The sequence below is a fragment of the Halictus rubicundus genome, unplaced genomic scaffold (assembly GCF_050948215.1).
Source record: "Halictus rubicundus isolate RS-2024b unplaced genomic scaffold, iyHalRubi1_principal scaffold0029, whole genome shotgun sequence".
Lineage (NCBI taxonomy): Eukaryota > Metazoa > Arthropoda > Insecta > Hymenoptera > Halictidae > Halictus > Halictus rubicundus.
Window position 1 is genome coordinate 1,152,947 of NW_027488570.1, and position 143,007 is coordinate 1,295,953.

A 143,007-nucleotide genomic window follows, 5' to 3' on the forward strand; every position below is an offset into this window, starting at 1 on the left:
TTTTATTTCTTTGACCACACTGTATGGGGGGAGAGTTAACGTAGACACGGGTCTTAAACCTCTTATTTAAACTTTTAATTTAATAAAAGTACAAGAGTCTCCGCGCTCGGCCCCCTGTTACTTTCATAAATATTATTATTTAATTAAAAATTTTTTATATTGAAAGCAACTTTCTCATTTATTTTCGTCGAGTCACGGGTAATCGGCACGGGTGTCAGCTATCACTGAACTTGCAACTTGTTTTAACTTATCGCGAAAAAATAAATTATCAAGTCTTACCCTGCCTAACGGTTACACGTTTCCCTCCGTTTCTCTTTCCCTTTTTCGGCTTCCTTTCGCCTTTCACACCTACGGCTTCCTCTCTCCTCGGAGTCGAGATTATTAGCCCTTTCGGCGAGGCTGACGGGCTGAACCGTCGACCGCGGAAAGCGGGGACAGTTGTGCCCGGATGCAGTTCTTTTAACAGACACCTCTCTCTTCACAATTTACACTTCTAATTTCTACTGCTTCTATGTTTCACGTTTTTAAGATAATGATATTAATTACTTAAGACTTTCTATCACTTCACTCTTTAGTTTTCTACCAGAACTCGCTTCTATTTTATATTCACTTAGATCGATTGCATTTCCATCTAAGTTTTAGCTACTAAACATTTACTATTAATGACTATGTACCGCACTCTTTCGCGTTCCACATCTATCTAATTTGAATATTCTCCACACCCGGTTCGTTGGAGTCGCGGTTTTCCCCTTCCCTTGCTTCAATTTTGATTTTAGTCGTTTACCGTTTACATTTTCTCTTATTCGGTTATATACTTCGTAACCTTCCTAGCGCTAAATATTTTGCCCCCCCCCCCGTCTGCCTTCACCTTCCGTAGCCGTTAGTCACGGAGTGTATCGCACGTCCTCTCTATTTTCTTTTTTCCTTTTTCGACTTGTTTGTTCCATGGGTTATTTCCCTTCCAGTTAACCTTATGCGTTCTTGCCGAAAATATCGCCAGGAGCCATAAAAACGGTTGTTTCAAACAGAGTACGTTACCATTTGCTGAAAATCAGTTCTACTCTCTTCCCTCCGTTTCTTACAACATTCCTTCTGCTTACCCTTAATTTTTATTTTAACTTCAATTTTAATCCCTATACTTTCAAGCTTTATGTTCTTACTTTATAATTTCATGATCAACTCGTTTCTAGTTTCCTGGCTCCACCTCGTTTACATTTTAATTTCGCATTTCCAACTTACTTTTATTTTATTTTTATGGGGTCGTTCGCCCCCCCTTTACCTCGTCTGTTCTCGCCATTTGATTTTCCCTTCTCGCATTATTATTTAAACATTTACTCGCTTACTCATTTAACCAGTTAGTTTCCTATTTCTTTTCTCATTTCCCGCCGGTTTATCTCGTTTATCGTCCCTACTTTTGGATCTTGCACCGCTTTTTTGAATACCTAAATATATATATATACCAATATACCTTTTATATGTTTCTATTTTTATTTTTCTTTTTTCCTTTTTCATATCTCTTGTCTTCCGACAATTGAACCTTCATCTTTCCTTACTACCTCTTGCCTGCATTTTTATTACAGAACTCCTCCCAGCGATCGTGGGGTTTCCTCTGCCCTCCCCCCCACCCCGGGAGAAACCTTTGTGTTCTTTTTCTTTTTCTTACTGATTTTCTTATTGATTTCTGCCTTTTTCTATCATCTGGAATCGGCAAATTTCTTTAAGACTCCTATAGCTTCCTTTATCCACTATTATTGTAATTTTATTTTTTATGCAATTTCTTGATTTTAATTTTCGAAAAATCTCTTTCCCCAGATCCCCTACTCGATTTTATGTTCTATACCGGTCGTGAAGGTCCGTCGGTCCTCGCACGTCCCTGGGAGCAAGTTTTTCGTGCTCCTTTTGTTATAACTTTTTTCGTTCACCTTTCCTTCTTATGAACTTCTAACCCCTTATTCCTTGGTCCTTTTCCATCTTTTCCCCTCTAGCTTTTCTTTACTTTTCCAATTTTCCCCTTACTTTATTAATATAAAAATTTTTTCTCTTTTCAGGATTTTGAAAGTTCAATTCTTGGAATATCTGGATCCCTAGGTCCTTAATTCAACTATGCAATTTCGTTGTTCGCGGAGGTCCTCCGGCCCTTCTACGCCCTTGGGAGCTGTTTTTTGGTGCTCCTTTTGTTATAAATTTTTCCCTGAAAACATTTTACCTTACAAAATTCGGGCCCTTAGTTCCTTTGACTCTCTCCTATGTATTCCCCCTAGAGTTTTTTCTTTTTTCTTCTTATTTATTGCTTTCCATTTTTTAGTAACTTATCGGGGCTCCTATTTTGACACTATTTTGAGTTTTCTATTCTATTTCCTGTACTTCTTACGCTTTTAATTCCTTACGCCTTATATTTAATCACTTATTACTAAATTATTACTAACTTATTTCATTTTATTTCATCCGGGGACATTTCTCACCGAGAAAGGCGGTCGGTAGTATATACTGCGTATGGCTCTCTATTCCGTATACGAGGCTCACTCAGTCTCGTTTTCTCCCCTTTCTCAGTTGCCTGACCGAATTTTCCCCCCATTTTTGGGGATCGACGGGTATACCTGCTCCCTCGGGAAAAGGGAAGAGGCTTATAATTACGCACATCGGGTCAGCAGACGGGTTTGTACCAGGGGCCCTCCTTTGCTTCGAGGCGAAAAAAAACGGGCGATTACCACGAGGAGATGAATGGGGACACATTTTTTACATGGTTCCAAAAAATTGTGCCCATGCTGCCACATGGAGCAGTCATCGTGATGGATAACGCCCCTTATCACAGCGTCAAGAAGGAGAAATATCCTACATTGAGCTGGAAAAGGAGCGATATCATCGCGTGGCTGGAGGGTAAGGGGGAAACGGTGGATCCACGGTACATCAAGCTTCGCTTAATGGACCTTGTGCAAAAGCACAAAGAACCGAGCAACAATTATATTGTTGATGCATTTGCAAATGAGAATGGACGTACCGTCCTACGTCTTCCCCCTTACCACTGCGAATTAAATCCAATAGAGTTGGCATGGGCACAAATGAAAGATTTCATAAGGGCGCGAAATACATCTTACAAATTGGCAGATGTCCGCCAATTTGTAGATGCAGCCGTAGAAAATGTGTCCCCCCAAAATTGGCGAAATTTCATCTCCCACACGCTGAAGGAGGAAAGGAGGCTCTACGAACTTGATCATGTTACTGATTCAGTGTTAGAGGGAAGCCCCGAGTGGTCGAATTCGTCTGATGACTCGGACATCGGTGTGAGTCAAATATAAGTTGTAACGGTTGCGTTTTCCTTCGCGAGCGTTAGTCGTGGAAGGAAGGAGTTCTGTCCTCTCCTGGATTTGCTCAGCGGCCAGGGTCGGCGGAGAGGACAGCGGGTGAAATAATCGGAGACCCTTTTAGAATAAGTATATGTTTATTGCCGGCGGCGACTCGCCCCGGGTAGTGCTGACGGTTCCCGGCTGGCGGGCCCCGGTGCGACGGCTGGCTGTAATTAGCACGAAGAAACGGCACGTTATTCTAAACTTAACTTATCTTAAACCTAATACGCGCGGAAAATACGGCGGAACGCGGAGCGAGCAGGATTCGCTTATACGGCGGTAACGCGGAGCGAGCAGGATTCGCTAATACGGCGGTAACGCGGAGCGAGCAGGATTCGCTATTACGGCGGAAACGCGAAGCGAGCAGGATTCGCTAATACGGCGGTAACGCGGAGCGAGCAGGATTCGCTATTACGGCGGAAACGCGAAGCGAGCAGGATTCGCTAATACGGCGGTAACGCGGAGCGAGCAGGATTCGCTATTACGGCGGAAACGCGAGCGAGCAGGATTCGCTATTACGGCGGGAACGCGAAGCGAGCAGGATTCGCTATTTTTGCGCGGCGGTAACGCGAGCGAGCGGGATTCGCTATTACGGCGGGAACGCGAAGCGAGCGGGATTCGCTATTTTGTGCGGCGGTAACGCGAGCGAGCAGGATTCGCTATTACGGCGGGAACGCGAAGCGAACGGGATTCGCTATTACGACGGGAACGCGAATCGAGCAGGGTTCGCTAATTTTGTACGGCGCGATGCGAAGGATTCCTCGGATTCCGTATCTACGGGTGGTCGGTAGGAACCACCGCGGCTCGGCGAGATTCTAGTGGACTGGTGTTTCCTCGCTGGCGGCCGAGCGCACGGTGGCCGCGAATCCACTCCGACTCCGGACCGACGGGACGCCCCACTCGTCGTCCCCAAATCAGATCGCGGTGGGGGGTCGCTCGCACCCGGACCCCAGATAGCACAGAGACGTCTTAAAGACGTCTTAAAGACGTCTGTCGATGGACATTCAGACGTCTTAAAGACGTCTTGAATGTCCTACGAACGTCTTCCGAACGTCTTGTGAACGTCTCTGGAACGTCTTTGTTATAAAACTGTACGTCTTAAAGACGTCTTTAAAACGTCTGTTAGACGTCTTTAAAACGTCTGTCAGACGCCTTTAAAACGTCTGTTAGACGTCTTTAAGACGTCTTTAAAACGTCTGTCAGACGTCTTTAAGACGTCTCGAAACAAAGGTCTTTAAGACGTTCATAAATTTTAGTAAAATGCAATTAAAGAGGGATTAAATAGGGATTAATTAGGGATTGGGAGAGAAAAATTTTTAAAGAAAAACGAGTTCAAAGTATATTCATTTTATTATCAAGCTCAAACAAATAATACTACATAAAGTTAAACTTAAAATTAAACACACTTAAACAAATAATACTATTTAAAGATAAACTTAAAATTAACATTAAACAAATTAAACGAATAATACAACATAAACTTAATATCAATCAATTAGTTTATTTGATCCCCTCGAAATCGAAATCGAAATCGAAATCGAAATCGAAATCGAAATCGAAATCGAAATCGAAATCGAAATCGAAATCGAAATCGAAATCGAAATCGAAATCGAAATCGAAATCGAAATCGAAATCGAAATCAAAATCAAAATCAAAATCAAAACAAAACTTAAAATTTCTTTTGTATGGCATTCTTTCGGTCGGCCGCCCTCTTCAACCATAGTTGAATGGCTACTTCGGTGTCTCGCCGATTGCCGTTTATTTTCGCCCTTTCTGCAGCACCTTGAATAAGAGTTTCTTTTTTTAGTGATTTGCATATGTGTTTGGGATTGGCTGCGCGTGGCGTCAGATCTCGAACGCGAGATCCACCGCGCCGCCCCGCTATTGGCAGGTGCTATTGTCGCCGCGAGATCGACGGTCGATCGACGACGAGTCGTGCCATAGGCTGCCACCGCCGGATCGATTATCGACGCCGCTATTAGAATTCTAATTGGCCCGGGTTCAAATTCCGCCAAATCATCATTCCGGCGGTGATAGAAACCGCTCGCGACTCGTCGACGATCAGATCGTTTGTTCATCTCTCAACGTCAACATCGCGAAATAGTTCTCAAATCGTTAAATAGTAGCTCAGACGTCGCGCGTCGTGGGACCGGTCTAGCTATATCATTTCGGTTTCGGGATTCTCCTCAGCTCAGCGGAGAATAATCATAAACTCTCTCGGTTTCACACATTTATTGTAACCTGAAGTCCAACCGGTGGGCTTCACATTGTACATATTCCTTGTAAATTTACTCAGTGTAAGTGACGGCCGTTCGACGGTAGAATAAAGTGCTAGTCCCGTACAGCATAATTTATTTTCCGTCCCAATCCGTAACATTGGTCCTTCGAGCCGGATTCAGTGCTGCAGTCCACTGAAAAGTGAACAGTTAATACTTCGTGACCTTAGTGTAAGTTTGAATTCGTGAACCAAACAATGGCTGACCTTGTGGGAAATCAACGGATCATCGGCCAACGGATCTCCCGAATCGTTGTAAACCTGAAGAAGCGAGGAAAAGCCAACATCTCCATGGGAATGCTGCAAGCTGGCCTTAGCACGCTGCAAGAGCTGTGGGCTGATTTTCGGAAGGGAGATTCTCTCGTTAGAGCCGCAGCTGAGACGGACACGAAGGTTCGGGAAAGCTCATACCTCAAGGCCGATGAGTACGAGGACATCCAGCTGGATTTCATCGAACAGTCTGGATTGTTGCGAGACATGATATCAGAGCTGAAGGCCGCGGCGACCGTTAAGGAAGCAACAAATTCAAACGCAACGGCAGGCGAGACGACCTCCGCAAGGTCACGCGCAGTGTTGCCCAAGATGTCTCTTCCAACGTTCGACGGACAGTACAAGGACTGGCCTCCGTTTCGCGATCTATTTACGTCGCTTATCATTGCGGACGCTTCTCTCTCTCCGGTCGAGCGTCTCCATTATTTAAAGGGATGCATGAAGGGCAGCGCAGCGTCCCTACTGAAGAACGTCAAGACGACCGCTGAGAATTTCCAAGTCGCCTGGGAGAAGCTGGAGGATCGCTTCGAGAATCGACGGTTGCTAGTACAGGCTCAAATCCGACTGCTGACGAAGCTCCATCCGGTCCATAAGGAGTCCTCCGCCGAGATGCAGCGGCTTTTCGACGAGACCTTCGACGCCGTCGATGCTCTGGCCAATCTGGATCGTCCGGTCACCAACGCCACAGATTGGATCGTCGAACTAACCGTCGAGCGGCTTGACCGGCAGTCGCGGCGTGAGTGGGAGGAGTCGGTGAAGTTCTGTAAAGAATTACCCACGCTGGAGCAACTGAAGACCTTCATGATCGGTCGCATACAAACCTGCGAAGCATTAGAGGCCCCCCAGTCGGAAGGTACAGCACCCCGGAAAACCTCGCAGGCCCGGGGCTTCAAGGTGCACCAGGTGTCCAAGGTTGGCGCTGCCGGGAGGTCCTGCTGTCTTTGCCAGGACCAGCATTACATCCAGAACTGCCGACAATTCCGCGATCAGACTCCCGCCGAGCGCAAGGACACGGTCCGAAGACTGAGCCTGTGCTTCAACTGCCTCGGCAACCATCAAGCGCACGATTGCAAGTCTGCTAAACGCTGCCAGCGGTGCGAGGGGAAACACCACACGATGATTCACGATGCAGCTCCACCCGCTCAGGAGAATAGCTCAGCTGGAATTCACGTGCAGCAGGTGTCCACGCCCGTAAGTAGTTCCGCGGTTATTCTCGGTACCGCTCGGGTGTCAGTTCTAGGTCCGCTTGGTCACCGCAGTCTTGTCCGAGTACTCATAGACCCCGGAAGCGAAGTCTCACTGGTCTCCGAAGCACTGGCGCAGCGGCTTGGCCTCCGGAGAAATCAGGCCCGTATTCCTCTTCGCGGAGTCGGCCGCTCAAGGGCTCAGTTTACCCGGGGGAAGACGGAGCTGACCATCTGGACTCATCACGGGCAGGAGACACCGTTAAGGATTCAGGCCTACGTGATCTCCGAACTCTCGACGTATCAGCCTAGGCATCTACCATCGCCCGGCGGCTGGCCTCACATTCAGGGGCTGAAATTGGCTGACCCGGGCTTCCATCACTCCGATCCGGTCGACATTCTCCTAGGAGCCGAGTCCTACGGCCTCATACTCCTCGAAGGTGTCAAGAAGGGGCCCCCACACACGCCAGTTGCTCAGGAAACCCTCTTCGGCTGGATCTTGACAGGAGGATCCCAGTCGGCGAGCTGCAGGGGTTCAGCGGATCGGGTCGAGGCCCCCGTTCACCACTGCCGAGTAGATCGAGAGCTGATGGCCTCCTTGTCTAGGTTCTGGGAGCAAGAAGAGATCGAGGTGTCGATTCCTGTCACGGAGGAGGACCGCAGAGCCGAGGACCACTTCGCCGCGTCCTACAATCGGCAGCCAGATGGACGGTTCATGGTGCGTTTGCCGTTCAAGACCCGACCGGAGTTGGGAGAATCCAGGCGCACCGCCGTGCGGACACTTGACGGCCTGAGCTCCAAGTTTCGTCGTTCCACGGAGTTCAGGGTAGCTTACCAAGACTTCCTGGCCACCTACGAGGCGCTTGGGCACATGTCCTCGACATCTCCCGCTCATGTGAACACCTACTACCTTCCTCATCACGGGGTGCTGCGGGAGAGCAGCACTACGACCAAACTGAGGGTAGTTTTTAACGGCTCCATGCCCTTGTGACGTAAACTGGGTGAAAATACTTGAAAGAAGGAGTGTGGGAGTTACCCAGCTCTTTATCCCGTTCTTTGCTGACAAAAAGTATAAGTTTATTTAACACAAAGTTACAAAACGGAGGTTCAGCCAAGATTGACTGCCCTGGGAATGTTCCCATACTTATAGCTTGACCTTATTGATTAGTAATGCATTTTTTTTGGGGGCTTTCGAAATCAGGCGGATGTGATTTGACTAATGCTGTTGCGTACGCGTGTATCGAGAAATGCTGTGGTGTCGAGGTGAATGCTCGGGGAATGCTGACTTGTGCAAATGACTCGGGAAATGCTGTGGTGTCGAATGGAATATGATCTGGTATAGCTCGGGGATTTTTAGGACGTTACATACCCCCCTTCTTAGATTGATTTTGGTCCTCCAAAATTTTACTTCCTCTTGAGGATGGACTTGTGGAATCTTGCTCTTCCGGATTCAAAGGTAACACGCCCGTCTCCTGTATCGGAAGAGAACTCTATTGTTGGTACCTCTGTACAAATGTTTCGCGATGCTGAAGGTACAGGTGCCGGTGTTACATTGTTAATGGTTTGCGCATTGTTCTTAGTTTTATAACATAATAAATGGATGCAAAGTTTCTTAGGTAAACAATTAAAGATTCCTATCTTATTTAATACATATACGCCTAATAGTCCAAGGGAAACATAGCCTGCTATTTGTAATGTTGTGAGTCCCCAATGTTTAATGCTTTCGATTCTATGTGAATAAGTCAACTGGTTTGTCCTGTCAGTTATCTGGTCTCGTTAATTATTAATGGTACTGAGATTTTGAAGTATATTTTGTTATTTAGTGTAAATACTTTGAGTGCAGCTATGTCTAGAATAAATTGAAAATTTTCTTTCTTAGATTCTATAGCGGAATTGAGTGCCTTATGTGCCAAAGCTTTGCCAAAATTGTTTATGAAAATTTCGTGGTTATATGAAAATTATCTGTGGACTAATTATCCCTTGTTTAGCCATTAATATCACGTTAAGCGTCTCGTCAAGTTGAAATTGTAAGTCATATATAGCGCTTTCTGTTCTGATAAACAGTTCCGTGATCAATTCCTCTCGATTGGTTGCTTGTTCTAAATCCTTAAATGCTAAACTCAAATTCTCTATGCGTTTGATTCCGTCCGAGCTTATGATTTTTCTAATTAAAGCGGTCTGATTGCTTACAATGGTTTTCAGTTCGTTTCCTTCGTTGAACAGTTTGTCGATATTCGCGTTTATTAATTCTAAATCGTTATTGTCTAATGTACCGAATAAGCTCTTGGATACTGATCCTATAATATTTAATAGCCTTCTCTTGTATCTACTATGTGTGATTAATTTTAGGTGTAGCGCTAAGCTATCCAATTTTTCTATTCGTTCGTTTAGTGAATCAATCTCGTTCTTTAGTCTGCAAGCTTCTTTACATTGTATCTGAATACCTTTAGTATACATCTTAACTTGATTAAACCTTATAAATACATCGTCTATGTTCAATCCTATGTAAATATCTACTTCTGAGTTATACAAGTATGCTTTATTGATTTCCTCGTGGAATATCGAGCTGTCCTCTAAGGGTACTATATCTAATCCGTATACGAGGTTCCCGGTAAAGGTGATGGTGACCGTCCTGCAAAGTAAGGTTTTAATCGGTTACCGTGTATCTTTTTAACTTGGTTGTCGACAAAAATTTCATAGTACGGTGTGTTGACTCTTTGTATCCTATATGGTCCTAACCATTCAACATCTAACTTGTCTTTTTTATGATCGTTGTGTACTAACACAAAATCTCCTTCTTTAAATATTGCCTGAGTCCTGACAATCTTTCTTCTTTGGTCCCTTTGATACCTCTTTTTACTCTTCAACAGAGTTTCTCTAGCCAGTGTCAAATATCTATTCAATTGTTTTTGCCAAAGTGAAAACATTTCATCGTAGGTGAAACCTGTGGTTCTCGCGATGGATGAGGGTAGGTTAGCTTTTCTACCGAAGGTGAGTTCGAAAGGTGTAAAGCCAGTTGCTTCATGAATAGAAGTATTGTATCCTAGACAAATAAAGTTCAGAACATCGTCCCATTCCTTGTCACTGTCATGTAAACTAGTTCGTATTAAATCTTTTACTGTAGCATGAGTTCTTTCTAAGGATCCGTTGGATTGGGGATGGAAGGATGTGGTCTTTACGTGTTTGATTTTAAATGCTTCCTCGAATTTTGTCATTAGTTCGCTAACAAAGTTTTGTCCCTGGTCGGTGAGTATTGTTTTAGGTGCTGAAAATATGTATATGTAGTGGTCCAGTAATGCATTAAGTATCGACTCTGTCTGTTGTGTTTTTAGGGGTACTAGTATGAGGTATTTCGTTAGGTCATCGTGTATAGAGAGTATAAATTGATTTCCTTTTTTGGTCTTTGTCATTGGGCCTATGATGTCCATAGCTATTTTATCGTTCGGTTGCATTGGCGTGTCTGATATTATTGGCATTTCTTTAGGTCTAATTCTTGTTAATTTTTCCTTTTGGCAGGCGTCGCACCTCTTCACATAATCTTCTATCTTCTCCATCAGGTGTGGTATTTTGAATTTGTCCTTTATTCTCTGATAGGTCTTCTGTATTCCGAAGTGTCCGGTGGCGTCATTGTGGTTTTCTTTCAGTATCGTCTCTATTTCTTCTTCCGTCAGTTCTCGTATCGGTTCCCATGCGAAGTAGATCGTTTTATACCGGTCGTTGAAGTACATTAGTATGATCTTGATCCTATTTTTCTCCATTTCGGTTAGTGCCTTGTCTCCGATTCCAATCTTCGTACTTTTCTGCAGTATTTGGTATATTTTCTTCAGCCAGTTTATTCTGTCGTAATTGCCTAGTTCTGTTTTGGTTAACTGATAGAACGTATGGTCATTTGGTACGATCTTTAAACGCGCTGGTATTGTTTCATCCTTTTCCCATTCGTCGAAAATCTTTAAGTGGTTTTGAATTTCAGGATCTTCTTCGTCTTGTTGCCTGGTGATTGCATGTACTCTTGACAACGCGTCCGCGGCTGTGTTATCCTTTCCTTTTGTATATTCGATCTCGTATTCGTACTCTTCCAATTTCAGTCTCCATCTCATTAATCTTGAAGAAGGATCTTTACAGTTGTTTAACCATTTGAGTGCTTGGTGGTCGGTGCGTATGACGAACTTCCGCCCTAACAGGTATTGTCTCAGTCTCTTTACTGCCCATACGATGGCCAATAGTTCTTTTTCTGTTGTCGTGTAGTTTCGTTCAGGTGCGTTAAGTGTTCGCGATATATAACAACATGGGTGTCCGTCTTGTGATAGTACTGCTCCTATACCTTCGTTACTGGCGTCTGTCGTTAGTGTAAATTGTCTGTTAAAGTCTGGGTATGTCAATACGGGTGCTTCACATAGCTTTTGCTTTAAGGTTTCGAAACTGTTTTGTTGTTTGTCTGTCCAGTGGAATGGTACGTCTTTTTGGGTCAAGTCTGTCAATGGTTTAGCGATCTTTGAAAAGTTCCGTATGAATTTTCGATAGTATCCGGATAATCCTAAAAATGATTTGATTTCTGTCGGTGTTGTAGGTACTTTAAAACGTTCTACAGCTAGTATCTTTTTAGGGTTTGGTTTGACTCCTTCCGCGGTTACTAGGTGTCCAAGGTATTCTAGTTCAGGTTTTAAAAATTCGCATTTGTCTGGCTGTATCTTTAGTCCAAGTTCCCTGAGTCTCTGAAGTACCATAGCTAAGTTTTCGTTGTGTTTCCCTATTGTGTCTCCGAAAATTATTATGTCATCTAAGTAAACGAAGCAGTGTTTATTAACTAGTCCTCTAAGTGCTGTGTCCATCATTCGTTGAAAGGTAGCTGGTGCATTCTTAAGTCCAAAAGGCATTCTGTTATAGTGAAAGTGTCCCTGAGGTGTACTAAAGGCTGTGTATTTTTTTGAGTCAGGATCCATAGGAATTTGGTGGAAACCAGAGGATAGGTCTAAGGCCGAAAAGAATTTAGCGTTTCCTAATTGGCTAAGTATGTCGTCGATGTCTGGTAAAGGGTAAGCGTCTTGGTCTGTCAATTCGTTTAATTTCCTAAAATCGATAACTATTCTCCATTTCTGTTTTCCTGAAGCATCTGCCTTTTTAGGTACCACCCATACAGGAGAATTGTATGGCGAATCCGATTCTTCGATAATCTTCTTATTGAGCATGTCATTCATTTGCTTCTCGATTTCGAGCTTGTGACATTCCGGAGGTCTATACGATTTAGTGTTAATGATTTTATTTTCTTTCAAAGTTATAGTGTGTTTAGCAAGGTTAGTACAGGGTAGGGTATCGGTTTCTAAGTTGAACACGTCTAAGTAATGGATTAAAATTTTCTCAATAGGTTCGCGAAGGTTTTTCTCTATATGACTTGTTCTCACTATGGCTTTGAATTTCCCAATTTGGTCTATGTCGTTTATGTTATAAATTTGGTTAGAGATATCTTTGTTTGTCTCACCAAAGTTGAAGAAGCATACTCGCGTTGGTCTGCCTTCGAGATAGATTGTCTGAACTTTGACTTCTCCTGGTTGTACTGTAGCTGGTCGCTTCCATTCGTTTTGCTCTTCTCGTAGATAGCGTTCGATTTCCGCTGCTTTCTTCTCGGTTTCGGCTAAAGATTGAGGTTCGTTTGCCAAAAGCGTTCGTCCTATTTCTCTTCTGAGTCCTTTCAGATAGATTCTATTCACTTTCTTCATTGTTGCTTCCATCATTATGCGCCTGGTTATTGGTTGCGGATATTCGTTGGTAATGGCATATGTTAGCTTGTTCAACACGCGTCTGAATCGGATGTTAAAGTTCTGTACACTTTCTTCTTTTCCTTGCTTGATTTCCCGCAGTTGCTCGCTGTATTCGTCTGTGGTTATCTGAGTTGCCACGTTTGATCGTAACGCTTCGTATAGTTCACCAAAAGATTCTATTTGTAAATTTCGTATCCCTTGGGCCGCTTTCCCAATGATTTTCTCTACTTTAATGGCTTTTAATAGCAATTCTTTTTCGGTGCACATGTTGCGCATGGAACGTACTTCTTTAATAAAATCTTCTACCCCAATATCGTCATCTCCGTTTAGCGTTGGAATATACCGTATAGCATCCTTGGCTCGTAGCGTTGGAGTACAGTCTGTTGTTCGTTCAGAAGCTTCATCGTTCACATCATTATTGATTGTGACTATCGGTGGTGCTGTTCGAGTTGTGGTGGTTTGTTCAGCTCGTTCTTGTTGTATGGCTGTACTTGCACCATCGTCGCCCGTTATTAGGGATCCGAACTCGTCAGTTGTCACTGTTCTAATACTTACGCCCATTCGTAGATCAGCGAGGTTCTTGCCGAGGATCTCTATTTCCCTAATACGTTTTTTATTTTCTTCGTCAGCTTGTTTCGTTAGTAGCGCGAATTGCCTTTGAACTTCCGACATTTCTTTTTCATGTCGTTCGTTTTGCTTTTGCATAGCATCTAGGATTGCTCTTAGATTGGGGTCTACACCTGTAGAGGTTGAAGCTTGTTCTCCGTTCTTTGTCATTATTGTAACCTTTTCGTCGTCTTGAATCTTGACTGCTGATGCTACTACCTCTTACGCGGTAATAAATAAATGAAGCCAGAGTTTTACCTTAGTGATTGCCGTAGCACGGGGCGGTTCCGTAGAAAGCTCCAAATCGACTGGTTCACTGGATTCGTTATAGTGCAGTTGTCTTCAGAGTTGACCGTAGTCCCAAGGAGTGGCTCTTCCGTAGTAGAGTTGTCGTTGGTTTACTTGAAGATCGATTTGCACTATCCTGGCAGGATCGCCAAAATGTGACGTAAACTGGGTGAAAATACTTGAAAGAAGGAGTGTGGGAGTTACCCAGCTCTTTATCCCGTTCTTTGCTGACAAAAAGTATAAGTTTATTTAACACAAAGTTACAAAACGGAGGTTCAGCCAAGATTGACTGCCCTGGGAATGTTCCCATACTTATAGCTTGACCTTATTGATTAGTAATGCATTTTTTTTGGGGGCTTTCGAAATCAGGCGGATGTGATTTGACTAATGCTGTTGCGTACGCGTGTATCGAGAAATGCTGTGGTGTCGAGGTGAATGCTCGGGGAATGCTGACTTGTGCAAATGACTCGGGAAATGCTGTGGTGTCGAATGGAATATGATCTGGTATAGCTCGGGGATTTTTAGGACGTTACACCCTCGTCGAACGGGAAGTCTATCAACGACTTCCTCCTCCGGGGCCCGAACCTGCTACCGAATCTGGCGGACGTGCTGCTGAAGTGGCGTCGGCACCGATTCGTCTTCTCTGCTGACATAGAGAAGATGTACCGGCAGATTCTCGTTCATCCCGAGGACCGACGGTGGCAGAGGATCGTGTGGAGACCTGCACAACGGGAAGGCATCGTAGATTACGAGCTGAGTACCGTAACCTACGGGCTCGCCTGTGCTCCTTACCTGGCTATTCGCTGCCTGCACCAACTCGCCCAACTGGAAGAGCATCGGTACCCTCGAGGCTCGCAGGCCGTCCAGAGGGACATCTACATGGACGACGTCCTCACCGGAGCTGACTCCCTTCCCGAGGCTCGGAGCAAGCAGCAGGAAATTCGAGAGCTCCTCATGGCGGGCGGATTTCCTCTTCGGAAGTGGGCAGCCAACTCAAGGGAACTCCTGGAAGGACTCTCCCCCGAGGAACGGAAGGGGATAGTCGAATGGGACTCTCCTACGTCTCACAGCGTCCTAGGTATCCGCTGGCTCCCGTCATTGGATTGCTTTCAGGTCTCCGCTGCCGCCTCGACCCGGAACTCAGGATATACAAAGCGATCTGTGCTCAGCGGTACTGCTCAGCTATTCGACCCGCTCGGCTGGCTAGCCCCGGTCACGATCGTCGCCAAGGTCCTGATGCAGTCCTTATGGCTCCTGAAGGTTGACTGGGACGCACCACTGCCCGACAAGGAGGAACTTCTCTGGCAGAAGTTCCAACAGCAGCTGCCGACACTCCAAACCGTCAGCGTCCCTCGATGGCTCGGAATCCGCGGGCCCCACCAGGCGCTCGAGATCCACGGGTTCGCCGACGCATCGGAGCGCGCCTACGCTGCCGTCGTATACTCCCGCACTGTCAACGAGGAGGGAGCAGCTACCGTCTCGTTGATCATCGCCAAATCGAGGGTCGCGCCGCTCAAACGAGTCTCGCTGCCCCGACTAGAGCTCTGCGCCGCCTTCCTTCTAGCTCGACTCGTCCAGCACGTTAGCAAGGTGCTCGACCTGCAGGATGCCGACCTACACCTCTGGAGCGACTCTTCGGTGGCCCTCAGCTGGATTCAGGGTCATCCTTCCCGCTGGCCTACATACGTTGCGAGTCGCAGAAATTCAGCGGATGACGCCCTTCGCCAAGTGGCATCACGTCCGCAGCGCGGAGAACCCGGCTGACTGCGCTTCCCGAGGCCTGTATCCTTCGGAGCTTCCGAGCTTCGATCTGTGGTGGCGAGGACCCGGATGGCTCACATCACCCGGCCACCCTCGGGCCTCATCGGATCCGGAGGCTAGCGACGAGGGAGCTGAACTCGCAGTGCACCACGTTGTTCGCAGGTTGGAGAGCCCATCCGGTTCCATGATCGAGCGGTTCTCTAACCTGACTCGCCTGCTCCGAGTCCTGGCCTAGTGTCGTCGTTGGATTCCTGGAAGGAGAAACGGAGAGTCAACCCTCTCAGCCTCGGAAGTACACGCGTGCCAACTCACCCTTTTGCGGCAGGAGCAGGCTTCACATTTCGAGGAGGAGATTCGGGCGCTCAGGAAGGGCCAACCAGTCCCAGCCAAGAGCCGGTTAGCTAAACTCAGCCCGTTTATGGATGCAGACGGAGTGCTGCGTGTTGGAGGCCGCCTTCAGGTCGCCAACCTCGCCTATGACAGGACGCATCCCGCCATACTCCCCGATGACTCACCCTTGGCCAGGTTGTGGGTTGACGCGGCTCACAGGCGATGCCTCCATGGGGGGACTCAACTGACGCTCGCCACTCTGCGGCAGGAGTGATGGATACTCAAGGGTCGGCCAATGGTCAAGTCCTGTATCAGGCGATGTATCACCTGCATACGCTGGAGAGGACAAACGGCGTTAACAAAAATGTGAAACTTGCCGGTAACTCGAGTGACTCCATGTCGTCCCTTTTTCAGGTCTGGGATTGATTACGCGGGACCAATCCAGCTCCGAGCCGGTCGTGGCCGTGGTCAGCGTACCTCGAAGGGATACATCGCTGTCTTCATCTGCCTTTCCACGAAGGCTGTGCATCTGGACGCTGCGTCCGACGGGTCCACCGATGCATTCCTGGGCGCTCTACGGCGGTTCACGGCACGGCGAGGGCGCTGCGCCGAATTGTACAGCGACTGCGGACGGAATTTCGTCGGTGCCAACCACGAGCTCCGGGCACTTCTTCGAGAAGCAGGGAACCAGGGGGAAGGCCATTTCGCCGCAGCCTCTCGTGAAGGCATCCGCTGGAAATTCAATCCCCCATCGGCTCCACACTTCGGCGGAATCTGGGAGGCTGCCGTGAAGTCCGTGAAGCACCACCTCCGCAGGATCATCGGCGAGCAGCGACTGACCTTCGAGGAGCTGACCACGCTCCTGACCGGTATCGAGGCTTGTCTCAATTCCAGGCCCTTAATGCCCTTGTCCGACGACCCGGAGGACCCAGTGGCTCTTACACCTGGGCACTTCCTGATCGGAGAACCGCTTACGGCGATCCCGGAGCCCAGCCTCGCGGACCTTCCCGCGTCTCGCTTAAACCGGTGGCAACTCGTGCAGCAGATGCAGCAGCATTTCTGGAAGCGCTGGTCTCGGGAATATCTAAACTCGCTGCAACCTCGAGTCAAATGGCTCCAGGATAAGGCCCGGATCAAGGCCGGAGCTCTTGTTTTAATTAAAAGCGAAATTCTTCCGCCTACGCAGTGGCCGCTTGCTCGCGTCGTAACCGTGCACCCGGGACCAGACGCTTCAACTCGAGTCGCGACAGTTCGCACCGGCACGTCGCAATTCCTCCGGCCGGTGCACAAACTAATTCCCTTGCTGCCACCGGACGATGGGGAAGGGGGTACGAGCGAGGCCTCCGAGACTGACCGGATGAGCGGTTCTCCCGATCCTCGCCTACAACGAAATTCACAGTAGGCACATTTTAGGTTAAGTTCACTCTAGGCTAATGGTTCAACTCATCCGCCCATTGTAATTAGAATTCACTCACCTCATTAATGCACTTCATCCTCACTGTACATTCACCTCATCTTCACTTGATTCACTGTAAATTTCCATTTTTTCACGCACGACACATTGTTCACTCTACTCCGCCACTCGTTGCCGATCCATTCATGCTGCGCAGTTTCGTCAATGAATGACGAGGCGGGCGGAATGTTTGGGATTGGCTGCGCGTGGCGTCAGATCTCGAACGCGAGATCCACCGCGCCGCCCCGCTATTGGCAGGTGCTATTGTCGCCGCGAGATCGACGGTCGATCGACGACGAGTCGTGCCATAGGCTGCCACCGCCGGATCGATTATCGACGCCGCTATTAGAATTCTAATTGGCCCGGGTTCAAATTCCGCCAAATCATCATTCCGGCGGTGATAGAAACCGCTCGCGACTCGTCGACGATCAGATCGTTTGTTCATCTCTCAACGTCAACATCGCGAAATAGTTCTCAAATCGTTAAATAGTAGCTCAGACGTCGCGCGTCGTGGGACCGGTCTAGCTATATCATTTCGGTTTCGGGATTCTCCTCAGCTCAGCGGAGAATAATCATAAACTCTCTCGGTTTCACACATTTATTGTAACCTGAAGTCCAACCGGTGGGCTTCACATTGTACATATTCCTTGTAAATTTACTCAGTGTAAGTGACGGCCGTTCGACGGTAGAATAAAGTGCTAGTCCCGTACAGCATAATTTATTTTCCGTCCCAATCCGTAACAATATGAATCATCGTTATTATAGCAATACCAAATTAAGGGTGATAATTACATATTACGAGCTCCGCAATTTTCATGCAGTGGAAGGGCTTTTTCCCCTTCCTCCCCATCCAGCTGTATTCCAGAGCAACGTCGTTCGTAAATAGCGTGGTAAGGATCCTTTTTACAAAGGAATACATGGTATTACCACCTATTTTATACATTTCCGTAACCTAAAATAAAAATTTATTAATAGTACATTCTTTTAATTCAATGAAAACGAAATATCAATTACTTTTAGTTTATTTATAACATCTGTAAATTTGGCTTACTGCATTTTCAAATTCGTCCCGATTGTTCAGAATTTCTTCCAGCAATGGGACATCCGACGAAGAATTCAAAGGAAATTTTAGGGTATCGAATTTTCGGAGGAAGGAGATGCTGCTTGGTGTCCCACTTCCTTTGTTCGACAGGGCCTCCTTGATTGAGCGTACCTCCGCTAACAGCTCGGTCAGCAGAACCCTTGTTAATTGGTTCTGTTCTATTACCGTCTTAATTTCAACGTCTCGCTTTTTACAGCCCTGACAGCATGCATTCCCCGTTTGCTCTAATATTGATTATTTGTTAGATATTATATTTTTTTAAATGAACTTATTTATTTCTAAAATATTTTTCTTAACTTACCAGTACTGCACTGCTCATCATAATTTACTGGAACCGCTTCCCCCTGCGATTCCTCAGTAATAAACTGCGAACAAGCGGCTGAAAAGAAAATGTTTTGATTAAAAAGATATACTAATTACAGAAACAGAATGATGTATAACTATGAATGTAATACAGGGTGTCCAAGCTAACTTGACCACCTTGAACATCTCGCTTAGTGTTAATAATAGAAGAAGTTGTTATAGGACAATATTAACCTAACCGAAGGGGCAATACAATGATTTGGAAATAACTTGTTTCAAGGTCATTTTTTCTAGATATCAAGATCATCACTTTTTTTAATGCAACTATATATTTTTTTTTTATCGCGATGTAATAGTAGGGGTGACGACCTCTTCAATGACATATTATACAATATTGTATATGACCTTCGTGTGATCTTGGGTATGAAAAATCCAAAAAGCATTATAGGTATCATCAGTGATTAATTTACTACACTAATTGGTTATATTGGACTACTCTATTTCAATAAATGTTCGAAAGGATGACCTGTACATAATGTTTTATAGAGCTATGCTTCCTTTTGTATTCATACCAATGTTCCTCTGTTTTTTTAATTCTGGAGGTGGACAAAATGCAACTGCTTCCTCATCAGAGGAGGTACTATCATCTCTAAATATGTTAGATGGCCTCTTTCTCTTCATTCGCAGTGATTCTGCCTCCGATTGCAGATCACTTGTTTCCTCCGCGTCCCTTGCTTTCCTTCTGGCCTTCAAGTAGTTATCTAGAAGCATTAAAGGGAAGCGTTACAATCGTTATTATTTAAATTGTACATTTATGGTGTATAATAGTTGTAACTTACCGAAAGTGCTATTTTTAAAAATTTTTACTTTATATTTGGACCATAAATTGCTACTGGCCTCCATTTTTTTAAGGGCTGTGATTAAACGTGCCCTTTGGTACGGTGGCCAATAACAATTCTCGCCCTCTAACCACCTGGACGGAACAGCCTCTACGCTGCCATCCTCTATAAATTGTACCACTGTCCACGTTTTCATCTCCATTCTGTAGTTGCCTAGAATTGGAAAATACAGTCAAAATTTGTGTAGCATGACTGAATACAGTGAAATCTCGTTGTATAACAGTGCCAACTTTACGTTTCCAACGAAGAAGCTCGAGAGCCGTTGCGGCCACAACATTGTCCGATTTCGTATTCGTGTAGGTAAAAATAACGGCGGTACATACAACGAGATTTCACTGTATTGTAGTTCACAGGATTATATAAAAAAAAATATATAGCGAAAAAGCGTAAGAGAAAACACTAATGGTAACAAATAATAGCAATAAAAATACTTACTTGTCTATGTGGATCTCGGGTGAAATAAATGAGACTAAATGAGGCTCGTTGATATGTATGGTTCGTTATTTGTACGGATCGTCGACCGTCCTGTTCCAGCGTACGCGAGCGAATGTTCGTCGTTTGCATTCGTTTGTCCGAACTTTTGTCTCGCCATTCGATTATTTTACAAACGACGATCGACCTCGGAACCGATCTTCGCGTGTTTCGTTTCCCGAGGATGGTCGCCGCCGCGCATACTATGTATCTGGTGGTTCGTCGGTGTGCTCGTTGCACAGGCCGCCACATCGAATTACTCAGCAAAGGTATAACAAGAGGTATAACACTCTTGCAATAAAATCTTATATTCTCAACAGCAGTGTTGGAGGAATTTGTTATTTCCATTTCAGGTAAGTTTTTACTTTATATTTATTATTACTCATTTAAACATGACTGGCAAACGGAAAATGGAAAAATATTATATGCGTGCTAAAAGATCTTCGCGTCTATCGAACGATGCTACTCATCAAGAAGCTTCTGCTCCATCGGGCATAATTATGCCCGATGATACATTATACGCGACATCCCTAAGTATACATGAAAACAATGTACTTATTTATTCGGATTCGTCGACAGAGAATGAAACTCCAAATTTCACCGACTCAATGCGCAGTTTAGCAACAGACAGTAGTAATACAAATGTTCATGTTCTTTTAGCAGACTGGGCTATAAAACATAATATTCCACACGTCGCGATTAACGGTTTACTGGCAATACTAAAGAAGCCCATTCCAAGTAACTTGCCAACGGATGGCAGAACTCTTTTACAAACATGTAAAAATAATATTATTACTAAACAAATTGAGCCAGGGCATTATTACCATTTTGGTATAAAGAATGCCATATTAAATCTTTGTAAATATATAGACATTTCTTGTTTTAAAAATAATAAAATCCCTATTAACGTTTGTGTTGACGGTCTTCCTTTGTCAAAAAGTTCTAGTAGTCAAGTTTATCCCATTCTCTGTTGCCTCGCAGAGTATAAAAATGTAGAAATGGTTGGAATTTATCATGGCTATCAAAAGCCAGCAGACGTCAACAGTTTTTTATTCGATTTCGTTGAGGAGGCAATAATACTTGTAAATAGTGGATTTATAATTAACGAACATTTGTATCATTTGCACGTAAAATCTTTTATTTGTGATGCTCCTGCAAAATCTTTTATTAAATGCGTAAAAGGTCATGCGGGATATCATTCTTGTACCAAATGTCACATAGAAGGAGATTTTATCGAGAGCAGGGTATGTTTTACAGATTTGAATAGTATTAGATGTAGAACTAATCTTGAATTTAGATCAAAAGTTGATGATGACCATCATACCGGAACAAGTATTTTGCAAAGAATTCCAAATATTGATATGATCGATTCTTTTCCCTTAGATTATATGCACCTAATTTGTTTAGGTGTAATGAAAAAATTACTTTTAAATTTATGGTGCTGTGGCAAACCATCCACGAAAATTTCAAATTCACAATTTTCTAGTATATCAAATTCATTAGTTTCTTTAACAAAATGTATTCCGTTGGAATTCAATAGAAAACCACGAAGTTTAAATGAACTGAAACGATGGAAAGCAACTGAATTTAGACAATTTCTTCTTTATACCGGACCAGCAGTTTTGTTAAACAATTTAAGGAAAGACAAATATTTAAATTTTCTTTCGTTGCATCTAGCAATAACAATTTTATCTAATTCAAAACATTTTGGCATTATTGAGTATGCTTCGAAATTATTACATTATTTCGTAAAAACATTTAAAATGTTGTATGGGGCCCAGAATATGTCTCATAATGTGCACAATCTCCTGCACATTACGGAGGATGTAAAAAATCATGGGCCTCTTGAAAATTTCAGTGCATTTCATTTTGAAAATTTTTTACAATCAATTTTAAAATCCATCCGTAAAAACGATAAAATATTGGAGCAAATAGTTAAGAGGCATAAAGAGAAGTGCAATGTTTTTAATGAAGACAAGGATCATTGTACAAAATTTCCAATTTTTAAAAATGAACATCTCATAGGGCCATTAATATCGAATATAATTGCTACAAAACAATTCAAGCGCGTTGATTTCCAGCATTTCAGTTTAAAAACTAGTAGTCCAGATAATTGTTGTTTTCTTAGGAATGGTCATATCATTATTGTAGAAAATGTAATATTTTCGGAAGACCTCTGCAAAATAGTTGGTAGACAATTTTCAAATTTAAAAGATTTTTATGAGAGTCCCTGCAAATCATCTAATTTTGGAATTTTCTTAGTAGAATCTCCTTGTTTTGGACCTTTGGAAATTTTCAATATTACGGATGTTTTCCAAAAATATGTGAAATTAGAATTTCAAACCAAGATTATCCTTTTCCCATTGCTACATTAATTGTTCCTCATAAATAAGTACGTATGTTCGGATATTTTTCTTTTATATTGTAGTATCTAGTTTCAGCACTTTTAGCACGTATGCATATACATACGTAATAATTATGGCAAGCATTGCATGAAAGGATGCACCTTACCGATTTTGATAAAATTTATATAAGTATGTTGTAAAACTCAATATTTTGAACAATTTTTGTGTTCTATATGTACACATATGTTACCGCTGCTCGGCATTATTTTTCAAGGTATTTGTGAAAAACTTTTGCTGCTACTGCAATTCATTAATGAATCCGTTTCATGAATTGCCTGCTGGCCGCCGCACGGAGCAAGGGACAAGCGGTAATCGTTTTACGACTTTCTGGGTTTTTCCAGCGATGTCGTCGCTGCCTAGGATTTCTTACAGTAGTAGCAAATAAAGTTTTTCGCAAATATCTCTAGAACTGACTATATCACATTTAAAAATCATGGAAATCGGTGAAGTGTAACTTTCTGTACATACGCTTACTATAATTACATCTGTCCTAGCCAACTGTAACATTATTGCTGTTGTGTTATATAAAAAGCCAGTCAAATTGTGGGATTATAGGGCTACTGGCGAACTACCCATGTTAAAAAAAAAAAACAGTAACGTGCCAGCGGGTAACACCTCATTTGGGTGGTATGGAAGTTTACCCATTTTATTATAAATTATTATAAATAACTGTTTGAAACTGTTATTTATCGATTTTGTTTAAAACAGTTATGAAGAATCGAAATAATACATATTATTAAAATTTGTTAAGTTCCGTTTCACAACATTTTTTGTTTGGGCTTGTAACGCAAATTTGAAAAATGTAATTTGTAGAATCATGTCGGTTTCGGATTCGGTGTTGCTTTCGGCACCGGCGTTGAAATTACTAAACGAGTTAGGTATGCAAATAAAAAATTGTATGTTAACATACAAAGTATTATTGTGCTAATTGTTTAATTATTTTCTATCAATAATTAACCATGATTATTGTTTTCAGGTACATGCAGCGACAGGACTAGTATCGACGTCAAACAAAACGAGACAGATGCATACCTCATGATCCGAGGTACCGATCTATTCGGCGGCGTCAGAAGGAAAGGCGGAAAAAGGAGCGGATTTGTGATATATAATGTATATTTTTATTATTAAACAATATTTATTGCTAAATTCTATTGCGAATATATATGTAATGTATTCTATAATAGTACTCAATTAACAATTTAGTTATTTAATTTTCCTAAATAAATAAACGTCTATTCGGTGGGTGGAAAACTGCGTTATATTGCGTTGCGTATGTACAGTTTGTAAAGCTTTTCTCTAGTAGTTTACAATGATTGCATCGTTTGAGTGAGGTCTGTCGTTAATAATAATATAACATATATAAACATGATTCCAAACGAAGGAACCTTAGATAAGAGCGTTGCGATGACTGTGATCTGTCAATTCAGTTTAAATACTTGTGAAAGCATGATGGACACGAACAGAACTGAATGAAGTGTAGAAATGCGTTCGCAAATAATTACAGTAGAGATATTCTATAAGGAATATTGCAGAGAAGGTAGGAGATTCAAAATCTTGTGAGCTACAGTGTTAAAAAATAGTTATAAGAATTAAGGAAGTGTCCACATAATTTTGACAGGCAGTGCGTATATATATATATACATAATCACAAATTGTTATAAATAAATACATATATGTCAGAGTTGTATCGAAACCCGTATCGTCCAGCGGTTCTGGGGTAAGTGCTGAGCGGTCTCCCACAGTCCTCTTACCGGAAGGCATGCTTGCCTTCCCCACTCCGTGGCCAGATCCGCCCCGAAATCATCTCGATTGTTTCTTCATCCGACACGTCACCGATGACGTCGCGTCAACGGTAGCGTCGGCAATCGGCAATTAGGGATCGGTGTCTCTGTCACCTATTTCAAAGCGTCGGCCGACTCTCAGAGGTCGCCGCTCAAGGCATCAGCCGACTCTCAGAGGTCGCCGGTCAAAGCATCGGCCGACTCTCAGAGGTCGCCGGTCAAAGCATCGGCCGACTCTCAGAGGTCGCCGCTCAAGGCATCGGCCGACTCTCAAAGGTCGCCGGTCAAAGCATCGGCCGACTCTCAGAGGTCGCCGCTCAAAGCATCGGCAGCCGTCCCTGATTGGGCCCGAAACATATTGGCGCTAACACGGCCAGACTGACCTGCTTCACGCTCTCGAGAAGCGTCGAAATACAGGCGTTTCGAAGCCACACAGAATACTTTCATACGTTTCCCGCAATCATTACGCCGAATTAATGGCCACATTTTCAACACCAGAATCATTATCAGTAAACATGCATCGCTCAGATTCCTTCCCATCACAGTCTTTCCACAAGGCAACAGGGACGAATCCCCTACACAGACCCAGTCTCATCACGAATAACAAAGGCGCATCCTGCACAAGGACCCAGTCTCAGCGGACGCATCCCGTGCCCGGACCCAGTCTCAACACACAATAACAGAGACGCATCCTGTACACGAATCCAGTCTCAGCGGACGCATCCTGTACCCGGACCCAGTCTCAACACACGATAACAGAGACGCACCCTGTACACGGACCCAGTCTCAGCGGACGCATCCTGTACCCGGACCCAGTCTCAACACAAGATAACAAAGACGCATCCTGTACACGGACCCAGTCTCAGCGGACGCATCCTGTACCCGGACCCAGTCTCAACACAAGATAACAAAGACGCATCCTGTACACGGACCCAGTCTCAGCGGACGCATCCTGTACCCGGACCCAGTCTCAACCATACAATAACAAAGACGTTTCCCATTCAGGTTTAGAGGTTGAAAAGAAATAAACGTACGACATAATTTCGATAGGAAGGTAAAATATTTAATGACAAATTTGTGAACAAAAATAGTAAGTAAAAAAAAATGTGAATGGTGAACAGAATTTAAAGGAGAAGCTAATAATAAATACTGAAAGTAATGGTAATAATAGGAATAGTAGGAGTACCGACAATACTAGTAAGAATAATAATAATAACATTGTTAAGCTACACTAGTCTAGTATCATTTCGTTGCTGTACGATTTTATATCTATTTTAGTTAACATACGCTAACACGGTTCACGCTCACTCTCCGATTCGCAATCACCAGACCATTCGCCTTTCCAGGGTCGTAGGCGATCTTTCGGGGCTATTTGTGATTTTCCACTCTTTCCTATTATCTCGAATCTATCATTTTCCAATGTTTTCAAAATTGTAAACGGACCGACAAATTTATTTTCTAGTTTCGCTCGTCGAGTGTCTGCTGGGCGCACAAAAACCGTATCTCCAACCTTATAAATACCATTGTTTCTACGTTTTTTGTTAAAATTAACATTTTGCAATTCCGCATTTTTTTTTAATCTACTCGCCGCAAGAGTTCTATCCTGATTCAAATCTATTCGTTCTTCCATATCCGGCAATTGCCTCTCAGCTACTACCGCATTACCTGCGCTGCGCTCCACTCCGAACAATAACCGGGTAGGTGAAAACCCAGTTGACTTCTGTATAGTCGTATTTAGAGACAACTGAATCTTCGAAAGCTTGCTCGGCCATTCTGTACCCCTAGACAGTTCTGCAGTCAGTAAATTAACAATGGTAGATACGTAACGTTCGGCTTGTCCGTTTGCTCTAGGCGCGCCTGTGGCTATAAGATGTAAATGTACGCCATGGCTCTCGAAAAACTGTTTCAACGATTTATAAGTGAAATTAGTGGCCCGGTCTAAAACTACTTGCCGTGGCGTACCAAACAAAGTGAGACGTTCTCGGAATACCTGAAGGGTTTCAGGCCCACTCAAGGACTTTAATGGCACGAGTTGTAAATATTTTGTGAAAGCATCTACAATAATCATAATGTGTTTATAGCCATCTTTCGACTCGTTAAAAGGGCCTACACAGTCGCAGTGTATGGTGTCGAATGGAATTGGTAGTTTTTCGATAGAATGCAGAAACCCCTGTCTGGGACCAGAATGTCGTTTTGCTACAGTACATGTGATACAATGGTCAATATATTTTCGCACGAAGTGTCTCATTCGTGGGAACCAATACTTTTGCGTGATTCGGTCAAGTGTTTTCTCGCAGCCTACGTGGCAATTCTCGTCATGGTATAGCCTAAGTAGTCCAATCCTACTGCCCTTCGGTACATAGTTTCGGTAGATAACACGCCCGGTATCTCTTTGGATTTTTCGGCACAATAAATTCTGTCTTATATCATAGTCACTACATACGGATTCTTCGGCTCGAACACGTTTCATTAAAGTTTGTGTCTCCTCGTCATTATTCTGTGCAATTTCTAACCAAGAGCCTTCGCAAATGACCAGGGCTCGATAATCTTTCGGCGGATTCCGACTCAAGAAATCTACGTGCTCGATCTGTTTCCCTTTCCTATACTCGAGATCAAACGTGAAATCCTGAAGATATATCCACCACCGAGCAATACGTGGTAGTAAATCTTTTTTTGTGCTGGAGGCTTTCACTGCATTACAATCCGTAACCAACTTAAATTTAATACCTAGTAGATACACCCTAAAATACTTTAATGCGTTTACAATGGCTAGAGTTTCTAACTCATATGAATGGTACCGCGATTCTTCGGGCGTTGTACGACGGCTAAAATATGCAACTACTCTAAGATTACCTTGGACGCTCTGAAATAATATCGCGCCGTAACCCAGAGAGCTAGCATCCGTGTGTAGTTCGGTTTCTCGTGTAGGGTCAAAAATGGTTAACAGAGGTTGCGAACTAAGTTTTTCGATGACGTAACAACGCGCTCGGTCTTGTTCCGGCCCCCAGTTCCACGGTTCTCCTTGTTTAACCAATCTTGTTATGCAAGATGTTCGCGATGCAAATTCTGGAACAAATTTGCGGAAATAACTTGCCAAACCCATAAATTGTCGGATTTGTTTAACGTTACTAGGAACTGGCGAATCAATTAATGCCTTCAATTTACTTTTCCCAGGACGTATACCGTCAGCAGAAATTTCGCGTCCTAGATACTCTATGGATTTTTTAAAAAAACTGCATTTCTCAATATTCAAAGTAAAACCGGCGGTTGATAGTGCGTCCAAGACCTTTTCCAGATTTACAAACCCCTCTTCAATCGTCTGTGACGGTATGAGGATGTCATCTAAATACACAAGTGCAACAGTATTTCGGAGGTTACCTAAAGCTTTATTTATGGCCCGCTGAAATACGGCCGGGGCGTTACACAGTCCGAACGGCATGCGCAAATACTCATAGTGACCGTCCGGGGTCACGAAAGCAGTCTTTTCTATTGAATCGTCGGCAATCGGGATCTGATGAAACCCGGATGCCATGTCTAACGTGGTAAAGTACTTCCCCCTACCTAACCGATCTAATTGGTCGTCAATTAAGGGCAGCGGATAACGGTCTTTAATTGTGCTTCTATTCAGTGCGCGGTAGTCCACGCACATTCTATCTTTCCCGTTTTTCTTTTTTACTAAAATAATCGGACTAGCAAAGGGAGAAACACTTTCTCGTATTACCTTACTCCGCAATAAATCGTCGACAATGGTACGTACCTTCTCCCTTTCGGTATAGGACAACCGGTACGGATGGTAACTTACTACCTGCTCCCCTTTTGTGCGAATCGTCAGCTCGCCTGTCGTTACACACCGGGAGGTATCTTCTGACGAAACCAGATGCTGATAATTCTGCAGCAGTCTCTCTAGTGGCTCACGAACCTCCTCGTCGCAGGCTTCAACGATATTACAGCATTGGACAGTCCTCTCCTGATCCAGAGGAGGGCTGTTGATCCGTTGCAGTCTGCTACCGTTGGCGTCTGTCACCATCTGCAGGTCCTGGTATCGTAGGACATTCCGTCCAACGATCACGTCGTAAACCATGTCCACGTTTTTTATAACGAAGAAGTCTAGTTCTACAGCAACATCTTCCGTTTGTATCACAGCGGTGGTGCGCCCTACCGTGGTCACTTTTGCACCTCCTAACCCCCGCACGGAAGTACCATACGGAACAACATTAACGCACACCCGTTGAGCTGTGTCCTCTTTAATAAGAGAACAATCCGCACCACTGTCAAATAAACAATGCACTAATACGTCCTTAATTAGCACAGGCGTTGTGTGACTGTTCTTCTCACTGCAAACGTTTGCCTCGGCTCTCTGACTCTCCCGATTTCTAGCCGGTAGACGTTGCTTGGCCCAACAATTGGCTTCTTCGTGTCCCCGTTTCGAGCAAAATTTACACACGGGAACTCTGCTGGATATATCATTATGAGTCAATGATTTCTTCTTTGTGGGGCATTCGTGTCTAAGATGACCCGGCTCATCACACGTGAAGCATCGTTTTCTCGGTGGTCGCTGGTCTTGGAAACGATTCACAAATTCTTCTGTAGGTCTTCTATTTTTGGAGGACTTTGTGAATTGCGCCTGGCCTACAATCAGGTCTGACGTGGATTTGTATTGTCCATTGATCACCGATTGACGTACCCCCTCGTTCGTAATTGCCCCCACAATCAGTTCTACCAACTCATCAACCTTGAAATTAATGCGAGTTTGCTCCAGATGAGATAGTTTAGTACGCGCGTATTCTGCATACGTAACGGCCGAGTCGCTGGTATAAGTAACCGCACGCAATAGTTTCTCATGAAGTTTTTTCTCGGACACAAACACATTACACAAATCTTCTTTAAATTTGTCCCAGGTGCGAGGTTGTCCTTTCCATTCCTGGTACCACTTCATCGCAGATCCTCTCATTGCATGGGTTGCAAGACAAAGCCGTCGTTGGCCAGAATGGTGCTTCGTAATTTCTTCAACTAATTCGCACCACGCGTTTGCATCTTCTCCCCAGCCGCTGCCATTAAATTCGGGTACCACTTCTACCAGGTTAGGCGTCTGTGTCTGTGTACCAGAGCCACCGGCCGTACTACACGCAGCAACACTCGCGCCTATCTTTTCTAACACCTGACGAACAAGTACGTCAATGGGTGACTCACTATTCGCGGATTCCATTGTAGGTATTTGATATGCCGTAACACTACGAACTACCGATACTATATGGTCAGGACTACCGATACGTAAAGACTTTACCACGTGGGTTTAAGGATTCACTATCCCACTTCTGATGTCAGAGTTGTATCGAAACCCGTATCGTCCAGCGGTTCTGGGGTAAGTGCTGAGCGGTCTCCCACAGTCCTCTTACCGGAAGGCATGCTTGCCTTCCCCACTCCGTGGCCAGATCCGCCCCGAAATCATCTCGATTGTTTCTTCATCCGACACGTCACCGATGACGTCGCGTCAACGGTAGCGTCGGCAATCGGAAATTAGGGATCGGTGTCTCTGTCACCTATTTCAAAGCGTCGGCCGACTCTCAGAGGTCGCCGCTCAAGGCATCAGCCGACTCTCAGAGGTCGCCGGTCAAAGCATCGGCCGACTCTCAGAGGTCGCCGGTCAAAGCATCGTCCGACTCTCACAGGTCGCCGCTCAAGGCATCGGCCGACTCTCAAAGGTCGCCGGTCAAAGCATCGGCCGACTCTCAGAGGTCGCCGCTCAAAGCATCGGCAGCCGTCCCTGATTGGGCCCGAAACATATTGGCGCTAACATATATTAGTTTTATACGTATATAATACGATTGTATTGTACCTAATGTACCCATTATATATAATAATCATCCATGTGTTTATAATAAATGATATTTTGAAAATTAATTTTTTTGTCATTCCTAGAAATAGTAAAATTAAAAACCAGTATTTTAGTCACTGTAAAGTAAACTGGTCCTTATCACAATATATATCTCGAACAAATTCCATTTATTTAGTCTCGAAAAAGATCTTTAAGGATGTCTGAAATGAAACGTCTCGGGAAAGACGTCTTAAAGGCGTCTTATTTCGGACGTAAAAACGACGTCTCGTAAAAGACGTCTTTAAGACGTCTTATTTCGGACGTAAAAACGACGTCTCGGGAAAGACGTCTTAAAGACGTCTTTTTAGGACGTAAGACGTTCAGACCAAAAATGGACGTAAAACAGACGTCTTTAAGACGTCGCGTGCTATCTGGGACGTTCCCAGAGAACGAGCTTCCCGTCACCAACGTCGTGGCTCGTACAGGACGAGCTCCAGACGCGGCTGCGATCCGACGAGGACTGTCACGAATGTGACGAGACGCCTGGTCGCGGACCGGTGAGCGAATTTCGCAGGATCGGCGGAAAGGAATCGGGAAGGGGGGAGAGAGCTGGAGCGCGCGACGAGCAGTAGCGCCCGGAGACACTGCTCCCGTCCGTCTGCTCACTCGAGACTTCCTCGCGGTACTGGTGTCGCACGCACACGGAAGAAGCCGTAGTACGTGTCCCACCTAGCACCAGCGTGCTCGCACACACACACGGAAGAAGCCGTAGTATGCGTGTTCACACGCGGCTGCGAGTGGTCAGGAGCTCGGGATGGTTCCCGCTGAGCAGCTCCCAGCCAACTCCGAACTAACCGCGGTTTGCTCCGATATTTATGGAGAAAGCGCGGACTACGAGGAGCGCGCCGTCTCGCGAAATGTTCGCGAAGCGGCGGCGTGCTCCGATTGGTTCGCGCTCGGGACGGTTGCGGATTGGCTCGCACTTGGGTCCGTTGTGCGAGCTTGCGACGGAACGCGGATTTCGCCGTTTCGTCGCAAAGTTTCTTGTTGTATATAGTTTTCTGTAAATAGTCTAGTCTAGTACGTAAATAGTTGTGTTTTTTTGTAAATAGTGTAGTCTAGTCTGTAAGTAGTAGTGTGTTTTTGTAAATAGTGTAGTCTAGTCTGTAAATAGTTGTGTTTTTTTATAAATAGTGTAGTCTAGTCTTTTGTAAATAGTAAACATATGTGAATGTTAATAATAATGTGTGTACATAATGTACAGATTATTTATTATGTTTGCAATTAAATAAAATTTCAAATATTTAATTAGATATTTCATTATATATGCAAATGGTCACGATTTCCTATACCCTATACTTCCATGCTAATCCGTTTCATTAACACTATTCCTACCGCAACCGGTCAAATGATCGTTTTTAAAATTTCGATTAGAATTTCCTATGTACAACGTAATTGAATCGCCTTTGAACTTCACGACTTTTCCTAAAATATGTGTATAATACATTTTTCAATATTTAATTCTTTTTTTATTGTTTATTTTCTAAGAAAAATTTGTAGTCTGTCTTACCTACCACGACCGGTCATTTGACCGGTAGAACGATTTATATCTTTTTGTAATAGTATTCTTTCAAAGACTCAATTCCGAAACTATAAAGTCGTTACAAACGAAACGTAATGCAGTTGTGGCATGATTTTAGCCGAAAAGTGCCTTCCAGGGACTGCTTTACGGCCCTTCAAAGTGTTTACAGTTCTCGCTCGCCTATCGGCCTCGCGGTGTTTATTTGCCTGATTGGTATCCGAAGCGGTCGAGAACCTCGGATTTTCTTACACCGTCTTATCTACTATGGCTGTAAAATAAATAAAATCATAGCCGAAGGAGATGCCTAGACGTCTTCGAAACTGCTGTAGACGGAACTGTTTGGCAAGAAGTAAAAGAAGGGTCTAATCCTGGAAGAGCACCTATTCATAATATTTTTAGGGGAACATCAGGCCAAACAGGGTATAGTAAACGAAATATTATGCGGTGAAAACGAATAAAATATACATTATATACTCCTAAATAAAAGAAACTATATTTTTATACTGTCAAATTGGCTATTATCTTCATTCTATATTAAAAAATATAAGTTGTGCTAAAGACCGGTCATTTGACCGGTCGCGGTAGGAATAGGTATACGTGAAGTGTCGGTAGGAATAGTGCGAATAGGAATAGGTGGGAATAGGCACACCGCGTATATGAAAGTCACAGTGGGGAGTGGATGGTGGAGTGGGAGTTGTGAGGTTCGCAGCGCCTTCCGCGGCCAGTCGAGCTGCGCGAAACGGTACGGTTCTCTCGTGGTGCAGAGTGTACGTATCATTACAATTAATATTATACTCGATTTATATTAATTAGAGATTTTGTATATCAGATTTTGTTACGGATTGGGACGGAAAATAAACTCTGCTGTGCGGGACGAGCACTTTATTCTACCGTCGAACGGTCGTCACTTACACTGAGTAATTTTACAAAAGAATATGTACAATGTGAAGCCCACAGGTTGGACTTCAGGTTATAATAAATGTATGAAACCGAGAGAATTGCAGAATTATTGTCAGCTGAGCGGCTGAGAATCCAGATACCGAATCGCTGTAGCTAGACCGGTCCCACGACGCGCGACGTCTTAGCTACTTACTAACGATTTTAAGAGAGGAACTATTTCGCGATGTTAACGGTTTGAGATGAACTAACGATCTGGTCGTCGGCGAGCCGCGAGCGGTTTCCTATCACCGCCGGAACGATGACTTGCCGAATTTGAACCCGGGCCAATAGAATTTCTATTATCGCGTCGATAATCAATCCGGCGGCGACAGCCTATGACACTGTAGCGTGGCCAGTTGACCACGCGAACATAGCTAGATATATATATAGCATCGATTAATGGCGCGGAGAGGCAAATTTAAATATAAGATGTAATCGCGTATTTCATACATACGTATTTTATTTGTTTAGAGTAGGTAAAGAAAGACCGGGAGAGTTCCATAGAGATCCTTGACGAAATTCGAGTCGGCGAGACTAATTGCGGAATTTAGAGGAAGTCACGCAGCCTCTTAGAGTAGCTTCTCCAATTCTACATAAATTAGGGATAGTCGAAGTCCGGAATCAGTTAAGGACAAGAGGTCATAAATTCTGAGTCAAGGACCTCTTGGAACTCCCTCGGACCTCTCTCTTGTTCGGTCCCACATGGCCCCACGTCCCTTGTTTTGGCGGGGCTTCACCCTCATGCGTACCCCACTCCCGTGCGTGCGCTATTAAGATCCATCCACTACCAATCACCATCAAGCAGCAACCGGAAGACGAGTGATCCGACAAATCAACGCCTAGCCAGAAGATCCCTATTTTCCTATTGGCTAAGGAAGCGAGACGAGAAGGAAGAAGCTAGAAAAAGGATTCGAAGCTCCAGGATGACACAGAACTCATTGTAGAACTGAGGGAGTTACATCTTCTAATAAAATCTACAACAGTTTTTTCGCCTTTAACTCTGTGTACAAAGTTTATTTCTTAACTTCCACGAGCAGAGCGCTTCAGTGCTCCACGGGCACTCGAACCCACAACCAAAATCCCTATTCCACCACACTGCGACGCAACAGCACGACTCGCCGTTGATCGACCGTCGATCTCGCGGCGACACGAGCACCCGCCAATAGTGGGGCGGCGCGGTGGATCTCGCGTGCGAGATCTGTCGTCACGCTCAGCCAATCCCAAACAGATTTATATGTTAGTTACATATTTCATAAAAAACAATTAAGCTGTACGTTCTAATCTTGGTTAAAAAAAATAATGTGTACATAATGTCAAACACGTACTCGACAGATTACAGCCACGTGCGTGAATGTGAAGTTAAACTGAGATAAATGCATGAAATTCAGAAAAATAAAAACAGTCAGTAGTGGTAATCATACGCAGAGTGCAGTGAAATAAATAACAAAACGTGTGCGAGTGGTCTTTACCCCGTAAAAGTCGTTTAAAAGGTTAATTGAATGTGTTGAAGTGCATTGACACGTGTTCGTACAAAGCCACGTGCTCGAAATTTAAAATCGTTAAATAGACAAATTTAATCGAATAAAAAGATTTACTCGCCATATGCACAATATTAAGTATCTTATTATTAAGAAATTAGGCTACATAAAATTAGTTCAATATAGATTTACAAGTGGTTCACCGAGTGATATAGCCATGTTATGTAATAGGTTAGGTTGCTACTCTGACAAGTGTATGGTCACAATACAGTGTGTTTCGGCGTCGACCGACGGTCGGAGCAGCCTGCTGCCGGGACCACTCAGATTTGAGCGCGCAAACGAATCCACTGGATGGGTCAATGAGAGGTTGAGACAGAGAGAGAGAGAGAGAGAGAGAGAGCGAGGATTAAAGGTGGAACTGCACTTTTAATATGGTACTCGCAATTACAATGCGCCGTGAGAAGCGCGAGCCGGCGGACGAGCGGAGATCTTGGCGCGAGCAAACTTCTGCCGTCGGATCGCGGAACGGAGATCTTGGACGCCACGGAGCACGTGCCGTCGCGAGGCGGAAATCTTCGACGCGGACGACGGAGATCTTGGCGCGAAGCAGAAGGCTCGGAACGCGGCGCGAAAGAGCGCGAGAAAAATACAAACGAGTATTTTGTGAGCGCGAGAGATCAGCGAACGGGCGCGAGAACTAGTACAGTACTATTCGAATATACCTTGACGACTGACGAAAGTTACAAGAGCGATGCGAGAGGCGAACATGAAGAGAGCGAGAAGGCACGCGCAGGTGCCTTAAATAACAAGGACCATCGAATGTGGAGCACCGTGATTGGTGCTCCCGAATCGGATAATCCTTGTTTGTCTCGATTTGAAGGATTCAAGCGTTGAAATTCGGTCAATGAGAGCGACACGCGTTCTTGCCGCGTGTTGACATACGAGACAAAAACCGTATGAAACAGCGGTCGCCCGCCAAGACAATAGCCGCCGAATTCCAACGCTTGAATCCTGAACACAGTGTATGGTATACAATACATATAAGAAAAATAAGTATACCTTAGTTTATAAAATGAATACATTACAATATAGTTTATATATACATAGTAAGTTGGTAAAAGTCACCATACGTAGATTTAATCTGCTGAAGAAAAGGTCAATATCGCGTCGATAAAATATTATTCTAGTTATTACTATATATATCACAGAAATAAACATATAGCATAAGCTATATATTTAAATATTAATAAATACAAGTAACGTCTAATAAGCAACAGTAATAGTGTTGGATTCCGGGTTTGGAAATCGAGTACAACAGTTTATAATAAAATCGAGAAGAGTTTTATTTAAGTGTATACACGGTGGCGAGTTTAAGGTACAACGATGTAACCTTCTGCACTGAAATATGCAAGAAGAAGCTCTGACTCTGTTTCGACGGGCTCCTACATATATGTAGCTTTCGAGAGGAAAATGTGGAAGGGAGTAGAAAAGGCTTGTTGTGGAAAGGATGGCGTGGAAGAGACAAAGTCTAAGGGTCTGTTTGGTTCTGATGATTCAAGGGTTTTGGCTGACGTGTCTATGGCATGATTATCATGATGCGTTGGTGTTTAACTAGAGTCTAGGGTTATCGGGTATACAACACCTCCCCCCATTAAAATTGAAGACGATGAGAAAAGGAGTCTTCAATAGGATGAACGCAATGTCTTAGAATTAAATCGCGGAACTAATAATAAAACATAATACAAAATGAATATATAATGAAATACAATTGAGTAACGTAATTATAAAATGATTACAATATTTGAATGAATTTGTTAGAACTAAAAGTGTACATAAGTAAAGGATTATTAGATCGATATACATAGGTGCTTACTTGCTAAGATCAACATATGAGATATTTCGCAGTAGCTAGAGGAGTAAAAATGATATATGTGAACCAGCTAGTAAAGTATAAATATGGAATTATTCGAGAGGTCTAGAATATATGTATAAGATAGAATAGTGAGAAGTAGAAAAAGAAAAAAAAATGTATGGCTTATTGGATATAAATAAATTAACGCAAATGACTATATACAATTTACAACGGTGTAGTGCTCCTACGTGATGGGGTTCTTCCTCGGGTTCGTGCTGATTGGGCGCCTCCCTGTGGTTCTTCTGGAACGGTTTATATTATACGGGCGACGTCTCGATTTCGATCATAAGAGACCAAATCCCGGGTAAGGTTGTGTTCCGAGTGTACATCGGTTGGAAGTTGCAATTCACAAAGTTTTTTATCATCGGAGGAATGGTATCGCCATTACGCGGATTTTTTGTAAAGCAAAATACGCATTTCAACAAATTTAAACAACCGATCCAACGGCAACAGTTCATGCAGACCATTAAAAATATTATCGCTCCGATAACCGATAATCCAATAGTGTACCATTTGGTATGTTGCACTATAAATGGTTTATTCAATTGGTCCGTTACTATTTTATCAAAGTCGCTTAGCTTTTTGTTGGCATATCTTAATTCGGTCAAGTCTATGTTCGTTAATTTGACCGGAGTTAATTGGATCGGGACCGTCTTGTTGAATCTTCGTTTGAGGAGACAGCAATCATCGGTAGTGATGTCAAGTTTTGGTACATAGTGTGATATGTTCCGACTTGAGCTGCTGGTTGTTTCCAACACGAAGAGATCCGTGTATCCTTTACAGGACGGTTCCAATTGAAGTATTCCAGTTTGGTGTAGTACTATATCCTCCATGTGGTTGGGATTGTTGTCACACAGGAGTGTAACAGTAGTGGGTTGTTGTAGTATGTAGATCCATTGATTATTTTTTATATATTTCCAGGTTTCCACTTCAGCCTGGAAGGTTCTCGTTCGACAATCTTTCAGTATTCTTGCGAGTTGTGGAAACAAGAGTTGTGTTTCGCACGTGATTTGATCGGTCCTTTTGTTGATGTGGACACCATGACAGATAAAATGTTGATCCAGATACTCAGTACAACTTGACAGGTCTTTTATGAATGTGGAATAAGTTTTGGAATGGGATACTAATAAGAAGGGTTGTCGAGGTTCAATATAGGAAAAGATGCTACTAATGTTGTGTTGCATCGGAAGAGGGATCAGTTCGTATAAATTAAATAAATTCTTGTCAACTAGAGGTATTTTGATGGCAAAAATAACTATGGCTTCGGTTGATAAAACATGTAACTGTAGAATTTTATAATACAAATGAACATTCGTATAGTTGATTTGAAGTGGTAATTCGTAACGTCCTTCGTACTTCGTTAGTTCTTCGAATAAGATTTTTGGTGTAACAATTTGTGGTGATAGTATGTTCCAAGTTTCGTCGTTCCACGGAGTTCAGGGTAGCTTACCAAGACTTCCTGGCCACCTACGAGGCGCTTGGGCACATGTCCTCGACATCTCCCGCTCATGTGAACACCTACTACCTTCCTCATCACGGGGTGCTGCGGGAGAGCAGCACTACGACCAAACTGAGGGTAGTTTTTAACGGCTCCATGCCCTCGTCGAACGGGAAGTCTATCAACGACTTCCTCCTCCGGGGCCCGAACCTGCTACCGAATCTGGCGGACGTGCTGCTGAAGTGGCGTCGGCACCGATTCGTCTTCTCTGCTGACATAGAGAAGATGTACCGGCAGATTCTCGTTCATCCCGAGGACCGACGGTGGCAGAGGATCGTGTGGAGACCTGCACAACGGGAAGGCATCGTAGATTACGAGCTGAGTACCGTAACCTACGGGCTCGCCTGTGCTCCTTACCTGGCTATTCGCTGCCTGCACCAACTCGCCCAACTGGAAGAGCATCGGTACCCTCGAGGCTCGCAGGCCGTCCAGAGGGACATCTACATGGACGACGTCCTCACCGGAGCTGACTCCCTTCCCGAGGCTCGGAGCAAGCAGCAGGAAATTCGAGAGCTCCTCATGGCGGGCGGATTTCCTCTTCGGAAGTGGGCAGCCAACTCAAGGGAACTCCTGGAAGGACTCTCCCCCGAGGAACGGAAGGGGATAGTCGAATGGGACTCTCCTACGTCTCACAGCGTCCTAGGTATCCGCTGGCTCCCGTCATTGGATTGCTTTCAGGTCTCCGCTGCCGCCTCGACCCGGAACTCAGGATATACAAAGCGATCTGTGCTCAGCGGTACTGCTCAGCTATTCGACCCGCTCGGCTGGCTAGCCCCGGTCACGATCGTCGCCAAGGTCCTGATGCAGTCCTTATGGCTCCTGAAGGTTGACTGGGACGCACCACTGCCCGACAAGGAGGAACTTCTCTGGCAGAAGTTCCAACAGCAGCTGCCGACACTCCAAACCGTCAGCGTCCCTCGATGGCTCGGAATCCGCGGGCCCCACCAGGCGCTCGAGATCCACGGGTTCGCCGACGCATCGGAGCGCGCCTACGCTGCCGTCGTATACTCCCGCACTGTCAACGAGGAGGGAGCAGCTACCGTCTCGTTGATCATCGCCAAATCGAGGGTCGCGCCGCTCAAACGAGTCTCGCTGCCCCGACTAGAGCTCTGCGCCGCCTTCCTTCTAGCTCGACTCGTCCAGCACGTTAGCAAGGTGCTCGACCTGCAGGATGCCGACCTACACCTCTGGAGCGACTCTTCGGTGGCCCTCAGCTGGATTCAGGGTCATCCTTCCCGCTGGCCTACATACGTTGCGAGTCGCAGAAATTCAGCGGATGACGCCCTTCGCCAAGTGGCATCACGTCCGCAGCGCGGAGAACCCGGCTGACTGCGCTTCCCGAGGCCTGTATCCTTCGGAGCTTCCGAGCTTCGATCTGTGGTGGCGAGGACCCGGATGGCTCACATCACCCGGCCACCCTCGGGCCTCATCGGATCCGGAGGCTAGCGACGAGGGAGCTGAACTCGCAGTGCACCACGTTGTTCGCAGGTTGGAGAGCCCATCCGGTTCCATGATCGAGCGGTTCTCTAACCTGACTCGCCTGCTCCGAGTCCTGGCCTAGTGTCGTCGTTGGATTCCTGGAAGGAGAAACGGAGAGTCAACCCTCTCAGCCTCGGAAGTACACGCGTGCCAACTCACCCTTTTGCGGCAGGAGCAGGCTTCACATTTCGAGGAGGAGATTCGGGCGCTCAGGAAGGGCCAACCAGTCCCAGCCAAGAGCCGGTTAGCTAAACTCAGCCCGTTTATGGATGCAGACGGAGTGCTGCGTGTTGGAGGCCGCCTTCAGGTCGCCAACCTCGCCTATGACAGGACGCATCCCGCCATACTCCCCGATGACTCACCCTTGGCCAGGTTGTGGGTTGACGCGGCTCACAGGCGATGCCTCCATGGGGGGACTCAACTGACGCTCGCCACTCTGCGGCAGGAGTGATGGATACTCAAGGGTCGGCCAATGGTCAAGTCCTGTATCAGGCGATGTATCACCTGCATACGCTGGAGAGGACAAACGGCGTTAACAAAAATGTGAAACTTGCCGGTAACTCGAGTGACTCCATGTCGTCCCTTTTTCAGGTCTGGGATTGATTACGCGGGACCAATCCAGCTCCGAGCCGGTCGTGGCCGTGGTCAGCGTACCTCGAAGGGATACATCGCTGTCTTCATCTGCCTTTCCACGAAGGCTGTGCATCTGGACGCTGCGTCCGACGGGTCCACCGATGCATTCCTGGGCGCTCTACGGCGGTTCACGGCACGGCGAGGGCGCTGCGCCGAATTGTACAGCGACTGCGGACGGAATTTCGTCGGTGCCAACCACGAGCTCCGGGCACTTCTTCGAGAAGCAGGGAACCAGGGGGAAGGCCATTTCGCCGCAGCCTCTCGTGAAGGCATCCGCTGGAAATTCAATCCCCCATCGGCTCCACACTTCGGCGGAATCTGGGAGGCTGCCGTGAAGTCCGTGAAGCACCACCTCCGCAGGATCATCGGCGAGCAGCGACTGACCTTCGAGGAGCTGACCACGCTCCTGACCGGTATCGAGGCTTGTCTCAATTCCAGGCCCTTAATGCCCTTGTCCGACGACCCGGAGGACCCAGTGGCTCTTACACCTGGGCACTTCCTGATCGGAGAACCGCTTACGGCGATCCCGGAGCCCAGCCTCGCGGACCTTCCCGCGTCTCGCTTAAACCGGTGGCAACTCGTGCAGCAGATGCAGCAGCATTTCTGGAAGCGCTGGTCTCGGGAATATCTAAACTCGCTGCAACCTCGAGTCAAATGGCTCCAGGATAAGGCCCGGATCAAGGCCGGAGCTCTTGTTTTAATTAAAAGCGAAATTCTTCCGCCTACGCAGTGGCCGCTTGCTCGCGTCGTAACCGTGCACCCGGGACCAGACGCTTCAACTCGAGTCGCGACAGTTCGCACCGGCACGTCGCAATTCCTCCGGCCGGTGCACAAACTAATTCCCTTGCTGCCACCGGACGATGGGGAAGGGGGTACGAGCGAGGCCTCCGAGACTGACCGGATGAGCGGTTCTCCCGATCCTCGCCTACAACGAAATTCACAGTAGGCACATTTTAGGTTAAGTTCACTCTAGGCTAATGGTTCAACTCATCCGCCCATTGTAATTAGAATTCACTCACCTCATTAATGCACTTCATCCTCACTGTACATTCACCTCATCTTCACTTGATTCACTGTAAATTTCCATTTTTTCACGCACGACACATTGTTCACTCTACTCCGCCACTCGTTGCCGATCCATTCATGCTGCGCAGTTTCGTCAATGAATGACGAGGCGGGCGGAATGTTTGGGATTGGCTGCGCGTGGCGTCAGATCTCGAACGCGAGATCCACCGCGCCGCCCCGCTATTGGCAGGTGCTATTGTCGCCGCGAGATCGACGGTCGATCGACGACGAGTCGTGCCATAGGCTGCCACCGCCGGATCGATTATCGACGCCGCTATTAGAATTCTAATTGGCCCGGGTTCAAATTCCGCCAAATCATCATTCCGGCGGTGATAGAAACCGCTCGCGACTCGTCGACGATCAGATCGTTTGTTCATCTCTCAACGTCAACATCGCGAAATAGTTCTCAAATCGTTAAATAGTAGCTCAGACGTCGCGCGTCGTGGGACCGGTCTAGCTATATCATTTCGGTTTCGGGATTCTCCTCAGCTCAGCGGAGAATAATCATAAACTCTCTCGGTTTCACACATTTATTGTAACCTGAAGTCCAACCGGTGGGCTTCACATTGTACATATTCCTTGTAAATTTACTCAGTGTAAGTGACGGCCGTTCGACGGTAGAATAAAGTGCTAGTCCCGTACAGCATAATTTATTTTCCGTCCCAATCCGTAACAATATGAATCATCGTTATTATAGCAATACCAAATTAAGGGTGATAATTACATATTACGAGCTCCGCAATTTTCATGCAGTGGAAGGGCTTTTTCCCCTTCCTCCCCATCCAGCTGTATTCCAGAGCAACGTCGTTCGTAAATAGCGTGGTAAGGATCCTTTTTACAAAGGAATACATGGTATTACCACCTATTTTATACATTTCCGTAACCTAAAATAAAAATTTATTAATAGTACATTCTTTTAATTCAATGAAAACGAAATATCAATTACTTTTAGTTTATTTATAACATCTGTAAATTTGGCTTACTGCATTTTCAAATTCGTCCCGATTGTTCAGAATTTCTTCCAGCAATGGGACATCCGACGAAGAATTCAAAGGAAATTTTAGGGTATCGAATTTTCGGAGGAAGGAGATGCTGCTTGGTGTCCCACTTCCTTTGTTCGACAGGGCCTCCTTGATTGAGCGTACCTCCGCTAACAGCTCGGTCAGCAGAACCCTTGTTAATTGGTTCTGTTCTATTACCGTCTTAATTTCAACGTCTCGCTTTTTACAGCCCTGACAGCATGCATTCCCCGTTTGCTCTAATATTGATTATTTGTTAGATATTATATTTTTTTAAATGAACTTATTTATTTCTAAAATATTTTTCTTAACTTACCAGTACTGCACTGCTCATCATAATTTACTGGAACCGCTTCCCCCTGCGATTCCTCAGTAATAAACTGCGAACAAGCGGCTGAAAAGAAAATGTTTTGATTAAAAAGATATACTAATTACAGAAACAGAATGATGTATAACTATGAATGTAATACAGGGTGTCCAAGCTAACTTGACCACCTTGAACATCTCGCTTAGTGTTAATAATAGAAGAAGTTGTTATAGGACAATATTAACCTAACCGAAGGGGCAATACAATGATTTGGAAATAACTTGTTTCAAGGTCATTTTTTCTAGATATCAAGATCATCACTTTTTTTAATGCAACTATATATTTTTTTTTTATCGCGATGTAATAGTAGGGGTGACGACCTCTTCAATGACATATTATACAATATTGTATATGACCTTCGTGTGATCTTGGGTATGAAAAATCCAAAAAGCATTATAGGTATCATCAGTGATTAATTTACTACACTAATTGGTTATATTGGACTACTCTATTTCAATAAATGTTCGAAAGGATGACCTGTACATAATGTTTTATAGAGCTATGCTTCCTTTTGTATTCATACCAATGTTCCTCTGTTTTTTTAATTCTGGAGGTGGACAAAATGCAACTGCTTCCTCATCAGAGGAGGTACTATCATCTCTAAATATGTTAGATGGCCTCTTTCTCTTCATTCGCAGTGATTCTGCCTCCGATTGCAGATCACTTGTTTCCTCCGCGTCCCTTGCTTTCCTTCTGGCCTTCAAGTAGTTATCTAGAAGCATTAAAGGGAAGCGTTACAATCGTTATTATTTAAATTGTACATTTATGGTGTATAATAGTTGTAACTTACCGAAAGTGCTATTTTTAAAAATTTTTACTTTATATTTGGACCATAAATTGCTACTGGCCTCCATTTTTTTAAGGGCTGTGATTAAACGTGCCCTTTGGTACGGTGGCCAATAACAATTCTCGCCCTCTAACCACCTGGACGGAACAGCCTCTACGCTGCCATCCTCTATAAATTGTACCACTGTCCACGTTTTCATCTCCATTCTGTAGTTGCCTAGAATTGGAAAATACAGTCAAAATTTGTGTAGCATGACTGAATACAGTGAAATCTCGTTGTATAACAGTGCCAACTTTACGTTTCCAACGAAGAAGCTCGAGAGCCGTTGCGGCCACAACATTGTCCGATTTCGTATTCGTGTAGGTAAAAATAACGGCGGTACATACAACGAGATTTCACTGTATTGTAGTTCACAGGATTATATAAAAAAAAATATATAGCGAAAAAGCGTAAGAGAAAACACTAATGGTAACAAATAATAGCAATAAAAATACTTACTTGTCTATGTGGATCTCGGGTGAAATAAATGAGACTAAATGAGGCTCGTTGATATGTATGGTTCGTTATTTGTACGGATCGTCGACCGTCCTGTTCCAGCGTACGCGAGCGAATGTTCGTCGTTTGCATTCGTTTGTCCGAACTTTTGTCTCGCCATTCGATTATTTTACAAACGACGATCGACCTCGGAACCGATCTTCGCGTGTTTCGTTTCCCGAGGATGGTCGCCGCCGCGCATACTATGTATCTGGTGGTTCGTCGGTGTGCTCGTTGCACAGGCCGCCACATCGAATTACTCAGCAAAGGTATAACAAGAGGTATAACACTCTTGCAATAAAATCTTATATTCTCAACAGCAGTGTTGGAGGAATTTGTTATTTCCATTTCAGGTAAGTTTTTACTTTATATTTATTATTACTCATTTAAACATGACTGGCAAACGGAAAATGGAAAAATATTATATGCGTGCTAAAAGATCTTCGCGTCTATCGAACGATGCTACTCATCAAGAAGCTTCTGCTCCATCGGGCATAATTATGCCCGATGATACATTATACGCGACATCCCTAAGTATACATGAAAACAATGTACTTATTTATTCGGATTCGTCGACAGAGAATGAAACTCCAAATTTCACCGACTCAATGCGCAGTTTAGCAACAGACAGTAGTAATACAAATGTTCATGTTCTTTTAGCAGACTGGGCTATAAAACATAATATTCCACACGTCGCGATTAACGGTTTACTGGCAATACTAAAGAAGCCCATTCCAAGTAACTTGCCAACGGATGGCAGAACTCTTTTACAAACATGTAAAAATAATATTATTACTAAACAAATTGAGCCAGGGCATTATTACCATTTTGGTATAAAGAATGCCATATTAAATCTTTGTAAATATATAGACATTTCTTGTTTTAAAAATAATAAAATCCCTATTAACGTTTGTGTTGACGGTCTTCCTTTGTCAAAAAGTTCTAGTAGTCAAGTTTATCCCATTCTCTGTTGCCTCGCAGAGTATAAAAATGTAGAAATGGTTGGAATTTATCATGGCTATCAAAAGCCAGCAGACGTCAACAGTTTTTTATTCGATTTCGTTGAGGAGGCAATAATACTTGTAAATAGTGGATTTATAATTAACGAACATTTGTATCATTTGCACGTAAAATCTTTTATTTGTGATGCTCCTGCAAAATCTTTTATTAAATGCGTAAAAGGTCATGCGGGATATCATTCTTGTACCAAATGTCACATAGAAGGAGATTTTATCGAGAGCAGGGTATGTTTTACAGATTTGAATAGTATTAGATGTAGAACTAATCTTGAATTTAGATCAAAAGTTGATGATGACCATCATACCGGAACAAGTATTTTGCAAAGAATTCCAAATATTGATATGATCGATTCTTTTCCCTTAGATTATATGCACCTAATTTGTTTAGGTGTAATGAAAAAATTACTTTTAAATTTATGGTGCTGTGGCAAACCATCCACGAAAATTTCAAATTCACAATTTTCTAGTATATCAAATTCATTAGTTTCTTTAACAAAATGTATTCCGTTGGAATTCAATAGAAAACCACGAAGTTTAAATGAACTGAAACGATGGAAAGCAACTGAATTTAGACAATTTCTTCTTTATACCGGACCAGCAGTTTTGTTAAACAATTTAAGGAAAGACAAATATTTAAATTTTCTTTCGTTGCATCTAGCAATAACAATTTTATCTAATTCAAAACATTTTGGCATTATTGAGTATGCTTCGAAATTATTACATTATTTCGTAAAAACATTTAAAATGTTGTATGGGGCCCAGAATATGTCTCATAATGTGCACAATCTCCTGCACATTACGGAGGATGTAAAAAATCATGGGCCTCTTGAAAATTTCAGTGCATTTCATTTTGAAAATTTTTTACAATCAATTTTAAAATCCATCCGTAAAAACGATAAAATATTGGAGCAAATAGTTAAGAGGCATAAAGAGAAGTGCAATGTTTTTAATGAAGACAAGGATCATTGTACAAAATTTCCAATTTTTAAAAATGAACATCTCATAGGGCCATTAATATCGAATATAATTGCTACAAAACAATTCAAGCGCGTTGATTTCCAGCATTTCAGTTTAAAAACTAGTAGTCCAGATAATTGTTGTTTTCTTAGGAATGGTCATATCATTATTGTAGAAAATGTAATATTTTCGGAAGACCTCTGCAAAATAGTTGGTAGACAATTTTCAAATTTAAAAGATTTTTATGAGAGTCCCTGCAAATCATCTAATTTTGGAATTTTCTTAGTAGAATCTCCTTGTTTTGGACCTTTGGAAATTTTCAATATTACGGATGTTTTCCAAAAATATGTGAAATTAGAATTTCAAACCAAGATTATCCTTTTCCCATTGCTACATTAATTGTTCCTCATAAATAAGTACGTATGTTCGGATATTTTTCTTTTATATTGTAGTATCTAGTTTCAGCACTTTTAGCACGTATGCATATACATACGTAATAATTATGGCAAGCATTGCATGAAAGGATGCACCTTACCGATTTTGATAAAATTTATATAAGTATGTTGTAAAACTCAATATTTTGAACAATTTTTGTGTTCTATATGTACACATATGTTACCGCTGCTCGGCATTATTTTTCAAGGTATTTGTGAAAAACTTTTGCTGCTACTGCAATTCATTAATGAATCCGTTTCATGAATTGCCTGCTGGCCGCCGCACGGAGCAAGGGACAAGCGGTAATCGTTTTACGACTTTCTGGGTTTTTCCAGCGATGTCGTCGCTGCCTAGGATTTCTTACAGTAGTAGCAAATAAAGTTTTTCGCAAATATCTCTAGAACTGACTATATCACATTTAAAAATCATGGAAATCGGTGAAGTGTAACTTTCTGTACATACGCTTACTATAATTACATCTGTCCTAGCCAACTGTAACATTATTGCTGTTGTGTTATATAAAAAGCCAGTCAAATTGTGGGATTATAGGGCTACTGGCGAACTACCCATGTTAAAAAAAAAAAACAGTAACGTGCCAGCGGGTAACACCTCATTTGGGTGGTATGGAAGTTTACCCATTTTATTATAAATTATTATAAATAACTGTTTGAAACTGTTATTTATCGATTTTGTTTAAAACAGTTATGAAGAATCGAAATAATACATATTATTAAAATTTGTTAAGTTCCGTTTCACAACATTTTTTGTTTGGGCTTGTAACGCAAATTTGAAAAATGTAATTTGTAGAATCATGTCGGTTTCGGATTCGGTGTTGCTTTCGGCACCGGCGTTGAAATTACTAAACGAGTTAGGTATGCAAATAAAAAATTGTATGTTAACATACAAAGTATTATTGTGCTAATTGTTTAATTATTTTCTATCAATAATTAACCATGATTATTGTTTTCAGGTACATGCAGCGACAGGACTAGTATCGACGTCAAACAAAACGAGACAGATGCATACCTCATGATCCGAGGTACCGATCTATTCGGCGGCGTCAGAAGGAAAGGCGGAAAAAGGAGCGGATTTGTGATATATAATGTATATTTTTATTATTAAACAATATTTATTGCTAAATTCTATTGCGAATATATATGTAATGTATTCTATAATAGTACTCAATTAACAATTTAGTTATTTAATTTTCCTAAATAAATAAACGTCTATTCGGTGGGTGGAAAACTGCGTTATATTGCGTTGCGTATGTACAGTTTGTAAAGCTTTTCTCTAGTAGTTTACAATGATTGCATCGTTTGAGTGAGGTCTGTCGTTAATAATAATATAACATATATAAACATGATTCCAAACGAAGGAACCTTAGATAAGAGCGTTGCGATGACTGTGATCTGTCAATTCAGTTTAAATACTTGTGAAAGCATGATGGACACGAACAGAACTGAATGAAGTGTAGAAATGCGTTCGCAAATAATTACAGTAGAGATATTCTATAAGGAATATTGCAGAGAAGGTAGGAGATTCAAAATCTTGTGAGCTACAGTGTTAAAAAATAGTTATAAGAATTAAGGAAGTGTCCACATAATTTTGACAGGCAGTGCGTATATATATATATACATAATCACAAATTGTTATAAATAAATACATATATGTCAGAGTTGTATCGAAACCCGTATCGTCCAGCGGTTCTGGGGTAAGTGCTGAGCGGTCTCCCACAGTCCTCTTACCGGAAGGCATGCTTGCCTTCCCCACTCCGTGGCCAGATCCGCCCCGAAATCATCTCGATTGTTTCTTCATCCGACACGTCACCGATGACGTCGCGTCAACGGTAGCGTCGGCAATCGGCAATTAGGGATCGGTGTCTCTGTCACCTATTTCAAAGCGTCGGCCGACTCTCAGAGGTCGCCGCTCAAGGCATCAGCCGACTCTCAGAGGTCGCCGGTCAAAGCATCGGCCGACTCTCAGAGGTCGCCGGTCAAAGCATCGGCCGACTCTCAGAGGTCGCCGCTCAAGGCATCGGCCGACTCTCAAAGGTCGCCGGTCAAAGCATCGGCCGACTCTCAGAGGTCGCCGCTCAAAGCATCGGCAGCCGTCCCTGATTGGGCCCGAAACATATTGGCGCTAACACGGCCAGACTGACCTGCTTCACGCTCTCGAGAAGCGTCGAAATACAGGCGTTTCGAAGCCACACAGAATACTTTCATACGTTTCCCGCAATCATTACGCCGAATTAATGGCCACATTTTCAACACCAGAATCATTATCAGTAAACATGCATCGCTCAGATTCCTTCCCATCACAGTCTTTCCACAAGGCAACAGGGACGAATCCCCTACACAGACCCAGTCTCATCACGAATAACAAAGGCGCATCCTGCACAAGGACCCAGTCTCAGCGGACGCATCCCGTGCCCGGACCCAGTCTCAACACACAATAACAGAGACGCATCCTGTACACGAATCCAGTCTCAGCGGACGCATCCTGTACCCGGACCCAGTCTCAACACACGATAACAGAGACGCACCCTGTACACGGACCCAGTCTCAGCGGACGCATCCTGTACCCGGACCCAGTCTCAACACAAGATAACAAAGACGCATCCTGTACACGGACCCAGTCTCAGCGGACGCATCCTGTACCCGGACCCAGTCTCAACACAAGATAACAAAGACGCATCCTGTACACGGACCCAGTCTCAGCGGACGCATCCTGTACCCGGACCCAGTCTCAACCATACAATAACAAAGACGTTTCCCATTCAGGTTTAGAGGTTGAAAAGAAATAAACGTACGACATAATTTCGATAGGAAGGTAAAATATTTAATGACAAATTTGTGAACAAAAATAGTAAGTAAAAAAAAATGTGAATGGTGAACAGAATTTAAAGGAGAAGCTAATAATAAATACTGAAAGTAATGGTAATAATAGGAATAGTAGGAGTACCGACAATACTAGTAAGAATAATAATAATAACATTGTTAAGCTACACTAGTCTAGTATCATTTCGTTGCTGTACGATTTTATATCTATTTTAGTTAACATACGCTAACACGGTTCACGCTCACTCTCCGATTCGCAATCACCAGACCATTCGCCTTTCCAGGGTCGTAGGCGATCTTTCGGGGCTATTTGTGATTTTCCACTCTTTCCTATTATCTCGAATCTATCATTTTCCAATGTTTTCAAAATTGTAAACGGACCGACAAATTTATTTTCTAGTTTCGCTCGTCGAGTGTCTGCTGGGCGCACAAAAACCGTATCTCCAACCTTATAAATACCATTGTTTCTACGTTTTTTGTTAAAATTAACATTTTGCAATTCCGCATTTTTTTTTAATCTACTCGCCGCAAGAGTTCTATCCTGATTCAAATCTATTCGTTCTTCCATATCCGGCAATTGCCTCTCAGCTACTACCGCATTACCTGCGCTGCGCTCCACTCCGAACAATAACCGGGTAGGTGAAAACCCAGTTGACTTCTGTATAGTCGTATTTAGAGACAACTGAATCTTCGAAAGCTTGCTCGGCCATTCTGTACCCCTAGACAGTTCTGCAGTCAGTAAATTAACAATGGTAGATACGTAACGTTCGGCTTGTCCGTTTGCTCTAGGCGCGCCTGTGGCTATAAGATGTAAATGTACGCCATGGCTCTCGAAAAACTGTTTCAACGATTTATAAGTGAAATTAGTGGCCCGGTCTAAAACTACTTGCCGTGGCGTACCAAACAAAGTGAGACGTTCTCGGAATACCTGAAGGGTTTCAGGCCCACTCAAGGACTTTAATGGCACGAGTTGTAAATATTTTGTGAAAGCATCTACAATAATCATAATGTGTTTATAGCCATCTTTCGACTCGTTAAAAGGGCCTACACAGTCGCAGTGTATGGTGTCGAATGGAATTGGTAGTTTTTCGATAGAATGCAGAAACCCCTGTCTGGGACCAGAATGTCGTTTTGCTACAGTACATGTGATACAATGGTCAATATATTTTCGCACGAAGTGTCTCATTCGTGGGAACCAATACTTTTGCGTGATTCGGTCAAGTGTTTTCTCGCAGCCTACGTGGCAATTCTCGTCATGGTATAGCCTAAATAGTCCAATCCTACTGCCCTTCGGTACATAGTTTCGGTAGATAACACGCCCGGTATCTCTTTGGATTTTTCGGCACAATAAATTCTGTCTTATATCATAGTCACTACATACGGATTCTTCGGCTCGAACACGTTTCATTAAAGTTTGTGTCTCCTCGTCATTATTCTGTGCAATTTCTAACCAAGAGCCTTCGCAAATGACCAGGGCTCGATAATCTTTCGGCGGATTCCGACTCAAGAAATCTACGTGCTCGATCTGTTTCCCTTTCCTATACTCGAGATCAAACGTGAAATCCTGAAGATATATCCACCACCGAGCAATACGTGGTAGTAAATCTTTTTTTGTGCTGGAGGCTTTCACTGCATTACAATCCGTAACCAACTTAAATTTAATACCTAGTAGATACACCCTAAAATACTTTAATGCGTTTACAATGGCTAGAGTTTCTAACTCATATGAATGGTACCGCGATTCTTCGGGCGTTGTACGACGGCTAAAATATGCAACTACTCTAAGATTACCTTGGACGCTCTGAAATAATATCGCGCCGTAACCCAGAGAGCTAGCATCCGTGTGTAGTTCGGTTTCTCGTGTAGGGTCAAAAATGGTTAACAGAGGTTGCGAACTAAGTTTTTCGATGACGTAACAACGCGCTCGGTCTTGTTCCGGCCCCCAGTTCCACGGTTCTCCTTGTTTAACCAATCTTGTTATGCAAGATGTTCGCGATGCAAATTCTGGAACAAATTTGCGGAAATAACTTGCCAAACCCATAAATTGTCGGATTTGTTTAACGTTACTAGGAACTGGCGAATCAATTAATGCCTTCAATTTACTTTTCCCAGGACGTATACCGTCAGCAGAAATTTCGCGTCCTAGATACTCTATGGATTTTTTAAAAAAACTGCATTTCTCAATATTCAAAGTAAAACCGGCGGTTGATAGTGCGTCCAAGACCTTTTCCAGATTTACAAACCCCTCTTCAATCGTCTGTGACGGTATGAGGATGTCATCTAAATACACAAGTGCAACAGTATTTCGGAGGTTACCTAAAGCTTTATTTATGGCCCGCTGAAATACGGCCGGGGCGTTACACAGTCCGAACGGCATGCGCAAATACTCATAGTGACCGTCCGGGGTCACGAAAGCAGTCTTTTCTATTGAATCGTCGGCAATCGGGATCTGATGAAACCCGGATGCCATGTCTAACGTGGTAAAGTACTTCCCCCTACCTAACCGATCTAATTGGTCGTCAATTAAGGGCAGCGGATAACGGTCTTTAATTGTGCTTCTATTCAGTGCGCGGTAGTCCACGCACATTCTATCTTTCCCGTTTTTCTTTTTTACTAAAATAATCGGACTAGCAAAGGGAGAAACACTTTCTCGTATTACCTTACTCCGCAATAAATCGTCGACAATGGTACGTACCTTCTCCCTTTCGGTATAGGACAACCGGTACGGATGGTAACTTACTACCTGCTCCCCTTTTGTGCGAATCGTCAGCTCGCCTGTCGTTACACACCGGGAGGTATCTTCTGACGAAACCAGATGCTGATAATTCTGCAGCAGTCTCTCTAGTGGCTCACGAACCTCCTCGTCGCAGGCTTCAACGATATTACAGCATTGGACAGTCCTCTCCTGATCCAGAGGAGGGCTGTTGATCCGTTGCAGTCTGCTACCGTTGGCGTCTGTCACCATCTGCAGGTCCTGGTATCGTAGGACATTCCGTCCAACGATCACGTCGTAAACCATGTCCACGTTTTTTATAACGAAGAAGTCTAGTTCTACAGCAACATCTTCCGTTTGTATCACAGCGGTGGTGCGCCCTACCGTGGTCACTTTTGCACCTCCTAACCCCCGCACGGAAGTACCATACGGAACAACATTAACGCACACCCGTTGAGCTGTGTCCTCTTTAATAAGAGAACAATCCGCACCACTGTCAAATAAACAATGCACTAATACGTCCTTAATTAGCACAGGCGTTGTGTGACTGTTCTTCTCACTGCAAACGTTTGCCTCGGCTCTCTGACTCTCCCGATTTCTAGCCGGTAGACGTTGCTTGGCCCAACAATTGGCTTCTTCGTGTCCCCGTTTCGAGCAAAATTTACACACGGGAACTCTGCTGGATATATCATTATGAGTCAATGATTTCTTCTTTGTGGGGCATTCGTGTCTAAGATGACCCGGCTCATCACACGTGAAGCATCGTTTTCTCGGTGGTCGCTGGTCTTGGAAACGATTCACAAATTCTTCTGTAGGTCTTCTATTTTTGGAGGACTTTGTGAATTGCGCCTGGCCTACAATCAGGTCTGACGTGGATTTGTATTGTCCATTGATCACCGATTGACGTACCCCCTCGTTCGTAATTGCCCCCACAATCAGTTCTACCAACTCATCAACCTTGAAATTAATGCGAGTTTGCTCCAGATGAGATAGTTTAGTACGCGCGTATTCTGCATACGTAACGGCCGAGTCGCTGGTATAAGTAACCGCACGCAATAGTTTCTCATGAAGTTTTTTCTCGGACACAAACACATTACACAAATCTTCTTTAAATTTGTCCCAGGTGCGAGGTTGTCCTTTCCATTCCTGGTACCACTTCATCGCAGATCCTCTCATTGCATGGGTTGCAAGACAAAGCCGTCGTTGGCCAGAATGGTGCTTCGTAATTTCTTCAACTAATTCGCACCACGCGTTTGCATCTTCTCCCCAGCCGCTGCCATTAAATTCGGGTACCACTTCTACCAGGTTAGGCGTCTGTGTCTGTGTACCAGAGCCACCGGCCGTACTACACGCAGCAACACTCGCGCCTATCTTTTCTAACACCTGACGAACAAGTACGTCAATGGGTGACTCACTATTCGCGGATTCCATTGTAGGTATTTGATATGCCGTAACACTACGAACTACCGATACTATATGGTCAGGACTACCGATACGTAAAGACTTTACCACGTGGGTTTAAGGATTCACTATCCCACTTCTGATGTCAGAGTTGTATCGAAACCCGTATCGTCCAGCGGTTCTGGGGTAAGTGCTGAGCGGTCTCCCACAGTCCTCTTACCGGAAGGCATGCTTGCCTTCCCCACTCCGTGGCCAGATCCGCCCCGAAATCATCTCGATTGTTTCTTCATCCGACACGTCACCGATGACGTCGCGTCAACGGTAGCGTCGGCAATCGGAAATTAGGGATCGGTGTCTCTGTCACCTATTTCAAAGCGTCGGCCGACTCTCAGAGGTCGCCGCTCAAGGCATCAGCCGACTCTCAGAGGTCGCCGGTCAAAGCATCGGCCGACTCTCAGAGGTCGCCGGTCAAAGCATCGTCCGACTCTCACAGGTCGCCGCTCAAGGCATCGGCCGACTCTCAAAGGTCGCCGGTCAAAGCATCGGCCGACTCTCAGAGGTCGCCGCTCAAAGCATCGGCAGCCGTCCCTGATTGGGCCCGAAACATATTGGCGCTAACATATATTAGTTTTATACGTATATAATACGATTGTATTGTACCTAATGTACCCATTATATATAATAATCATCCATGTGTTTATAATAAATGATATTTTGAAAATTAATTTTTTTGTCATTCCTAGAAATAGTAAAATTAAAAACCAGTATTTTAGTCACTGTAAAGTAAACTGGTCCTTATCACAATATATATCTCGAACAAATTCCATTTATTTAGTCTCGAAAAAGATCTTTAAGGATGTCTGAAATGAAACGTCTCGGGAAAGACGTCTTAAAGGCGTCTTATTTCGGACGTAAAAACGACGTCTCGTAAAAGACGTCTTTAAGACGTCTTATTTCGGACGTAAAAACGACGTCTCGGGAAAGACGTCTTAAAGACGTCTTTTTAGGACGTAAGACGTTCAGACCAAAAATGGACGTAAAACAGACGTCTTTAAGACGTCGCGTGCTATCTGGGACGTTCCCAGAGAACGAGCTTCCCGTCACCAACGTCGTGGCTCGTACAGGACGAGCTCCAGACGCGGCTGCGATCCGACGAGGACTGTCACGAATGTGACGAGACGCCTGGTCGCGGACCGGTGAGCGAATTTCGCAGGATCGGCGGAAAGGAATCGGGAAGGGGGGAGAGAGCTGGAGCGCGCGACGAGCAGTAGCGCCCGGAGACACTGCTCCCGTCCGTCTGCTCACTCGAGACTTCCTCGCGGTACTGGTGTCGCACGCACACGGAAGAAGCCGTAGTACGTGTCCCACCTAGCACCAGCGTGCTCGCACACACACACGGAAGAAGCCGTAGTATGCGTGTTCACACGCGGCTGCGAGTGGTCAGGAGCTCGGGATGGTTCCCGCTGAGCAGCTCCCAGCCAACTCCGAACTAACCGCGGTTTGCTCCGATATTTATGGAGAAAGCGCGGACTACGAGGAGCGCGCCGTCTCGCGAAATGTTCGCGAAGCGGCGGCGTGCTCCGATTGGTTCGCGCTCGGGACGGTTGCGGATTGGCTCGCACTTGGGTCCGTTGTGCGAGCTTGCGACGGAACGCGGATTTCGCCGTTTCGTCGCAAAGTTTCTTGTTGTATATAGTTTTCTGTAAATAGTCTAGTCTAGTACGTAAATAGTTGTGTTTTTTTGTAAATAGTGTAGTCTAGTCTGTAAGTAGTAGTGTGTTTTTGTAAATAGTGTAGTCTAGTCTGTAAATAGTTGTGTTTTTTTATAAATAGTGTAGTCTAGTCTTTTGTAAATAGTAAACATATGTGAATGTTAATAATAATGTGTGTACATAATGTACAGATTATTTATTATGTTTGCAATTAAATAAAATTTCAAATATTTAATTAGATATTTCATTATATATGCAAATGGTCACGATTTCCTATACCCTATACTTCCATGCTAATCCGTTTCATTAACACTATTCCTACCGCAACCGGTCAAATGATCGTTTTTAAAATTTCGATTAGAATTTCCTATGTACAACGTAATTGAATCGCCTTTGAACTTCACGACTTTTCCTAAAATATGTGTATAATACATTTTTCAATATTTAATTCTTTTTTTATTGTTTATTTTCTAAGAAAAATTTGTAGTCTGTCTTACCTACCACGACCGGTCATTTGACCGGTAGAACGATTTATATCTTTTTGTAATAGTATTCTTTCAAAGACTCAATTCCGAAACTATAAAGTCGTTACAAACGAAACGTAATGCAGTTGTGGCATGATTTTAGCCGAAAAGTGCCTTCCAGGGACTGCTTTACGGCCCTTCAAAGTGTTTACAGTTCTCGCTCGCCTATCGGCCTCGCGGTGTTTATTTGCCTGATTGGTATCCGAAGCGGTCGAGAACCTCGGATTTTCTTACACCGTCTTATCTACTATGGCTGTAAAATAAATAAAATCATAGCCGAAGGAGATGCCTAGACGTCTTCGAAACTGCTGTAGACGGAACTGTTTGGCAAGAAGTAAAAGAAGGGTCTAATCCTGGAAGAGCACCTATTCATAATATTTTTAGGGGAACATCAGGCCAAACAGGGTATAGTAAACGAAATATTATGCGGTGAAAACGAATAAAATATACATTATATACTCCTAAATAAAAGAAACTATATTTTTATACTGTCAAATTGGCTATTATCTTCATTCTATATTAAAAAATATAAGTTGTGCTAAAGACCGGTCATTTGACCGGTCGCGGTAGGAATAGGTATACGTGAAGTGTCGGTAGGAATAGTGCGAATAGGAATAGGTGGGAATAGGCACACCGCGTATATGAAAGTCACAGTGGGGAGTGGATGGTGGAGTGGGAGTTGTGAGGTTCGCAGCGCCTTCCGCGGCCAGTCGAGCTGCGCGAAACGGTACGGTTCTCTCGTGGTGCAGAGTGTACGTATCATTACAATTAATATTATACTCGATTTATATTAATTAGAGATTTTGTATATCAGATTTTGTTACGGATTGGGACGGAAAATAAACTCTGCTGTGCGGGACGAGCACTTTATTCTACCGTCGAACGGTCGTCACTTACACTGAGTAATTTTACAAAAGAATATGTACAATGTGAAGCCCACAGGTTGGACTTCAGGTTATAATAAATGTATGAAACCGAGAGAATTGCAGAATTATTGTCAGCTGAGCGGCTGAGAATCCAGATACCGAATCGCTGTAGCTAGACCGGTCCCACGACGCGCGACGTCTTAGCTACTTACTAACGATTTTAAGAGAGGAACTATTTCGCGATGTTAACGGTTTGAGATGAACTAACGATCTGGTCGTCGGCGAGCCGCGAGCGGTTTCCTATCACCGCCGGAACGATGACTTGCCGAATTTGAACCCGGGCCAATAGAATTTCTATTATCGCGTCGATAATCAATCCGGCGGCGACAGCCTATGACACTGTAGCGTGGCCAGTTGACCACGCGAACATAGCTAGATATATATATAGCATCGATTAATGGCGCGGAGAGGCAAATTTAAATATAAGATGTAATCGCGTATTTCATACATACGTATTTTATTTGTTTAGAGTAGGTAAAGAAAGACCGGGAGAGTTCCATAGAGATCCTTGACGAAATTCGAGTCGGCGAGACTAATTGCGGAATTTAGAGGAAGTCACGCAGCCTCTTAGAGTAGCTTCTCCAATTCTACATAAATTAGGGATAGTCGAAGTCCGGAATCAGTTAAGGACAAGAGGTCATAAATTCTGAGTCAAGGACCTCTTGGAACTCCCTCGGACCTCTCTCTTGTTCGGTCCCACATGGCCCCACGTCCCTTGTTTTGGCGGGGCTTCACCCTCATGCGTACCCCACTCCCGTGCGTGCGCTATTAAGATCCATCCACTACCAATCACCATCAAGCAGCAACCGGAAGACGAGTGATCCGACAAATCAACGCCTAGCCAGAAGATCCCTATTTTCCTATTGGCTAAGGAAGCGAGACGAGAAGGAAGAAGCTAGAAAAAGGATTCGAAGCTCCAGGATGACACAGAACTCATTGTAGAACTGAGGGAGTTACATCTTCTAATAAAATCTACAACAGTTTTTTCGCCTTTAACTCTGTGTACAAAGTTTATTTCTTAACTTCCACGAGCAGAGCGCTTCAGTGCTCCACGGGCACTCGAACCCACAACCAAAATCCCTATTCCACCACACTGCGACGCAACAGCACGACTCGCCGTTGATCGACCGTCGATCTCGCGGCGACACGAGCACCCGCCAATAGTGGGGCGGCGCGGTGGATCTCGCGTGCGAGATCTGTCGTCACGCTCAGCCAATCCCAAACAGATTTATATGTTAGTTACATATTTCATAAAAAACAATTAAGCTGTACGTTCTAATCTTGGTTAAAAAAAATAATGTGTACATAATGTCAAACACGTACTCGACAGATTACAGCCACGTGCGTGAATGTGAAGTTAAACTGAGATAAATGCATGAAATTCAGAAAAATAAAAACAGTCAGTAGTGGTAATCATACGCAGAGTGCAGTGAAATAAATAACAAAACGTGTGCGAGTGGTCTTTACCCCGTAAAAGTCGTTTAAAAGGTTAATTGAATGTGTTGAAGTGCATTGACACGTGTTCGTACAAAGCCACGTGCTCGAAATTTAAAATCGTTAAATAGACAAATTTAATCGAATAAAAAGATTTACTCGCCATATGCACAATATTAAGTATCTTATTATTAAGAAATTAGGCTACATAAAATTAGTTCAATATAGATTTACAAGTGGTTCACCGAGTGATATAGCCATGTTATGTAATAGGTTAGGTTGCTACTCTGACAAGTGTATGGTCACAATACAGTGTGTTTCGGCGTCGACCGACGGTCGGAGCAGCCTGCTGCCGGGACCACTCAGATTTGAGCGCGCAAACGAATCCACTGGATGGGTCAATGAGAGGTTGAGACAGAGAGAGAGAGAGAGAGAGAGAGAGCGAGGATTAAAGGTGGAACTGCACTTTTAATATGGTACTCGCAATTACAATGCGCCGTGAGAAGCGCGAGCCGGCGGACGAGCGGAGATCTTGGCGCGAGCAAACTTCTGCCGTCGGATCGCGGAACGGAGATCTTGGACGCCACGGAGCACGTGCCGTCGCGAGGCGGAAATCTTCGACGCGGACGACGGAGATCTTGGCGCGAAGCAGAAGGCTCGGAACGCGGCGCGAAAGAGCGCGAGAAAAATACAAACGAGTATTTTGTGAGCGCGAGAGATCAGCGAACGGGCGCGAGAACTAGTACAGTACTATTCGAATATACCTTGACGACTGACGAAAGTTACAAGAGCGATGCGAGAGGCGAACATGAAGAGAGCGAGAAGGCACGCGCAGGTGCCTTAAATAACAAGGACCATCGAATGTGGAGCACCGTGATTGGTGCTCCCGAATCGGATAATCCTTGTTTGTCTCGATTTGAAGGATTCAAGCGTTGAAATTCGGTCAATGAGAGCGACACGCGTTCTTGCCGCGTGTTGACATACGAGACAAAAACCGTATGAAACAGCGGTCGCCCGCCAAGACAATAGCCGCCGAATTCCAACGCTTGAATCCTGAACACAGTGTATGGTATACAATACATATAAGAAAAATAAGTATACCTTAGTTTATAAAATGAATACATTACAATATAGTTTATATATACATAGTAAGTTGGTAAAAGTCACCATACGTAGATTTAATCTGCTGAAGAAAAGGTCAATATCGCGTCGATAAAATATTATTCTAGTTATTACTATATATATCACAGAAATAAACATATAGCATAAGCTATATATTTAAATATTAATAAATACAAGTAACGTCTAATAAGCAACAGTAATAGTGTTGGATTCCGGGTTTGGAAATCGAGTACAACAGTTTATAATAAAATCGAGAAGAGTTTTATTTAAGTGTATACACGGTGGCGAGTTTAAGGTACAACGATGTAACCTTCTGCACTGAAATATGCAAGAAGAAGCTCTGACTCTGTTTCGACGGGCTCCTACATATATGTAGCTTTCGAGAGGAAAATGTGGAAGGGAGTAGAAAAGGCTTGTTGTGGAAAGGATGGCGTGGAAGAGACAAAGTCTAAGGGTCTGTTTGGTTCTGATGATTCAAGGGTTTTGGCTGACGTGTCTATGGCATGATTATCATGATGCGTTGGTGTTTAACTAGAGTCTAGGGTTATCGGGTATACAACACCTCCCCCCATTAAAATTGAAGACGATGAGAAAAGGAGTCTTCAATAGGATGAACGCAATGTCTTAGAATTAAATCGCGGAACTAATAATAAAACATAATACAAAATGAATATATAATGAAATACAATTGAGTAACGTAATTATAAAATGATTACAATATTTGAATGAATTTGTTAGAACTAAAAGTGTACATAAGTAAAGGATTATTAGATCGATATACATAGGTGCTTACTTGCTAAGATCAACATATGAGATATTTCGCAGTAGCTAGAGGAGTAAAAATGATATATGTGAACCAGCTAGTAAAGTATAAATATGGAATTATTCGAGAGGTCTAGAATATATGTATAAGATAGAATAGTGAGAAGTAGAAAAAGAAAAAAAAATGTATGGCTTATTGGATATAAATAAATTAACGCAAATGACTATATACAATTTACAACGGTGTAGTGCTCCTACGTGATGGGGTTCTTCCTCGGGTTCGTGCTGATTGGGCGCCTCCCTGTGGTTCTTCTGGAACGGTTTATATTATACGGGCGACGTCTCGATTTCGATCATAAGAGACCAAATCCCGGGTAAGGTTGTGTTCCGAGTGTACATCGGTTGGAAGTTGCAATTCACAAAGTTTTTTATCATCGGAGGAATGGTATCGCCATTACGCGGATTTTTTGTAAAGCAAAATACGCATTTCAACAAATTTAAACAACCGATCCAACGGCAACAGTTCATGCAGACCATTAAAAATATTATCGCTCCGATAACCGATAATCCAATAGTGTACCATTTGGTATGTTGCACTATAAATGGTTTATTCAATTGGTCCGTTACTATTTTATCAAAGTCGCTTAGCTTTTTGTTGGCATATCTTAATTCGGTCAAGTCTATGTTCGTTAATTTGACCGGAGTTAATTGGATCGGGACCGTCTTGTTGAATCTTCGTTTGAGGAGACAGCAATCATCGGTAGTGATGTCAAGTTTTGGTACATAGTGTGATATGTTCCGACTTGAGCTGCTGGTTGTTTCCAACACGAAGAGATCCGTGTATCCTTTACAGGACGGTTCCAATTGGAGTATTCCAGTTTGGTGTAGTACTATATCCTCCATGTGGTTGGGATTGTTGTCACACAGGAGTGTAACAGTAGTGGGTTGTTGTAGTATGTAGATCCATTGATTATTTTTTATATATTTCCAGGTTTCCACTTCAGCCTGGAAGGTTCTCGTTCGACAATCTTTCAGTATTCTTGCGAGTTGTGGAAACAAGAGTTGTGTTTCGCACGTGATTTGATCGGTCCTTTTGTTGATGTGGACACCATGACAGATAAAATGTTGATCCAGATACTCAGTACAACTTGACAGGTCTTTTATGAATGTGGAATAAGTTTTGGAATGGGATACTAATAAGAAGGGTTGTCGAGGTTCAATATAGGAAAAGATGCTACTAATGTTGTGTTGCATCGGAAGAGGGATCAGTTCGTATAAATTAAATAAATTCTTGTCAACTAGAGGTATTTTGATGGCAAAAATAACTATGGCTTCGGTTGATAAAACATGTAACTGTAGAATTTTATAATACAAATGAACATTCGTATAGTTGATTTGAAGTGGTAATTCGTAACGTCCTTCGTACTTCGTTAGTTCTTCGAATAAGATTTTTGGTGTAACAATTTGTGGTGATAGTATGTTCCAAGTTTCGTCGTTCCACGGAGTTCAGGGTAGCTTACCAAGACTTCCTGGCCACCTACGAGGCGCTTGGGCACATGTCCTCGACATCTCCCGCTCATGTGAACACCTACTACCTTCCTCATCACGGGGTGCTGCGGGAGAGCAGCACTACGACCAAACTGAGGGTAGTTTTTAACGGCTCCATGCCCTCGTCGAACGGGAAGTCTATCAACGACTTCCTCCTCCGGGGCCCGAACCTGCTACCGAATCTGGCGGACGTGCTGCTGAAGTGGCGTCGGCACCGATTCGTCTTCTCTGCTGACATAGAGAAGATGTACCGGCAGATTCTCGTTCATCCCGAGGACCGACGGTGGCAGAGGATCGTGTGGAGACCTGCACAACGGGAAGGCATCGTAGATTACGAGCTGAGTACCGTAACCTACGGGCTCGCCTGTGCTCCTTACCTGGCTATTCGCTGCCTGCACCAACTCGCCCAACTGGAAGAGCATCGGTACCCTCGAGGCTCGCAGGCCGTCCAGAGGGACATCTACATGGACGACGTCCTCACCGGAGCTGACTCCCTTCCCGAGGCTCGGAGCAAGCAGCAGGAAATTCGAGAGCTCCTCATGGCGGGCGGATTTCCTCTTCGGAAGTGGGCAGCCAACTCAAGGGAACTCCTGGAAGGACTCTCCCCCGAGGAACGGAAGGGGATAGTCGAATGGGACTCTCCTACGTCTCACAGCGTCCTAGGTATCCGCTGGCTCCCGTCATTGGATTGCTTTCAGGTCTCCGCTGCCGCCTCGACCCGGAACTCAGGATATACAAAGCGATCTGTGCTCAGCGGTACTGCTCAGCTATTCGACCCGCTCGGCTGGCTAGCCCCGGTCACGATCGTCGCCAAGGTCCTGATGCAGTCCTTATGGCTCCTGAAGGTTGACTGGGACGCACCACTGCCCGACAAGGAGGAACTTCTCTGGCAGAAGTTCCAACAGCAGCTGCCGACACTCCAAACCGTCAGCGTCCCTCGATGGCTCGGAATCCGCGGGCCCCACCAGGCGCTCGAGATCCACGGGTTCGCCGACGCATCGGAGCGCGCCTACGCTGCCGTCGTATACTCCCGCACTGTCAACGAGGAGGGAGCAGCTACCGTCTCGTTGATCATCGCCAAATCGAGGGTCGCGCCGCTCAAACGAGTCTCGCTGCCCCGACTAGAGCTCTGCGCCGCCTTCCTTCTAGCTCGACTCGTCCAGCACGTTAGCAAGGTGCTCGACCTGCAGGATGCCGACCTACACCTCTGGAGCGACTCTTCGGTGGCCCTCAGCTGGATTCAGGGTCATCCTTCCCGCTGGCCTACATACGTTGCGAGTCGCAGAAATTCAGCGGATGACGCCCTTCGCCAAGTGGCATCACGTCCGCAGCGCGGAGAACCCGGCTGACTGCGCTTCCCGAGGCCTGTATCCTTCGGAGCTTCCGAGCTTCGATCTGTGGTGGCGAGGACCCGGATGGCTCACATCACCCGGCCACCCTCGGGCCTCATCGGATCCGGAGGCTAGCGACGAGGGAGCTGAACTCGCAGTGCACCACGTTGTTCGCAGGTTGGAGAGCCCATCCGGTTCCATGATCGAGCGGTTCTCTAACCTGACTCGCCTGCTCCGAGTCCTGGCCTAGTGTCGTCGTTGGATTCCTGGAAGGAGAAACGGAGAGTCAACCCTCTCAGCCTCGGAAGTACACGCGTGCCAACTCACCCTTTTGCGGCAGGAGCAGGCTTCACATTTCGAGGAGGAGATTCGGGCGCTCAGGAAGGGCCAACCAGTCCCAGCCAAGAGCCGGTTAGCTAAACTCAGCCCGTTTATGGATGCAGACGGAGTGCTGCGTGTTGGAGGCCGCCTTCAGGTCGCCAACCTCGCCTATGACAGGACGCATCCCGCCATACTCCCCGATGACTCACCCTTGGCCAGGTTGTGGGTTGACGCGGCTCACAGGCGATGCCTCCATGGGGGGACTCAACTGACGCTCGCCACTCTGCGGCAGGAGTGATGGATACTCAAGGGTCGGCCAATGGTCAAGTCCTGTATCAGGCGATGTATCACCTGCATACGCTGGAGAGGACAAACGGCGTTAACAAAAATGTGAAACTTGCCGGTAACTCGAGTGACTCCATGTCGTCCCTTTTTCAGGTCTGGGATTGATTACGCGGGACCAATCCAGCTCCGAGCCGGTCGTGGCCGTGGTCAGCGTACCTCGAAGGGATACATCGCTGTCTTCATCTGCCTTTCCACGAAGGCTGTGCATCTGGACGCTGCGTCCGACGGGTCCACCGATGCATTCCTGGGCGCTCTACGGCGGTTCACGGCACGGCGAGGGCGCTGCGCCGAATTGTACAGCGACTGCGGACGGAATTTCGTCGGTGCCAACCACGAGCTCCGGGCACTTCTTCGAGAAGCAGGGAACCAGGGGGAAGGCCATTTCGCCGCAGCCTCTCGTGAAGGCATCCGCTGGAAATTCAATCCCCCATCGGCTCCACACTTCGGCGGAATCTGGGAGGCTGCCGTGAAGTCCGTGAAGCACCACCTCCGCAGGATCATCGGCGAGCAGCGACTGACCTTCGAGGAGCTGACCACGCTCCTGACCGGTATCGAGGCTTGTCTCAATTCCAGGCCCTTAATGCCCTTGTCCGACGACCCGGAGGACCCAGTGGCTCTTACACCTGGGCACTTCCTGATCGGAGAACCGCTTACGGCGATCCCGGAGCCCAGCCTCGCGGACCTTCCCGCGTCTCGCTTAAACCGGTGGCAACTCGTGCAGCAGATGCAGCAGCATTTCTGGAAGCGCTGGTCTCGGGAATATCTAAACTCGCTGCAACCTCGAGTCAAATGGCTCCAGGATAAGGCCCGGATCAAGGCCGGAGCTCTTGTTTTAATTAAAAGCGAAATTCTTCCGCCTACGCAGTGGCCGCTTGCTCGCGTCGTAACCGTGCACCCGGGACCAGACGCTTCAACTCGAGTCGCGACAGTTCGCACCGGCACGTCGCAATTCCTCCGGCCGGTGCACAAACTAATTCCCTTGCTGCCACCGGACGATGGGGAAGGGGGTACGAGCGAGGCCTCCGAGACTGACCGGATGAGCGGTTCTCCCGATCCTCGCCTACAACGAAATTCACAGTAGGCACATTTTAGGTTAAGTTCACTCTAGGCTAATGGTTCAACTCATCCGCCCATTGTAATTAGAATTCACTCACCTCATTAATGCACTTCATCCTCACTGTACATTCACCTCATCTTCACTTGATTCACTGTAAATTTCCATTTTTTCACGCACGACACATTGTTCACTCTACTCCGCCACTCGTTGCCGATCCATTCATGCTGCGCAGTTTCGTCAATGAATGACGAGGCGGGCGGAATGTTTGGGATTGGCTGCGCGTGGCGTCAGATCTCGAACGCGAGATCCACCGCGCCGCCCCGCTATTGGCAGGTGCTATTGTCGCCGCGAGATCGACGGTCGATCGACGACGAGTCGTGCCATAGGCTGCCACCGCCGGATCGATTATCGACGCCGCTATTAGAATTCTAATTGGCCCGGGTTCAAATTCCGCCAAATCATCATTCCGGCGGTGATAGAAACCGCTCGCGACTCGTCGACGATCAGATCGTTTGTTCATCTCTCAACGTCAACATCGCGAAATAGTTCTCAAATCGTTAAATAGTAGCTCAGACGTCGCGCGTCGTGGGACCGGTCTAGCTATATCATTTCGGTTTCGGGATTCTCCTCAGCTCAGCGGAGAATAATCATAAACTCTCTCGGTTTCACACATTTATTGTAACCTGAAGTCCAACCGGTGGGCTTCACATTGTACATATTCCTTGTAAATTTACTCAGTGTAAGTGACGGCCGTTCGACGGTAGAATAAAGTGCTAGTCCCGTACAGCATAATTTATTTTCCGTCCCAATCCGTAACAATATGAATCATCGTTATTATAGCAATACCAAATTAAGGGTGATAATTACATATTACGAGCTCCGCAATTTTCATGCAGTGGAAGGGCTTTTTCCCCTTCCTCCCCATCCAGCTGTATTCCAGAGCAACGTCGTTCGTAAATAGCGTGGTAAGGATCCTTTTTACAAAGGAATACATGGTATTACCACCTATTTTATACATTTCCGTAACCTAAAATAAAAATTTATTAATAGTACATTCTTTTAATTCAATGAAAACGAAATATCAATTACTTTTAGTTTATTTATAACATCTGTAAATTTGGCTTACTGCATTTTCAAATTCGTCCCGATTGTTCAGAATTTCTTCCAGCAATGGGACATCCGACGAAGAATTCAAAGGAAATTTTAGGGTATCGAATTTTCGGAGGAAGGAGATGCTGCTTGGTGTCCCACTTCCTTTGTTCGACAGGGCCTCCTTGATTGAGCGTACCTCCGCTAACAGCTCGGTCAGCAGAACCCTTGTTAATTGGTTCTGTTCTATTACCGTCTTAATTTCAACGTCTCGCTTTTTACAGCCCTGACAGCATGCATTCCCCGTTTGCTCTAATATTGATTATTTGTTAGATATTATATTTTTTTAAATGAACTTATTTATTTCTAAAATATTTTTCTTAACTTACCAGTACTGCACTGCTCATCATAATTTACTGGAACCGCTTCCCCCTGCGATTCCTCAGTAATAAACTGCGAACAAGCGGCTGAAAAGAAAATGTTTTGATTAAAAAGATATACTAATTACAGAAACAGAATGATGTATAACTATGAATGTAATACAGGGTGTCCAAGCTAACTTGACCACCTTGAACATCTCGCTTAGTGTTAATAATAGAAGAAGTTGTTATAGGACAATATTAACCTAACCGAAGGGGCAATACAATGATTTGGAAATAACTTGTTTCAAGGTCATTTTTTCTAGATATCAAGATCATCACTTTTTTTAATGCAACTATATATTTTTTTTTTATCGCGATGTAATAGTAGGGGTGACGACCTCTTCAATGACATATTATACAATATTGTATATGACCTTCGTGTGATCTTGGGTATGAAAAATCCAAAAAGCATTATAGGTATCATCAGTGATTAATTTACTACACTAATTGGTTATATTGGACTACTCTATTTCAATAAATGTTCGAAAGGATGACCTGTACATAATGTTTTATAGAGCTATGCTTCCTTTTGTATTCATACCAATGTTCCTCTGTTTTTTTAATTCTGGAGGTGGACAAAATGCAACTGCTTCCTCATCAGAGGAGGTACTATCATCTCTAAATATGTTAGATGGCCTCTTTCTCTTCATTCGCAGTGATTCTGCCTCCGATTGCAGATCACTTGTTTCCTCCGCGTCCCTTGCTTTCCTTCTGGCCTTCAAGTAGTTATCTAGAAGCATTAAAGGGAAGCGTTACAATCGTTATTATTTAAATTGTACATTTATGGTGTATAATAGTTGTAACTTACCGAAAGTGCTATTTTTAAAAATTTTTACTTTATATTTGGACCATAAATTGCTACTGGCCTCCATTTTTTTAAGGGCTGTGATTAAACGTGCCCTTTGGTACGGTGGCCAATAACAATTCTCGCCCTCTAACCACCTGGACGGAACAGCCTCTACGCTGCCATCCTCTATAAATTGTACCACTGTCCACGTTTTCATCTCCATTCTGTAGTTGCCTAGAATTGGAAAATACAGTCAAAATTTGTGTAGCATGACTGAATACAGTGAAATCTCGTTGTATAACAGTGCCAACTTTACGTTTCCAACGAAGAAGCTCGAGAGCCGTTGCGGCCACAACATTGTCCGATTTCGTATTCGTGTAGGTAAAAATAACGGCGGTACATACAACGAGATTTCACTGTATTGTAGTTCACAGGATTATATAAAAAAAAATATATAGCGAAAAAGCGTAAGAGAAAACACTAATGGTAACAAATAATAGCAATAAAAATACTTACTTGTCTATGTGGATCTCGGGTGAAATAAATGAGACTAAATGAGGCTCGTTGATATGTATGGTTCGTTATTTGTACGGATCGTCGACCGTCCTGTTCCAGCGTACGCGAGCGAATGTTCGTCGTTTGCATTCGTTTGTCCGAACTTTTGTCTCGCCATTCGATTATTTTACAAACGACGATCGACCTCGGAACCGATCTTCGCGTGTTTCGTTTCCCGAGGATGGTCGCCGCCGCGCATACTATGTATCTGGTGGTTCGTCGGTGTGCTCGTTGCACAGGCCGCCACATCGAATTACTCAGCAAAGGTATAACAAGAGGTATAACACTCTTGCAATAAAATCTTATATTCTCAACAGCAGTGTTGGAGGAATTTGTTATTTCCATTTCAGGTAAGTTTTTACTTTATATTTATTATTACTCATTTAAACATGACTGGCAAACGGAAAATGGAAAAATATTATATGCGTGCTAAAAGATCTTCGCGTCTATCGAACGATGCTACTCATCAAGAAGCTTCTGCTCCATCGGGCATAATTATGCCCGATGATACATTATACGCGACATCCCTAAGTATACATGAAAACAATGTACTTATTTATTCGGATTCGTCGACAGAGAATGAAACTCCAAATTTCACCGACTCAATGCGCAGTTTAGCAACAGACAGTAGTAATACAAATGTTCATGTTCTTTTAGCAGACTGGGCTATAAAACATAATATTCCACACGTCGCGATTAACGGTTTACTGGCAATACTAAAGAAGCCCATTCCAAGTAACTTGCCAACGGATGGCAGAACTCTTTTACAAACATGTAAAAATAATATTATTACTAAACAAATTGAGCCAGGGCATTATTACCATTTTGGTATAAAGAATGCCATATTAAATCTTTGTAAATATATAGACATTTCTTGTTTTAAAAATAATAAAATCCCTATTAACGTTTGTGTTGACGGTCTTCCTTTGTCAAAAAGTTCTAGTAGTCAAGTTTATCCCATTCTCTGTTGCCTCGCAGAGTATAAAAATGTAGAAATGGTTGGAATTTATCATGGCTATCAAAAGCCAGCAGACGTCAACAGTTTTTTATTCGATTTCGTTGAGGAGGCAATAATACTTGTAAATAGTGGATTTATAATTAACGAACATTTGTATCATTTGCACGTAAAATCTTTTATTTGTGATGCTCCTGCAAAATCTTTTATTAAATGCGTAAAAGGTCATGCGGGATATCATTCTTGTACCAAATGTCACATAGAAGGAGATTTTATCGAGAGCAGGGTATGTTTTACAGATTTGAATAGTATTAGATGTAGAACTAATCTTGAATTTAGATCAAAAGTTGATGATGACCATCATACCGGAACAAGTATTTTGCAAAGAATTCCAAATATTGATATGATCGATTCTTTTCCCTTAGATTATATGCACCTAATTTGTTTAGGTGTAATGAAAAAATTACTTTTAAATTTATGGTGCTGTGGCAAACCATCCACGAAAATTTCAAATTCACAATTTTCTAGTATATCAAATTCATTAGTTTCTTTAACAAAATGTATTCCGTTGGAATTCAATAGAAAACCACGAAGTTTAAATGAACTGAAACGATGGAAAGCAACTGAATTTAGACAATTTCTTCTTTATACCGGACCAGCAGTTTTGTTAAACAATTTAAGGAAAGACAAATATTTAAATTTTCTTTCGTTGCATCTAGCAATAACAATTTTATCTAATTCAAAACATTTTGGCATTATTGAGTATGCTTCGAAATTATTACATTATTTCGTAAAAACATTTAAAATGTTGTATGGGGCCCAGAATATGTCTCATAATGTGCACAATCTCCTGCACATTACGGAGGATGTAAAAAATCATGGGCCTCTTGAAAATTTCAGTGCATTTCATTTTGAAAATTTTTTACAATCAATTTTAAAATCCATCCGTAAAAACGATAAAATATTGGAGCAAATAGTTAAGAGGCATAAAGAGAAGTGCAATGTTTTTAATGAAGACAAGGATCATTGTACAAAATTTCCAATTTTTAAAAATGAACATCTCATAGGGCCATTAATATCGAATATAATTGCTACAAAACAATTCAAGCGCGTTGATTTCCAGCATTTCAGTTTAAAAACTAGTAGTCCAGATAATTGTTGTTTTCTTAGGAATGGTCATATCATTATTGTAGAAAATGTAATATTTTCGGAAGACCTCTGCAAAATAGTTGGTAGACAATTTTCAAATTTAAAAGATTTTTATGAGAGTCCCTGCAAATCATCTAATTTTGGAATTTTCTTAGTAGAATCTCCTTGTTTTGGACCTTTGGAAATTTTCAATATTACGGATGTTTTCCAAAAATATGTGAAATTAGAATTTCAAACCAAGATTATCCTTTTCCCATTGCTACATTAATTGTTCCTCATAAATAAGTACGTATGTTCGGATATTTTTCTTTTATATTGTAGTATCTAGTTTCAGCACTTTTAGCACGTATGCATATACATACGTAATAATTATGGCAAGCATTGCATGAAAGGATGCACCTTACCGATTTTGATAAAATTTATATAAGTATGTTGTAAAACTCAATATTTTGAACAATTTTTGTGTTCTATATGTACACATATGTTACCGCTGCTCGGCATTATTTTTCAAGGTATTTGTGAAAAACTTTTGCTGCTACTGCAATTCATTAATGAATCCGTTTCATGAATTGCCTGCTGGCCGCCGCACGGAGCAAGGGACAAGCGGTAATCGTTTTACGACTTTCTGGGTTTTTCCAGCGATGTCGTCGCTGCCTAGGATTTCTTACAGTAGTAGCAAATAAAGTTTTTCGCAAATATCTCTAGAACTGACTATATCACATTTAAAAATCATGGAAATCGGTGAAGTGTAACTTTCTGTACATACGCTTACTATAATTACATCTGTCCTAGCCAACTGTAACATTATTGCTGTTGTGTTATATAAAAAGCCAGTCAAATTGTGGGATTATAGGGCTACTGGCGAACTACCCATGTTAAAAAAAAAAAACAGTAACGTGCCAGCGGGTAACACCTCATTTGGGTGGTATGGAAGTTTACCCATTTTATTATAAATTATTATAAATAACTGTTTGAAACTGTTATTTATCGATTTTGTTTAAAACAGTTATGAAGAATCGAAATAATACATATTATTAAAATTTGTTAAGTTCCGTTTCACAACATTTTTTGTTTGGGCTTGTAACGCAAATTTGAAAAATGTAATTTGTAGAATCATGTCGGTTTCGGATTCGGTGTTGCTTTCGGCACCGGCGTTGAAATTACTAAACGAGTTAGGTATGCAAATAAAAAATTGTATGTTAACATACAAAGTATTATTGTGCTAATTGTTTAATTATTTTCTATCAATAATTAACCATGATTATTGTTTTCAGGTACATGCAGCGACAGGACTAGTATCGACGTCAAACAAAACGAGACAGATGCATACCTCATGATCCGAGGTACCGATCTATTCGGCGGCGTCAGAAGGAAAGGCGGAAAAAGGAGCGGATTTGTGATATATAATGTATATTTTTATTATTAAACAATATTTATTGCTAAATTCTATTGCGAATATATATGTAATGTATTCTATAATAGTACTCAATTAACAATTTAGTTATTTAATTTTCCTAAATAAATAAACGTCTATTCGGTGGGTGGAAAACTGCGTTATATTGCGTTGCGTATGTACAGTTTGTAAAGCTTTTCTCTAGTAGTTTACAATGATTGCATCGTTTGAGTGAGGTCTGTCGTTAATAATAATATAACATATATAAACATGATTCCAAACGAAGGAACCTTAGATAAGAGCGTTGCGATGACTGTGATCTGTCAATTCAGTTTAAATACTTGTGAAAGCATGATGGACACGAACAGAACTGAATGAAGTGTAGAAATGCGTTCGCAAATAATTACAGTAGAGATATTCTATAAGGAATATTGCAGAGAAGGTAGGAGATTCAAAATCTTGTGAGCTACAGTGTTAAAAAATAGTTATAAGAATTAAGGAAGTGTCCACATAATTTTGACAGGCAGTGCGTATATATATATATACATAATCACAAATTGTTATAAATAAATACATATATGTCAGAGTTGTATCGAAACCCGTATCGTCCAGCGGTTCTGGGGTAAGTGCTGAGCGGTCTCCCACAGTCCTCTTACCGGAAGGCATGCTTGCCTTCCCCACTCCGTGGCCAGATCCGCCCCGAAATCATCTCGATTGTTTCTTCATCCGACACGTCACCGATGACGTCGCGTCAACGGTAGCGTCGGCAATCGGCAATTAGGGATCGGTGTCTCTGTCACCTATTTCAAAGCGTCGGCCGACTCTCAGAGGTCGCCGCTCAAGGCATCAGCCGACTCTCAGAGGTCGCCGGTCAAAGCATCGGCCGACTCTCAGAGGTCGCCGGTCAAAGCATCGGCCGACTCTCAGAGGTCGCCGCTCAAGGCATCGGCCGACTCTCAAAGGTCGCCGGTCAAAGCATCGGCCGACTCTCAGAGGTCGCCGCTCAAAGCATCGGCAGCCGTCCCTGATTGGGCCCGAAACATATTGGCGCTAACACGGCCAGACTGACCTGCTTCACGCTCTCGAGAAGCGTCGAAATACAGGCGTTTCGAAGCCACACAGAATACTTTCATACGTTTCCCGCAATCATTACGCCGAATTAATGGCCACATTTTCAACACCAGAATCATTATCAGTAAACATGCATCGCTCAGATTCCTTCCCATCACAGTCTTTCCACAAGGCAACAGGGACGAATCCCCTACACAGACCCAGTCTCATCACGAATAACAAAGGCGCATCCTGCACAAGGACCCAGTCTCAGCGGACGCATCCCGTGCCCGGACCCAGTCTCAACACACAATAACAGAGACGCATCCTGTACACGAATCCAGTCTCAGCGGACGCATCCTGTACCCGGACCCAGTCTCAACACACGATAACAGAGACGCACCCTGTACACGGACCCAGTCTCAGCGGACGCATCCTGTACCCGGACCCAGTCTCAACACAAGATAACAAAGACGCATCCTGTACACGGACCCAGTCTCAGCGGACGCATCCTGTACCCGGACCCAGTCTCAACCATACAATAACAAAGACGTTTCCCATTCAGGTTTAGAGGTTGAAAAGAAATAAACGTACGACATAATTTCGATAGGAAGGTAAAATATTTAATGACAAATTTGTGAACAAAAATAGTAAGTAAAAAAAAATGTGAATGGTGAACAGAATTTAAAGGAGAAGCTAATAATAAATACTGAAAGTAATGGTAATAATAGGAATAGTAGGAGTACCGACAATACTAGTAAGAATAATAATAATAACATTGTTAAGCTACACTAGTCTAGTATCATTTCGTTGCTGTACGATTTTATATCTATTTTAGTTAACATACGCTAACACGGTTCACGCTCACTCTCCGATTCGCAATCACCAGACCATTCGCCTTTCCAGGGTCGTAGGCGATCTTTCGGGGCTATTTGTGATTTTCCACTCTTTCCTATTATCTCGAATCTATCATTTTCCAATGTTTTCAAAATTGTAAACGGACCGACAAATTTATTTTCTAGTTTCGCTCGTCGAGTGTCTGCTGGGCGCACAAAAACCGTATCTCCAACCTTATAAATACCATTGTTTCTACGTTTTTTGTTAAAATTAACATTTTGCAATTCCGCATTTTTTTTTAATCTACTCGCCGCAAGAGTTCTATCCTGATTCAAATCTATTCGTTCTTCCATATCCGGCAATTGCCTCTCAGCTACTACCGCATTACCTGCGCTGCGCTCCACTCCGAACAATAACCGGGTAGGTGAAAACCCAGTTGACTTCTGTATAGTCGTATTTAGAGACAACTGAATCTTCGAAAGCTTGCTCGGCCATTCTGTACCCCTAGACAGTTCTGCAGTCAGTAAATTAACAATGGTAGATACGTAACGTTCGGCTTGTCCGTTTGCTCTAGGCGCGCCTGTGGCTATAAGATGTAAATGTACGCCATGGCTCTCGAAAAACTGTTTCAACGATTTATAAGTGAAATTAGTGGCCCGGTCTAAAACTACTTGCCGTGGCGTACCAAACAAAGTGAGACGTTCTCGGAATACCTGAAGGGTTTCAGGCCCACTCAAGGACTTTAATGGCACGAGTTGTAAATATTTTGTGAAAGCATCTACAATAATCATAATGTGTTTATAGCCATCTTTCGACTCGTTAAAAGGGCCTACACAGTCGCAGTGTATGGTGTCGAATGGAATTGGTAGTTTTTCGATAGAATGCAGAAACCCCTGTCTGGGACCAGAATGTCGTTTTGCTACAGTACATGTGATACAATGGTCAATATATTTTCGCACGAAGTGTCTCATTCGTGGGAACCAATACTTTTGCGTGATTCGGTCAAGTGTTTTCTCGCAGCCTACGTGGCAATTCTCGTCATGGTATAGCCTAAGTAGTCCAATCCTACTGCCCTTCGGTACATAGTTTCGGTAGATAACACGCCCGGTATCTCTTTGGATTTTTCGGCACAATAAATTCTGTCTTATATCATAGTCACTACATACGGATTCTTCGGCTCGAACACGTTTCATTAAAGTTTGTGTCTCCTCGTCATTATTCTGTGCAATTTCTAACCAAGAGCCTTCGCAAATGACCAGGGCTCGATAATCTTTCGGCGGATTCCGACTCAAGAAATCTACGTGCTCGATCTGTTTCCCTTTCCTATACTCGAGATCAAACGTGAAATCCTGAAGATATATCCACCACCGAGCAATACGTGGTAGTAAATCTTTTTTTGTGCTGGAGGCTTTCACTGCATTACAATCCGTAACCAACTTAAATTTAATACCTAGTAGATACACCCTAAAATACTTTAATGCGTTTACAATGGCTAGAGTTTCTAACTCATATGAATGGTACCGCGATTCTTCGGGCGTTGTACGACGGCTAAAATATGCAACTACTCTAAGATTACCTTGGACGCTCTGAAATAATATCGCGCCGTAACCCAGAGAGCTAGCATCCGTGTGTAGTTCGGTTTCTCGTGTAGGGTCAAAAATGGTTAACAGAGGTTGCGAACTAAGTTTTTCGATGACGTAACAACGCGCTCGGTCTTGTTCCGGCCCCCAGTTCCACGGTTCTCCTTGTTTAACCAATCTTGTTATGCAAGATGTTCGCGATGCAAATTCTGGAACAAATTTGCGGAAATAACTTGCCAAACCCATAAATTGTCGGATTTGTTTAACGTTACTAGGAACTGGCGAATCAATTAATGCCTTCAATTTACTTTTCCCAGGACGTATACCGTCAGCAGAAATTTCGCGTCCTAGATACTCTATGGATTTTTTAAAAAAACTGCATTTCTCAATATTCAAAGTAAAACCGGCGGTTGATAGTGCGTCCAAGACCTTTTCCAGATTTACAAACCCCTCTTCAATCGTCTGTGACGGTATGAGGATGTCATCTAAATACACAAGTGCAACAGTATTTCGGAGGTTACCTAAAGCTTTATTTATGGCCCGCTGAAATACGGCCGGGGCGTTACACAGTCCGAACGGCATGCGCAAATACTCATAGTGACCGTCCGGGGTCACGAAAGCAGTCTTTTCTATTGAATCGTCGGCAATCGGGATCTGATGAAACCCGGATGCCATGTCTAACGTGGTAAAGTACTTCCCCCTACCTAACCGATCTAATTGGTCGTCAATTAAGGGCAGCGGATAACGGTCTTTAATTGTGCTTCTATTCAGTGCGCGGTAGTCCACGCACATTCTATCTTTCCCGTTTTTCTTTTTTACTAAAATAATCGGACTAGCAAAGGGAGAAACACTTTCTCGTATTACCTTACTCCGCAATAAATCGTCGACAATGGTACGTACCTTCTCCCTTTCGGTATAGGACAACCGGTACGGATGGTAACTTACTACCTGCTCCCCTTTTGTGCGAATCGTCAGCTCGCCTGTCGTTACACACCGGGAGGTATCTTCTGACGAAACCAGATGCTGATAATTCTGCAGCAGTCTCTCTAGTGGCTCACGAACCTCCTCGTCGCAGGCTTCAACGATATTACAGCATTGGACAGTCCTCTCCTGATCCAGAGGAGGGCTGTTGATCCGTTGCAGTCTGCTACCGTTGGCGTCTGTCACCATCTGCAGGTCCTGGTATCGTAGGACATTCCGTCCAACGATCACGTCGTAAACCATGTCCACGTTTTTTATAACGAAGAAGTCTAGTTCTACAGCAACATCTTCCGTTTGTATCACAGCGGTGGTGCGCCCTACCGTGGTCACTTTTGCACCTCCTAACCCCCGCACGGAAGTACCATACGGAACAACATTAACGCACACCCGTTGAGCTGTGTCCTCTTTAATAAGAGAACAATCCGCACCACTGTCAAATAAACAATGCACTAATACGTCCTTAATTAGCACAGGCGTTGTGTGACTGTTCTTCTCACTGCAAACGTTTGCCTCGGCTCTCTGACTCTCCCGATTTCTAGCCGGTAGACGTTGCTTGGCCCAACAATTGGCTTCTTCGTGTCCCCGTTTCGAGCAAAATTTACACACGGGAACTCTGCTGGATATATCATTATGAGTCAATGATTTCTTCTTTGTGGGGCATTCGTGTCTAAGATGACCCGGCTCATCACACGTGAAGCATCGTTTTCTCGGTGGTCGCTGGTCTTGGAAACGATTCACAAATTCTTCTGTAGGTCTTCTATTTTTGGAGGACTTTGTGAATTGCGCCTGGCCTACAATCAGGTCTGACGTGGATTTGTATTGTCCATTGATCACCGATTGACGTACCCCCTCGTTCGTAATTGCCCCCACAATCAGTTCTACCAACTCATCAACCTTGAAATTAATGCGAGTTTGCTCCAGATGAGATAGTTTAGTACGCGCGTATTCTGCATACGTAACGGCCGAGTCGCTGGTATAAGTAACCGCACGCAATAGTCTCTCATGAAGTTTTTTCTCGGACACAAACACATTACACAAATCTTCTTTAAATTTGTCCCAGGTGCGAGGTTGTCCTTTCCATTCCTGGTACCACTTCATCGCAGATCCTCTCATTGCATGGGTTGCAAGACAAAGCCGTCGTTGGCCAGAATGGTGCTTCGTAATTTCTTCAACTAATTCGCACCACGCGTTTGCATCTTCTCCCCAGCCGCTGCCATTAAATTCGGGTACCACTTCTACCAGGTTAGGCGTCTGTGTCTGTGTACCAGAGCCACCGGCCGTACTACACGCAGCAACACTCGCGCCTATCTTTTCTAACACCTGACGAACAAGTACGTCAATGGGTGACTCACTATTCGCGGATTCCATTGTAGGTATTTGATATGCCGTAACACTACGAACTACCGATACTATATGGTCAGGACTACCGATACGTAAAGACTTTACCACGTGGGTTTAAGGATTCACTATCCCACTTCTGATGTCAGAGTTGTATCGAAACCCGTATCGTCCAGCGGTTCTGGGGTAAGTGCTGAGCGGTCTCCCACAGTCCTCTTACCGGAAGGCATGCTTGCCTTCCCCACTCCGTGGCCAGATCCGCCCCGAAATCATCTCGATTGTTTCTTCATCCGACACGTCACCGATGACGTCGCGTCAACGGTAGCGTCGGCAATCGGCAATTAGGGATCGGTGTCTCTGTCACCTATTTCAAAGCGTCGGCCGACTCTCAGAAGTCGCCGCTCAAGGCATCAGCCGACTCTCAGAGGTCGCCGGTCAAAGCATCGGCCGACTCTCAGAGGTCGCCGGTCAAAGCATCGTCCGACTCTCACAGGTCGCCGCTCAAGGCATCGGCCGACTCTCAAAGGTCGCCGGTCAAAGCATCGGCCGACTCTCAGAGGTCGCCGCTCAAAGCATCGGCAGCCGTCCCTGATTGGGCCCGAAACATATTGGCGCTAACATATATTAGTTTTATACGTATATAATACGATTGTATTGTACCTAATGTACCCATTATATATAATAATCATCCATGTGTTTATAATAAATGATATTTTGAAAATTAATTTTTTTGTCATTCCTAGAAATAGTAAAATTAAAAACCAGTATTTTAGTCACTGTAAAGTAAACTGGTCCTTATCACAATATATATCTCGAACAAATTCCATTTATTTAGTCTCGAAAAAGATCTTTAAGGATGTCTGAAATGAAACGTCTCGGGAAAGACGTCTTAAAGACGTCTTATTTCGGACGTAAAAACGACGTCTCGTAAAAGACGTCTTTAAGACGTCTTATTTCGGACGTAAAAACGACGTCTCGGGAAAGACGTCTTAAAGACGTCTTTTTAGGACGTAAGACGTTCAGACCAAAAATGGACGTAAAACAGACGTCTTTAAGACGTCGCGTGCTATCTGGGACGTTCCCAGAGAACGAGCTTCCCGTCACCAACGTCGTGGCTCGTACAGGACGAGCTCCAGACGCGGCTGCGATCCGACGAGGACTGTCACGAATGTGACGAGACGCCTGGTCGCGGACCGGTGAGCGAATTTCGCAGGATCGGCGGAAAGGAATCGGGAAGGGGGGAGAGAGCTGGAGCGCGCGACGAGCAGTAGCGCCCGGAGACACTGCTCCCGTCCGTCTGCTCACTCGAGACTTCCTCGCGGTACTGGTGTCGCACGCACACGGAAGAAGCCGTAGTACGTGTCCCACCTAGCACCAGCGTGCTCGCACACACACACGGAAGAAGCCGTAGTATGCGTGTTCACACGCGGCTGCGAGTGGTCAGGAGCTCGGGATGGTTCCCGCTGAGCAGCTCCCAGCCAACTCCGAACTAACCGCGGTTTGCTCCGATATTTATGGAGAAAGCGCGGACTACGAGGAGCGCGCCGTCTCGCGAAATGTTCGCGAAGCGGCGGCGTGCTCCGATTGGTTCGCGCTCGGGACGGTTGCGGATTGGCTCGCACTTGGGTCCGTTGTGCGAGCTTGCGACGGAACGCGGATTTCGCCGTTTCGTCGCAAAGTTTCTTGTTGTATATAGTTTTCTGTAAATAGTCTAGTCTAGTACGTAAATAGTTGTGTTTTTTTGTAAATAGTGTAGTCTAGTCTGTAAGTAGTAGTGTGTTTTTGTAAATAGTGTAGTCTAGTCTGTAAATAGTTGTGTTTTTTTATAAATAGTGTAGTCTAGTCTTTTGTAAATAGTAAACATATGTGAATGTTAATAATAATGTGTGTACATAATGTACAGATTATTTATTATGTTTGCAATTAAATAAAATTTCAAATATTTAATTAGATATTTCATTATATATGCAAATGGTCACGATTTCCTATACCCTATACTTCCATGCTAATCCGTTTCATTAACACTATTCCTACCGCAACCGGTCAAATGATCGTTTTTAAAATCGATTAGAATTTCCTATGTACAACGTAATTGAATCGCCTTTGAACTTCACGACTTTTCCTAAAATATGTGTATAATACATTTTTCAATATTTAATTCTTTTTTTATTGTTTATTTTCTAAGAAAAATTTGTAGTCTGTCTTACCTACCACGACCGGTCATTTGACCGGTAGAACGATTTATATCTTTTTGTAATAGTATTCTTTCAAAGACTCAATTCCGAAACTATAAAGTCGTTACAAACGAAACGTAATGCAGTTGTGGCATGATTTTAGCCGAAAAGTGCCTTCCAGGGACTGCTTTACGGCCCTTCAAAGTGTTTACAGTTCTCGCTCGCCTATCGGCCTCGCGGTGTTTATTTGCCTGATTGGTATCCGAAGCGGTCGAGAACCTCGGATTTTCTTACACCGTCTTATCTACTATGGCTGTAAAATAAATAAAATCATAGCCGAAGGAGATGCCTAGACGTCTTCGAAACTGCTGTAGACGGAACTGTTTGGCAAGAAGTAAAAGAAGGGTCTAATCCTGGAAGAGCACCTATTCATAATATTTTTAGGGGAACATCAGGCCAAACAGGGTATAGTAAACGAAATATTATGCGGTGAAAACGAATAAAATATACATTATATACTCCTAAATAAAAGAAACTATATTTTTATACTGTCAAATTGGCTATTATCTTCATTCTATATTAAAAAATATAAGTTGTGCTAAAGACCGGTCATTTGACCGGTCGCGGTAGGAATAGGTATACGTGAAGTGTCGGTAGGAATAGTGCGAATAGGAATAGGTGGGAATAGGCACACCGCGTATATGAAAGTCACAGTGGGGAGTGGATGGTGGAGTGGGAGTTGTGAGGTTCGCAGCGCCTTCCGCGGCCAGTCGAGCTGCGCGAAACGGTACGGTTCTCTCGTGGTGCAGAGTGTACGTATCATTACAATTAATATTATACTCGATTTATATTAATTAGAGATTTTGTATATCAGATTTTGTTACGGATTGGGACGGAAAATAAACTCTGCTGTGCGGGACGAGCACTTTATTCTACCGTCGAACGGTCGTCACTTACACTGAGTAATTTTACAAAAGAATATGTACAATGTGAAGCCCACAGGTTGGACTTCAGGTTATAATAAATGTATGAAACCGAGAGAATTGCAGAATTATTGTCAGCTGAGCGGCTGAGAATCCAGATACCGAATCGCTGTAGCTAGACCGGTCCCACGACGCGCGACGTCTTAGCTACTTACTAACGATTTTAAGAGAGGAACTATTTCGCGATGTTAACGGTTTGAGATGAACTAACGATCTGGTCGTCGGCGAGCCGCGAGCGGTTTCCTATCACCGCCGGAACGATGACTTGCCGAATTTGAACCCGGGCCAATAGAATTTCTATTATCGCGTCGATAATCAATCCGGCGGCGACAGCCTATGACACTGTAGCGTGGCCAGTTGACCACGCGAACATAGCTAGATATATATATAGCATCGATTAATGGCGCGGAGAGGCAAATTTAAATATAAGATGTAATCGCGTATTTCATACATACGTATTTTATTTGTTTAGAGTAGGTAAAGAAAGACCGGGAGAGTTCCATAGAGATCCTTGACGAAATTCGAGTCGGCGAGACTAATTGCGGAATTTAGAGGAAGTCACGCAGCCTCTTAGAGTAGCTTCTCCAATTCTACATAAATTAGGGATAGTCGAAGTCCGGAATCAGTTAAGGACAAGAGGTCATAAATTCTGAGTCAAGGACCTCTTGGAACTCCCTCGGACCTCTCTCTTGTTCGGTCCCACATGGCCCCACGTCCCTTGTTTTGGCGGGGCTTCACCCTCATGCGTACCCCACTCCCGTGCGTGCGCTAATAAGATCCATCCACTACCAATCACCATCAAGCAGCAACCGGAAGACGAGTGATCCGACGAATCAACGCCTAGCCAGAAGATCCCAATTTTCCTATTGGCTAAGGAAGCGAGACGAGAAGGAAGAAGCTAGAAAAAGGATTCGAAGCTCCAGGATGACACAGAACTCATTGTAGAACTGAGGGAGTTACATCTTCTAATAAAATCTACAACAGTTTTTTCGCCTTTAACTCTGTGTACAAAGTTTATTTCTTAACTTCCACGAGCAGAGCGCTTCAGTGCTCCACGGGCACTCGAACCCACAACCAAAATCCCTATTCCACCACACTGCGACGCAACAGCACGACTCGCCGTTGATCGACCGTCGATCTCGCGGCGACACGAGCACCCGCCAATAGTGGGGCGGCGCGGTGGATCTCGCGTGCGAGATCTGTCGTCACGCTCAGCCAATCCCAAACAGATTTATATGTTAGTTACATATTTCATAAAAAACAATTAAGCTGTACGTTCTAATCTTGGTTAAAAAAAATAATGTGTACATAATGTCAAACACGTACTCGACAGATTACAGCCACGTGCGTGAATGTGAAGTTAAACTGAGATAAATGCATGAAATTCAGAAAAATAAAAACAGTCAGTAGTGGTAATCATACGCAGAGTGCAGTGAAATAAATAACAAAACGTGTGCGAGTGGTCTTTACCCCGTAAAAGTCGTTTAAAAGGTTAATTGAATGTGTTGAAGTGCATTGACACGTGTTCGTACAAAGCCACGTGCTCGAAATTTAAAATCGTTAAATAGACAAATTTAATCGAATAAAAAGATTTACTCGCCATATGCACAATATTAAGTATCTTATTATTAAGAAATTAGGCTACATAAAATTAGTTCAATATAGATTTACAAGTGGTTCACCGAGTGATATAGCCATGTTATGTAATAGGTTAGGTTGCTACTCTGACAAGTGTATGGTCACAATACAGTGTGTTTCGGCGTCGACCGACGGTCGGAGCAGCCTGCTGCCGGGACCACTCAGATTTGAGCGCGCAAACGAATCCACTGGATGGGTCAATGAGAGGTTGAGACAGAGAGAGAGAGAGAGAGAGAGAGCGAGGATTAAAGGTGGAACTGCACTTTTAATATGGTACTCGCAATTACAATGCGCCGTGAGAAGCGCGAGCCGGCGGACGAGCGGAGATCTTGGCGCGAGCAAACTTCTGCCGTCGGATCGCGGAACGGAGATCTTGGACGCCACGGAGCACGTGCCGTCGCGAGGCGGAAATCTTCGACGCGGACGACGGAGATCTTGGCGCGAAGCAGAAGGCTCGGAACGCGGCGCGAAAGAGCGCGAGAAAAATACAAACGAGTATTTTGTGAGCGCGAGAGATCAGGGAACGGGCGCGAGAACTAGTACAGTACTATTCGAATATACCTTGACGACTGACGAAAGTTACAAGAGCGATGCGAGAGGCGAACATGAAGAGAGCGAGAAGGCACGCGCAGGTGCCTTAAATAACAAGGACCATCGAATGTGGAGCACCGTGATTGGTGCTCCCGAATCGGATAATCCTTGTTTGTCTCGATTTGAAGGATTCAAGCGTTGAAATTCGGTCAATGAGAGCGACACGCGTTCTTGCCGCGTGTTGACATACGAGACAAAAACCGTATGAAACAGCGGTCGCCCGCCAAGACAATAGCCGCCGAATTCCAACGCTTGAATCCTGAACACAGTGTATGGTATACAATACATATAAGAAAAATAAGTATACCTTAGTTTATAAAATGAATACATTACAATATAGTTTATATATACATAGTAAGTTGGTAAAAGTCACCATACGTAGATTTAATCTGCTGAAGAAAAGGTCAATATCGCGTCGATAAAATATTATTCTAGTTATTACTATATTGTGACGTGGCATATTTGTCCACGTCCCGCCGATCAAGGTCGAAAGACCGGGCCACCCTTTGGCAGCATCGCGGCAACAACGGCTGCCGTGATCGATCTCCCTGGGAGCACCCGAGACCCCAGATCCAGAAATTGACGCGGTTTAAACGCCGCGCCACTTGGCGCGACGAGAAGTTGCAGGACCGTGACCGGGTCCCTGGGGGGCCCGGATACTTTTCACCTCTCCCAGGAGCGCGGAAAATCCGGAAAGGAACGCTGAGGGACCGGCTACAAAGGACGCCCGCAAGGATACATCGAGGACGACACCGAGCCCGGGTTTGCCAACCCGGAGGCGCCGCCGAGGAATTACGGATCAGAGAAGGCCTTCATCTCGACCTCGTCGTCGCCTCGCCCGGAAAAATTGAAGAGGATCCGTGAAGGGATAGGCCCGAGGTCTTCCTCAGCGGGAGTTGGCCAATCAACGCGTGTCATCGGAAGCGCGCTACCCAATAAGTTTGTTGCCGGAGGCCCCGGACCGCTAGGTGCGGCCCTGACGCGTGCGAGCGAGTAATAGGTCCGAGCGTCGCGCGGGAGCGGGAAAAATGAGGAAAGTGGGGGACGCCTCGCTTCCGCGTTTGCGAGGCTTCGCGAAATAGGACTGTGCCGCCAGATATAGTCGGGATTAGACCTTCTACTATTGCTTAAAAGAGTCAGTTTTCTTGTACGACCTATTGCTGCCGGAAGGACGAGGTCACGCTGCAGACCATCGAGCGAGCGACACCGCTTAGTAACCACGCTGCCGGGTGGTAAGTGCCGACTAGGCTTCTTTTCGTGTCTTTATTAGTTTCGCGTTGGCTCGGTAAGCGTTTTGCGAATCGGCCGGACTTCCCGTCGAAATAAAGACGGAATCTCGCCCGCCGGGAATCGCGGTTCGAGGGAATTCGCGAAGGGGGTGAGACCGTCCGTCGGTCATCGGGCGAGGGATTCGTTCCGATACCGACCTTTGGCGATATTTGCGAATCTGGGGGTGTCCCACGGTGGGACGGCGCGACGTAGGCCGTACCGCCGTTTCCGGCTGTTTCCGACGGTCACAGTCGTTAGAACTTTGCTGCCGCGTATTCCATCGGAATCCGGTCGCTTCTCGACCGGCGAATTGCCATTCATAGCTGCCGTACATCGCGCCTACGATCGGATTCGACGCGTAGGAGAGTAGAATCGGGAGAAATAAGCGCGAGCGACCGTCCAACTGTCGAACGATTGTACGATACCGCGCGGGCTTCGTTTCCATCGCTGCCGGGTCGCCCCGGCAGCCTGCTGTAATCAGAACGATTAATAAATGTAAAGTCGAAGCCCATTCTCGTCTATCTTTCTTTCGTGAGAAACCTTTCCGCCGCGGGAAACGTCCCGCATTCCTTCCGCGTAGTACCCTGGCCCGGACTGTCGCTATTCAGGCCCTCGCGCGGTCCTCGGGGGTTCGGCAGAATAATTAGCGTCTCGCGTAATTTTCGAAATCGTTCGTGTGACACTTGCGAGTGTCTGGCGCCCGTCTCGAGTCCCGAACCTGGTAAAGTCTTCCGTCGGGAAACACGCCGAACCTGCGGGGTACCGTTTGTCACCGGGCGAAACACGTTCCGCGCGGCCGAACGTGCCTAGCCCGTCGTGGCCCCGGTTTTCGTCCGTCGGACGGGTCGGAAAACGCGGGCCCCGTGACAAATTGGCGCCCGAACATCTGGATATCTCGCCGGGAAAGTAAACTGAGAAAGGGCTTTTTCCATAGAAAAGAGATACGCGAAGAGTGCGGGACTCTCACGTAAATTCTATCGTGTGGCCGGAAACAAGGTCGGAACGCGATCGGTGCCGTCGCGTCGTGAAGACGAATACCTGCGTCGCGAATAAATAGAGAAACGCTACAAAACGAGCCAACGTTACCGAGATTGAAAATTGATTGATAATTTTATGATGTTATATTATCTATGAAATGCAATTTATTGTGACATGCTATGATACTGTTTATGAAATGTTATTTACTGTGATATGGTATTTGTGAAATGTTAACTATTCATGAAAATGGGCAATTTATTTGAAAAATATTTCAATTGATATGTGATAAATGGTCATTCTGCGGATCCCGGAAACACAAGGGAAAGAAAACCACGTATAATGACCATACAATGTTGTGAACCTCCATGGAATCAAGTACAAATTCGAGTAAATAATTAAGAAAATAATATTACAACTGATCAAAAGACAAAAAGTTCAGTTCCATTAGTAATTACATTAGCTGCCGATTTAGTAATCCGAAGAGTCGTGTATTTATTTTGTGATTTCTTACATTATTTAATTAATTCAAGAGTAATTTCGTTATTTCTTAATTTATTCTGTTATGTTTTCATTTTATTTCGTTATTTCTTAATTTATTTCGTTAAGTTTGGATTTTAGTTAGTAAATCGCGTATTTATTCCGCTGTTTTCTAATTTATTTTGTTATTCTGTGATTTTATTTTTGTTACCTCGTATTTATTATACTGTTTGCTAATTTATTCCGTAACGTGTATAAGTGCTTTGTCAATCCACTGCTTATTCGGTTACATTTTTAGTAAATCCGTAATTTTATAACTAATGTAGTTCTTCGGAAATGCAAGTAAAAATGGAAAGATAGTACTTGATGAAGTGGAGAATTATTTACGATGATATGTTGAACTGAATTATTTGTGATGCCTTATTGAAAGAGTTGTTATTTATTATTGATGCCTAATTGAATTGCACTGAATGATATTGAATTGAAATTGATGATATAATGTTCAAATGTACTGCTTATTTAATATGCTATGTGTCATTTATATATGTAATTTGCGGTGATGGAAGGGACGTTTTGAGAAAACGTTTCGTAGGAATTGTGCCGTCGGGAAACGTGCCGTCTTTGTAGTCGTCAAACGTACGAAAATAAGATTGGCGATCGGGAAACGAAACATTGGCGAAACAATCTCGCGTAAATAGCGAAAAACATTTAGCGAAATAACACACAATTAGCGACAAACCATAATTAACGTTGTAAAAATTGCTGGGGAAAGCCGTACGAATAGGAAAATCAATTCACGCTGCCGGAATAAAATTTCGAAACACGCGAACACACCCGATACATTAGCGAGGAATTTAGAGATAGTTTTTCTGTTGCCGATTGGGACAAGGGACCTATTGTTCGTACGCGTACGGCGGCAAGGACATCGGCCGAGGTCGCCTCGCCCGAGCGAGGTAACCAAAACATAAACAGACCGGGAATTTATAGCCTTGCCTGAAATGCGAAGTAACGCGATACAAAGGGACTCGGGAAATAGTAAACAGATGAGCGACATGCTCAAGCCAGAACTCGACGAGGGGGACGAGGGGGAAGCGAAGTCGGTCTACGGGGAAGCATCGGATGAATGGCCTTTGTCCGACGCAGAACCAAACACCGAAAACAATAAATGGGCGGAAAGATCACCGCCGAAAAATTTTACGTTGCCGGTACCGAACTTTAACACTCAAGAACCGATGCCGGAATTTCGCGATGATGAACCGAGATCGAACCCCTTATACCTCGTATCCGGAATGAAACCAAGCTATTCTAAAGCGAGGCCGCCGAGCATATCACGCGAGTCATTTTACCGAGGCACGCCAACCGCAGAAATAATGCGTAAATGGCGAATAAAATTCTCAGGAGCACCAGGAGAGGATTCGGAATCCTTCCTGGATGGCCTAATGAAACAACGTAAATATTGTAGTATCGCGGACGAAAATCTATTACGCTGTCTGCCGGTATGTTTAGACGGGATAGCGGCCCATTGGTACGAAACGCGGGAAAATAAATGGACGTCGTGGAATAAATTTGTTACCGAATTTAGGAAATTCTTCGGGGATCCCGAGTATCGTGAAACACTGGAAAGAAATATTAAAGATCGCTATCAAGGGGAAAATGAGCCAGTACGCGATTACATTGTAATAATGCGGGCAATGTTTAACAAATTAAACCCATCGTGGCCGGAAGATAAAAAGATTCGGAAAGTATATTGGGGCGCGAAACCAATTATTAGACAGGCAATAGCACTGACGACAATAGTAACGCTGGAACAATTAGAAGACGAATTATTAGAAGCAGACCGACAGACGAACATGACGACAAGACATAACCCAAGAGCGTCCGAAATGGCCCACCCAAGCTTCGCATACGACCCATATCGATACCCCCGCCAAAAACAACAGGGAAAAGGGAAATGGAATAATAATGAATACGCGTATGCAATGGCTGCCGTTTCAAACGTTGATAGCGAGGGATCCAGCGAAAAATCCTCCAGCCCTACCCGCGAGAATCGAAACGTGAAATCAGAAAGAAAAATGATACGGCCGCGTAACACCTCAACGCAACGGACAGAAACCTCCGGAAAAGACGACAAGCGTCAAGTACCGCCGCGCGACAAACAACGCACGAGCGGGAAAACATCGCTAATATGCTGGAACTGCCGTAAGACCGGGCATATGTCGCGAGATTGTCGCGAAGAGCCTCGGCTGCATTGCTACAGCTGCGGAGCGGAGGGAGTCACAATAAAAAGATGCCGCAAATGTAATAGATTCACGGGAAACGAGAAGAGAAGTCGCTCGGAGGGGCCGGAGAGACTTCACCCGAACTAATATCGGCCCGCGTCGAGTTAAAAGAAAAAGTAAAAACACCGCCGGTACTAACAATAAAAGCATATATCGGAAAGCTGCCGGTTCGCGTATTAGTAGACTCGGGGTCTACGATAACATTTATAAGCCGGGCCGTAATCACTAAAATAGATGCCGGAGAAATAAAGTTAAAAAGAACGGAACGTCCATGCTATTTCCTTTTAGCAACAGCTGCCGTAGATCGAGCAACGGAAGAAGCGAAATTCAAATTAAGAATCGGGAGTAAAGAATGCCACTTATTAGCACGCGTGTTAGACAACCTAGTAACACCGGTATTATTAGGGATAGATGCAATAGCAAAATTCGGAATTGTCGCGGAATACCACCGGACTATTTGGTATTTTGCAGAACGGCCGGAGGAAACGTTTAGTTTCAGCGATACCCCCCACGCGACGATTTGCTGCGGGTTACAAAAATTAACCGACATAGAGAAGGTTAAATTGGAAAAATTTCTAGAGACTTCGCTGCCGGAGTTCGAAAAGATGACGGGGTTGACCGACTTGATTAGCCACAAAATAGACGTTGGCGACCACCCGCCTATAAAACAGAGATATTATGCCGTCTCTCCTAAAGTGCAGGAAGCAATATACAAGGAAGTAGATACCTTATTAGCGGATGGCATAATCGAACCGTCACAAAGCGGCTGGTCAAGTCCAATAGTGATGGTCAAGAAACCAAACGGGAAATATCGATTCTGTCTCGATTTTAGAAAAGTAAACGAGGTCTCTAGAAAAGACGCGTACCCCTTACCACTCATGACGCAGATACTAGACAAGCTACGCGCCGCGAAATACATTTCGACACTTGATCTCAGCCAGGCGTACTTCCAAATCCCCTTAGAACCGGGAAGTCGCGAAATCACGGCGTTCACGGTACCGGGCAAAGGATTGTTTCATTTCCGCCGCATGCCGTATGGGCTCACGGGAGCACCGGCCACCTTCCAACGTTTACTAGATCGTTTAATAGGGCCAGAAATGGAACCCCACGCGTTCGCATATTTAGACGACATAATTATTGTCACGAAAACATTCGACGAACATCTAGAATGGCTAGACCGCGTGCTGAAACGTATCAAAGCTGCCGGATTAATAATCAATCCCGAAAAATGCGAATTTTGTCGCCAGCAAGTCCGCTATTTAGGATTCGTGGTCAGTCACGAGGGGCTAAAGGTGGATGCCGACAAGATAAAACCAATCTTGACGTACCCTCCCCCGAAAAACGTAAAACAGGTGCGGCGATTTCTGGGAATGGCATCCTGGTATAGGAGATTCATTCCGAGATTCGCAACACTTGCCGAACCGCTGAACAGCTTACTGCGGAAAGATCGGGTATGGGAATGGGAGGACGGACAACAAACCGCCTTCGAAACCCTGAGGGATACGATCGCAACGGCACCAACCCTTTCGTGCCCTGATTTCGAACTCCCGTTCACCTTGCAGACGGATGCGAGCACGGTAGGATTAGGCGCCGTATTAACACAGGAGGTCGAGGGAGTCGAAAAAGTAATCGCGTTCGCCAGTAGGTCTCTCACGCTGCCGGAGAGAAAATATTCCGCGACGGAATTAGAATGTCTAGCGATAGTTTGGGCGGTACAAAAATTTCGCGCATATTTAGAGGGGTATAAATTCACCGTAATAACAGATCATAATAGTTTGCGATGGTTAAGAAAATTACAGAACCCGTCAGGAAGATTAGCACGTTGGGCCCTACAACTACTGGAATACGATTTTCAGGTTGTTTACAGGCAGGGCGCATTAAATAAGGTGCCGGACGCCCTCTCGCGCGTTTTTGAGGGGGGGGGTGTCATTGGGGGGGAAACTCAAATAGCTGCCGTAGTACGCGCGAGTTGGTACGAGGGAAAATTCGCGGAGGTCGAGAAAAACCCGGACAAATTTAAAGACTGGTCCATCCGTAGCGGGGAGTTATATTGCCGAAGAACGGATCCACTTATCGCGGAAACGCTAGGGCAAGACGGGGACGAGTGGAAGTTGGTGGTCCCCGAAGAACGACGGACCGAGATCCTGCAGGAGGCGCACGATAGCCCACAGGCCGGACACTTAGGTATTGAAAAGACCTATTATAGAATCGCGACTCGCTATTACTGGCCCGGCATGTATCGTACTGTGGTAGAATATGTAAGACGCTGTACAACTTGTCAACTCACGAAAGTGGAGCAAACACTCCCTTCCGGGTTGATGGGTCGGCGCCGTATCGACATGCCGTGGTCCGTGGTAGCTGCCGATATTATGGGCCCGTTCCCTCCTAGCAGGTCCGGTCACGTATACCTCTTAGTGATTCAAGATCTTTTCACAAAATGGATAGAGTGCGCCCCGCTACGACGTGCGACCGGTCCGAAAATTGCCGAGGTTCTAGAGGGGTTAGTTTTCTCCCGGTGGGGAACCCCTGACGTGCTGGTGACGGACAACGGCACCGAATTTGTGAACAAATGTTTGCGCGACCTTGCCGAAGACTACGGGATTCGGCTCACTACGACTCCCCCGTACCACCCGCAAGCAAACCCGGTGGAACGCGTCAACAGGGTTCTGAAAACAATGATAGTAGCATATATTGGAAGGGATCATAGGGACTGGGACGTGAATCTACCCCAGTTCCGTTTCGCGTACAACACAGCAAGACACTCAGTAATACAGGCTTCCCCAGCCTTTTTAAATTTCGGGCGAGAACCGCGACCGGCCAAATGCGTGCGAGCGGAGGTAGAGCCGCCTATAGATCTCGAATTAGGATCCACCGCGAAGTGGAAAGAGCGGGTTACCCAGCTGCCGTTATTGAGGAGCTGGGTGATAGAAAACCTGGAAGATGCGTATAATCGCCAGGCGCGACACTACAATTTGCGACACCGAGATCGGGAGTTCGAGGTAGGGGATAAGGTTTTAAAACGGCAACGCGTATTATCATCGGCAGCGCAACACGTAGCGGCGAAATTAGTACCGAAATATACAGGGCCCGTAGTTATCACGAAAAAGATTTCGCCGGTCGTATATTGCGTAGCGACCGAGACCGGCAAGGGCTTAGGCAAAGTCCACGTCAGCGATCTGAAAACGTTCCTTCCATCACGAGAACGAGAGAGCCAGAACTAAAGAGAAGAGTTTCATTTCAGTATCGTGACGCCTCTCTGAAAAAAAAAAGAGAAAATAAGCTGCCGGAAGAAAAGAATGGAGCCGAGCCCTGCAATCGTCAGATTGGACGAGGCGTTGAGGGCCGTGAGTGCTCCGGCAGACCGCCGCGCCGCGATCCAGCTCCTCCGGGAGTACCTCAACAAGGAAGAATATTCGGGGCGGCGAACGGTGAGCACTCAAACCTGGAGGAAGACCATCACCATCCCCTGCAGAGTGCCGGATTGCGCGCCGGATGTGGAAGTAGCCGTGGGCGAGCCCTCGACCGACTCAGACACGACATATGAGTCCGCTGATGACGACGAGCCCAGATCCTGCCGGTCGCAGGGCGACTCGGCGCAGGGACTGGACGAGACCCTAGACGGTCAGATAGAGGAGCTGCCGGTGGACCCTGAGCCCATGGCCCAGGAGGAAGCCGAAGTAATGGACCAGCTGCCGGCGGACGAAACGGAGACGGGGAGGCCGGAGTCGACCGGCCGAACCGAGAGTGAGGTGCCGGACGACGATGACCAACCCCAAGTCGAAGAGGGACAGCCGGAAGCCTCGGAGGAAACCGACCTACCCGAACACGACAACACCTGTGAGCTGCCGGTCGAGGAGGAAGAGCCGGACGACACCGCAGAGGACGAGACCTTGCGGTCCGTATCCGAGCCGCAGACCCCGGGCGCGCTCCGCCATACCGGAAGCCCCACTACCGGGTTACTAGTCAACCCGATGACAGGCGAACCCCGCAACCACCCGGGAACCTCCACGATGGTACCCTATAAGACTGCTGCCGGGTTCTGGGAACCACCCTCTCCAGGCCAACCCCGAGCGACCGCGTTCGAAGAAGCCCACCGAGTCGCCCTGGACTCCTTTAGACGTCGGCGAGCGGAGGAGGAAGCGAGAGAGGAAGCGGAGAAGCGACGTCGAGAAGCTCTGTCGCGGACACGATGGACCCCCGCCAACCACACCTTCTACCCAGAAGAGAGACGAGAGCCCACGTTCTGGGTGTTGCCCAAGGTGACCCCTCCACCTGCTGCCGTACAACCGGTAACCCGCCTGGAGGTGGTAACCCTCCGGGACAGACAGAATGGGTGCTGGAGATGCGGGGCTCCCGACCACAAGCATCGATTCTGCTCGGGCCCCGAGACTACCTATTGCTTTCGGTGTGGCCGCATGGGCTACACCCTGAAGTCCTGCCCGAAGTGTGGACCCACTTGGAAGGCGGGAGGGCCTCATCACCCTTGGGACCTGAAGCAGCTTCAGCCCTAAGAAGCTTCCCTGACGCGCTGCCGTGAGGTTCGAACGCCCTCGCTCCCCTGGCCACGGGAATTTGCGACCCGAATAGAATAGATTGCTTCTTTTCTCGCCTTATTTTTTTTTTCCGTTTGCTGCCGACCCGCATATAATAATATTTAATTTCGTTGCCGATAGAGAGTCTTTGATCTCCTATTGCCGTATCAAGAGAATGCGTGGGTGACTGAGCGCACACTACTTTGCTAAGATTTTTTTTTGTAAGCTGCCGAGTATGAGTGAGTGTGAGTGAAAGCGAGCGAACAATTGGGGAGCGAATGTGAACAAATAGGGTAAGACGCTGCCGTAGCGGAGGAGGGACAGGACCAAGTTTTTTTTTGTTGTTAAAATTTTTTTATATGAGTGAGAATACAAGGCTGCCGGGGACAGTAAAGTCCCTCGAACTAATAAATCGAATATTTAGTACAACACCCAGAGTCCGATTATTTAGCCCGCGCTATAACCACCCCTCGAACTCCCTACGCGTGCGGACCTCGCTTTAGTGAATAGCGATAAGTTGATGCTGGCCGGAAGAAAGTGTCTCGCCCGAACCTTTGTGACTCGTCCAGTAAGTATTTGTCGTAGATTATATTGATGATGGGTATTCGTCTGATATTATGATTCATTTTTGCGTAAACCTAGGGGCATCCCCAGGGTGAGAGTTCGCTGCCGAGCCCGCGGAAGCCTAGTCGGTGGCTGCCACCGGTGGGGCCCGGTCTCCCCCGGGGGGGGAGGAGTTGTGACGTGGCATATTTGTCCACGTCCCGCCGATCAAGGTCGAAAGACCGGGCCACCCTTTGGCAGCATCGCGGCAACAACGGCTGCCGTGATCGATCTCCCTGGGAGCACCCGAGACCCCAGATCCAGAAATTGACGCGGTTTAAACGCCGCGCCACTTGGCGCGACGAGAAGTTGCAGGACCGTGACCGGGTCCCTGGGGGGCCCGGATACTTTTCACCTCTCCCAGGAGCGCGGAAAATCCGGAAAGGAACGCTGAGGGACCGGCTACAAAGGACGCCCGCAAGGATACATCGAGGACGACACCGAGCCCGGGTTTGCCAACCCGGAGGCGCCGCCGAGGAATTACGGATCAGAGAAGGCCTTCATCTCGACCTCGTCGTCGCCTCGCCCGGAAAAATTGAAGAGGATCCGTGAAGGGATAGGCCCGAGGTCTTCCTCAGCGGGAGTTGGCCAATCAACGCGTGTCATCGGAAGCGCGCTACCCAATAAGTTTGTTGCCGGAGGCCCCGGACCGCTAGGTGCGGCCCTGACGCGTGCGAGCGAGTAATAGGTCCGAGCGTCGCGCGGGAGCGGGAAAAATGAGGAAAGTGGGGGACGCCTCGCTTCCGCGTTTGCGAGGCTTCGCGAAATAGGACTGTGCCGCCAGATATAGTCGGGATTAGACCTTCTACTATTGCTTAAAAGAGTCAGTTTTCTTGTACGACCTATTGCTGCCGGAAGGACGAGGTCACGCTGCAGACCATCGAGCGAGCGACACCGCTTAGTAACCACGCTGCCGGGTGGTAAGTGCCGACTAGGCTTCTTTTCGTGTCTTTATTAGTTTCGCGTTGGCTCGGTAAGCGTTTTGCGAATCGGCCGGACTTCCCGTCGAAATAAAGACGGAATCTCGCCCGCCGGGAATCGCGGTTCGAGGGAATTCGCGAAGGGGGTGAGACCGTCCGTCGGTCATCGGGCGAGGGATTCGTTCCGATACCGACCTTTGGCGATATTTGCGAATCTGGGGGTGTCCCACGGTGGGACGGCGCGACGTAGGCCGTACCGCCGTTTCCGGCTGTTTCCGACGGTCACAGTCGTTAGAACTTTGCTGCCGCGTATTCCATCGGAATCCGGTCGCTTCTCGACCGGCGAATTGCCATTCATAGCTGCCGTACATCGCGCCTACGATCGGATTCGACGCGTAGGAGAGTAGAATCGGGAGAAATAAGCGCGAGCGACCGTCCAACTGTCGAACGATTGTACGATACCGCGCGGGCTTCGTTTCCATCGCTGCCGGGTCGCCCCGGCAGCCTGCTGTAATCAGAACGATTAATAAATGTAAAGTCGAAGCCCATTCTCGTCTATCTTTCTTTCGTGAGAAACCTTTCCGCCGCGGGAAACGTCCCGCATTCCTTCCGCGTAGTACCCTGGCCCGGACTGTCGCTATTCAGGCCCTCGCGCGGTCCTCGGGGGTTCGGCAGAATAATTAGCGTCTCGCGTAATTTTCGAAATCGTTCGTGTGACACTTGCGAGTGTCTGGCGCCCGTCTCGAGTCCCGAACCTGGTAAAGTCTTCCGTCGGGAAACACGCCGAACCTGCGGGGTACCGTTTGTCACCGGGCGAAACACGTTCCGCGCGGCCGAACGTGCCTAGCCCGTCGTGGCCCCGGTTTTCGTCCGTCGGACGGGTCGGAAAACGCGGGCCCCGTGACAATATATATCACAGAAATAAACATATAGCATAAGCTATATATTTAAATATTAATAAATACAAGTAACGTCTAATAAGCAACAGTAATAGTGTTGGATTCCGGGTTTGGAAATCGAGTACAACAGTTTATAATAAAATCGAGAAGAGTTTTATTTAAGTGTATACACGGTGGCGAGTTTAAGGTACAACGATGTAACCTTCTGCACTGAAATATGCAAGAAGAAGCTCTGACTCTGTTTCGACGGGCTCCTACATATATGTAGCTTTCGAGAGGAAAATGTGGAAGGGAGTAGAAAAGGCTTGTTGTGGAAAGGATGGCGTGGAAGAGACAAAGTCTAAGGGTCTGTTTGGTTCTGATGATTCAAGGGTTTTGGCTGACGTGTCTATGGCATGATTATCATGATGCGTTGGTGTTTAACTAGAGTCTAGGGTTATCGGGTATACAACACCTCCCCCCATTAAAATTGAAGACGATGAGAAAAGGAGTCTTCAATAGGATGAACGCAATGTCTTAGAATTAAATCGCGGAACTAATAATAAAACATAATACAAAATGAATATATAATGAAATACAATTGAGTAACGTAATTATAAAATGATTACAATATTTGAATGAATTTGTTAGAACTAAAAGTGTACATAAGTAAAGGATTATTAGATCGATATACATAGGTGCTTACTTGCTAAGATCAACATATGAGATATTTCGCAGTAGCTAGAGGAGTAAAAATGATATATGTGAACCAGCTAGTAAAGTATAAATATGGAATTATTCGAGAGGTCTAGAATATATGTATAAGATAGAATAGTGAGAAGTAGAAAAAGAAAAAAAAATGTATGGCTTATTGGATATAAATAAATTAACGCAAATGACTATATACAATTTACAACGGTGTAGTGCTCCTACGTGATGGGGTTCTTCCTCGGGTTCGTGCTGATTGGGCGCCTCCCTGTGGTTCTTCTGGAACGGTTTATATTATACGGGCGACGTCTCGATTTCGATCATAAGAGACCAAATCCCGGGTAAGGTTGTGTTCCGAGTGTACATCGGTTGGAAGTTGCAATTCACAAAGTTTTTTATCATCGGAGGAATGGTATCGCCATTACGCGGATTTTTTGTAAAGCAAAATACGCATTTCAACAAATTTAAACAACCGATCCAACGGCAACAGTTCATGCAGACCATTAAAAATATTATCGCTCCGATAACCGATAATCCAATAGTGTACCATTTGGTATGTTGCACTATAAATGGTTTATTCAATTGGTCCGTTACTATTTTATCAAAGTCGCTTAGCTTTTTGTTGGCATATCTTAATTCGGTCAAGTCTATGTTCGTTAATTTGACCGGAGTTAATTGGATCGGGACCGTCTTGTTGAATCTTCGTTTGAGGAGACAGCAATCATCGGTAGTGATGTCAAGTTTTGGTACATAGTGTGATATGTTCCGACTTGAGCTGCTGGTTGTTTCCAACACGAAGAGATCCGTGTATCCTTTACAGGACGGTTCCAATTGAAGTATTCCAGTTTGGTGTAGTACTATATCCTCCATGTGGTTGGGATTGTTGTCACACAGGAGTGTAACAGTAGTGGGTTGTTGTAGTATGTAGATCCATTGATTATTTTTTATATATTTCCAGGTTTCCACTTCAGCCTGGAAGGTTCTCGTTCGACAATCTTTCAGTATTCTTGCGAGTTGTGGAAACAAGAGTTGTGTTTCGCACGTGATTTGATCGGTCCTTTTGTTGATGTGGACACCATGACAGATAAAATGTTGATCCAGATACTCAGTACAACTTGACAGGTCTTTTATGAATGTGGAATAAGTTTTGGAATGGGATACTAATAAGAAGGGTTGTCGAGGTTCAATATAGGAAAAGATGCTACTAATGTTGTGTTGCATCGGAAGAGGGATCAGTTCGTATAAATTAAATAAATTCTTGTCAACTAGAGGTATTTTGATGACAAAAATAACTATGGCTTCGGTTGATAAAACATGTAACTGTAGAATTTTATAATACAAATGAACATTCGTATAGTTGATTTGAAGTGGTAATTCGTAACGTCCTTCGTACTTCGTTAGTTCTTCGAATAAGATTTTTGGTGTAACAATTTGTGGTGATAGTATGCCGTGCCGGCCTAGATTTATTGAATTAATATATTCATCGTATTGATTAGATAATCTAGTGATAAACAAAGACAATGCCATTATATGCTGTGTAATAGCGTTTTGTAGCTTTAACTCATCTAGGATGTGATTTGTTTCTATTGATAACTTGTTAATTAATTCAATGTTGCTATTTAATTGATTTTCATTACGTTTTAAGGAAACCACCGAGTTATTAAAATTTCTTATTGTGCTAGAAATCACCTGTATTTGAGTTTTTAGAAGAGTTTGTGTCTGTCTGTTATCATTTAATAAAGTGTTGATACTATCGGTGTAATATTGTGCGTCGTCAGCATCTGGAGTACCGAACAACCAATTAAGAGCGTATGATACGCCATTAATAAGTCCGCGACGTTTACGAAATTGTGATTTTTGGCCCACTATATGGTGTAGCATTTCATCTTTCGCAGTGATATCAGATAATTGATCTTCTATTATTTTTAATGTTTGTTCACAGTGAAAGTTCGCATAACTAGTTTTTGACGATTCTTTTGATACCAATGTACAGAGATCTTGTGATTGAAGGAAATGATGCCTTGCCTTTCCAAATGCTTCATTTAAATGTGTGAAATTTACGTAACTAAGTAGCGTTAATGTAGCCTTACTGATCTTTGCTTCGCCTAAATTGTTATAAAATATTCCACTCGATAGGTTATGAGGAGTATTGTTATAAATATAGCATACTACGTAAGGAAAAAGGAGGAGGAAGATGATTAAATTGTTAAGGGTCCGCATCTGAAACAAAATGTTTCAATAAGTTGGTATGGTATCGTTTTTTGCGTGTGCCTATTTCAATTTCTACTGTTTTATCAGAAAATGTTCTTATAATCTTGTATGGTCCTTTAAAGTTTGGACACAGTTTCTTTGATAGATTGGCCTTTCCTTGTTTATTATAAATACATATTAGATCGCCCGGATTAAATTCTTGTGGGTTAGCCTTTTTATCATAGTAAGTTTTACTTCTCTTTTTTGAATTGATTATATTTTCTCGTGCTGTTTTGAATGATGTATTTAATTTGTATTGCAAGGATTTAATATAGTCGTCATAGGTATAATGGAATTTGGGTTCTTGGACGATAGATGATGGCAAATATGCTTTAAATCCAAACAGTAGTTCGTATGGTGTGTAGTTAGTTGTTTTATGAAATGACGTGTTATAGCTGAACATGGCAAAAGGTAAATAATCGTCCCAGTCTGTTTGATTTGGTTTTACATAATGTTTAAGGTAATCTTTTAAAGTTAAATGAGATCGTTCGAGTGCTCCATTGGTTTGAGGGTGATACGGAGTAGTTGACAAGTGTTTTGTTTTAAATAATTTGGTTAGGTTGTTACGTTGTAACGAGTCCGTTTCCCGGCGGAACTCGTACAACGGTTCCTCGCGGCCGAATTTGGCTCGCCGTGCCAAGGTTCGCGGCGGGATAACGCGAGGGTTACGGCGGGACACGGACGGTCGGGCACGGGTGACTAACGACACGACTCTTCTAAATGTTCGTCACTGTCCCGGCTTCGCGTTTCGGGGGTCGGCGGTCGCGGTTCGGGTCTCGCGCGCGTGTCGGGTCACGGCGGGGTCATGGCCGTACGCAGCGGCGTATCCGGACCAGGGCAACCTCGGCGGATGGAGAGCCCGTGCCCCTGGACGGCCGGCGTTTCGCCGGTCGCGGGTGGTTCGCTCTCCGAGGGTGTAGGGTGGAGGCGGAGACGTCGGATTTGACGGGAAAGAAGGTTACTTACCCTGGTTCCGGTCCTCGATCGCTCGGCGTTCGGATCGGCTCTCCAGGCGGTCCAGTACGCAGCGGCGTATGTCGGGGTTCGCGGGTCGCGGAAAATTCGGCACACTCGCGCTGACAAATTCGCGGGTATAGAAATACTCTCGCGAGTCGTGTTCGGCGGACGGCTTCTCGGCGCCGCAAAAGAACTATTCCGGTCGTGATCGGGAGGTCGGTATCGGCGGCTAGAAAAACGGCACGGATCGTAGATCTTTTCGCGATGACGGCGGAAAGCCAAAGAGACCGTTTTCCGGCTCGTCTCTCTCGTCCTGCTAGGCGAGGCGGTGCGGTGCGGTACGGTTCGCGGCCGGCTTTTCCGGTGTCGTCACGCATCCGGCGCGACGGCATGGCATCATGGCGGGTTCCGGTTCCCGCCAAGATCGGTTCGGTGGTGCGGGGATCGCGGGAGGGGGGGCGCTCGCGGGTACCGGCGGATCTCGGTATCCGTCGGTCGTGTTCGGGGGTTCGAGTTCGGGGCGCGTACAGCTAGGAACAGGCCTGGCGCGGTCAGGTCTGTTACAACGTATGGAGACGTTCTCCACGTTTATTTCGATTAGAATTTCTAATCTCTTTTCTGAGAAGGAAAAGCGTCCTAACAGGCCCCTTTTATTAACGAAAGATACTGTATGCCTTCTTTATATCAAAATCTCTAGACACTCCCTTCTGGCATCCGTTAATCAATATTCTGATAGGAAATAGCCCGGATAACCTTCATTAACCCCTTTCAACGAAAATCTAACCGAGGCCTGCTTTTCATTAGAAGTGACAAAAAATGTGACTGTGACCCTACACGACATCAAATCTTAAACAGAGTACCCCTTTCATTTTCAAGGTATATAAACCCATTCGTTTTCATCCTCTTTGGTTAGTCGAGAAGAGGTTCAGTCAAGATTCAGACGCGGTTCAGTACTCGTGCAGTCACGTCGCGTCAAGTCTAGTGAGATCGGGTTAAAGTCCCTTTCGAATCAATTCATAACCTTATAGATTCCGTTAGTTCGGTATATATTCTCATTGGCATTCAACAATCGCCATCTAACCCCGCATTGCCAGTGCGTCAACACCGTGCCACATAGGTAACAAATTCTCAAATTGTACATTCACTCGCGACACAAACAACAACATTTGTAATTATCTTAAATCAGAATATATTTGTCTTGTTTGTTAACTCGCGTAATCTACAACCCTTAATTATTGCCCAATATCCTAATCTAATAATTGAACGTTCCCACATGATACAATCTTACCGCTCGGATTGTATCAATTAAATTATATAAGTTACGAGGCTTACTAATCTTAAATTCAAATCAACGAAGATTTCTCCCACCTAGTGGCTTCCCGGTTTCGCATTGGGTGCTTCTACAAAAACTATACCATCCTAGCGGATCCCCGATTTCGCATTGGGTTCTTCCGTATCCTAGCAGCTCCCTGATTTTGCATCAGGTGCGTCTGTGAGTTTTCCACCTTCCTTTCAAATCGGGTTCGCCGCGTGTCCAACCTAGTGACTCCCCGATTTCGCATTGGGTGCGTTCGCGAAGTTTCATCCTCCTAGTGGCTCCTCGGTTTCGCATCGGGTGCGTCTGCGTTTGACTCCAACCTCCCAAGGTTTCCTGATTTCGCATCAGGTGCGTCCTCGACGTCAACTATCCTAGCGGCTCCCCGATTTCGCATTGGGTGCGTCCGCGTACCTAACTAACAAATTGAAACCATATTCCTGGGGTAACAACCCCTCGCCGGCCTCTCGCGTTGCTCGCAGCCCTGGCTCGTAACAAGGTCTTTTATTAATTGAGACATGAAATCCGCGCCTTGATCTGTTAATATAGTTTTAGGTATGCCGAAGGATGTAATGGTTTCTGTCAGAGTCTTCGCGATCGTTATGGCTTCGTGATTAGGTATTGCTTTTGCGAAACTATACTTTGTTAAGTCGTCTTGCATCGTTACGATAAATTTATTGCCATTTTCACTTAAGGGTAATGGTCCTACAGTATCTAAAGCTAATCTTTCAAAGGGTTGTTCGGATGTGGATGTGATTTGCATAGGCTGTTTTACGGGTTTAAAATTAGTTTTGTTAATTTGACACGATGGACAAGTTCTCACGTATTTTCTAATGTCTTCCTTCATCGAATTCCAATAATAGCGTTCCGTGATTTTAGAATATGTCTTATTAAATCCATAATGTCCCGAAAGTTTACTATCATGATTTTCTTTTAATATTTCTGTGATTTGTTCTTGATCTTGGGGTTCTATTTTATTATTATCATAAATTCTAATCTCGTTTTTAGTAAATACGAACTTTAACATTTTTGATAGTTGCATTAAACTTATGTTATGTTTTTTTCTGGAGGAACTACGATAAAATTGTTGTCTTTAATGTGGCATCTAAAATTTATTAGACACTCGAACAAATTTTTAAATTCTATTTTTTCGAAATATACATGTGTGGGAAATAATATATAAATAATTTGATTTTCATCACTCAACTTACAGACATTATTGGTTATGGGAGTGATTTCGTGAATATTAAATTTGTTTGAAACATATTTCGTGTATGGATTGTCTTTATTTAAATCTTGGGACCAAAACAATAGAATTGGAGTTTTTAGTTTTCTTAACGGTGAATTAGTTTTCTCAAGTGCCACTATTTCTTGATTATTACTTTCAAATTGTAGAAAGTCATCATAAGATGTTTTAGACTTCTGGGGGATTTCAGTATTGAAATCTTACCGGTCAGTCTAAGATAAATGCGATAGCTAACGATCGACGAAACTCTAGGTGATCAGGCGGGACGGGTTTGAATCACGTAAGAACTGTCGGTTGTAGTGTCAATAGACGAACTGATCGATCAGCAGGTCGCGTCGATCCGCCGCGTCCGTCCCCCGCCGCACCCGCGAGGCTCGAGTTGCTCGATCCACCCGTGGCGTTCGCGGGGAGCGAGAGGCGCGGTGCGGGGACAGCAGCGTGCCGAGGCTGATCGATAGATTGATGTCGATGTTTATTTTCGCATTGTTATAAAATTGTACGTTGTAAAACTTGTTATAATGAGATGAGGAATTATGTACAATGGATGTATAATGAAATAAATCTCTAACATAAGACCTGACGTTTTTAACTGTTACGTTGACTTGACATTGTGGTTCCGTTGGCAATCTAGATAGTCCGTCCGCATTTGAATTGACTCTACCTGGTTTGTATTTAATTTGATACCGATATTCCTCGAGTCTTAGTCGCCACCTAATTAATTTTGAGGAAGGATTACGACAATTCACTAGCCATTGTAACGGACGATGATCGGTGTAAATTATGAATTCACGGCCGTATAAATAAGGTCTAAAATGTTCTATAGAGTTAACTATTGCTAAGAGTTCTTTTTCGATTGTTGAATAATTTTGTTCTGATTTATTAAGCGTCCGAGAATAATATGCGATGGGTAGATCCGCATCATTTTTCTTTTGTGAAAGTACCCCACCAATACCTACATTAGAAGCATCAGTGGTTAAAATAAATTGTTCCGAAAAATTCGGGTATTGGAGAATGGGTTTATCCATTAATTTATTTTTTAAAATAATGTGTGCTTGTTCATGTTCGTCGGTCCAAACGAAAGTTGCATCGTTCTTTAATAAGCGCGTCAAAGGTTTTGTGATCGTAGAAAAATCTTTAATAAATTTCCTATAATACCCTACTAAACCTAAAAACATTTTAATTTATTTTTGGTTCCTACGTCTTGCTGCGCGTTGAATGCAGTCTACTTTTTTGGGATTAGGTTCTATTCTTTTATCGGATATAATATGTTGTAACCGTACTGGTTACATATCGATACACCCCATATATCGAACGTCGATGTCAACCCCACCGTAACACTCGGTGACGTAACCCGCGAGTCCTGACGGAGAAAAGGACCGCGAGATATCGCGACACTTGTCGCAATGCACACGCATCGATCCCCACTCGATACCGATCGAAGGAGGTCGATGCGTGCCGCAGATAGATCACTCTACATCTGGAAGCGGTTCTAGCCGCACGCGTTCGCGACGTGTCCCGTCGGCGAAACACGGTACGCGATCGAGGGGTCAAACCGACCCGATAGAACAGGCAAACCGACTGTTCTATCCTCGACGCGTAAGCGCCTCAAAACCGAGGAGTCACAGGTGCAAACTGCGCCGTGGCATTGCCGACGATTAAGACGCAGTTTGTGTTCTGTGGCCGCGATCGCGGAGTTGTCACGGATTACTTAGAATTGGTAAATCGTTCGTCGTAATCGTGGTACCGAGTGGACACTTCGTCATCGTAAAGGGCCTAGCCGATTAAGATGGTCAAAACTGCCCTTAGAGGTTTTTCAATGATTAATGAACCATTCGAAAGCTGACCCAAAAAACCCCTCGGAGCAAAATTTCAATCCTCTATCTTGCCCGTGAGGGTAGTTACAGGGTAAATTAGATTTCGCGCTTTTCCTTGCAGATTTTTTTCTTGCAAACTGTGGTCGCAAAAAATGAAAAACCTCAAAAAAATCGGAAAAATGTACATTTCTGAAAAATATGAAAACATGCTATTTTGCTGTTTAGTGCCCCGATAAAGTACCATAACAGGCAGTGTCCTCAATTTTTTAGATTTTTTGTTGTGGGCACTTTTTGTCAAAACAAGAAAAACCGAATTTTTTCGCCGTTTCTGCTATTAGGAGGAAAGTTACACTTGTTGGTTTTATCGCAGGTATATATTAAGTCATTTTAAACATTATTACATTGAAACAAGTAAGTGTTCGACCTAAGACATGTTTTAAGAGAAAAAATGGATTGTATTTTGTGCGGTATATACCAGAATGTTCGGAAGGTTTATAACATCGCCGGTTGGCACAGCGGTTAGGGCGTCGGACTACGGAGCGGATACGCTGGTGTTCGAATACCGTCGGTGGGAAAGCTTTTTTTCCATACGTCATCTTTATTTTTTCAATTTCTTATATGGTTTATTCATGTGATTTTAACAATATTTTTTTGGCCGGTAGGCGCCTGTGTTTGCAGGTAAGAGGGGTCCCCTTTTTATCGCACCTGCGCCACAACAGCTCGGGGTTGTGTGATATCCCTACAGACTCTAGCCTTGTACTTACCCTATACCTCACATCAATTTTATACATCCAACGTTACTTCGGTCACTTGGATACACAGCGTGGGGGGCTACCCGGTCTTGGGAGGTTCCGGATACTGCTTGCCGTCCTCTGGGAAATACTGCACAAGCACACCACTGCAAACCTTTTTTTTTTTTTTTTTTTTTTTTTTTTTTTTTTTTTTCGTGAGGAAATGTTTTATACATACCCCGACTCCCTGGGGGAAGCCGGGGTTATGTGGGATTCTCCCCGGGGGGCGAACCCCCGGAGACTACCCACTAAAACCTCACGCCCACCTAAGCTACACGGGAGGTGCCTGGATCACGCGAGTACTCAACAGGACACCTCCCAGCTATCATCGTGCCCCGGGGGAGGGGTTAACCTCCCCCACTGCCTACGCTATAAGACCCCGGGCGGAGGGACCCGCCCGGTGTCCCCATCCCTGGAGCCTTCGGATTGGGCTTCCCGAGCCCCAGCTCGGTCCACCCACAGCTCCCGGAGTCTTCGTGTCCCGCTCGGGGCCGGTGTCCCGAAGGAACCAGCCCCGGCCGGGGCAAGAAGACGCCGCCACCGGAAGGAAGGGCCGTCGGAGGCGTGATCCGGCACGCCCCGACCCTTCCTCACCCAATACCCCCCACGGATCCCCCTCCCCAATCGGGGAGGGACGGACCGACACCCCCCTACACCGGGAAACTAACCCGGGTGGTGTCGGCCTATCACGGGGGGAGCTATGCTCCCCCCCGGGGGCCCGGGTCAGCTCACACCCCGGGCCCCGGAGTTCACCGCCCCCAGTTGTGGGGGCATAACAGGGCGCGGGGAGACTCCCCGCGCCAGCCCCACTCCGCCCCCCACAGCCGGGGGCACACGTTGGCGCGGGGGGGACCCCCGCGCCCTCCCTACCCTCTCCACCCCCCTCCGGGGGGGCACACGTCGGCGCGGGGGTCGTCCCCGCGCCCACACCCTCCTCGCGGAGCCCGGGTCCCGCTCCCGGGCCCGCTCGGCGGCCTCCTTCTGGGTCATTACTACCTCACAGAAGGAGGCCACCGCATTCCACGACCCCACGCTGTCGACCATGTGGTCGACCACGGTCGACAGCGCGAGGTCCCACCCGCCCACTGCGGCTCGCAGGACACGGCGCGGCCCGGCCCAAGCAGGGCACTCCTCCAGAGTGTGCCGCGCCGTGTCGACATCTTCGACACCACTGCAAACCTTTCGGACTGTATAACCTCATGACCTTTCGCGTTGGACCCCGTTCTGAAACGAGTATTTAGGCTTATTTTTTTCTACAGGTCTCGGAGTTGCCAACCTCTTTACACCATTTACTAGAACCTCATGCCCTCCTTTTTTGTAGGGCATGAGAGTGGAACCCACGATCATCGGGAGTTCCACTAGTGGAGTTCCACTGGGGACGCCCATACAAAGCGGTGCTTGGGAAGCTCCGCCCCTGGGCGTCCCCGGTCACGGAGAGGTTAGACCCTAACCCTAACCCTTTTTTTTCCTTGGGAGGAGGAGAATGCATTTACGCACACCTCCAAATAGGAGGTAGTGTGGGACTCGACCGGTCAGAAGGACCAGCCCCTACCCACTAAACTCCTCCTCTCATAGGTCTTCAAACCCTCTCACATCTTTCGCCCGGCGAACGATCGTAGGGTCCCGCTATTCGCATATCTCCTACGATCGCTTTGACGCATCACCGCCAGGTCACACAGTCGCATAGGACAGATTCTCTTCCATTGATCAAATTAAGTAGGTCTACGCCGATTCGAGCTCGCTGCCGCGCGAGCTTGCCTCTCCAAATCCCGTTCATAATTCTCCTTCTCCTTCATAATATAATTTATGAAGCCATTAATCTTGTTCCAGTATAAATTGTTAATCAGCATGATTTCCACCATAGTTTGCGGTGTAAATGGCCGCTCTAAATCTAATTCGATCCATGCTCGTCTTTCTTCCCATCGATAACAGTCAAAAATAGTATGTTCCGGCGTATCTACAACCAAGGGACAATACCAGCATCTTTCACTGTCACTCTTCTGAATCCTCATCCGGAAGGTATTAAAAACACCGTGCCCGGTAAGTGCCTGCGAGAGGCGATAATTCAAATCTCCATGTTTCCGCATGATCCAAGGTAAAATGTTAGGAATAAGTTTCTTCGTCCACTTTCCTTTCCTAAGATTTCTCCATCTTAACTGCCACTCCATTAGACTCTTCTCCTCTTCCAATTCGATCCGTTCGCGCCGGATTTCATCCTTGAGATTCTTCGTAGCGTCGTCCTCCCCAGGTAAGTGTCTAGTCTCATTTCTGATCCTATAAACTCTAACTCTCTTCTTAATTTCCAAGAACCAAGGCATCACTCCAACGATAACATTCAGAGCGTCGCAGCACACCGTTCGGTATGCCCTAGCAACACGCCCCAGCCCTATTCTCTGAACTCTCTCTAGAGCTAATAAATTCCTACCCAGGTTAATAGCAGTCTCCCCCCAAATAGGCGCCCCATAAAGGACAACCGATTCGAGGACGTTGTAATACAAACGGCGACCATGCGTCGAAGGACCATCTATGTTAGCCATCAACCTGGAGAGTTCACCAATCACTCTAAGACCTTTCTGCGTGCACATCTCAACGTGTTTATAGTAATTGTTGTTACCATCCACCATAATACCTAGGTATTTAATAACACTGGACGGAGCCAAGTTATTGCCTAAAATATTTAATCTAAAATTAGCTGGTATACGTTTTTTATTTAAAAAGACAAACTGATTTTTTGTCGCAGACATCTCAAGTCCAAGTTCCGTTAAAGAGCTAAATATATCTTCATTTATAATCTTTTCTAATCGCTTCTTTAACACATCTAGACTCCAATGTGTTCCTAAAATAGCAACGTCATCGGCATAAGCTAATATTCTAATATCATTAAACTGTACATTAATCCTAATTAATTGGTCATAGACCATATTCCATAACAGAGGAGATATAATAGACCCCTGAGGTACCCCTTTTTGCATTTTATTTTCGTCCAACCATCTTTAGCCCGATATTTTACATATCGGTCTCTTAAATAATCCTGTAAGATCCTCTGAAGATATTCAGGCAAACGTCTTTCAACCATAGCATTAAAAATACTGCCCCAACCCAGGCCATTCAAAGCATTCCTGATATCCAGACTAACTAAAACAGCAAATTTCTGTGTATGTATGGACCTGTCCATGAACTCCGAAACTACAGTGAGCGCATCCAAAGTTGATCGTCCTCTCGTAAAACCATACTGGTTTGATGCGAAGGGAGGATCTCCAAGGTGTTTCAGAAGTCTGTTGCTAAGAACAGACTCTAATATTTTGCTTGCCGCATCACCGATACATAAAGGTCTAAAATCGAATGGAAGATTTGTCCTTTTGTTGTTCTTCCTTATCAAAATTGTACGACAGGTTTTCCACCGTACAGGAACAAAGCCTTTAATAAGACAGGAATTCATCAGATCCTTTAACTTTTCAGCATCCATGTACAGTACATACTTTATGATACTAGGCGGTAACGTATCGATGCCAGGTGCTTTCTTGACCTGGAATTTATCCGCAATGCTCCCAATCTCGTGGGAAGTAACCAGTTCTTCAGCTAATAGGTCCAAAAGAATCATACACCACCGGTACACCAGAGCGAGGGAACAAAGATGACAGGATGCTCCTAGCTTCACTCCTGTACAACACCGGGGTAGGTTGTTTCTGCTTGAAACGATGTTGTATCACCTTGTATGCCTTTCCCCAAGTATCTTTTTTAAGCTCCTCGACAAAACACTCCGCCACATCGCCCTTTTAGAATCATTAATTCTAAACTGTAATTTCTTTTTCGACTTTCTATATTCTTCCTTCTCGGACTCTACATTATATCCACGTCGTAAACAACGCTGGTATACACGACGTTTATGTTGCACCTGTCTACGGAGTCCCTCGAGTTCCGCAGTCCACCACGGATTCCAATCAGAGTGATACTACCGCACACCATAATGCATAGATCGTTTGCAAGCTTCCTTAATGTTTTTCATAAAACGATTCACATCCTCATCATTCGCATCACTCAGCTCAAGATCGTCATTTAACTCAGCATACGTGGACATGAAAACCTCCTCGTTGATGTTCTTCACATTCCAGGTCTTATTCTGTGCAAACATTTGAGAACGTCGGAATCTCTCCTCGTGTTCTAGTCGGATATGATGCAGACAATACAGATGGTCCGAACCACTCTCGACGTTGTTCAACACCCTGCTATACAGATGGTCGACCAGAGTCCTTTCACAAGAAACAATATCAATCTTCGACCTGGCTGTACCACGTCGAAAAGTAAAATCACCCCTCGTGATAATGGGAACAAGATCCATATCCACGATATACTCAGTAATCGCCCTTCCGCGACGATTCTCCAACACATCTCCGAAGACAGGGCTACAACCGTTGAAATCTCCCATTAAAACCAATGGGCGAGTCCACTCAGTACGACGACTCTTAATCTCCTCAAGGAATAATAAGTAATCAAGAAATGCACAATTCGGAGATATGTACACCGCGGTTAATGAAAAACAACTAAATTTAATATTTACATAGAAATTGCCACAATCAACGTCACTATTGCTAACTAATAAATTACTGTTGCGGACCCAGATAGCAACCTTGCTGTCGGTAGACGAATACCAATTTTGAGGTACGTGATAAGGTTCTTGGACACAAATCACGTCCACACTGTAGTCCGAGGCCACCTGGGTGACAAGATCTTGTGCAACTCTACTATGATTTAAATTAATTTGTAGAATTAACATAGTTAAATTGTGTTTTCAAATCCTTCATAGTTGCTCTAAAAACAGGGCACGCCATCGACGCCATTAGATGTTTAGACTCTTTTTTACTTTTATGGTAATCCATACAGCGGAAATCAAATTTACATTCCGCCATATGATGACCGTCAGAGCCACACTTCCTACATCTAACGTCACCCAGGATCTTTTCCTGGCAGTTAACACTAAAATGGCCAATATTGTGGCACCTGAAACACTTAGTAACCCTAGGAACCGGCGCCAATCTAGCAGATGTAAATCCAATCTTTACATTGCCTATCCGAATCACTTCCTTCAAGTGTTTAATAGGCATCTCAAGAACAGCAAGTTAGGTACCCATCTTGGTAGATCTAATGACCTTTATTCTGATCTCAGATTGTTCCACCTGTAATGCCTCAGCAACCCGGGTTACAACCTCGACACCCTCCACTACAGGATCAAGGTCTCTAACCTCGCAGTCAAACATCTTTTGGATCGTCCTAATAGATTGATCCTCACTAACAACCCGCGATAGTGTTTCTCTGGTCTTTTTCACATCCCCATCTTGAGATAGCTCAAGTAGGAGATGGCCGGCACGAGTTTTACGCACTCTGCGCACCTGATCAAAATTGTTCTGCGCACCAAGTATCTTCTTGTATAGCGAGTTAAACTCTTCAGCCTTCTCAATCTTCACCACCAAGGCATCCGTCCGAGGGGTCGTCCATCTCGGTGGTCTAGTTCTCCTAACGCCCTCAACTTCACTGGTGAGAACATCACTATCTCTGATAACTCTCCGTCCTTTACGTCTAGAGATCACTTGGAATTCAGCATCGGATCTCGTCCCTGTCGTTTTAATCTTAGAAGAAGCTTGAACAAGCGAGGGATCCGTCTGCATCATGGCTTTGGCCTCACGACGCAGTCGCCTTCTCTTCCTGCTCTTCGTGATTCTATCACGCACGAGATTAATAAATTCTTCCACAGAAGAACCCTCCTCATCAGAGGTAGAGGGAAGTCCCCCACCCACTTGAACTGTACCCCTCTTTTTATGAGGGGAGAGCTCAGTGCCCGGAGAAATTCTCTCCAACCTTCTCTTTCTTCCCGCAACTCTAGCATAGGACATACGAGGTCCACCACTGGGTCCAGTCGAATCCATATCCGAGGTAAAAACGGGATCCATATCAAGTCTACGTGCAGGATGTTACGAGCCAGGGCTGCGAGCAACGCGAGAGGCCGGCGAGGGGTTGTTACCCCTGGAATATGGTTTCAATTTGTTAGTTAGGTACGCGGACGCACCCACTGCGAGATCGGGGAGCCGCTAGGATAGTTGACGTCGAGGACGCACCTGATGCGAAATCAGGGAACCTCTGGGAGGTTGGAGTCAAACGCAGACGCACCCGATGCGAAACCGGGGAGCTACTAGGAGGATGAAACTTCGTGAACGCACCCAATGCGTTATCGGGGAGTCACTAGGAGAGACACGCGGCGAACCCGATTTAAAGGGAAGGTGGATAACACGCAGACGCACCTGATGCGAGACCAGGGAGCTGCTGGGATACGGAAGAACCCAATGCAAAATCAGGGATCCGCTAGGATGGTATAATTTTCGTGGACGCACCCAATGCGAAACCGGGGAGCCACTACGTTGGAGAAATCTTCGTTGAATTGAATCTAAGATTAGTAAGCCTCGTAACTTATATATAATTTAATTGATACAATCCGAGCGGTAAGATTGTATCATGTGGGAACGTTCAATTATTAGATTAGGATATCAGGCAATAATTAAAGGTTGTAGATTACGCGAGTTAACAAACAAGACAAATATATTCTGATTTGGAATAGTTTCAAGTGTAATTGTTTGTGTCGCGAGTGGATGTAGTAAGTGTACAATTAGAGAAATTGTTACCTAATGATGCACGGTGTTGACGCACTGGCAATGCGGGGTTAGATAGCGATTGTTGAATGCCAAATAGAATATATACCGAACTGGCGGAATCTATAAGGTTACGAATTGATTCGAAAGGGACTTTAACCCGATCTCACTAGACTTGACGCGACGTGACTGCACGAGTACTGAACCGCGTCTGAATCTTGACCGAACCGCTTCTCGACTAACCGAAGAGGATGAAAATGCATGGGTTTATATACCCTAAAAATGAGAGGGGAATGTATCTGTTTTATTTTACGGTCGCATACTCGTATTTGTCGTTTCAAGTGAATTTAAGGTTTGCAGCTGGATCTTTTGTTTATAGGGGTAAAACGAAGGGTTAGCCAGGATGTTTCCTATCAAAGAATATCTTGACAAAACATTCCAGAAGGGGATGTTTTGAAGATTTCCAATTTAGGAAATCGTACGGTGCTGTTACTGAATCATGCTTCGTGCCAGCTGCGTCCAGCCGGAGTACAATCATTAAACAAGGGGCCTGTTGGGACGCTTTTCGTTCTCAGAAAAGAGATTAGAACTTCTAATCGAAATGAACGTGGAGAAACGTCTCCATACGTAACACGGGGAAGGTTGACCTTCCGCCTCACGCAGGTGCTCTCCGGCCATGGTTGTTTCGGAGAGTGCCTGCACAGAATGGGGCGGGAGCCGACTGCGCAGTGCCATCACTGCGGCGAAGATGAAGACACGGCGCGGCATACCCTGGAGGAGTGCCCTGCTTGGGCCGGGCCGCGCCGTGTCCTGAGAGCCGCAGTGGGCGGGTGGGACCTCCCGCTGTCGACCGTGGTCGACCACATGGTCGGCAGCGTGGGGTCGTGGAAGGCGGTGGCCTCCTTCTGTGAGGTCGTAATGACCCAGCTACTTACTAACGATTTTAAGAGAGGAACTATTTCGCGATGCTAACGGTTAGAGATGAACTAACGATCTGATCTTTGGCGAGCCGCGAGCGGTTTCCTATCACCGCCGGAACGATGACTTGCCGAATTTGAACCCGGGCCAATAGAATGTCTATTATCGCGTCGATAATCGATCCGGCGGCGACAGCCTATGGCACGACTCGCCGTCGATCGACCGTCGATCTCGCGGCGACAATAGCACCTGCCAATAGCGGGGCGGCGCGGTGGATCTCGCGTTCGAGATCTGACGCCACGCGCAGCCAATCCCAAACAATTGGAAACCCGGAAAAAAGGAGGACGAGATATGGTCGACGATGTTGAAGAAAATCGGATTTCGAACATCGAGTGAGTTACATGTTGCTGAGGGTTCGTCTAGGTCGCAACCTGTTCCTGGTGCTGTGACACGGAGTACGACCCTAAGGAATGAGTCGATGACTGGAACGTCTTTATCAGCGACAGGTACTGTTGTAACTTCCGGAACACTGGAAATAATAAAGATAATATAAACAAGGAGAAAGCTCGTAAAGAGTTGGAGGAGAAGATTCGTATGGAGAAAATCCGTAAAGAGATGGAGGAGAAAACTCGTAAGGAGAAAATACGTAAAGAGAAAGAGGGTCAGCATCAGGACCGTGTTTTGCGATACCTTGATAGAATTAATTCTTCTATCGGTAAATTTAAACAGAGACTAAATACGCAGGTGGATTACATCCGATCCAATAAGAGTGTTCGGATGGATTGTAAGGAAGTATGTACTGAGCTAACTCAAGAGTTGGAAAAGATTGACAAATTAGTTCAAGACTCTAGGAGTTTATATGTTATTGAAAAAACATTATGTAGCGGCACTGTACCTGTCCAAAAAGCGACGAGGAATGCCGCTACGATGACAGATAAGGTAGTACCCCCTGTGTGTAGAGCGACTCAAAAAGTGATGAAAAGTGTCGCCACAATGACGGAGAAGAGTTTACTTCCTTGTTACGTATGGAGACGTTTCTCCACGTTCATTTCGATTAGAAGTTCTAATCTCTTTTCTGAGAACGAAAAGCGTCCCAACAGGCCCCTTGTTTAATGATTGTACTCCGGCTGGACGCAGCTGGCACGAAGCATGATTCAGTAACAGCACCGTGCGATTTCCTAAATTGGAAATCTTCAAAACATCCCCTTCTGGAATGTTTTGTCAAGATATTCTTTGATAGGAAACATCCTGGCTAACCCTTCGTTTTACCCCTATAAACAAAAGATCCAGCTGCAAACCTTAAATTCACTTGAAACGACAAATACGAGTATGCGACCGTAAAATAAAACAGATACATTCCCCTCTCATTTTTAGGGTATATAAACCCATGCATTTTCATCCTCTTCGGTTAGTCGAGAAGCGGTTCGGTCAAGATTCAGACGCGGTTCAGTACTCGTGCAGTCACGTCGCGTCAAGTCTAGTGAGATCGGGTTAAAGTCCCTTTCGAATCAATTCGTAACCTTATAGATTCCGCCAGTTCGGTATATATTCTATTTGGCATTCAACAATCGCTATCTAACCCCGCATTGCCAGTGCGTCAACACCGTGCATCATTAGGTAACAATTTCTCTAATTGTACACTTACTACATCCACTCGCGACACAAACAATTACACTTGTAACTATTCCAAATCAGAATATATTAGTCTTGTTTGTTAACTCGCGTAATCTACAACCTTTAATTATTGCCTGATATCCTAATCCAATAATTGAACGTTCCCACATGATACAATCTTACCGCTCGGATTGTATCAGTAAATTATATATAAGTTACGAGGCTTACTAATCTTAGATTCAATTCAACGAAGATTTCTCCAACGTAGTGGCTCCCCGGTTTCGCATTGGGTGCGTCCACGAAAATTATACCATCCTAGCGGATCCCAGATTTCGCATTGGGTTCTTCCGTATCCTAGCAGCTCCCTGGTCTCGCATCAGTTGTGTCTGCGTGTTATCCACCTTCCTTTTAAATCGGGTTCGCCGCGTGTCTCTCCTAGTGACTCCCCGATAACGCATTGGGTGCGTTCACGAAGTTTCATCCTCCTAGTAGCTCCCCGGTCTCGCATCGGGTGCGTCTGCGTTTGACTCCAACCTCCTAGAGGTTCCCTGATTTCGCATCAGGTGCGTCCTCGACGTCAACTAACCTAGCGGCTCCCCCATTTCGCATTGGGTGCGTCCGCGTACCTAACTAACAAATTGAAACCATATTCCTGGGGTAACAACCCCTCGCCGGCCTCTCGCGTTGCTTGCAGCCCTGGCTCGTAACAAAACTGGTGACAGCGGTGGGATACATTCAATTATTTTAGGATCGCTTTAATTTTCGGTTTTTTGCAAGTTAAATTACTCGTAACTGAGTATCGACAATATACTAGTTTTCGCTAGTCACGTCGTAATATTATAAGCAATATACTAGTTTTCGCTAGTTACGCTTTTATTAAAAAATTATATACTAGTTTTCGCTAGTTACGTTTTAAAAAAATGCTGAACGGAATAGCAAATACCTCTAACGCTGACATAATGAACTTGACGGTATCACTTGCAAATTCTATGTCGCTGTTGACGCAAAGGACATGTTTACAAAACGTTACTTCAACAATTCCGACTTTTAATGGGGAAGACCCACCCTTGTCTCGTTTCGCGCAGACTATAGAGGACGGGTTAACGTTGATTCCTGAGGGTACGGAAACCGAGTATCTAGCAATTGTTCTTACTGAACTCGTCGGGCCAGCACGTAGAAGCACGTTAGAGCACAAATTTACAACCGTAAAAGCATTAATTCAGCACTTAAAGAAAAGATTCGCGCCTGGCAAAGGTTTGTCATATTTCCAAGTGGAAATCGCAAAGTTACGTATCCGCGAAGGTGAGAGCCTACGACAATACATCGATAGGACAAGCCACCTAGTCTATTGTACGCGCAGAGTCATTAAGGATAAATACGAGGTCCACGCTGAAGAATTCATCAAGGAAATGGAGAAGGACGTTCTGGAAAACTTCATCGATGGATTACCGGATCGTATTGCCTTGAAGGTGTCGGCTCTCCTAAAAGATACAGAAAATCTGGAGGAAGCTTACGACGCTGTGCTGCAAATAGATAAAAAACTAAGAAATCGAAGACAATCGCCTCGGAATGAATCACCATCAAGGTGGTCCCGCCGAGATTCTTTCGACCAAGATCCTCGTTATCGCGAACGTGAAGTGTCGTATCCTCTATCTCCGAGCAGATATGATCGACACAGAGATCGACGCACGAGACCATCTGGTTTTGAGGAGGAAAGAGAAGAACGCGCTTCTGCCTGGACCTTGCATCACAGGAGCCCCTCACACTCCCCCTCTAATCGCTCCGAGTTATCAATGGGAGATGACGGAGAAAAACGGTATACGATTCTAAAGGGTACCGATAAAGATCGCATGTCAAACATGTATTGTTGGCATTGCGGAACTTCCGGGCACGACGGGGAATTCTGCAGGAATCGTCCCCGTAGCCCGCGATTCCGACGAGATTCGCGAGATTCGCGAGATTCGTCCGTGGAATCAAAGAAATTTTTAAACTACGATCGCGCTCACCGTACAGGCGACACGATGAGCGAAAAGAAAGAAGATCGCCCAAGATCCGTCCGCTTCGAAGAGAAACCCTCATCAAGGAAGCACCTGCACCACGGATCAAAATTACGATCCCAGAACTGGAATCAGGAACGGGAGAATTTTTAATTGACGGTGGAGCGTCCGTAAATTTGGTAGTCCTCGACGCTCTAGAAAGAACAGCAGAGATTTCACGAGAGGAAATCGAAATAACTGGACTCACCACAACCCTGATTTTCACCGTAGGGACGACAATTCTTCATATCCATGAAGCCCCAGCAATATTTTACGTAGTAAAACACCTTGCCATAGAAGCAGATGGACTAATCGGAAGCCCATTCCTAAAACAAGAACAGGCTGAAATTTCCTATTACCATAGAACACTGGTATTAAAGAACAAACCTATCAGGCCTATTCGATTTTAAAATTATTTAGAAGCACCATAAAAAACAACTAAACTCCGCATTCCAGCAAGAACCTCACAACAAATCGCTATTCACATAGCTAATCCGAAGATCAAGGAAGGCTACTTGCCCCGCATAAGAACACATGACCAATTGTACATAGGAGAAGCAGCTGTCATAAACGATCAAGGAAGGTGTCATGTTATGGGAACCAACACCAGCGAAGAAGACCTGGACATAGAAATAGAACCACAAATTTTGGAACCCTATGACATTGTAAGCACTTCCGACGAAGACATCTACTCAGAGGTACAAGGTCATGCTAATTTCAACAACAGAGAAGATAGGGCACAGGGAATCTCCCAAATGTTAAATCTCAAGCACTTGAACAAAGAGGAACTGTGCAGCATCACTGCTCTGATAAAGGAGTTTCCCGACCGATTTTATCTGCCCGGAGATAAGCTAGGGAAGGCCTCCGATTTCAAACATTCCATACACACGACCGACGAAATTCCAATAAACACACAACAATATCGCTATCCTCCGATACATCAACATGAGATAAAAAAGCAGATAGACGCATTACTATCTGAAGGAATAATAACTCCGTCGAAATCCCCATATAATTCACCTTTGTGGATTGTACCTAAGAAACCGGATGCACAGGGAAACAAACGTTGGCGTATGGTCATAGACTTCCGTGCGCTTAATGATAAAACAATTTCTGATAAATACCCGCTACCACAGATAACAGAAATATTAGATCGTCTCGGTGGAGCTAAGTACTTCTCCGTTTTCGATCTCGCAAATGGTTTTCACCAAATAGAGATGGACCCGAAAGATAGGCAGAAAACAGCCTTTACCACACCTAACGGACATTATGAATTTTCACGAATGCCGTTTGGTTTAAAAAATGCACCACCCACCTTCCAACGCCTCATGGATCAAGTACTAACTGGACTCCAGGGAACGGACGTGTTCGTTTACCTGGATGACATTGTTGTTTACGCATCATCACTACATGAACACAACGTTAAAGTCAGGAAATTATTCAATCGCTTACGAGAACATGGCTTAACCCTCCAGACTAATAAATGTGAATTTTTACGGAAAGAAGTTACCTACCTTGGACACATTATTTCAAGACAAGGAGTAAAACCTAACCCCAGAAAATTAAAAGCCGTCAAGGATTTTCCAACACCCACCAATCAGAAGAATATACAACAATTTTTGGGATTAGTAGGATACTACAGACGATTCATATCAGATTTCACCACTAAAGCAAAACCGTTGATTAGCCTCTTGGGAAAAGGAATAAAATTCAAATGGACAGAAGAACAGGAAAACAGTTTTAAACAATTACGTGAAGAACTTTGCCAAGAACCTATTTTACAATACCCCGACTTCAGCAAACCATTCATCGTTACAACGGATGCATCAGAACATGCCATTGGAGCCGTGCTTAGTCAAGGCGAAATTGGAAATGATCTGCCGATTGCTTACGCATCACGCAGCCTCAATAAAGCAGAGAAAAATTACTCAGCTACAGAAAAAGAATGTTTGGCCATGGTTTACGCCGTTCAATATTTCAGACCGTATGTTTACAGAACCAAATTCACTCTTGTGACAGATCACAGACCTCTAGTTTGGCTACATTCTGTAAAAGATCCGACATCAAGACTCATGAAGTGGAAATTGAGACTTCTGGAGTACGATTATCAGGTTATCCATAAATCCGGAAAAACGAATAAGAACGCAGATGCTCTTTCACGCAACCCTACCATTTCTTGTTTACCACTTATTCGACGTGAACTTCGAGATCCCGATTTCAAGACCCAATTACCGAAGACACATGAAGACAGACCGGATTCAATTGGACTACGTATCAGACAATTACGTCGAGACCGAGAAAAACGACCGAAATATCAGGAAACAAGCAGTTCAGATGAAAGAGAAGAGCCCGCTCTTGGAAAAGTGCGACACTCTCCCATAATAAACAAAAATCGGTTCCTTCCGAGCCTATCTCGAGAAGTGTTGATGCCAAATGAAGGCCAGAACACCACACACCATTTTTTACCCGCAGCAAACTCCACAGAAATTTTTTCTACAGATAAGAACCAAAGCTTATCTGATGATTTAATTTCGTTTGAAGAACCGCTCGAAAATACAGTTATTGAAAATACAAACAATTTGCAAGTGGATCTACGACCAGGAATTTTACAACCCACCATAATCCGGCTACCCACAAGCGAAACAAGTGCAAGGCAGTTACCTGACCGTACAGCGGACCCTTACCCATTCTTTGACACCGCTACCGACAGTTCTTCTACCGAAACTGACCTGGAAGCGCCGCCAAAACCAAAACAAAAGATCACCGTTTCTTCAAACACCTTCACAGCAAAAGAAGACAATTACGTGCATTTTATATCAGCCGACTGCAATTTAATAACTCCCATCGGAAAATTACTTTTGGACACCGAATTAATAAACAAACAGGAATTTCTAGCTGCAGGACCAAAGAAGGGACAAGTTGTAATTTCAAACAACGGATTATTTAAAACATTCAGCATAATAATTTCCGACAATTTTTATGATAAACCAAATAGAATGGATATAGTCAACGGATTGAAAACTCCCCAATCAGCTTTAAAAGAAAACAGGATCGAATCTTTTCGAATATCAGCCACCGGAGATTTGCATTGTAACGAGTCCGTTTCCCGGCAGATCTCGTACAAGGGTTCCTCGCGGCCGGATTTGGCTCGCCGTGCCAGGGTTCGCGGCAGGATAACGCGAGGGTTACGGCGGGACACGGACGGTCGGGCACAGGTGGTTAACGACGCGACTCTTCTAAACGTTCATCACTGTCCCGGCCTCGCGGTTCGGAGGTCGGCGGTCGCGATTCGGGTCTCGCGCGCGTGTCGGGTCACGGCGGGGTCTTGGCCGTACGCAGCGCCGTATCCGGACCAGGGCAACTTCGGCGGATGGAGAGCCCGTGCCCCTGGACGGCCGGCGTTTCGCCGGTCGCGGGTGGTTCGCTCTCCGAAGGTGTAGGGTGGAGGCGGAGGCGTCAGGTGAACGGGAAAGAAGGTTACTTACCCTGGTTCCGGTCCTCGATCGCTCGGCGTTCGGGTCGGCTCTCCAGGCGGTCCAGTACGCAGCGGCGTAAGTCGGGGTTCGCGGGTCGCGGGAGATTCGGCACACTCGCGTTTACAATTTCCGCGGGTTTAACAATACTCTCGCGAGTCGGGTTCGGCGGGCGGCTTCTCGGCGTCGCGAAAGCGCTAGTCCGGTCGTATTCGTGGCGGACGGTATCGACGGCTAGAAGAACGGCTCGGAAAAATACGTCCTTTCGCGGTGACGGCGGAAAACCAAAGAGACCGTTTTCCGGCTCGTCTCTCTCGTCTTGCTAGGCGAGGGGGTGCGGTGCGGTACTGTTCGCGGCCGGCTTTTCCGGTGTCGTCACGCATCCGGCGCGACGGTATCGCATCATGGCGGGTTCCGGTTCCCGCCAAGATCGGTTCGGTGGTGCGGGGCTCGCGGGTACCGGCGGATCTCGGTATCCGTCGGTCGTGTTCGGGGGTTCGAGTTCGGGGCGCGTACAGCTAGGAACAGGCCTGGCGCAGCCAGGTCTGTTACACCCCCCCTTACGTCGCGGCGGCGAACGCGAGACAGTGGGCCGGTGCTGTCTTTTTACTTCGGCAGATCGGGGTCTTACGTACTAAACTTAACCTAACTTATCCTAACGCGGAGCTGTACACTTAACCTAACGGAACTTAACCTACGCGGAACTGTACACTTAGTTCTAACGGAACTTAACCTACGCGGAACTGTACACTTTTTTTTTTATCGTGAGAAAATATTTTATACATACCCCGACTCCCTGGGAGAAGCCGGGGTTATGTGGGTTTCTCCTCGGGGGGTGAACCCCCGGAGACTACCCACTAAAACCTCACGCCCACCTAAGCTACACGGGAGGTGCCTGGATCACGCGAGTACTCAACAGGACACCTCCCAGCTATCATCATGCCCCGGGGGAGGGGTTAACCTCCCCCACTGCCTACGCTATAAGACCCCGGAGGGACCCGCCCGGTGTCCCCATCCCTGGAGCCTTCGGATTGGACTTCCCGAGCCCCACAGCTCGGTCCACCCACAGCTCCCGGAGTCTTCGTGCCCCGCTCGGAGCCGGTATCCCGAAGGAACCAGCCCCGGCCGAGGCAAGAAGACGCCGCCACCGGAAGGAAGGGCCGTCGGAGGCGTGATCCGGCACGCCCCGACCCTTCCTTTCCCCACAACCCCCCACGTATCCCCCTCCCCAATCGGGGAGGGACGGACCGACAACCCCCTACACCGGGAAACTAACCCGGGAGGTGTCGGCCTATCACGGGGGGAGCTAGGCTCCCCCCCGGGGGCCCGGGTCAGCTCACACCCCGAGCCCCCAAGTTCACCGCCCCCAGTTGTGGGGGCATAACAGGGCGCGGGGGTCGTCCCCGCGCCCACACCCTCCTCGCGGAGCCCGGGTCCCGTTCCTGGGCCCGCTCGGCGGCCTCCTTCCGGAACATCACGTCCTCGCAGAAGGAGGCCACCACCTTCCACGACCTCACGCTGTCGACCATGTGGTCGACCACGGTCGACAGCGAGAGGTCCCACCCTTCCACCGCGGCTCTAAGGACACGGCGCGGCTCAGCCCAAGCTGGGCACTCCTCCAGAGTGTGCCGCGCCGTGTCCACATCTTCGCCGCAGTGGTGGCACCGCGCAGTCGGCTCCCGCCCCATTCTGTGCAGGTACTCTCCGAAGCAACCGTGGCCGGAGAGCACCTGCGTGAGGCGGAAGGTCAACCTTCCCCGCCTCCTGCACCATATATAAAATATGGGCAGGAGGGCCAGGACAATCGGACGTGTGGAGGGCGTTAGCATCGCCCTCCACTCCACGCGGAACTGTACACTTAACCTATCCTAACCTACGCGGGGCTGTACACTTAACACTACACTTAGTTTCTCGCGCGTTCCCTACTTTATCCTGCGCTTTCCGCGGTCGGGATCTGTACGATGTCGGTATCTAGCGCCTGGAAATCTGCAGCCGGAGCAGCAAGCACTACGCCGCTGGTCCTTATACTTTATCGTTTTCGTCCGTCTGCTCTGCGTTACAGCGCCTCCCGGCTGTAGGGGGGTCGGTGGGGAGATAGCCATATGTGTGAAGGGATGATTTCGCTGGATCCGGAACTTCCCCCTCTGTGTAATAGCGGGTGGTGTCCTGAGCGTCGCCCTAGCCTAGACCCGCGTGCACGCTTCAATACAGGCATCGGTCGACCTTCGGTTTCCCTCCACTGTTCCTCGGGGTCTCCTTTTCCCACGGTGTCCTCCACTCCTCGGCATCCCCCTTCACCCCCACTCCCGGGGACTGCTGCAACACAGAGAGATAAAATATATTTCAGCGAGTTTAACATTCAAGAGCATTTGATATTCGAGTAATTCGCAATTTAAACCGAAGTTATACTTAACTAGAGATCTCCCATTATTTCAGCGTCGGCGGACTCAAGGTCTTCGTCTGTACCCCTCATAATAGGATTATCTATTAGTTCTTTTTCTATTCTTCTTTCCTCGTCCTCTTTTTTTGAAAGAATACTTCTGCAGAGGGCCGCGAAGATTTTCCAGACGTTTTCTCTTTCCAATATTCCGTCCATGATTTGGTCCGTGGTAAGAGAGTCCGCATTGGTTCCGAGGGCTTCCAGAAGTGGCTTCCTCTCCTCCGTCCATCTCTGGCATGTCACTATGGTGTGTTCAGGTGTATCAGGTATTCCCGGATGGTACCAGCAATTGTCCGATTCGGTCTTGCCAATTCGTTTCCTAAACACATTAAAAACTCCATGCCCGGAAAGGGCTTGTGTTAGATAGAAGTTCAGTTCGCCATGTTTTCTGTTTACCCATTTTAATATATCTGGAATTAATTTGTGGGTCCATCTTCCCACCACGTTTGAATTCCATTCTTCTTGCCACTTTTGGTAGGTTATCTCTTTGTTTTGTTTTCTTATTAATTTCTTTAGTCTGGATATTACCAGTTCTGCAGATTCTTCTATTGTTTCTCCGTCAGCGTTAGAACTGGGTGGTATATTTTGTTCTCTGTTATCAACGGGGTTTCAACCTTGCTCTCTGATTATTGACATCATTTCATTCTCCTCTTCGAAAATCTTTCTCCTTTCTGCGACTTTGAGGTCCCAAGGAGGGATCCCCGCGAGGACAGCTAGTGTTTCTAGCGGTACCGACCTGTAGGCCGCTACAACCCTTGTTAGGCCTATTTTTTGTGTTTTTCTCAGGAGTCTTCTGAAGAATATTCTTTCTGCCGCTTTGGCCCAGATAGGTGCTCCGTATAGGACGATAGATTCCATCGTCATGAAGTAAAGTTTTCTTCCCGCTTGCCTGGTTTTCATTTTGTTAGTCATTATTCTGCTCAGGGCAGACATTGTTCTGATGGCCTTGTTGGTCGCCGTCTCGATTTGTCTTTTAAAACTCTTGTTTGCTTCGAAAATTATCCCAAGGTATTTCAATTCAGTTTTTGGTCTAATTTCAGCGTTACCTATTTTGAAACAGAGATCCGCCTCCACGTTTTTGCAATTAAGCATCATTATTTCTGTTTTGTTGTCAGCCAAGGACAGGCCGGCCGTAGCCATCCATTGCTTGGTGTCTTCCGCAATTTCTTCAGCTCCCCTCTTGAGTCTTTTAATAGTTGCAGCCTGAGTGATGATGGCTAAGTCGTCCGCAAAAGCAATTTTTATCGTCATCGGAGGTGTACTTCTGTTAAGAAGTCCGTCATACACCATATTCCATAGAAAAGGTCCAAGGACTGAACCTTGAGGGACTCCCATTTTCATCTTTAAATCTATGGTTTTTTCAGATGCTTCATATTCGACCACTCTGCCCCTGAAATAGTCTTTAATAATCCGGACGAGGTACTCAGATACCTTCCTGTTCTTCAGTTCGTTCTCGATTGCCTTCCAGCTCAGAGTATTGAAAGCGTTCTTCACATCTAAGGCAATCATGACCGCAAATCTATTTTTTGCGGAGGCCTCTATTGCCGCTTTCCTCACTATTTCCATCGCGTGGATGGTCGATGTCCCTTTTTTGAATCCGAACTGGTTTGCGCTAGAAGGCCTTTCTCCGAGTTCTCCATATAACCTCGCCCGGATGACGTATTCCAGGAGCTTGGCCGCCGCATCTAGAATACAAATTGGTCGATAAGCTGAATGTGTGGATGGGTCTTTACCTTCTTTCCTAAGCAAAATCGTCCTTGCTTTTTTCCACTGCTGTGGGATACTACCTTTTATTAGCATTCCCTTGAAGAGGGCTGCGAATCTGTCAGGTCTGACTTCTGTCATTAATTTTATAATCTCGGATTACATACCATCGTTTCCCGGAGCTTTATCAGCTTTCAGGAGTTTGGAAGCAGCGATTATTTCCTCCGTGGTTACCTCCGGTATGTCGATTTCCCTGAGATCCTCCTGGTTTCCTAAGTTGGGTTCTGTTTCTTTCCCATTGTTTTCGTTACAGGTATTGTCGGCTGCTTGCTCGTCTGGTTGTCCGTTGCCTTGTGGGAACAGGCCCTTCATGACGTTTTCTGCGAACTCAGCCGATAAGGAGGCGGGGGGGTTAACTTTCTTTACCTGTCTAATTACTATCTTGTATGGCTTTCCCCATAAGTCTTTATTTATTGTTTCGCATAATTGATTCCACGTTTTCTGTTTCTCTTTGGAGATAAGTCTTTGTAGATTCTTTTTTGATAATTTATATAGGAAGGATAAAGCCTCCCTTTCGTCGTCCTTTCCCTTCCTCCTTGCTTTTTGTACTGCCCTTCTGAGCTTCTGAGTTTTTGATCTTTTTTTCTTGATCTCAGGGGTCCACCATATGTTACTTTTCTCCTTTCTAGTCGTCATTTCAGCTTTGTCTAGCTCTTCGTCACAAATTCTATATATACTATTAAGAAATTTAATTTCCTCATCTTGGTTAAAATAATTAGCTTCGTTGAGCCCTTCCTCTCTAAGAATTCTTTCTAATGCCGTTCCCAGCCTGAGGAGTCCTGTTCTCGTAATTTTCCATCTATTCCTTTGATTTCCCCTGTTCCTTAGCATATCGTCCTGGGTTTGGATCTCTGTAAACAGATATTTATGAGCGGATGCTGTTTCTATGTTAAGAACTCTATTACTAATTTTATTTTCTTTTTCTTGCAGGTCCCTGGTGGTTGCTACGAAGTCCAGGTTTGAGGTGGACTTTTCTCTTTCAAAAGTGTGTCCTCCCTCCAGGATACAGGGGAAGATATTCATTTTTAGCATTTCTTCCAAGAGAACTGTTCCTTTTAAATTCTGCTCTACAGACCCCCAGGCTGGGGATTTGGCATTGAAGTCTCCTCCTAATAAGATACTTTTCCCTTTCAGGCGTTCCTGGTTAATAAATTGCATTAGCTTCTTGATTTTGAAGGCGCATAGGTCAGTAGAGATATTTAGAGATAGGTAAGTACTTACAATCGTTAGGTTTTCTATTATTACCGCGACGTAATCTTCCTCAACTCTGTCTCCATCCTCTTGTCTTTTGAATCCATTCGTGTTGGTTACCCAAATTGCTGCTGTATTTCCGGTCGAAAAAATCCAGTTTCCTGGATTAAAAAGTGGCTCTGAAATTAAGACAATATCCACCCCCGTTTCTGCTACCGTTTGGGTTAATAGACAGTGAGCAAGCCTGCAGTGGTTCAAATTAATCTGTAGTAATTTTAGATTGAATTTTTACACGTTACTCCTAGCTGAACGCTCCAAAAACTTCTTATATTGCGGGCAATTTACCGCCCCTGCAACGTGTTCTGCCTTAGATGCGTGGATTCCTTCTCGGGTGCAGAGGACGCTGTAACCGTATCGATTACATATCGATCGGGCGGCGTGTCGCATGAGCGACGCGGATCCCCACCACGACGTCCCTGGTCGTCCTGTCATCCTTCTCTTAATGAAGGATCGCAGGATCCCCCACTAATTAGCGTGCGCCCGCATCGATCCCCACACGATACGGATCGAATGAGGTCGATGCGCGACAAAACTACGACACTCTACGTCTGGGCGCGAGCTTGTTCGGGTCTTAGAATCTCGGGCGGTCCGGTACGCAGCGAGCGAGTCAAACCGACTCAGGAGCGATACGGTCAAACCGACTGCGTTCCTTCGTCTCGTGCTAACCTCAAACCGAGGAAGTGTCGTGCAAACCGCACGACACGGGCCCATAAATCATACAGGCGGCGATCAACGGCCGTACCTATTAATTCAATAACAACTACAACGAGACGAAGGCAACTGTATCGGTCCCGAGTCGAATTCTTGACAAAAGGAAGTTGATTTTCTCGCTCATTTCGGTATACGTCCGTGCGGAAATTCGCGATACATTTCGTACAGAGTCAGTGCGGTTAACGTCTTTCCACTGACACCGGAAAGCCTCCGACCCCACTGACTAGTGACGACGGAGGCGATCCTCAGGGTCGGCTGTCTGACCGACGCCTCGTACGTGTCGTCACTCGGGCACTTTTCCTGAGTAATCAGCGAGTGCTCGTGTGCTACGACGACTCACGTCCATTCGGGTATTCGCGACGCGGTGTTCAGAGTAGTACGGTTAAAGTCTTTCCACCGATACCGGAAAGCCTCCGACCCCACTGACTAGTGACGACGGAGGCGATCCTCAGGGTCGGCTGTCTCACCGACGCCTCGTACGTGTCGTCATTCGGGCACTTTTCCTGTGTGATCAGCGAGTGCTCGTATGCTACGACGACTCACGTTCGTTCGGGATATTCGCGATACGGTAATCAGAGTCAGTACGGTTAACGTCTTTCCACCGACACCGGAAAGCCTCCGAACCCACTGAATAGTGACGACGGGGCAGTCCTCAGGGTTGGCCGTGTGAGCAAAGGTCTTATACGAGTCGTCATTCGTGCATGCTCCCCGAAATCTCGGCTTTGTGTACAGGTGTTACGGCGACCCCAGTCGTCCGGCGGAGTCGCGACGACAAGGATTGGGTGCGGTCAAGGTCGCTCCTCCATCACCGGAGATCATTCTGACCCACTGCATAGTGATCGCGGATGATCTCCTCAGGGTTGGCTGAGCGATCGTAGCCTTGCACGAGTCGGCATTCGTGTGCGCTTCCCGAGAAGTCGGCAGCGTGTACGGGTGTTGCGACGGTCCTCGATATAGCGGGCGAGATCGCTCGAACGCGTCGGGACGATCGCGTATAAAGGCACGGCAGTAAAATTGTAACGGGTATATAGAAGGCCCGCGACTTCCCCGCCTAACACCGCGCCTTCCACCGCCCCACTCCCAGCGAGCGCGCCGAGACCGCGGCCGAGCACAGCCTCCCGTCGCGGCCGCGAGGTGGCCGCAGCGACAAGCCGGCTGCTCGCGAGTGGAAGTGGGCGGTGGGAAGGATAAATAGGCCGCGAGAAGCAGCAATCGGGGCAGTTGAGGCCAGGCATGCGAGACCGAGAGCTACCGCCGAATAAGACCTCCGCTGTACCTCCAACCCGACCGCACCCCGTTCCTACCGAAACCGCCGTTCCCGCCAGACACCCTCGTTCCCGTATCCGAGCCTGCACCGTGCAAACGGGCAGGAATCCCTCCCCCGAGGGGCGCAAGCCTGCGGGACCGTCCTGCGAACCCCGACCGACTCCCCGACGTCGAGGCAACACCACCGCCGCCGCGATACCGCGCCGCCGCGCTACCGATCCGCCGCGCTACCGATCCGCCGCGATTCCACCGCGATACCGCCGCAATCACGCCACCTGTGGGCACCCACTGTACATAGAGAGAATACGGACAATAAACACGAGTATTCTACCAGAAAACGACTACCAGTTATTCCTCCTCGAGGCGCTACCGACCCCTGGCAGCCGGCTGAGTCGGCACTCCCTCCACCCCGACGGATACCCGTCACAAAATAAAGCAGTAGAAATAAAACGGTTACAACGCAGCATCTGATTGCTTCACAGCCGTTGATTTGATGCCCTATCCCTCCGCATCTCCTGCAGAGTTCTTGACCATTTAAATCCAGTGTACAATTGTAGGATAAATGTCCGAACGCGTGGCATTTGTAACATCTTAAAATATTCTGGGTCCTTTTGATCCTGCAATTTGTAAAACCAATTTTTAGTTTGTTCTCTTGACCCAATTTTTCCAGGATTTTGGCCGGAAAGGATACTATAGCCATTCTTGTTCCTCCGTATCCGAATCTGATGTTTTTAACCTCTGTTTCTTCTTTTTGTATTTCTAGAATTTTTGCAAGCTCCTCTTGCAGCTCCTCTCTATCTATTGTTGGATCCAGGTCTTTAATTTCATACACTATCTTGGGAGCCATTCTCCTGATTCTACAGTCTTCCCCTAGTGTGTCCTTCGCAAATTTTTCTAATTCTCCCCCGTTGGTTCCCTTCTCCATTTCTATTACTAGATCCCCTCCCCTAGACTTTCTAACAGTATATATCCCGTTCAATCTTTCCCCAGCATTAGTTTTTAGCTGTTTAAAAAGATCTGCGAAGGTCCTAGTTTCTGTTGTTTTTATTATGATTGCCTCCGATTTCGGGGGCGGAGGGGGTCTATTCCTTCTTTCTTTTTCCTTTTCCTGTTCCTGTTTTCTCTTTTCGGCTTCTGCTACTTCTTCTTCCTGCTTCTTTTTCTTCAGGGCTTTCTTCTCCTCAGTTTTGTTCCTATTTTCTACTGTTTTCCATTCATTGTATTCATTTATTGTTCCCCTCAGGGTTACAATCCCATTACATCCCATCTCCTTCAACTCGCAAAATCGCATACTACTAATTACACCGATAGAGAGAGAGAGAGCTACAGTCGCTTTTCAATATCATAAGTATAATAACATAATAAAAACGGACCTAAAAATATAAAATAATAACAATATATCAAAATAAAATAAAATAAAACAAATCAACCATAACGCTCGCCATAACGCTCGCCATAAATACAATATAATAAAATAAAATACATTTAATATATTACATTATGTAAAATAAATAAAATAAATAACTGCCGTGAATTCGTCATCAGCAAAAAAAAAACAAACAAACAAATAAAACATAGCATACCACTCTTTTCTCTCACACACCCACACGCACACACACTCCTCCTCCTACACCTTCCCTTCCCTAACCCGCGGACCACCTCTTCCGGTCGCTCACCATTCATCCCAATCCTCCATTTGCACCTTCCCTCCATTCCTCCACCCTCCTCATCCATTTCTCCCCTCCCCCCTCATCATCCAACACTTCCCCCATCTTCTCCTGCCAACCTCCTTCCTCATCCAGCCTCATACATTCCTCCCATACATGCTCCCACGTCTCACTTATCCATTCACACACTCTACATTTTCTCTCCTCCTCATCCATCCAATATTTTCCCTCTTTCATACCATTTCCTAACATAAACTTTGCCACCCTCTGCCATCTACTCTCCCCCCATCCTTTCTTTAAGTATCCCGGCAGACCCTCCCCCTTTACCATCCCATACCACTTATTATATCTTGATTTCTTTATCTTTTCCCACCTTTCCTCCCTCTGCCTTTCCTTCTCCCTTTTTACCAGCTCCCCACTTACCTCCTCTCTCCTCTCCTCCATCATTTCCTCCATCTCCTGTATTGTCCACCACTTATCCTCAAAGAAATCCCGTCTTTATTTCTCCCACCCTTCTCTTACTACTGCCCTCCTTTCCCTCCCTCTCATCTCTTCCCAACACAATCTCGCTAATTCCCCTCCTTTGCCCTCTCTTAACTTCTTTTCATACCCCCATGCCCTCAACCCCGCTCTGCCCCTCATTAACTCTCTTTGCAATTCTTCCCTAACCATGTACCCTGGCGTACACTTTTCTACTTCTAACACCCACTTTAAGTATCCCCCCTGCATCCTTTCCATACCCTCCCTTTCCTTCCACCCCCATATTTCTACTCCGTAATTCATCACCGGCCACACTAATTTATCAAAAAGCCAAATCCTCCTACCCCAGTCCTTTCCAAACCTCCTCTTCCCTATTCCCCACACTTGTCCCATCACTGCCGCCCCCTTCCTTATCCTTTCCGCCACTTGCTCTTCCTGACCTCCATCCCTCTTTATTACATATCCTAGATACCTATACCTACTGACCTCCTCTAGTGCCTTACCTTTCCACATCCACGTCACCTTCTTCCACCGTCCCCCTCCCCTCCTACACCTCATTATCTTTGACTTTTCCGCGTTTAGCTGCAGCCTTTTCCTATCCATATAGCGCTCTAGCACCCCTATCATCCCTTTCATCCCTTCCTCCTCTTCCGCCAGCATCGCTATATCGTCCGCATACGCTAAGGTGTATACTCTTCTTCCTCCCACTTTCACCCCTCCCCATCCACCCCTTTCGAGTTCCTCGTCTATGTCCGCCAATAACAGCGTGAACAGCAGAGGACTTAGCGGACACCCCTGCCTCACCCCTCTTGCTGTCCAAAACATTTCCCCTTCCTCGTCCCCTACTCTTACCTTGCCTCTCGTTTCCCTTAGAATCTCCTCACATCTCCCTATTAACCTTTCCCTCACCCCCTTTCTCCTCAACTCCCCCACCAATACATCCCTATCCACCGAGTCAAACGCCGCTTTCAGGTCTACAAACAACACTACCAACTTTCTTTCCTTCCTCCTCACCTGCCTATTCACTATATGATTAAGCACGTAAATATTATCCATACATCCCAACCCTTTCCTGAAACCCGTCTGACTGTCTGGCAGTATCCTCTTCCCCTCCACTTCTTTTCTTAGTCTTTCTACCAAAATCGCTGCATACACCTGCAGCCCTCCCCATCTTTTCCTCTCTCCTTGCCCACTGTACTTCCCATACATACCCTCTTGGCATCCTACTCCTTACCTGTTCCCATCCTCTCTCCTCTAGCCATGTCTCCATCAACATTATCACATCCCACTCCTCCAACCCTTTCCAGAAGTCTTCGTCCTTGTTCTTCAATCCCGCCACATTCCAGAATGTCACCTTAACCTCCCTCTCCCTCTTCTTCCCTTTCTTTCCCCTTTCTTTCCGTCCCTCCCACCCCTTTACCTCCCCTGCCCGTTTCCCTGCTCATCTAACCAACTTTCTTCTATTTCGTCCCATTGCTTCAACTTTCCATTCACCCACATTTTCATGTACCCCACCTGTATACTCCTTCCTTCCCTCCTCTCCTTCTCCGCTTCCCTTTCAATTTTCCACCTTGCTCTTCTCTCTTCCTCCGTCAGGTCGTCATCTAACGTTTCCTTTTTCCCTCTTAACTTACTCCTTTCCCTCATCACCTTCCTTTTCTGTTCCCTGTTCACCATCTTCACCAGTACCATCCCCCTCCCCTCCTTTCCCTCCCCTCCTATCTTTCTTATCTCCTTAATTCCCTCGTCCTTCAGACCCATCACCTCCCACACCCTCTTCACCTCAGTTTCCATGCCCTTACCCTCCGCTCGAATCCCCCTTATTACCACGTCGTTTCTCCTCTCCTCCCTCTCCTTTCTATCCTGTTTTACCTCCATCCTCCGTATCCTCCTTCTATTCTCCTCTACTTCCCCCTTCCCCATCCTATCTTCTCTCCCTTCTCCCCTTTTCCCTCCCTTCCCTCTCTACCTTCTCCACCTTTCCCTCTAGTCTTTCCATTCTTTTCTCTAGCCTTTCCCTCTTTTCCACCTCTTCCCACTTCTCTCTCTCTCTTCTTCTCCCCTCTCTCTCTTTCTCCAGCTCCTCTTTCATCTCCCTCAACTCCTCTTTTATTTTCCTCATCTCCGTCATCCTCTCCTTCATTTCCCTCATCCCCTCTTTTATTTTCTTCATCTCCGCCATCTCCTCCTTCATTTCCCTCATCCCTTCTTTTATTTCCCTCAACCCCGCCATCATCTCTCTAATCAAGTTCTCCCAACCGTTGCCTAACCCTTCCGTCTCTTTCCGAACCTCCTTCGGCGACCTCTTCTACCTTCAAATTTCCCGCTTTCCTCCTGACCCTATCGCCACCAATCAGCACCACCTACCATTCCTTCTCTCTACTCCCGCGTTCGCCTCACGAAGGATGCCGCCAACCTAACCTCCAATCACTCACTCACTTCCACCTTTCTCACACCTTCCAGCTCCCTTTTTCACTCTTCCCCTTTTTGCCCAGCTACCCCTATTCCTCTCGCTCTCTTCTCCCACACTCTCTCACCTCTCACACCTCTCACTCTTCACTTTCTCTCAACAAACACTTCTCCGCTCACTATACACGCCAATCTCTCTCGCAACCGGAAACGGAAGTCTACTGTTTTCCATTCATTTTCTTGATTTGTTTCACTATTCTTTTTACTATTGGCTTCTTTTGCTTCGTTTTCATATATCAGTCTTTTTTTCGGTCCTTCTGCTGCTGATTTATACATTTCGGACCCTTCCGGTCTCCTGTTCTCCTTCCTGGATAGAGAGCATTGAACCCCCATGTCTCTGTGATGGATGCTATTTTTTAATTTTTTATTCTCAATTATAAGTTCAATGTTTTTAAGCCGGGTAATAGCCACTTCTAACTGTCTGTCCGCTTGACCCGCGTGACATTTCGTAACGTTTTTAACTTCCATGAGTGGATCCGCACAGTAAATTTTTACCTCTCGAGTCGAGTTTTTATGTTTTTTTATTTTATTTTATTTTATTTTGCAGGTTGGGAAAGGCAGTTAGTTGAAAACACGGAGAATTAAAGGAATTTCTCTCTATTTAAAAATTCGAGTTTTACAATTTCGTCTAAATTCTAGTACCGAAGGTATCGCATTAAATGAACCTAAAACAGTTCGCTCGAAGACTATATAATTACACTCTAAATTGATGTTACTATACTAAGACTGAAACTAAAAATTAATACTAAAACTAAAGGCTAAAACTAAAACCTAAAATAAAGTTTCTAATTCTATTATCGTATGTTTAACTATCCGTGGTATAACTAAAAGTCGCATAAAATCGCTTAGTCTCGCGGAGTATCTCTAAAAACTATTTAAGACAAAAATTTGCTGAAACAATTAAACTAAGCTAATTCTAAATCGCTAAGGAATACTCGTTCTCTAGGAGAAAATCGCAGATAAATGGCTTAAAAACTAAAAAGATCGCTATAATCGCTACTTATGAAAAATTTAAAAACTCGCAAAATTGTTACGGTTATACTAAATTCGCCAGAGATCGCCACAAAATCGTAGACAATCGCCAAAAATCCGTTCAGAAACGCCTAAAATTTGCCGAAAAATTGCTAAAAATCGCACTTTTAAGGGTTTTGGCAAGAGGGAAGTGGGGGTTTTAGTATAATTAACCCCCGCTTTTTCCTTCCGGTATGGAAAGCCCTTGATGTACCCGGCGTTTGTCCCTTTGAAAGTTTTTTGAAAAAACGTCTCTTTCTCCTTGTATGTATCGATCTCTCGAAAAAGGGGGGGGGGGGGGGGATTTCGAAAAATTTTTTCCCTTGGGGAGCATTTCCCCAGATCACGTGTACCCCTTACGGTCCCCCACCGAGTCGACCCACGTGCTCAAAAATATTTTTAAGTCCGAAACTTTTTGGTCACCCGCTATACTGCTAAATTTCAACTATGTCCGATTTTAATGTTATACGGCTCGTTGGAAAGCCACGGACGAGCCCTTAGCTTTCCCCCGATTCGTTTCCCGATTTTCTCGCAAACACGACCGCGAATTTTTGTATCTCGGAAATGGGTGGGGGTATCGCGAAAAAGTTTTCAGGGGGGAGAATTTTTCTCCTTTCTGACCCCTTTCTACTCACCACCCTCGGAAATAGCCGGTCCTAAAATTTTGTGGTGATCGGACTATTTTTAGTGATCTACCCTGTATAGCTGCTCTCCTAAAAAATTTCTATACCGTGTGTCGATTGAAACTAACTCTCGGTCTGGACACTTTAATTTTTTCCTAATTCCTACCTTGCTTTACTCGTTAGACCGACCCCTCACGTTGCGGAGTCCTTCTCTGCCTAACTTTTCCGATGGAATCTTCCTTATCCAGTCCGTCTCTCTCTCTCTCTCTCTCTATAGACACTTTCCGGTTGAATCCTTTTCTCGAAATATTTCACTAATTTCGGATCTGTTTATTAATAACCTCTCTAAAGCTGTTCCTTTTTATCCACTTTTTTCACTATTTTCAGTTATTCCTATTTCAAAATTTTTCTTTAAAAACTCCTCTAGTTTTCCTCTAATCTTTTTCTTTTTCTTTTTCTTTTTTAGGTACACTTTCTTCCCGAGTTAACTGCGCGACGCGGTTTTCCCGGAAAGTGCGGATTTCAGCACCCTCGTTTCCCGATTTTTGTCGGTAGAACTGTCTTTTCCGCGTAAGTATGTCCGAGAAAGTTTATCAAATTTAATTTAATTTCTTTTTCTCTTTCAGGTTATTGCTGCGTAAAGATTTTCGAATTATAGGCCGTTAATGTTCAAAACGACTCTCTAATCGATCTATTTTCACTCACTTTCCGTGACTTTATCTCCCGTCCCGAGGGAATTAACCCGGAACACCGCGTTTTTTATTCGCGTGTCGGCTACAAGTTCGGTTTTTATCTAAACTTCCGCTCACTTTACTTCACGAGAAATAAAAAGCTAGCTTAAGATTTTCGCAACTCAACGTATTTTACCGAAGCTCACTCGGTGAGATTTCGAATCGCTCTCAACACTAACCCTAACCCTTTTTTTCGTGGGAAAATGCTTTAAGCATACCCCGACTCCCTGGGGGGAGTCGGGGTTATGTGGGACTGCCCTTGGGGGAAGTCCCCAAAGGGTACTCACTAAAAACCCACGCCCACCTAAGCTAAAGGGGAGGTGCCTGGATCACGCGAGTACGCAACAGGACACCTCCCAGCTATCATCATACCCCGGGAGAGGGGATAACCTCCCCCACTGCCTACGCTATAAGACGCTGGGCGGAGGAACCCGCCCGGTGTCCCCATCCCTGGAGCCTTCGGATTGGGCTTCCCGAGACTCAGCTCGGTCCACCCACAGCTCCCGGAGTCTTCGTGCCCCGCTCGGAGCCGGTATCCCGAAGGAACCAGCCCCGGCCGAGGCAAGAAGACGCCGCCACCGGAAGGAAGGGCCGTCGGAGGCGCGATCCGGCACGCCCCGACCGTTCCTTTCCCCAAACCCCCCACGGATCCCCCTCTCCAATCGGGGAGGGACGGACCGACACCCCCCCCCCCCCCCCACACCGGGAAACTAACCCGGAGGGTGTCGGCCTATCACGGGGGGAGCTAAGCTCCCCCGGAGGCCCGGGTCAGCTCACGCCCCGGGCTCCCAAGTTCGCCGCTTCCAATGGTGGGGGCATAACAGAGCGCGGGGAAACTCCCCGCGCCAACCCCACTCCGCCCCACACCACCGGGGGCACATGTTGACGCAAGGGAGACCCCCACGCCCAAATACTCCTCGCGGAGCCCGGGTCTCTCTCCCGGGCCCACTCGGCGGCCTCCTTCTGCTTAATAACATCATCGCAGAAGGAGGCCACCGCCTTCCACGACCTCACGCTGTCGACCATGTGGTCGACCACGGTCGACAGCGAGAAGTCCCACCCTTCCACCGCGGCTCAGCCCAAGCTGGGCACTCCTCCAGAGTGTGCCGCGCCGTGTCCACATCTTCGCCGCAGTGGTGACACTGCGCAGTCGGCTCCCGCCCCATTCTGTGCAGGTACTCTCCGAAGCAACCGTGGCCGGAGAGCACCTGCGTGAGGCGGAAGGTGAACCTTCCCCGCTTCCTGCACTATATATAAAATATGGGCAGGAGGGCCCGGACAATCGGACGTGTGGAGGGCGTTAACATCGCCCTCCACTCCAAAAAACTTTCCGTCCGGCCTGGCGATTCTGGCCCTCGAGCTCCAACTCCTCCTCGCGCGTGAGTTCCACCCCCGGCGGGCGGCGGAAGGAGCGGGCGATCCGGTATAACTTCGCCCGCTCCGCCGCCACCACAGTGAAGGGTGGAATCACGGCGAGGAGTCCCGCCGCCTCGGTAGAGATGGTGCGGTACCTCCGTATGACCCGCAAGGCCAGCCGCCACCGCACTCTTTCTAAGAGTTTGCGGCTGGGCGTGCTGGCCTCGAGCGAGCGGTGCCATACGGGGGCCCCATACAGGGCTATAGACCGCACCATCTCCACATAGAGGCGGCGTACTTTCAAATCCGCCCCCCCCCCCCGACATTCGGCAGCAGTCGCGCCAATGCGGCTGCCGTCCTGTCTAGTCGGGGGGCGAGGAGCTCGAAGTGTCCTTCGAATCGCCAGCGGCCGTCTATGACCAGGCCCAGGTATGTTGAAAAGATTTCGAAGCGAAATTGTGCTCGAAGCAGCTCGGCGTGTTTGCATGTAAGCGAGTTGCGGGTGCGTTGTGCGTGCCCGTGGAATCCGCGCGGTGTGTGTCCGCCTTGATGCGAATGCTGCAGTTTCTCGTTCTTTTGTTTTTTTCGTGCGTGTATGTTTTCTTCCCAGTCGTTCATCAACCGCTATCCGTTACGGTCAGTTATCTGTTTGCAACCAATTGTTCAATAAGGTACCTCATCCTGGGCCCGATCTCGACGGAGGTTTCAGCGACACGAATCCGGAGGTCTTGACCACGGACATCCAGATCGCCTCGGTCTTTGCGGCGGCCACGGTCAACCCCATCCTCCGGATTCGCGCGACCACGCGGTCCAGGGCGGCCTCACACAGGTGCCTGTTTCTCCTCCAGTCCTCCCCCTCGGCATAAACCAGGGTGTCATCTGCATAGCAGATGACACCCGTATCCGGGGGGAGGACAACCCGCAGCACCGCGTCGTACGCCAAGTTCCACAGGAGCGGTCCGAGGACCGAACCCTGTGGAACGCCGCGGTGCGTCTCCCTCGTGTAAACGGTGTTATACCGGCCGGTGTAAACCACCTCTCTGCCGCGGAGGTAAGCGCCGTCCACCTCCCGGAGATAAGGCGGCACTTGGAAATGGTCCAGCGCCCCCATTATCTCCGACCAGGGCAGGGTGTTGAATGCATTGGAAATGTCCAATGACACAGCTACCAACACCCTGCTCCGAGCGACAGCCTTTTCCCGTAGGAGGCGCAGACGCTCCAAGGCGTCTATAGTCGAGCGTCCCCTCCGGAATCCAAACTGGCTGTCGCTCAGGTCGGGACCACCCCGCGACAGATGCTCGACGAGGCGGGCGGCAATTATTCTTTCGAACAGCTTGCCCGTCTCGTCGAGTAATCACACCGGCCGGTATGCAGAGGGAGACTCTGCGGGTTTCTCCCCCTGGTGGAGGAGAACCAGGCACGCCCTTTTCCATTCATTGGGGAAGACTCCCCGGAGCAGGCTCGCGTCCATGACGCTCCTGAACGCCGGGGCGAGGACCTCCAGAGCTAAGGCCATTATCCCACCGGGAACCCCATCGGGGCCAGGGGCCTTCTTGCCCCTGGCCCGGAGCTCCCGGACGGCCTGGTACAGCTCCCACTCAGTGACCCGGAACTCGTCCGACCATCCCAAGGTCGGATCCGGGGCGCGTTCCCTCCTCCCCTCATTCCCATCACCAGCGGGGAAGAGGGTGTCAACGACGCGCCCCAGAAATTCCGGGTCTAGCCTCTCCGTGACCGGGGACGCCCAGGGGCGGAGCTTCCCAAGCACCGCCTTATACGGGTGTCCCCACGGATCGTCACGGAGGGTGAGCAGGAGCTCATCCCAGGCCTTGGCCTTAGCAGCGGCAATCGCACGCTTGAGGGCCACGGCCGCCGATCTGTACTCCCTGTACAGCTCGGCGATCCTCGGCTCCGCGTCGCCGCCCAGAAAATGGCAGATATTATCCTATAATACATTATAGTAAAATTATACGATACTATATACAATTAAATTTCTATATTACAATTATTAAATCTCGTAATGCTAATTATTTTATCGATACAATCCCGTGTCGCTAATATCATGTCATGATTATTTAATCTCGTAATGCCAATTATTTAATTATTAATTTCCGCGGCGCTAATTATTTAATTCTTAAATCAAATAAAGCGTTGGTCCAGATATCGGTCCCTCTTGGCCGCGGACGTTGACTATGTCAAAAATTCCCGAGATCTAGAGGGAGCGGCTACCTGGAAACTTGCTTCATATTCTACAATGTACATTTAACATGAAGCTAATAAATAATGTTATTTCAACATTTCTCTTTTCACGGGTTTAGAGTATTTCGAAAACCAATACTCTTCAAATCTTCCATCCCACGTTAATACAGAAAAGTGTTGAGCTTCCATTCACTCACTCCAATTTTTCATCATGTTTATGTATTCTGTTGCAGATATTCTGCATCTGTCGTTGGTCAGAGATGAGTTGTATCTTAGAGTTTGCAGCTCTTTGTGGTCTTTATTAAATTGCCTGTATCCTATCTTATCTTGCCTGCTGATACCATAAATAGATTTAATTGCTCTTTCACCTGTCATCTTTCTGATATCCTCTGGCCAGTCGTATCTCCTAAAAAGTTCGCTACTCTCGAGGCTTCCATCTCCTGTAACAGTCAAAAGAGCTAAGGCCATATGTCTCACTGGTCTTATATGTGGATATAGGAGCAGATACGATAATATTTTGCTTCTTGTTATTTCAACGCATGTCTCATTGTCCGGATTCCACATGTGAGTGTTCGTCTTCAGTGTCAGTCTCATTTTGCTCATAATATCAGATACAGGTCTACTCGGTAAATACCACAATTGGCATTTCTCATTTCGTTTCATGAAATAGGCGATTTGTGACGGAGGAATAGCCTTTGACTCATCAGCTCCAATCACAATTTGATCATGTCTGTGACTACAAAACTCTATCTCATCGAATCTATCCGTGAATTTAACGCCAGATCCTATTGATGACCTCACACTTTTTCTTAGTCTAGACAATGGCTCTTCTAATCCTTTGGATATCAGTTTAATAATGGAGGCGGGTCCCATTACAATCGTATCATCACCATCTGACAGTTGGCTCAGCATCATCAATTCTATGGTTTTTTCGGCTTTGTGCTCCGAGTCTTCTCTCACTCTATATGTCAACCTGCCAGTTGTCGAGGCCAATTGCTCGATCGTTAATCCAGTTGAATCACTTATGGCCACAAGTGTATTGGCAGCCACTAGCTCCGTGTTTTCATACGAAGTCAACAATTCACCTGATCCTCTTTCACCGGATCTCACCCATGTGTGTCCATCGTCATTGGTCACTATCGGATAACATTGTTCTTTGCAACAGTTCATAATTGCTCGGTGTAGTTCCTTTTTGTAGCTTCTACAATGGAATGATGCCGCAATTAGTCTCTCTTCTGGGGTTACGCTAGAATCCCAACCACTGTAGTCTAGGCAAATACCTGCAACCTCAGTTTCATCATATCCGCTTTGTAATCGGACGCCAGATTGAAAATAAGGCAATTTTGTCAGCAAAGCAGTATCCCTACTGCCATGTCTTTCCCATAATGCCTTGAGCACATTGCCCTGTCTCATCACGGGAGTTCCATTTATAGTGCCTTTGTATGTCTTACTCACATGTGCTTTGTTTATCAAGTCTCCTAAAAGCATGTAGTGTGCGAATCTAGTCTGTGCGTCAGCAAATTGAATAAACCGATGTCCTTGTTCGTTGTGCTCTTCCAATTCCTCTGTGCTTACTCCTCTATTAAACAATAATTTACCTGCGTTAACAACTTTTTTGGCTTTATGTTCATTTTTCGGTCGGCATGTAAAATAAGAAGAAGTAGGACGGCCTGCATCCCAATGTGCTATCAATTCAAGGCCTTTCTCATACCAATCTGGTTGTTGATTGCTATACTCTCTCATAGTATGTCCAGCATCTAGTATTCCGGTAGCCCCTTGATAATTTATCGTTATGAGCAGATCTTCTTTAGGAAATATTCCGCAAGTTCCATTGATACTCTTAACATAATCGGTTTCCATTGCTAGTAATGCTCGCATCAATTTGGAAACAGAAGACTGATCGAGGTGGACTGGATCCACATCTAGTCTCTTCTTAACACTCGCTTCTTTGCATTTATCAGTTGATTGGGTATGACAGAAAGTGCTGTTAGACAAATTCATTCCGCACACTGATTGTAGAGCCGAATTTATCAAACCATTTTGTATATTTTTATGCACTTGACTCTTCCTTTTCCTGGCTATTGTCCCTAAGGCTGAGATATGTCTAAGATCAATCGGACAGCTGTCTATCCAGCGTAAATTCCTCTTCGAAACCAGTTTCAAAAAGTTCTTTTTTCTACCATCCCATCGGGGATCCCAAGTCTCATCTATAACCCAATCTTTCTCCGTGTTTTTAACCGTGATGCCAGGAGGCAAATTGTCGGGCCTTGATAACACTCTGGTGATGTCAGATCTAATAGTCGGTGAGTACCAATCATATCTCTCATCTGATTTTCTTCCTCTGCCTCTATTGATGATGATTCTTCGTGCTTCAAGGTACGAATCATATGTCCTATCCAATAAGGCGTTATATAAAGCCTCTGTTCTTTTAGCTGACTCCCTTGCACTGCTATTGTATCCACGTGCTAATACATAAAATTCGGATGATCCTAAATGAGTTGTTCCGAATTTAATGGCTTTAAATTCTTTAAAATGAGAGATTATAGAATGCAGCACCTCGAATGATCCACACCAAACGCCGTTCATCTTAAATAGCATTTTGCCACCGGGTTTGATGCAACTCATAAGCAGATTTACAGCATGCAAGAAGCTGATGTTATTCGAATCACTATCATACCAAAAAGATCTGTTTACGCCAAGTCCTCCACTGTATTCACCCGCATCCAATATCAACATATCCACGTTGCCATATTTCTTGCACTCTGCTAATATTCTATTGCGGCACCTAGCGTCCTTGATGTTCGCTTTATCTGAAACACCAGGTTCTGATATTTGAACTATTCTTAAACTACTTGCTATCGACATGACACTTGGGTCAATCATCCTATGGCCTTTTTCTTGAAGAGTACTCGCCAGGTAAAGACGCGGAGCACTCTTCTTAAAAATGTGAGATAGATACTCAGTGTTCGGGAATCGGCGACGAGTTGCTCCGAGCAATACGGGCAGCGGGCCGATCCCGCGACTTTGCACTATTTAAAACCGCGCGCGCTCAGGCGCAGCGCTAATTAGCTCCCGAGCACGTCCGTCTCTGCGAATCGGCCCACGGCGCGCCGACCAATTACCGTGCTCGCGGGCAGCGAATATCCGTGAGCGATTCCCGGAATCGGCCTTCTTTTTCGAGGAACCGTCTAAGCGATCCCAGCGTCAAAACCAAACCGTTTTTGTTGAGCCGTGATTTCGGAGAGTACCGCGCTTACCGTGCAAATCACATAACTCGTATCGTGTACGCAGTGTTTGAACAATCAAGTCTGAACCTTTATTACAAGTACAAGTGTGACAACGTGAAGTGCATTCTTTTCTTCTCGACCGACCACGTGCTCGATCCGATTTTCCGTTCGCACAATCCCGGCGCTCGGAGTTTTCGCCCTATCCGTTTCCGACCATCCGCCTCGAATTTCCAAGCCTTCCGACAAGGCTGTCCCAGCCACCCATTCCCAAACACTCAGCAAACCCCCCATAACCGCACGTAGGATCACAATATACCATCGAATCATTAAAAAAATCCGGATCGGCCTCATATAATTGTTGCATCTTGAATCCTCCTGTAGAGATGTATGCACCTGCTTCCTTGATTACTCTTTGGGAGCATTATGCGCCTAACTTGTTTTAACTGCTCCCACTCTTTCTTTTTTAATCGGCTAGCAAGAGAGTTATTCTTCTCACTTAATCTGGCGTTGTCCCTGCAAGTGATTTCTGTTTCACGTATGGGCCATGACTTGGTCGAACCAAACGAAGGCGGTCTCGGCTTCTTCATCTTATTGGCATGATCCCAGCCGAGCAAGTAATCATCAAATCCCCTAGCATCCTCGTATATCTCAGCATCCATTTTATCGGGGTCTTCTTCAAATTGTCTAGCTATATGAGCTCTATTTAAATCAGTTAGCGCTTGTACTATCACATTTTCACGATGAAACAGATCCCTCACGAACTCAGATATGCTATTTGAAAAGTAATTGATCAACAGCTCACTGTGCTCTACGTCTGTAGGGGTTCCTCTAATATTGCTCCAGAGCCTGCAGATCATTCCTTGCTTAACCTTTGAAGGCTCGATGCTAATTTTAGGACCTATCATCTTCTTGTCTCGCCCGGTGATCTTATACCACGATGATAACACTTGATTAATTTTAGGTGACAAATCAATTCCATTAGTTGACCCACGTAGATAATCTGAATAAAGATAAACCTCTCCAGATAGAGTTGTGAAACTAAAATAGGTTTGATGAATGTCGCAGATGCTAAAGACGACTTTATCTAATTCCACGTCAACTAACACGTTACAATGACAACTTCCCCCTAGGGTGCTCATATCGTACCCATTCACAGTCTTAATTATCGCAGAAATCGAGCACCAATAAGCTGTGTGGATCCACTGCTGCTTGTAAGCCACGTTCCCATCTAAAGTAATATGACCCACTGACGTACTCTTCAAATGCACATCACTTCCATCACATTCACGTACATCCAGCTTGATTGATACTGTTAGACACTGTTTGGCGTCGACCGAAGGTCGGAGTCGCCGGGGGGCCGGGACCACTCAGAAATGAGCGCGCGAGGAGGCGAGGAGAGACGGGAGAATCAACCTTTCCTTTTTCGGAAAAAATTGCACTTTATTCTGTGGGTTCTGGTCGTACGACGCACGAGGTGCGAGACACTCGCGAGCGCGAGAGAGAACGCGCGAACGAGAGTCGCGAGCCGGCGAACGGACGGAGATCTTGCGCGTGCAAACTTCTGCCGTCGGATCGCGAAGAGGAAATCTTGAGCGGCACGAAACGCGTGCCGCCGCGAGACGGAAATCTTCTACGCGAACGCCGGAAATCTTGACGCGAAGCAGAGTGCACGTAACGCGGCGCGGGAGATCGCGAGAATATTGCTACCGAATAATGCGAAATCGCGAGAGTCTCAGAGCGCGAGAGATGAGAATCTCTACTTATCGAGACGAGAGCGGACAGACGAGCAAACGTGTAGAGCGATACCTTGTTATTGAATGAGCGTTCAGAACGTTAAGAGAGCGAGAAGGCATACGCAGGTGCCTTAAATAACAAAGACCGTCGAATGTGGAGCACCGTGATTGGAGCTCGCACATCGGACGATCCTTGTTTGTCTCAATTTGAAGGATTCAAGCTGTGAAATTCGGCCAATGATAATTGAAACGGTTGCTACGCGGTGTCGAGCAACGGCGACACGCGCTCTTGCCGCGTGTTGACATACGCGACAAAAACCGTATGAAATAGCGGTCGCCAGTTAGACAATAGGCACCGAATTCCACAGCTTGAATCCTGAACAGACACGATTATTGTATCTTCGGGTTTGTCGCCGCGACCCCCGCGTCACCCTAGCAGCGGAGCGTGTTTAGTTTCCGCGAAACGAGCTCCCGTGCGTGGAACTGGTGGGGTTACCCGTCGAAACGGGAAACATCATAGTTTGGAGAAATTCAAATCAGTTCCGTTGTCTTTCCTCTGCGAATACACGCGAATCTTACACGATCGTTCGTTTTCTCTCCTCTGCGAGTTCAAGCGAAGCATTATCGAGTTTTCATTCTATCTGATGTACGTTACTACTCTGAGGGTAACCGCGAAGTCGTGCAACGTACGATCTGCTCGTTTGTAAATTAGTGAAAATTAAACGAGACGAACAAGCCGCAGAAACCCGGTTTGGAATTCTGACCAGTGAGTTCGGTTAAATCGGTACCCTCGGTTCAAAACTCCTGTTCCTAGTCTTCCTGCATCACGATCCCGGCGTTTATCGTTTCCCGGAAAAGTATCGGCGAAACAGATACAGTCTTGTTTCGCATGTTATCAAATAAGTTCGTAGGATTGATCGGATTCTTCCAATCTGTGATAGATCGCCACATCACTGGATTATCGCCTAAAATTTGGAGTGGAAGCTCGGTTGATACCGTCGAGGGCACTCCACAATGGGGCTCATTGCTCCTGCTTCATACAAAGCCAGCACGTAATAGGCCACACTCGACCACTCGTCTCGAGTAAAATTGTCCGGTTGAACGAGCCATGACCTAGGCACAGCACCACTATCCGAGTTCAACTTGAGTACTTCATCAAAGAAATTGCTCCCAGCAAAAATAGCAGCTAAACTAAGCAAGACTCCAGTAACAGTCGTGTGCCAAGCTGAATCGATCCCGTTCCTATTGAACCCCATAGCCCCCTCAAGATCCTGCTTCATAGTCTCAAGATCGCAATCAGACCTGGTAGCAAGTATAGAAGAAATGACTGGATGCACTCTCTACAACGAATCACACACTCGCTACAGTAAGACTGACGGCAATCTAAAGCCTAACACATAAACATCCAAACCCCTATCACTTGGCTTGAATATCAGACTAAAAGCAAAACTAGAGACAGAAGTCGCTCCCTGAAACCGAAAAGCTCCCACCATGTCTTTGTAGCCTATCTCTCCTGTTAATTCAAATCCCTGTCTCTTCATCGAAAAAGATGATCCATCATGGATCACTCCACAAGAAAAATGACCCACAATGGACGCCAAGTCGGCAGTTGTGATCTTGATAGAGTCAAACGGGACGTCCACCGTGCTCTTCCAGCAACACGATACTCTTTGTCTTGTCTTAGATATATAACTTTTCATCATCAACGGCGGAACACTCCCACATGTACTATGGATCCCCAAACTTCTATAATATTGCATTCTTTGTATCGAGATCAATCCGTTCAACCTCACTCATTCTTTATAAAACCAATCATTGACTATCGTTGGCTCCGGTCTCGAATTAGGCAGTTGTTCAGCCATGCTTATAGCTCCGGGACTATCGCGATTACCGCAGAAAGGTATTCCCTTAAAAAATCCGCTTCCGAGTTGATCTCCTACCCAACTCAAACTACTTGCCAACATGTTTCTTACAGTCGAGACAAGTGACTTTATAATGCTCGTCAAAAATCGGTACATGTGTCCCATACGCCCTTAATTGCACCCACAAATCCAGGTTGGCGTATATAATACACCATCCCACATACGGCAACAGCAGCCGATGGAATATTAAATAGCAAATTATGAATTGTACTATGATTTTCCTCTCCAGCGCGAAAAGCACGCCCCCATCTTAGACCTTCTGATATTATTGTTATTGCGAGCGGAACTCCTGCATAAACCTGGAAGCTTTGCTGAGATCCATCAGCACTTAAACGTCCCCTTCGCACTCCATCAGCCAACCAGGCAATTAAGATGGAGCACATGCTACTAGGATTGGCCACAACACTGACTGTGCTCAATAATCCCAAGGCCAATTCATCAAAATCATTATAGTATTCTTCTATGTATGGATTCCTTCCATCAGTGCTGCGAACGCCTCTGGCAGCAGCACCGACTGTGTATTTGAGGTAAGCAAGAGACATCCTCACGATGAGCAAACCGATAACAGCGGTCACGCCCATAACAACAGTAGACAGGTCCATGGCTGCAGCATTGAGAATTGCAGCAAAAGCAGGCCCAAGCAATTCCACTCCACTTTGCCCACTTCTAATTTTAATTAACAACAAATAAAGCTGCTTGACCTGCACTAAAGCAACACCACTTTTGCCCAATAGTTGCGACCTAACAGGCGTCATGCCTATCTGAGAAGACAGAGGAACAGCATTGGCCATATGGTAAGATGCACTTCCCGCAAGCAATGGCGCAATAGCCATCTTGCCTAATGAGAACCCTCCGATGGCACCGAACACCAAACTCCAAGCTCTCCCAGATGAACTGATTTTCCTACCACTTGGGTCATATGACGGTGTTGACCCAGAGATAATGCCGGCTACGGTGAATGAAACAACCTGTACCACAACGGAACCTATAGCAAGCTGCACTGGCGCCAGGCAACTCAGGGTAGCATTCAAAGCCATGAGTACCAATATCGCCAACGTCCGACCAAGAACATCCTCCAAGCTCGAATACCAGGTGCCCACCATTCCAGAACCCACAATAGATGCCAAAGACGGACAAAGCCCTACGTGCCAATGAGCTG

At 45.5% G+C, this 143,007-nt stretch overlaps 12 protein-coding genes across 12 annotated transcripts; 9 read left to right on the top strand and 3 right to left on the bottom strand.

Moving 5' to 3' along the window:
• The first annotated feature begins 2,717 nt into the window (after nt 1-2,717).
• LOC143363275 (uncharacterized) lies at nt 2,718-3,296 on the top strand. The gene has a single exon (XM_076803886.1). The coding sequence runs from the start codon at nt 2,718-2,720 to the stop codon at nt 3,294-3,296; it is 579 nt and encodes a 192-aa protein (XP_076660001.1).
• A 2,521-nt stretch (nt 3,297-5,817) lies between these two features.
• Nucleotides 5,818-8,064, top strand: LOC143363276 (uncharacterized). Its single transcript, XM_076803887.1, has one exon. It carries the CDS (start codon nt 5,818-5,820, stop codon nt 8,062-8,064), a length of 2,247 nt encoding a protein of 748 aa, XP_076660002.1.
• A 5,611-nt stretch (nt 8,065-13,675) lies between these two features.
• On the top strand, nt 13,676-15,487 carry LOC143363277 (uncharacterized). The gene is made up of 2 exons (XM_076803888.1): nt 13,676-13,789; nt 14,249-15,487. Exons 1-2 carry the CDS (start codon nt 13,676-13,678, stop codon nt 15,485-15,487), a joined length of 1,353 nt encoding a protein of 450 aa, XP_076660003.1.
• A 600-nt stretch (nt 15,488-16,087) lies between these two features.
• Nucleotides 16,088-17,216, top strand: LOC143363278 (uncharacterized). Its single transcript, XM_076803889.1, has 2 exons — nt 16,088-16,134; nt 16,229-17,216. Exons 1-2 carry the CDS (start codon nt 16,088-16,090, stop codon nt 17,214-17,216), a joined length of 1,035 nt encoding a protein of 344 aa, XP_076660004.1.
• A 4,187-nt stretch (nt 17,217-21,403) lies between these two features.
• On the top strand, nt 21,404-23,445 carry LOC143363280 (uncharacterized). Its single transcript, XM_076803890.1, has 3 exons — nt 21,404-22,228; nt 23,261-23,325; nt 23,424-23,445. Exons 1-3 carry the CDS (start codon nt 21,404-21,406, stop codon nt 23,443-23,445), a joined length of 912 nt encoding a protein of 303 aa, XP_076660005.1.
• A 2,381-nt stretch (nt 23,446-25,826) lies between these two features.
• On the bottom strand, nt 25,827-36,787 carry LOC143363281 (uncharacterized). Its single transcript, XM_076803891.1, has 4 exons — nt 36,446-36,787; nt 27,082-29,386; nt 25,894-26,091; nt 25,827-25,831 (listed from the first exon to the last, which is right to left on the bottom strand). Exons 1-4 carry the CDS (start codon nt 36,785-36,787, stop codon nt 25,827-25,829), a joined length of 2,850 nt encoding a protein of 949 aa, XP_076660006.1.
• A 207-nt stretch (nt 36,788-36,994) lies between these two features.
• LOC143363282 (uncharacterized) lies at nt 36,995-38,781 on the top strand. Its single transcript, XM_076803892.1, has 2 exons — nt 36,995-37,025; nt 37,361-38,781. The coding sequence occupies exons 1-2, from the start codon at nt 36,995-36,997 to the stop codon at nt 38,779-38,781; spliced, it is 1,452 nt and encodes a 483-aa protein (XP_076660007.1).
• Nucleotides 38,782-39,381: 600 nt separating this feature from the next.
• Nucleotides 39,382-40,510, top strand: LOC143363283 (uncharacterized). Its single transcript, XM_076803894.1, has 2 exons — nt 39,382-39,428; nt 39,523-40,510. Exons 1-2 carry the CDS (start codon nt 39,382-39,384, stop codon nt 40,508-40,510), a joined length of 1,035 nt encoding a protein of 344 aa, XP_076660009.1.
• A 1,996-nt stretch (nt 40,511-42,506) lies between these two features.
• Nucleotides 42,507-60,081, bottom strand: LOC143363284 (uncharacterized). The gene is made up of 4 exons (XM_076803895.1): nt 59,740-60,081; nt 50,376-52,680; nt 49,188-49,385; nt 42,507-42,727 (listed from the first exon to the last, which is right to left on the bottom strand). The coding sequence occupies exons 1-4, from the start codon at nt 60,079-60,081 to the stop codon at nt 42,507-42,509; spliced, it is 3,066 nt and encodes a 1,021-aa protein (XP_076660010.1).
• Nucleotides 60,082-60,288: 207 nt separating this feature from the next.
• On the top strand, nt 60,289-62,075 carry LOC143363285 (uncharacterized). Its single transcript, XM_076803896.1, has 2 exons — nt 60,289-60,319; nt 60,655-62,075. The coding sequence occupies exons 1-2, from the start codon at nt 60,289-60,291 to the stop codon at nt 62,073-62,075; spliced, it is 1,452 nt and encodes a 483-aa protein (XP_076660011.1).
• Nucleotides 62,076-62,675: 600 nt separating this feature from the next.
• Nucleotides 62,676-63,804, top strand: LOC143363286 (uncharacterized). The gene is made up of 2 exons (XM_076803897.1): nt 62,676-62,722; nt 62,817-63,804. The coding sequence occupies exons 1-2, from the start codon at nt 62,676-62,678 to the stop codon at nt 63,802-63,804; spliced, it is 1,035 nt and encodes a 344-aa protein (XP_076660012.1).
• A 1,996-nt stretch (nt 63,805-65,800) lies between these two features.
• On the bottom strand, nt 65,801-75,946 carry LOC143363287 (uncharacterized). The gene is made up of 3 exons (XM_076803898.1): nt 73,594-75,946; nt 72,406-72,603; nt 65,801-66,021 (listed from the first exon to the last, which is right to left on the bottom strand). Exons 1-3 carry the CDS (start codon nt 75,944-75,946, stop codon nt 65,801-65,803), a joined length of 2,772 nt encoding a protein of 923 aa, XP_076660013.1.
• Nucleotides 75,947-143,007: the final 67,061 nt, after the last annotated feature.

Coding starts and splice junctions, on each gene's coding strand:
- LOC143363275 (XM_076803886.1), top strand. CDS start 2,718: ATGAATGGGGACACATTTTTTACATGGTTCCAAAAAATTGTGCCCATG.
- LOC143363276 (XM_076803887.1), top strand. CDS start 5,818: ATGGCTGACCTTGTGGGAAATCAACGGATCATCGGCCAACGGATCTCC.
- LOC143363277 (XM_076803888.1), top strand. CDS start 13,676: ATGAAGCCAGAGTTTTACCTTAGTGATTGCCGTAGCACGGGGCGGTTC. Junction 13,790..14,248: donor AGTTGTCTTCAGAGTTGACC/GTAGTCCCAAGG, acceptor GGGGATTTTTAG/GACGTTACACCCTCGTCGAA.
- LOC143363278 (XM_076803889.1), top strand. CDS start 16,088: ATGGATACTCAAGGGTCGGCCAATGGTCAAGTCCTGTATCAGGCGAT. Junction 16,135..16,228: donor CAAGTCCTGTATCAGGCGAT/GTATCACCTGCA, acceptor TCCCTTTTTCAG/GTCTGGGATTGATTACGCGG.
- LOC143363280 (XM_076803890.1), top strand. CDS start 21,404: ATGATCGATTCTTTTCCCTTAGATTATATGCACCTAATTTGTTTAGGT. Junction 22,229..23,260: donor CGGAAGACCTCTGCAAAATA/GTTGGTAGACAA, acceptor TGTAATTTGTAG/AATCATGTCGGTTTCGGATT. Junction 23,326..23,423: donor GAAATTACTAAACGAGTTAG/GTATGCAAATAA, acceptor TATTGTTTTCAG/GTACATGCAGCGACAGGACT.
- LOC143363281 (XM_076803891.1), bottom strand. CDS start 36,787: ATGGAGGATATAGTACTACACCAAACTGGAATACTTCAATTGGAACCG. Junction 29,387..36,445: donor GGTACACTATTGGATTATCG/GTTATCGGAGCG, acceptor CTTGTTCGTCAG/GTGTTAGAAAAGATAGGCGC. Junction 26,092..27,081: donor ATTATTTCAGAGCGTCCAAG/GTAATCTTAGAG, acceptor TACATCTTATAG/CCACAGGCGCGCCTAGAGCA.
- LOC143363282 (XM_076803892.1), top strand. CDS start 36,995: ATGACAGATAAAATGTTGATCCAGATACTCA. Junction 37,026..37,360: donor AATGTTGATCCAGATACTCA/GTACAACTTGAC, acceptor TTGTGGTGATAG/TATGTTCCAAGTTTCGTCGT.
- LOC143363283 (XM_076803894.1), top strand. CDS start 39,382: ATGGATACTCAAGGGTCGGCCAATGGTCAAGTCCTGTATCAGGCGAT. Junction 39,429..39,522: donor CAAGTCCTGTATCAGGCGAT/GTATCACCTGCA, acceptor TCCCTTTTTCAG/GTCTGGGATTGATTACGCGG.
- LOC143363284 (XM_076803895.1), bottom strand. CDS start 60,081: ATGGAGGATATAGTACTACACCAAACTGGAATACTCCAATTGGAACCG. Junction 52,681..59,739: donor GGTACACTATTGGATTATCG/GTTATCGGAGCG, acceptor CTTGTTCGTCAG/GTGTTAGAAAAGATAGGCGC. Junction 49,386..50,375: donor ATTATTTCAGAGCGTCCAAG/GTAATCTTAGAG, acceptor TACATCTTATAG/CCACAGGCGCGCCTAGAGCA.
- LOC143363285 (XM_076803896.1), top strand. CDS start 60,289: ATGACAGATAAAATGTTGATCCAGATACTCA. Junction 60,320..60,654: donor AATGTTGATCCAGATACTCA/GTACAACTTGAC, acceptor TTGTGGTGATAG/TATGTTCCAAGTTTCGTCGT.
- LOC143363286 (XM_076803897.1), top strand. CDS start 62,676: ATGGATACTCAAGGGTCGGCCAATGGTCAAGTCCTGTATCAGGCGAT. Junction 62,723..62,816: donor CAAGTCCTGTATCAGGCGAT/GTATCACCTGCA, acceptor TCCCTTTTTCAG/GTCTGGGATTGATTACGCGG.
- LOC143363287 (XM_076803898.1), bottom strand. CDS start 75,946: ATGGAATCCGCGAATAGTGAGTCACCCATTGACGTACTTGTTCGTCAG. Junction 72,604..73,593: donor ATTATTTCAGAGCGTCCAAG/GTAATCTTAGAG, acceptor TACATCTTATAG/CCACAGGCGCGCCTAGAGCA. Junction 66,022..72,405: donor CGGAGTGGAGCGCAGCGCAG/GTAATGCGGTAG, acceptor TAATGCTTCTAG/ATAACTACTTGAAGGCCAGA.